Below are 144,179 nucleotides of genomic sequence, written 5' to 3' on the forward strand. Positions count from 1 at the left end.
TCGGCCTCAAAAACACCCGCGAAATTCAAATTCTCTTAAATTACAATAGTCGATCTCAGCACAAATTTTTTTCGTAGTGCAAAATCTTGCTGTCGTGGATTATATTAAATGACATTTCATATTTTAGCATGGAAACAGTGTATTTTTGGCGCAAAAAGTTTTCTTAATCTACAAAAATATATTATTTAACTTGACGACGTTAGGGCCGTTCCCGTGGTTCGGAGTCGCTGCCCAGCTGCTCCGGTAGAGAGGGTACGTGCCACGTGGCAAGGGAACTACCCTAACTTAGGTGGAATAAAAGAGTTTTTGACGTTAAGGTGTGTTTAATGCCCACGTCACACACTGTACATGGGCTGTCACGGCTCCCCTCTGTGACAGTCCATCAGGGCGAGGCCCGGCTCCACGCACCTTGAGCGCGACACGACACTACCAGTGACCTGACTGGCGGTGACACGACAGTGACGCGACTGACGATGACACGAAAGACTGACGTAACTGCCGACGCGAACGACAGTGACATGACTGACGGTGACGTGATTGACGGTGACGTAACTGACGACGCGAACGACTGTGACGTGACTGACGGTGCGAACGACTGTGACGTGGCTGACGGTGATGTGACTGACAGTGACGCGAATGACGATGACACGAAAGACTATGACGTAACTGCCGACGCGAACGACGGTGACGTGACTGACGGTGCGAACGACTGTGACGTAACTTTCGCGTCCGCGCTCTCTCATGCCACTTGGCGACTGACTCGACCCACGCTCCCCGACGTCTCAGCGGCCTCCCCCCTTACCGCGTGCACATGAATCTCCCCTCTTTCCTTCGTGTGCGAGTGCGTGGAGCCACATGGTCACAGGCGGGGAGACGCGACTCAGTCGCCCGGGAAACACATTTTATCCGTTTTGAACTCAACACAATATCAACACAACAAGACAAATAGATATTCACACCCTTACATAATTACATAAACAAAACCTGTTACACTTTTGCGCACGGGCGCCGGCGCACACGCAAGCCTGAAGCAGCAACGGGCAATAATGGCCTCAGCGAGCCGGAGGAGCACTTGGGACGACGTCAAACTATTATGAAAAATGACCTAACTTTGAACATGTGGCAGATCATACAACTTTTAACAATGAAACATACTTAGCTTTAAACATTTATTTTTGTAAATCGATCATTATGTTACTTATAATTATGTGAAACATGATAAAATTTATAAAATTTTAATTTCTTAATATTGGTGCTCAACTGATTTGTGTGTGTATGTGTGTACTCTATAAATAGTATTTTTGTCCCGGAAAATATTATTAAGTGATTTTAAAATCGCTACCTTACATCTACCACACATTTACAACATATTGACGCCACTCCCGCTGCCTGTTTATGTTTTTTGAGTAATTATTAATCTGAAAATGAACTCCGGGGGCAAAAACGGGGATTCGGCCTCGTGGCTGCAGGCAGGAGCACGTCGCGGTTTGAAAACTACCTGGGCTGTTAAGGCCACCCAGGATGCCTTGGAAATAAACAATAAACTGATTGAAAAGACACTGCACTTTATTAAGACCGTTACATTGACGCCGTCCCCGCTGCCTGATTTGAATTTTACGTGAATTAGAAATGTTTTGATTAATTTTGATCTCAAGGGCGGGGTTCCTGGCCTCGTGGCTGCAGGCAGGGACGCGTCGGCAAAGGGCTCCCCGGGCTGTTATGGCCTCCCAGGACACCGTATTAGTAAAAACACACACACTTACTTTTAACTGGTTTATTCCGTCGCACACGTTACACTTGACACGCTCATGCGACTGGCCGCTTCATCGTCGACCTATGCTCCACCTACACCACCCTCTCTTGGCGGTACTCGTTATGGCCGCTCAGTGGCCCGGCGGCTAATACATTAAGAGAGGTAGTTACCCGGCGAGAGGCGAGATGAAAGCTCAGGTGAGCGGCAAGCCTGGTTCTGCACCCGAGAGAGTCTGGGCGGGGCGTGATATTAAGTACGCTTACGGCGGGTTACACAAAGTTACTAACACTGAAACAATACACTAAAGTCACTAGGGCTAGTCCCGGGTTCGGACCAAGTCCAGGTGTCCCACACAGGTGGTTACACAATGGCGGCTACTCCACGTGGTGGCGAGGGCCACGTTATGCTGGGCATGGGCACAGCGGAATCCGGCGGGATATCACGTCCGTGACCATCGCACGTCCCAGTTGATGAATCATCCGTAACTTATTCTAGCGTTTGGCGCAGTGCCGCCCTGCGTGGGCGATGAACTAATTCCCCGTGGGGGTTTAGATAGCGTGAGGCCACCCATCCTACACAATCTATGGGGAGGAAAGTTAGTTCGCCACCCGCCCCTAGATGGCAGACAAAGGGGAATGTAAATTAAGGAAACTTTGTCTACCTGCCCAGCCTAATTCAGGACAAATATGTAAAAACTCAGTGTTGTATCAAGAAGCCTTTAAATTGTACAAGTGAATGTAAATAGTATTGTAATTCGAATATGTATGCACAGGAAGGGTACAGATGTGCCCTCCCTGATGAATATGTACATACATTGTATATTTACTCTGGCTGAGCTAAGCCAGGCAGGGAAGCTCTTCCCAGTAATTTCTGGGTTAATAAAAGTGACAGAATACTTGAGCAGTATTATTTAGGCAGCGACCTCTCAGGAGGACCACTCCTCCTTCCTACCTCTCCCTGCTCTTGGGCAGCGACCCCTGTTCGGGGACCGCTCCCACTCTCCCCCCCCCCCCCGACCGATCTCACCCTGCTCTTGGGAAGCAACCCCTGCTTGGGGACCGCTCCCGCTCCTACCCTCTGCCCGATCTTCCCCTGCTCTTGGGCAGCGACCCCTGTTCGGGGACCGCTCCCGCTCCTCCCCTCTGCCTGGGACAAGTCAGTGTCACACCCGGCCGGGCGTTTTGCACACGTAGGAGGCCGTGACTGACGTCACGCCATTCGGGGCACTGCACTACGTTGCACGCACGGGCGTGTTCGAGGCACGGCACTGATCAGGTGTTGAGGAGACATAACGGCCTGTGCTCTCAGAGGGAGCACCGACGATGGCGTCAACATCTGCTTGTCCAACGCCTGGCCGCGTCTGTTGTCTGACCGTCGCTGCAGGAAAGATTCTATACGTTGACGATGCGCGCGAACAGGATAGTTGGCAAAATTGTATGTAACGATTTATCCTGTGGCCGTTACCGACGTGAAGGATGCAGCAAGCTATTGTGGAGCTGATAGGCTGCAACGATCTATGCAGTGAATGACGTTCACATGTAACATAGCACTATAATTAAATGTTCGTTAAGGTATTTGCAATCTAACCTGCTACAAGATGCGAATGCTTCGAAATGTACGTAAGCCCGGCTAGATAAGAACATGTATGCTACACAGTCACTTATTACAGTTTAACGAAGTTATTACTCGCTTAGACTGCAAGACGTAAATTACATAGTTAAATTAGCTAAATTGTAAACACATAGATTAGAGAGTTAATACATGACACACGAGGCTTGCTAGGAGCTCTTGACGAATAATGATTCGCTGGCTTCGAAGCCTGGAAACTGTGTATGACTCAAGTTTTCTGCCCGAATGTTCAGGATGTGAAAACTACGTAGTACCGGTTCAGTCATTAAATATCCCTTTTTGGATTAAATGAATTAAGTAAAGAGCCGCACGAAAAGACGTACGACTGAGTGGGGTCGGGCGCAGAGCTAATGAAAATGATTTGAAGAAACTTACAACTATTGGATGACCTGGACTTGGCGCGAAATCTTTAGGCTCTGCGTTCGCAGGGAGAGCGACCCCTGTGAGCTCCCGACGGCAACTCTCGCGAGGGCACCGCGCGACCTCGTGCCAAGACACATGAAGCGCGGGAAAACAGCTCCGACCAGTTTCGGACTTAAATGATATATTTGGCATTACATTATTATTTAACAATTGTACATAATTTCACATTATTACAGTATCTTTTAATTGTTATAAATTTGGTTGTTTTAAAAATAAGTATTACTGATTTAATTTAGCGCATTGCCACACCCGGCCGGGCGCTGTAATCGACTTGGTGTTCGTTGCAGTGCACTTTCACTCACTCGGCGGACATCACGCTCGGGCGTGTTCTATGTACTTAAGAGTAAGTGTTATTGGGACGTAAAAGCTTGTGCGAACCAGAGGGAGCACCGGCGGTTGGCGTCAATATATAGCATTTGAAATGTAGCTAACTTAACCGCATCAACTATTCAAAACAGTGAACTGTTGTTATGCTACTTAAACTATCTCTGTTATCAAATAGAATGAGAATAATATTAAAATACAATTTTTAATTTTTTTAATAAGATTATTATTTAATATTTACAAAAAGGATTAACAACAGTATTAAAAAAATTGCTTGTGTATGACGACTCGACGAGTACAGGACGAAAGAGGCAGCCCTAACCCCGACGACCGCTGCTGGAGAGGGCGTCCCGATCCTGCTGCCTCGGGTGGAAGCACGGATGGCCTTGACCTGGGCTTATCCAGGGGAGGTGGGGGGTCTGATGTCGTACCTCCGTGCCTCTGGGTTAAAGCCCGGATCACAGCCCTGTCTGCAGGGCGCTGCGGGTTTGGGAATGACGTCACTTCCGCTCCGTGCGCGCGAGAGCAGTGCCCCGGTGTCTTAATCTCCAGCCCCATGCGAGCCACCTTCGAGCTAGGCACGGTCGCGAGACACTCCATAAACTCGCTGCTTTTATCGCTTTTGGTTCTGTTCTATAGTGTGTTATAATCTCTTTTATCATTTTTTTACTGTGTGTGTGAGTGTTGTTTTGTATCTGGTGTGTCCTTGGGCCAAAATACGTGGACTAACACTACTAGCCTGCACTGCACTTTTCTCCAGAGGGGGAGACGTCTCTGGGCAGCTACACAGGCCGGATGGTCCACCTGCCTCCCTGCAGGAGGCTGCTCTATGCAAGAGAGCTGGCGCGGGGCAATACAAGAAAACGGCTGAGAGACGTCCGCCACGTCTCCACGCGTCCTACGGAGACGGGTACGCGACAAGATGTAGACAATAATATTCCACATATTTTAAACATCAGTTGTACAACATTTCACCAAGAAATACCACAATTCCACTTTAAGGATTGTGAATGGGTAGTTTTTAAGAATCTTTGTAGACATTGTCATTCCTCTTGTTTTGAAGTTCGAGAATGTAAAATCTCATCAAGCTTGGAATAAAACTTTAAATTTGTACAAATAAACATAAACTATTTTTTAAAGGTATGTATATATACATATTAATGTATATCCAATCAATCATTTCGAATATATTTATAAGATTTGTTTTATTGTCAGTAAAAATTAATATGTCTAACTAGTGTAAAATAACCAATCCAAAGTACTGAGCTGTACATTTAAAGTTAATATTATAACACTTGACGTCGACCCAAGTGTCTTCCCGTCTCCTTCAGGCCGTTATGCCTCGTCTTCGCCCTTTCTTGCTTAATGGTGCAATGAGAGCGTGGTGCAGTGCGGCGTGTGTTTTCTTTCAGGGATTTTACTTTTATTGTATATATTTTGTTTTTAATTAATTGTAAACAATTTTCGTTTAAATTTTTACTTAATTTTTATAGTTGTATTGTTCACCGGAGCCTAGGCCGTGGTTTCCGCCTATGGCCAATCCGTGTGTTCCGTTGGCTCGCGGAGGAGGGGGAAGACCCGGGCGCTCGCGCACGCCGGGCAGAGTGGGAGAGTCAGTCGTCATCCTGGCATATTTCTGTAATTATAAATATACCAATCTAGAGTTAAGAGTAAAATATTTGCTTATCAAGGTAAAAGTCCTATTAGTCCCAAATTTATAAAGTACTTATTAAAGTGATACTATTTCTTTCTGTAACTATTAAGGTCTGTAAATTTATTCCAGAATATTTTTGTTATCACAGAGATTTATTTAGCACACCGATACACTTGATATGTCCCCTGGCAAGCGCAGACGACTTTGGCACCAACGCGCCAGAAGAAATTTAACTTGAAAATACAACTTTGAGCAGTTAGTAACATCTGACGCCGTCCCCGTTGCCTGATCTGAATTTTACGTGAATTTAAACTGTTTAATTAATTTTGGGTCTCAAGGGCGGGGTTCCTGGCCTCGTGGCTGCAGGCAGGGACGCCTCGACAAAGGACTCCCCGGGCTGTTATGGCCTCCCAGGACGCCTTATTAATGAAACACACACGTACTTTTAGCTGTTTTATTCCGTCGCACAATCTACACGTCACACGCTCACGTAACTGGCCGCTTCATCGTCGACCTAAGCTCCGCGCACGATGAACCTGTTCTGGCTTATGCGAAAGTACGTGGACGCAACGTGAAGTGTGTGGGCGATAGGTCCCGCAAAATTACTTAAGATAACACATTACACTATAATCACTGTGGATAGTCCCGCACAGGTGGGTAAATAAAGGCGGCTACTCCGCGTGGTGGCGAGGGCCACGTTACGCTGGGTACGGGCACGGTGGAATATTGCAGGATATCACACGCGTGGCCGTGGCATGTCCCAGTTACTGACTCGTCTGAAAGTTTGGTATCGCGTTTGGCGCAGTGCCGCCCTGCGTGGGCGAAGAACTATGTCCCGGTGTGGGACTTTACAGCGTGAGGCGCAGGTGCCACGAGGGCCCACCTAGTTAATTACGTATTATATTAAAAGTCCTGAGTTGGACTGCACATATTATTAATTGACCGCGCGGGGTCGCGAACGGTCGATTCGGGCCGACCGGGGAGCTGAATTAAAATGATATGGCTATGATTACCTATTGTAGTTACCAGATGTTGGCGCGAAAGTTGAAAGCTCCCCGTGCGTGAGCTGCCGGCCCGGGCGAGTGCTGGATGGCGACTGACTAACCTCCCTGGCCGCCGGGGCCAGGGAGGGGGGAAATTCCGCGGGAAAACTGCGGGGCGCGGGAAGATGACTTCGGCCAGTTTTGTGAATGATAACCCTTTATAAAATGATTATTAACTTAACATTAATTATTGATGGTTTTAGATTTATTAGTTTCTGTTTATATTATCAAATGCATGAATAAACAATACCCTTGCGCAGTGCCACACCCGGCCGGGCGCTTTGCACTCGTAGGGGGCCGTGACTGACGTCACGCCGTTCGGGGCACTGCACTATGTTGCGCGCGCGGGCGCGTTCGAGGCGCGGCACTGATCAGGTGTTGAGGACACATAACGGCCTGTGCTCTCAGAGGGAGCACTGACGACGGCGTCACATCGTAATTGTTGTTTCCATCATTGCACGAACTTTTCCAGCCATAATAAATAATTGCAACTGCATAAAAATGGGAAAAAACTTACATTCAAAATTACCAAAATACTGTTGCGTTAACGCATTAAGATCAGGCGCTGCCCCTAGAATGCACTGCATAATGTGTTTCTAATTTTTGTGAATTTGATATATATTGTGCTACTACAATATTTTACATAGCATTGAAAGTAAAACCCAAGTATGGTAATGGAAAATGTTTCAATAAATTTGTAGCATATTAACTGAAATAAAAATTAACGTTTCAAATCATATTAAAAAACGTTTAATATATATATATATATATATATATATTTATTATAATCTTTTTCTTTAAACTTTTTTTCTTTAAACTCTTTTAATTAATTTAAATAATAGCTTTAAAATATATTTATTATGGTCGACGAACTTCACTATGTAAAACAGTTTTGAATGCCGTTATTTCTTTAATCTCATAAAGAATTTGGTTTTACAACATTTCAATTGTTGGCTTAGACACTTTTGATACCTTGAGCATGAGCAGAAAAAGACATCAACCTATATCTATATTCTATGATACAGACATAAAAAGAGACAAATCAGCTGATGAGTGGGTTGGTGCTGTGGGCTTCGGATTTTCTTTTTTTTTTTCCATTCCAAATGTGAAGATATTTAGCGAAAATTTCCAGAATGTCAAATACATATAAGACAATCATATAGTGTTTGCTTGTGTTGTGTTTTTCCCCAATAACTGTATGTGGACGTACACAAAACGTTAACCTAAATGCATTGCCATTCGTACCTTACACCAGTTTGTATACTTATTGGTGATAAAATTCGCATAGTTTCCGGACGATAGGTTATTCAACTGGACAGAAACTGTGCCACCACTACTCCAGAACCGATGAAGGATGGAATATGAATACTCGGCATTCAGGAGAGATGCGGATGCCCATAACAGGTGCTGCGGAGGCTGGTTGTGGTGCATCAAGGTACGCCATCTCGTATTAGGTAATCGTAGCTTTTGTTACAGTAGCGTTAGGCGTAGTATGATAGGAAGTGCACTGTATTGTAAGTGACCTTTTGAATACACAGCTCAAGCGAGAATGTAGGGGTGTGTGCAGGTTGGGCTGAGGAGGAGACTTGCAAGCTATCAGTGATGGTTAGGACCCTAAATGGTCACGTTTTAGGAGAAGAACTGGTCGGAGACGCTAGTAAGGGTGTTTAACCTTATGAAGGAGAAAGGAGGAGTGGGATTGAAACTTAGTGTGCATCACGATTCCTTAACAATATAGAAGTTCTCGACAAAGAGGTTTTTGATGTCATCACTACCTGTTCATTATTATGGCTTCAGCAAGGAATATGGGGGATTTGGGAGAGAACATTTGCATGCCCTTTTTTTCACTAAACACTAAATTTGTGTCTTAATGAAATTACATTCAGGTATCAAAATGAATACTAGAATCCTACTTATTGTAGTGTAAAAATTTATTTAAAAAATATATTATTGTATCATATTGTAAAATAAAATCCCATCAATTATAGGATATTTTGCAATAGGTATATGTTAGTTTTTTTGTTCACCACTAAACTGTAAACCTAAGCTCTATTTGATTACTTCACTGCATTTATGTGTAGTGTCATTTCCCTATAATGGTTGTATTAATAGTTTACTGTTGTAAAAAAATTGATTTTGTATAACAAAATATACCTACTAGTGAAATTAGTTGAAATTCTAGTTTATTTTTTGTTACTAAATGAAATATTTTTCTGTATTGTATACCAGAATTCCTACCATTCTAGTATTTAATGTGATGCTCATGTGCATAGAGGGCCTATAAATGTTCCATTTAAAACAAGTTTTATTTTCACTTGTATCTACCAGAAACTTCTATATCTGCTGTTGCCCCAACTAGAAAACAAAGGTACTTAAAGATGTAGACGTAAAAAAATTAAAAACTAATTAACTTGCATCATAGTTTTCTCTATTTCTGATACGGGTAAAAGTTCTATGTCACGTTTCGAAGTTTATCCCATGATCCTGATGGCATGATTCTGTATACTTTGATCCTGGAGTACATGATGCTTTCTATTTTAATTTTTTACACCAAAAGATCTTAAGAAATAATGAGAGCTTGTGATGGTAAGTTGAATACAAAAGAAAAAATTTCGTCAATACCTTATACATAATATGTTTGTATTGTGAAATTCGAGTTTTGTTTGGTCAAGATTTACTGATGTGTTAAATTAAAACACCAATCATTCACCACAGGATCAATACACACATACACACAATTTCTCTCTCACACACACACAATCATGACATCAGGATCAAGGGATAATCTTGAATTCGTGATACAGAACAGTTACCCTGATACAAATTTACCTATTCTGCTTGCCCCAAACACTTCTGTACTGCTCAAAGAATTTCCAAACTATTTTATCCTCGCTTACCTCTATCATGTTCGGATGATATTTACCACTGACCAGTATACAAATTAATTTCTTTAAATTCAGAGCTCTTAGTACATTACTTTAACATCATGTTATTGCTCTATAGTACACCAATTGCATTAACTTTCTATTCTTTAATATTCTTTCACCAATATCACATGCAAACTTTTTGTTCCACTTTTTTTTTTAAAGTTATATCTGAATTCACTACTACTTGTCAAACAACCACATCTTAATTTTAATTATGAATAGTAACTTCTATAACAAATAGGTACATTCTCTCTTACATTGGTAGGTTCCAATGTTCCAAATAATACACTATTCTAACAATTTTTATTGGCCACCTTCCATGAAGTCATATATTTCCTCTACGTTTTTTTCTTCCACCAAACAAAATATTGGTGATGCATGGTATTGAGATGTGAACTTGCACCACTTGCGGGTTAATTGCAGAGTAAGCTACTGAAAGGGATCTAGGGGGTAGGAGGACTATGAATGCTACAGATAGGAGAAAGCACTTATTTCTGGTGAGATCATTGAAATGAGTTGAAATGCTGGAAGTGAAGGAGACGAGAGCATTCCTGAGAGAGGGTGTAGGAGGTTTTGGAGAGGCTTGGATGGGAGGGGCCTTGCCAGGACAAGGAACAAGACAAGACTGATATGAGCACTGCACACGGCATCGGACGTCCTTCAGGGGACAGTGCAACGAGCCCAAGTGTCTGCTGTGGGATGGTGCTCGATCACTAGGTTTAAACCTGCTGGTTGTTTTGTGAATGTGCTTGTCATGAGATTTGTGTTTGCTGACCCTGATTTCTTAGGTGAGAATTCTGTACCTAACGTGAGAATGTTGCAGTAATGCCTTTCCGATACAGGCCAGAACCGTAAGGAGAGTTATGAAGTCTTGATGGGAGCTGTACATGCTTGCTTTCACACCTGTGCTTCAAACATCTTCTATGACTGGTTAATCATTCACAGTACCAAATTTATATTCACTGGAATCCCGCTGATCCAAACCCCACTAATGCAATATCCAGCTGATCGTAACAAATTTAGGGTGAAAAGTATTTTAAAAACTTGAATTTTTTTTTGTTTTTTATAAATTATTTTTGATACCGTGACCGAACTACCTACATGTTTTTTTGTTTTTTTTAAGTGTTATAGTATTGTTAGGTGATAAAATAATGCCTATAGTGATGGATTTAACTAAATACTATTGCATTACCACATTATTCTGCTAATCAGAAAACACAGTAATCAAACAGCTCTTGGCCTCAAATAGATTGAATTAGCGGGACTTTACTGTATTTTTATGTAATTTTATGGAATATATTCAATTTTTCTGTGGATTGAATGTGATTTTCTAAACTATTTTGATAAAAAAAATTTGTGCAATGACTGGATAACTTGATAAGTATATGTATTTTTATTTTTAACATTTATACCATTATATTTTAATGAAAAATATAAGGTGTGGAGTATCAGACATTTCTATCTGATCCTTTACACGTTTTTTTACCACCTGTATCTTGTACCACCGTATGTTTGTAGAAAAAATATTTGAAATAAAAAATATAAAAATAATGGTTTGGAAGTTATGTTCTGCTTCAAGTTGCTTGCGAGATTAGTGGAAGGACTGAAGCCAAGAAGCGAACGATGTGGAAGGGAATGAAGCGCAGCGATGTAATACTCTTGAGAAACCGCACCATTGCACACTGGAAACTCAAGCAGAACAAGTCTGAACTCGAATACAGCTGGCTCCTGCGAGAGGCAAGTGGTCGCCATGCAGTGAAGTAAACCTGAGCCAGTGGAAGGAGCGAATAACGGGAGTTGTTTGCGTGATATGGCACACCTCTTGGGGGGGGGGGGGGGGGCATGCCCCCATCGCCCTCCTAGGACCGCCACTGACCTGAGCACACGTGGGTTGTGTGCAGGATATCTGTGGCGTCATCTGCGCCGTCCTGACATGGCTGCTGATCCTGTATGCGGAGTTCGTGGTGACGGTGGTGATGCTGCTGCCGTGCCCGTACCCCGTGTACCGTTACGCCAACATGGCCATCTTCCAGACCTTTGCCCTGCTGGCCTTTGCCTCGCACCTGCGCGCCATGTTCACCGACCCTGTGAGTGCCTCTCCTTGCTGGCCAGTGAGCCGTGTGCCTAGATGCTGGGCATTGTCACTTGTATAACTAACTTCTGCCCAGATGCCAACGTATAAATATATAGAGATTTTATTGTTACAAAATTTTTTGTACACAAGTGACTGGGTGCAAGAAACCGGGATGGTATTTAAACTAGTGTATGTATATTTTATCTTCGGTGCACAGTGGCACTACATGAGCTTGTAGATAAATAAAGTACTTGGTATAGATCGGTCACTATCCGTCACGGCAGACTCACTCACCATGAATGCAGCTCCCGTGTGTTCCAAACACTTGGGAACATTGCATATATACAATCTGACTACCTGAAAACAGGTGAATTTGATGGGTGCGTCATTACACTGGCACATTGCACCATTTAATACTTTAATGTTAAAATAAAAATAGTATATAGTTATGTTTTTACCATTGCCTCCTAGATTTTGTGTCTGGCTCCGTAGTTTTCGGCTTTAGTCCCATCTTAGTGACAAAAAAATACGGTTTTTTCCCTTTAATTTTTTTAACACTATGTAGATAAGGTCTTGGGTTTTTTTTCACACCACTGATAACTAGAAATTATTTAAGTTTCTTTAGAATTTTATATTCCAATCATGCTTAGCCTACAGCGTGAGGACTGCATGTGCCTGTTGCAGGGGGCAGTGCCCAAGGGAAACGCGACCAAGGAGATGATCCAGCAGATGGGGTTCCGAGAGGGACAGGTGATATTCAAGTGCCCCAAGTGCTGCAGCATCAAGCCGGAGCGCGCTCACCATTGCTCCGTGTGCCAGAGGTAAGCACCTTCCCTGCCACCTCTCGACTGGTGTGACGTCCGGTGAACGTCTTCTCACTGCCACCTTCAGGTTTATTTCACAAGCATTCTGCAGTTCCGTGGTGCTTGAATAAAACCAGTGGAGAAATAATTTTTTACTATTGCAGTAAAACCTGAAATAACCAGAAGAAAGGTGAAGGGAAATTGCCTTTATTTTTGGCAGCCAGTTTTGCACAAATACATAGTTAATTATCTATTCGTAGAAATAATTTGTAAATAATTTGTGATATAAATATTGTTGGTGAAAAAAAAAACTTAATTGCAAAATCATACAAAAATTTTATTTTATGAAAAAATGTGTACAAAAATTAGTGTTGTCAAGTACATAATATTACCTTTTTTCTTTGAGAAATAATTGTTTCAAAATTTATTTTCCCAGTCTTTGTTGTTAACTTAAAAAAAATAATAAGCTAGTTATTTCAGTTAACATTTTAAGTAGTGCAAAAGGGTCGTGTAAACAACAGTAATTTAAGCTGCCAAGTTGGTAATGGTGTGGCCACCTACTGACGCCGTCCCCGCTACCTCCTATGATTTTTACGTGATTTTTGCTTGGGTTCGAGATCTCAGGGAGGGTTCGGCCTTGTGGCTATAGGTAGGGGTTAACGCAGTAGGGCCCCCCGAGCTGTTATGGCCACTCGGGACGCCTGAAGAATAACACAAAGTTTCTGGAAGATATTTGACGAATTTATTACGGCACAGCCCTATACAGGGTGCAGCCCGTTCTGGCCGTAACTGTTTTCCCGACGCGACTAGTCACACGCGCAGCTCACTTCCTCAGTGGCGGCTCACGATTTTAATGCGCGTGAGGGGCGGACTTGTACACGTGATTTGACAGTTACAAAAATACACTCTAACATGACGAACAATATCTTGACGAACAATACACTTCACTATGACCTAACACTTAATAAACTGGGCTAGTGGCACGTAGGCCCGTGTCTCCGGTGACTCTACGTGATACCTAGATGTGTCCCATGGACTGAATCGTTACTACATTTGGTGGCACGAGGCCGTGCAGCGGTGATACCTAAACTCTAACATGACCGATTACACTTTGACGAACAAACATTTCACTACTACATAACACTTAATAAACTGGGCTGGTGGCACGTAGGCCCGTGTCTCCGGCGACTCTACGTGATACCTAGATGTGTCTCAGGGACTGAATCGTTACTACATTTGGTGGCACGAGGCCGTGCAGCGGTGATACCTAAACTCTAACATGACCGATTACACTTTGACGAACAAACATTTCACTACTACATAACACTTAATAAACTGGGCTGGTGGCACGTAGGCCCGTGTCTCCGACGACTCTACGTGATACCTAGACGTGTCCCAGGGACTGATTCGTTATTACATTCGGTGGCACGTGTCGCCTGCTGGCTGCCCCGTGCAGGCCAAAACTAAGTAGCCGGTAAGCTAAGTTGGGGCGTGAAGCGCCGACGTAAAGTCTCTTAGACTCCCCACAGTACTTACGTATTACGTAGAACACTCATCTTGGAGCACTGATTTAATTAAGTTAAATACCTCATGGTAGATTGAGGCTGGCCGCGGAACTGTACGTAAAAGTTTAAAAGATATTACACTATTGAAAACTACATGTTGGTGAAAGCAAAGGTTGATGGTTCCGCGTTGCGCGCAGGCTGCCGGCCTGTCGGAGCTCCTGAAGGACACTGCCGGTGTTGCCGCGCGCGACCCGCAGTCCCGCCAGCCCTCCCGCGGAAACGTGTGAATTTCGCGGGAAACTGAACCGGCCAGGTTCGGGACAAATCGCACAGTGAAACATGATTTTGCAAGGACTGAAATATTAATTGATTAATATATTAATAATGTTTAATAAAAACCTGTGGGAAAATATACATAAATTAATTTGTTGTAGTGCCGCCGGAGGGATATGCCACACCCGGCCGGATCCTTCCGCCGGCGCAGCACTCGTTGCATGGCGTTCGCCTCGTCGCACGAACTACACTTTGCTGCGCGCACGAGCGCGTTCAGTGTACACTCTTTTGCGAGACGTCGATGAGGCATAGCGGTCTATGCGACATAGAGGAGCATTGGCGGTCGGCGTCACTACGCTCATCCTTACAGCCATCTGGTGACTCATTGTAGCATCATTCCATGCATTTATTCATTCGTATCTGCATAAATTCCACTGCAGAAACAGTCTTCAACTAAAGCATGTTACTCAGTCATCCAATATTATTTATGTAAAATTCCCAGGCATTTATAAGTTGGGGCAAATGCTGAAGTAAAATGCCCAGACAAATGCCGAAAATCCATAAATGCCTGGGAATTTATGCATTTCTGAAAAAAAAAATTGAATTTATTGTCAAACAAATGCTTATTGATAATACTTATTTATAAAATCTTGTATATAATTGATCAAATATGATATATAATCTTTATTTATCCATTATTCCAGTCTAATGGACTAAGTTGTATTACAATTTTTATTTTGAAATAAAACTCATTAAACAGTTCAACTTTTTTCCAGGAAAGTATTATTTAACAATTAGCACTAATACATTTAACATACATACTATTATTATTTTGGTATTAAATAGGCTAAGGCTAACATATATTAAGCCAGGCACCTAATAGAAAAATGGAATGAAATTGGTTAATTTTTTCCACAGCTTCATTCATTTTCATTGCTGTCCTCAGAAAAGTAAAGTGGCTCAGATTCAGATTTATCTGACTGATTCATCAAACTCTGAGATTTCCTCTTCCTCTTCATTTGCATAAGGGTTTTCTCCACATTTCTCTTTGACATTCTGTTGGTGGGACTTGGGAGTTCTGTTGTTCAACCATTTCCAATTATAAGCCAGATAAGTTAGTTTTGCGCACTTTGTCACATCACAGCCGATTTCTTTTTTTATTGTGGATCCAGGCAAAAGTGCTAAACGTTCGCTCAGTGGCAGCAGATGCCACTGGCACCCCAATAATTGTTATTGCAACTTCTGTTAGTTCACAGGTGCCTCTTAATCCTCGCCACAACAGTAAAGTATTTACGTGATTGTTACTTTTTAGTCCCATTCCTTCCCACACAAATTGTCTTGACCAAATCCCTTGTTTGTCCCTGTAATCAGCTAGGTTTTCTCTCACTTGAAGTACCTACATCTAACCCTGTGTACTTTGCTGGTTTGCATACAAAGCTTTTTGCATCAAGCATCTCAATAGGCTTTAGTTTACAACCTTGTGCTGCTGGATCAAGATCAGCTGCTAGGTGAATCTGTGCCAAACCAAATTCCTTTGTACCTTTGAATTTTGCCAAAGTTCACTTTTCTTCTGTAGAATTCAGTGGAGAGGATGGAAGCTTCTCAATAAGAACTGCTTCTAAGTTATTGAACTTTGTGGTTATTGTATGATTTTTGGTTCATTGGTTTCAAAAGCTGTAATCATATGGACAGTTGGCTTGATCAGCTCTATCATTTTGTCAATTCTCACCCAGAAAACATAATTGAGAACCCTCTTCTTTATTTTTGGCTTAAGATATGATTGCGCCTTTTCACTGACAACTAGGTACGGCTTGTAGGACAACTGTTTTAGATTGCATACTCTTTTAAGGCAGAAATTTCCTGGGACCTTCAGTGAAATCTTCGTTTTGAACATCTTGTCAGCTGCTGATATTTCATCAATCAATGCTTTTAAGATGTGGCTGTGTGTTATTGTTTTGACAACCTCAACTGCATTTGCAATAAAAGTTTTTGCTGTTTGACAACTTAAAATGTCTGAGCAAAATAAGTATAATAGATGAGCTAAACACCCCAGTGGAACTATATGTGGAAATTATTCTTTTACTATATTTAATGCAGCTATCTTGTTTGCAGCATTGTCACCAGTTACTACCAGAAACTTCTCTGGTCCATGCTTCTCCATTACATTTGTGATTAGCTGAGCAAGGTACTCAGCGTTGTGGTTCAGGCTTTGAAATTATGTAGTTGATAATAGATTCATTTTTGAGGTAACTCCAACCATCACACTGCAGATGGAAATTTTTGGCCCCTTCTAATTGTTTATTTATTTTACCCTGCATTTCCTTGTACTGGCATTTAAATAAGTAGAGGCTAGCCAATATCTTGGAGGAAACTGTAATGAAGGCCTGATATTTTGAAAAACTCTTTCTATAGTGAACGTTCTACCATGGTTGAGGGATATATACTGACGAATATGGCTTTGGCAAGACTTTGGTTCAGCGTTTCCTAAATAAAAATATCATTAGCATCTAAGAATAAAACTGAAGAAATGAAGAGATGCATTTTGCTTTTGGAGTTGTTGACACAGATTGTAAAGAAGTTTCCACATTAACAGAACTTTTTTCACTTGAAATTAATCCTGAGCTTGGTTCTGGTTTTTTAACATCTGTTACCACTAATGGTTCCCATGTGCTTTTCTTTGATACAGGCTTTCCACTGTTTGTTTTTAAAACTAGAACTTTTTTTTAAGTCCTGATGGCACTTAAAACATTATTTTTATGTGATTTGCCATTTTATGTGCATGTGATTGCTTAAAAGCTCTAAAAAATTATTTTCAACTTACTCCAAATTGTTTTTTTCAAAGTCAAAAAATTCCAAGCAGGTCTTTTTTCTTAACCATTTTGCAAGAATGCTAATTGCTAATAGAATTAAATTAACATAAACACTTGGCACAAAAAAAATACTTTCTCAACAAACAGTCAATCAAGCCAAAACAAAATTAGTCACAAAACTAAATGGCTGCCATATCAGCAATGCTGTGTATGGTAGAAGCTAGAAGTGATGCCAGTTGCCATTTTGAATTACAAAATAAATTACTGAAAAATGACTTACTTTACATATATTGTTTATTAGTTATCATTTTTATTTTAGAAAACAATAATTTCATACAATAATAGTAATGGTATTTATATTATGACATCGTCCAGGCCTGCCGCCCCTTTGAGTCCGATATGCCACCGCCCAAACACCACCACCCTCCATTCAAACCTCCCCCTAACGAGTGCATGCGTGTGTGAGTGCGTTGGTCGCCCGGCAAGAGGGCGCTGTAGAGCCATTGCGCCGCACCCCTTAATATAATTAAATGCATCATTGTAAATTGTTTTTATTGTTTCACGAGTGTGACGTGACGGCAGATCGGCCGGGAGGGTTTTTATGTATTTTATTTAGAGTTGTGTATTTAATTATAAGGACGTTTCCGGACATTCACGAAGCACACCGAAGGAAACCGAAGCCAGACACTATTTAAATATATCCCTTAATAATTGTAATTTTTATTATCCTTTTTTAATACATATTCAGTAAATGTCACGTAATTTTTTAAGAATCTTTTTCATGTTACTTTAGTTCCCCGTGGCACGGAATCGCAAATACCATTAACGACAATTGTTTCGGCGGGAGGACGCCATTGTGGATCTTTGTAGCTGAGAGCTCGCCGCAGTCTTCCGACCGAGAGCAGACGCTTCAGCACTCCGGAGACCTCACCGCCTGTTCATCTCTGCATAGTAATTCTGTTCGTCTTTAATTCTCTTTAAATCCTTTTCGTTTAGTCCTCAGAACTTCTCTCGGTCGGGGTACTGCTTTAATAATTACATTATGACCATTACCAGTCTTTTTTCTTAAGCATTATACGTAAGTCGATGTGTGACCACGTGGTTGGTCGTTTCACTTAAACCGATTCGTGCCACGAGCGTTTGTTACAGTTTAAATTGTGTGCGTGTGTAATCGAAGTTGGCCAAATAAATAAGGGCGTATAAATTTAAATGTCTATTCTTTTTTTTTAAATATGTGTGACCATCTCGAGTGTGACGGCGTGTGGGACGCCTTAGAGCCCACGGCGTAGGGAATAGCGTGCCCGACGCTGAGAGCGGGCAGATATTAGTACTAGGCTGGCTTCAGGGGAAATTAAAATCACGTCTCACATGGGTGACGTCACGACCCTGGTAAAGAGTCTCTCATAGGTCCGTGCCCGTTGCACGGTGGCGCCCTTAAATTCCGAGCATTCAACGAAAACCCCCGCTTTATTAAAGATGGGAGGCCACGGCCCTGTATCAATTATAATGTTTATCATTGCTTCTAGCAAGTAGTTTCAGATATGTATCTTCTTGTCAGACATGTTATACAAAACAATAACATGGAACTTGACCTACTGCCCTACAAAAAATATTACAGTATTTTTGGGAGTATTGCTACCTGTAAATGTAAAACTCCTCTAATTTTGTGGACCTCAAATTACCCTCAGAAAAAAAATTATTAAATTTAATTTTTATTTTCCAATGTACATGTGTTACAAAAAAAAAACAGATGATGCTGTCATCTCTTGTCGGCCTTAGCGTAACCCAGCCCCTTAGTGATGCATGGGCTAATCACAGCTGTCTCTATTTTCCTGTCTAGATTTTTCAATCAAAAATAATTTTAGACATTGTAACTCAATTTCATTCAAGTAAACACAAACATTAATATGAATATCAAATTTCAACATAATTTATATACTTCGAGTCAAAGAGTTTTTTTAAATTTTATAAATGCTTAAAAGTGCTTTGAAAATATTCTCAGGCAATTGCCCATTTCCTAAATGTCCAGCCCACTGAGCATTTGCTTGGCCCACATCACTATCCAATATGTCTGTTAATTTTCACTAACGTGATTTTCTCTGATGGTTAGGCTGATGATTGGACTTGATTTTTTTTCAGGTGCATAAGGAAAATGGACCACCATTGTCCTTGGGTGAACAACTGTGTGGGTGAAAACAACCAAAAATATTTTGTGCTGTTCACGGTGAGTTTTAATTTAGAACTATTCCCACGTATGTTGTTACCTGGGTGGCTGTTATACTGCAGCATTTCAGGCTTGTAACAAAGCAGACGTCGATGGTTTGATCTGCACTCCTAGGTTCTAAGTTAATGTTAATTGTTCTGAAAAGGTATTTAAGGGAAAATTTGCTAACAAGTTATACTTTTATGGAAACACAAATAAATGTTATCATCTGTTATATACAAACATAACAAAATAATTCTATATGTGGTAAAGAAAATCAAGATCTACTAGTATATACATATGATCATACTTCACAGTTCTATCTACCTACTTTTTAATTTTAAAGTTTTTTAATTGTAATTAATATTTTTCAAGTGGTTTAAAAAGTTCATAATAGAGGATAAATACTATATACTATGCTCACATACAGACAATAGCATAGAAAGATGTTACTATTAACTTAGTACATTATCCTATCTTAAAAAATAATCTATAGCCAAAATAAAATTCATTTTGTAGTGCAAATTATTCAAAACTATCCCAGGCTTTATGTAGTAAACGGAACTGGGGTCTTCTGACAGTCGTGTGTTGTTGGGGTTGCACCCTTAAGGTAGTGGTGCATGATTGGACTAATGCAGCCGTTGCAAACCTTTCAACAGTGAGAGCTGGTTACAAAGAAATTTTTAATTGTTGTGGGTCTGCTTTTATCTAATTTGTTTTTTCAGGTATCAATAAACACTGGTTCCACTTCTTTTTTAAATTTATTTTTAATTTTTTTATTTCCAAGCCACTTGCAACTGAATGTTAAATAAGTCAGTTGAAGTATATGTTATTTTTACAGGTGGGAAAACAGGTTGGTAAAGGATAGCCCAGTTAATAAACAAGAGTTTTATTTATCAGCTAATATTTACACTATTAATTAAATTATAAAAAATTAATTTCTCTCTATTGTTTGTCTCTTACCACATACATCAGTCCCAATACACTGCTTCACACTACTCACTCATCCGTGATGTGACACAGTCCCCAATGCACTAACCTTCGCACATAAAGCCCACTTGTCGCCTGGTTATCGCTCACCCGGGTCACTCACCCACTTAACTTCACTCATCAATCTTGCACTCGCTCTCCGGTGTCGCCACCAGTCTCTTGTCACTCACTCTGCGAAGGTTTGCATCTAGTACTTATATACCTGTGACATTCTGTCCTGGGTAGATCTTGTAGCCCTCCGCAGTGTTGCGTCATAAGAATGAGAAAAATGGCGTTCTAGTCACGCCACTTCAGGCGACGGTGCTCTCAGGATGTGTAGAATGTACCAGACGAGGCAGTAAGGTGCAGGACTATTTTTAAAGGTACTGGGAGAGGGGAAGCGGAGAGCTGGGTCACAGCGTGTTTCCCCATTGATGAGGGTGGCCAGCGTGCCACTCAGCCATTCTGGCCGTCTCTTAACATCATTCATATTGAAATTCTGCAAGAAAGTGCAATGTTGTTTGATTGCGGCCTGAGAGACGCTGGAGTGGTGGTTCCCTGCTGGTCGCAGTTCTACATCGCGGTGATCTCGGTGCACTCGCTCATCCTGTCGGTGAACCAGCTCATCATGTGCACCAACAGCGAGTGGAAGGACTGCTCTGCCTACTCCCCACCGGCCACCGTGGTGTTGCTGCTGTTCCTGGTGTTCGAGGGGCTGCTGTTCGCCACGTTCACCGTCGTCATGCTGGGCACCCAGCTGCAGGCCATCTGGAACGACGAGACGGTCAGTGGGCGGACTTGGAAAACCATGAAGAATGTCATTAAGCCTGATGTTCTGATATTTTGAAACTGGTCTGGGATATCATTCATCTTTTACAGATCAGATTTATAATTTCTTTGGGAATACCTGGGAAGTAAGTGATTTAGAAATTGCTTAAAGAAACCCTTGAGCTTAGGTGGGATTTTGAAATTGTTAGGGATAACCTGGAAACTTAAAAAACGGGAATTTATAAACAAGTAAACCTGAAAATTTAATGGATAAATGTACTTGAGAGTAAAAAAATGGAAAATATCTAGAACTTATAATCTTGGATATGGTAAAGTGTGGGGCGGGCCGTGTTGCAGGGCATTGAACAGCTCAAGAAGGAGGAGGCACGCTGGGCCAAGAAGTCGCGTTGGAAGAGCATCCAGGCAGTGTTCGGGCGTTTCTCGCTGGCATGGTTCTCCCCCTTCACGCGCCCCCCGCCCAAGACCAAGCTGGAGAGCTACCTGTACTCCGTGTGAGCGTGCAGCTGCCATGTGCGATCTGTTGTGGATGCCCTGCGTGGGGCTGGCCAGGTTCTGCAGCAACGACGTTTCCTATTCTTAGAGACGCCTGTATTTTGCAACACTTTGACATAATGTTTCTCACAAATTGTTTTATTATTGGCTATGCATAGTGAGAGGTTCTCTTCCACATGTGACGGGGCATTGAGGCTTACTACACTGCTGCCATAACAGTAGTAAAACTTAAAATGTTTTAAAAAACATTTTGGCCCAAAATGTTTTTGTAAAATACAGGCGTGTCTACCTATATGCTGCATGAAAAATTCAGGAATTGACATATTGTCTGTATATAAGGATACAGCTTGTCATTACCAGTTTGTTTATTTATTCTTAGTGATGTTAATAACTTCATATCATTATATTTTCTGGCTATGTCTTTTGGCATCTGCTTGTCATGATGTGGGTATGCCTTGCTGCCGAATCATTGATTCCCTCCGACATACTTTTAACGGGGGTTATGGAAACCTACAGATGCATCTTATATTCAACAGTTTTTAAGCCGTGACAATGAACTGCAGTTAATTATTGAAAATTTGTCAATGTTAAATGAGAGTATTTACTTTTATGGAATGTTGATGTTGACAATTACTACACGTGTAAAAATATTATCACTTGTCATGCTTTTACAGGCTCAAAAATAAACCAATGACAAAATACTTTTCACCTTTTAAGGTAAACTTTTAATAACAAATGATTAAAAAAAGAAATTATGACTTAAGCAACCAAGTTCTCTATTAACGAAATAAAAAAATTTTTGTTCAATTATGTATTACCCATTGCACAAATCATTCAGATTGCTGTAAGCACCAATGAAACCATCACCTTATTTAGGAAAAATTACTTTCTTGAAGTGTTTTGCTTTTGCCTCTGAATGACAGTGAATTTAGATGGTATTGTCCAGGCAAGTGTGGACTTGAGACCTCTTCACTCTAGAAGTGAGGCAGTGATGTACGTACTGTTTGACAGACTGCAGGCCCAGAGTAGTAGTACAGCTTTAAACCTGACTGCTAAATTCTTTTTCATATGGATATGTATACATATCGAAATGTAAATTTTGAATTTTGAGGATTGTTTAGTGTTCATGAAAATGCAACACACTGGCCAGATGTAGACCACATCTTCGCATGTTTTAAAGTAGAACAATATGGTTCTCAAGACAGTTACTTGGAGCATTGTAGGCATCACTTTCTGCTTGCTGTACTGCACTTTCTGCGGGACTTTTACTTTGTCTACCCTTTTCATGAAAGTGAATTTCTTGGAGAGGGGGAAGACGAAAATGCTGGTGATATTTGTTCGAAGTGTGTGTTTGTTAGTTTATCCCCATTTTACATTAAACCAAGAGGAACAAAGGAATTTGTTTGACAGTATCTTAAATTCTTCTTATATGTGAAATCTTGCATTTTTGATGGTAAAATTAATAAGAATGATAAAACTTATCATCTTAATAAGAATCAAGTTAATACAAATATCATTTCAGGTTGAAGTCAATTAACAACTAATAATGATTTCACTAAATAATTCCACCATATTAAGTTTGGTCAGATCAGTATTTCCTATAATAGAGATATTCTTACATTCCATTTTAAACATGCATTGTCAGTGTAACTAAGTATTGTAGTATGTTAAATTGATTCAGCTCTCGAATGTGAGATATGTTTGGTTGAATCTAGCTTCTTGGAATGGTGTTGAGATTGTGGGGTATTTTTTTAATGTTGTATAACACTACAAATATGCTATTTTAGGATTGAGTTCTGTTGTGGATGCCCTGCGTGGGGCTGGCCAGGTTCTGCAGCAACGACGTTTCCTATTCTTAGAGACGCCTGTATTTTGCAACACTTTGACATAATGTTTCTCACAAATTGTTTTATTATTGGCTATGCATAGTGAGAGGTTCTCTTCCACATGTGACGGGGCATTGAGGCTTACTACACTGCTGCCATAACAGTAGTAAAACTTAAAATGTTTTAAAAAACATTTTGGCCCAAAATGTTTTTGTAAAATACAGGCGTGTCTACCTATATGCTGCATGAAAAATTCAGGAATTGACATATTGTCTGTATATAAGGATACAGCTTGTCATTACCAGTTTGTTTATTTATTCTTAGTGATGTTAATAACTTCATATCATTATATTTTCTGGCTATGTCTTTTGGCATCTGCTTGTCATGATGTGGGTATGCCTTGCTGCCGAATCATTGATTCCCTCCGACATACTTTTAACGGGGGTTATGGAAACCTACAGATGCATCTTATATTCAACAGTTTTTAAGCCGTGACAATGAACTGCAGTTAATTATTGAAAATTTGTCAATGTTAAATGAGAGTATTTACTTTTATGGAATGTTGATGTTGACAATTACTACACGTGTAAAAATATTATCACTTGTCATGCTTTTACAGGCTCAAAAATAAACCAATGACAAAATACTTTTCACCTTTTAAGGTAAACTTTTAATAACAAATGATTAAAAAAAGAAATTATGACTTAAGCAACCAAGTTCTCTATTAACGAAATAAAAAAATTTTTGTTCAATTATGTATTACTAGAGCCAAGATTATATGGTTTTATGCGAAATCGTGAATTTTCACGAGAAATTCATCCCAAACCACGAAAAATGCGAAATGTTTTCTAACCACAAATAAACACCTCAATATTGATTTAAATCGTTAACTACCGACTATTGGTTGATTGACAAAAATTCTGTATCTGTTTGTAGAAGAAATGGTCGTCATCCAACTGCAGTGTGGTGGTTATTTAATGCGTTAATTATTCATCTTAAAAAATTACAAGATATCACAAAAATTGACAATTTCACGAACAAAAAAAAGATCGTTATCGGAGTTAGGTTAGGGTTTTTAAACGCATCTAGCCACTAGAGATCACGCAATATTTACAACTGACGATCGTAAACTAAAATTAACAAGTTAACAAACACAACAACGTGAAAAATCTCAGCGCCTTGTTTGCTGTATCCTTTGAAAAATACACGTGAACAAAAACTGCATTTATTAAATAAATGCGTATGAAAATAAAATAAAAGCGAATATTGATATTTAATGATCACTTGATATTTTATGAAATTTCACTGTAACGCAATTTTGTGTGCTTGTTGAATAAGCAGTTTACCGTGAAGCCTTCATTTTCATTTCACACTTCACAGGCGAGAGAGCCAAAATCGTAACATAATCGAAGTTTTCCGATCGCTAATGAAAAAGTACCATATTGCAAGGATTTATTTATTTTACGGTCATTAAATATTTTAAATAACGCTTACCTACCCAACCCTCCCGGAAAATAAATAAAAACATTTATTTCACTGACCTGACATAACCTAACCTTTTACTTCGGGTTGAGTATATGGCTCTCTCGCCTGTAAAAAGTAGGCTTCCCGCGGTTTATTTTTTCGCTACAACTTCAGTAAATACTAGTTTTTGGTACCTCCGGGCTTTGTTTACAAATTACGTGCATAAATGAAAGCTAAATTTCTTAATCATGCCGAAAAATAAAGCTACTGCGGCATCACGTGCTGACGAGTTTAAGAATGAGGGATTATATGTCAGTGACGGAAAAATACTTTTCTGTAAATATTGTAATTGCCGTTTGGAGCATGAACGTAAGGACACGGTAAACAAGCACATAATTAGCGACAAACATGTAAAAGGTAAACGATCCCCATGCACTTTGAAACGACAGCTGTCTATCCCAGAAGCAGGAGTGGCGCAAATATGCGCAAAAAAACAAAAGGAAGATTTTGTTCTCGAAACTGTTGAAGCCTTTGTAGCTGCAGGTATTCCTCTTGAGAAACTTGACAACAGCAAGCTGACTGCATGGATGCAGAAGCATGTAAGTGGTGCTGGTGATCTTCCAACAGCAGATTGGATGAGGAAAAAGTACATTCCCCTACTTAGAGAGAAAAAAGAAGTGGAAATCAAGCAGCAGCTCTTGGGGCAAGATGTGGTCATACTCGCAGATGAAACCACTGACAAGAGTAATAATTGTGTTTTCAACATCTTGTTTAAAATTCTGAAACCAGGTGCTGAACAAGATGTTATCTTAGGGGCTTCTTGTGTCCTTGATGCAGCAAATGCTGTTTGTTGTTCTCGGGCAGTGATTGATGTATACTCCAAATATGAAGTCAAGGAAGAAAACATAATTGCGTATGTTACAGATAGTGCCAGGTACATGACAAAATCTGCTGGCACCCTTGAAGGTGTATTTGGTGACCACATGTACCACATACAATGTTGGGCCCATAAAGTAAACATTGTTGGGCAGATCTGGCAAAACAACTTGGAAGAACTGAACCTCTTCGTTTGTAAGGTAAAGATGGCCTTTCTTAACACCAGAAAGAGGAGGCATGCATACCTTCAATTTCTTCTCCAGAAACATGGAGAAAACAAGGCTCTGGTCAAGTTATTCCCCATGCCAGTTGTTACACGTTGGAACACATGGTTTGAATCTGTATCATACCTCGCACTCCATCTGCACGACATTGTGGAATTCTTTGAGCAGCTTAGCGAAGATAACTCTGGTGTTAAATATATCAAGGGACTCCAGAAGGAAGAGTTACAATGTCTTGAGGCCACGCTTACATTTGTGGCTCAAAACTGTAACACATTTGTAGAGCTAATTAATTTTCTTGAAGGAACAAAGTATCCTACTGCTCATCAGTTGTGCACAAAATTGAGTAAACTGCAAACTACTCTTGATGTCTTGGCTAAGGGAATATTTCCTGAAAATGTTGAAGACATTTTGGCTGAAGTGAAAACTGTCAACTCCTAGGTGTGTACATGTTATTACTCTACCAACCTTTCCCAGCCTGGTTAGGTTTGACCATTTTGAGAAAGGCTAGCAGTGGAAGTTGCCCTGAACCTTAGGCTCAATGGTGTCTCACCTCAAGGTTGAAAAAGTAGTTAAGCACAAAGGTAGGCCGACTGAACAACCAGCTCACAAAATAATAAGAAATGTTTTCTTTTAGGTTAACTTGGGGGTAATATTTTAAAATAGAAACTAACTCATTTTCAGACCATCAGTTATATTTGATATTAAAAAAAAACTTTATGAGTATTACAGTATTACTTAGTTATTTATAAATCTTCATAAACAATAAATAGAATATCATTTGTTACTTGTTACATTTGTTACTTGTTACATTTGTTACTTAAATTAAAAAAACTATGGGGCCCCAGAATATTAAATAAATATTAACGTTACTTTAATTCATAAATTATGTTAGCAAAACAAAATAAAAAAAAACGATGAAAAATTTATAAAATGAATTTAGGTAGGTTGTCCACATTTACTGCCGAACACATGCTTCATGCGAAGTATGAAAACGAAGAATCACTTTCCTGAATTCATGAGTGAGTGAATCCCGTAGCCGTCAGAAAAGAGAGGAGAACATCCTCTACTCCAAACAAAGGGTTACAAGTAGTTCATAGCATGGCCGGCATAGGGAAGCACTCCAGATCCATGACTCGTGGGCCGCCAATAGGCGGCTACCCAAACTTGAAACTACCGCATGGATGCGGTGGATAAATAAAAAGCAGAAATTAATACAGTTTTTCACATGATGGTCACCAAGAAGAAGGAAGTGACCATAGATGGCATAACACAGTTAGCCAAACATAGTTACAAATGCACAATTTAAAGAATAGTTCCGAAAACTGAATAGCACACTGCCTTGACGAAAATATAATTAATTAAACTTTAAAATAATTAAATTTGTTCAGAGTTCTTTTCTTTGATTCTTGATGCACTTAAATTGGATAATAATTATGTGATAATAAAATACAATACAAATAGTTAGAACAAAACATACCTTCACTTAAAGACAAAATTACAAATAAATTACCCCCATAACAGAAATTCTTAAAAAAAAATAAACCAGCGTTCAGTTTGCCAAAACAAAAAAAAAAACACACAAATAGTTAAGCAAAAACGAGTGTACGCCCAGCTGAATGCTGCAATGGCACATTACATGTGTTTTAATTTTTTATGACGATAAAGACGAAATCCACAATTCTTAATGACGAAAAGTCCTTTTTCATAACACCATAAAATCTTGGCTCTATGTATTACCCATTGCACAAATCATTCAGATTGCTGTAAGCACCAATGAAACAATCACCTTATTTAGGAAAAATTACTTTCTTGAAGTGGTGTTGAGATTGTGGGGGATTTTTGTAATGTTGTATAACACTACAAATATGCTCTTTTAGGATTGAGTTGCATTAGTAAATTTATTAATTCTGCTTGACATTCAAGAGCTGCATGGGAACTTTTTTCCATCCGATGATTTGATAAAATATTTTATTTTTTACTCTTTCTTGTATTTTGCTAAGAATTTTCTAGTCTCATAAGGATGTAAAAAAATATTAAGGGATTCATGGTTGTACGAAATCACAGTAGAGCTACTTACACTTTATACAAAAATATATTAAGCAAACTGTAGAGACACTTGTATGCAGTGTTGGCTTTTCTCATACAGTTAGCAGTTCTTACTGGCATTGCTGTATTATTGGACATGGGAAAGTCGGTTAGAATTTAAACCACTTTTATACTCATCGGTAGAGGTTTCCAAGATCAGTGAATATGAGTAATGAGTTACTTACATGTCTAATGCTCAAATTGAGTGAATCATTTTTTGTCCTACACTTATCAAGCAAAATATTTGCAATATGCTGAGCAAAAATTATCCTCTGTGTGCATGCAAAACAGCTTGAGAAAATATTATGTAAAATATAAGAAAGGGTTATAAAATTTTTTTAACTGTATTATTTAAACACATTTTAATTGAATGGGTTGAAGTGTGTTTGTAATGGTACTGAAACTATTAATACTTGTGATTGTAAGCACTCAATTTTCTGTAAAACTACAACATTTGAAGTTATCGGAGGCAAATTTGCTTTTACACTAGTCTTTCTTGTTTGGTTACTTGCTGTTACCATTTTTTTTAGTTTTCTGTAGACTTTTTCATTAGTGTAGTTGGTGATCTGTCTGTTAAAAAGCATGAAATACACATTTGATGACTATTGGTAAAACAGATGCATTGTTGAATAGTTGTTTATTTTAATTAATGATTTCAGAGAATAACTAACCTGTTCTATAAGGTTTCGTTTGTTTTAGTATTGTGGTTTTACTAATTGTGTACGTTATACTATACTATACTATACTTAAGCACTTGGCTGTACTTAATTACGTGTGTATTAAATATTGGAGGACTGATTTAAGGATTAGTTTGATATGAGAGATGTTTATCATGTGCAATGGATCACAGTTCTTGTTGGCATATAAAACCAGCAAAAGTCACTTTGGTTGGAACACTCATCTCCCACCAAGGCGAACTGGGTTAGATTTTGGCGGGTCCAATCATAATTTTCGCAAGTAGGAAACGTGGTTGTAGTTGCATTGGGTTTTCTTGGGTTTTTCCCGTTACCCCACCACTTTATTCCGTCGCTGCTCCATACCCCATCTTATCTCAACTCAACGCATTCCCCACACTGGCCGGAATTACAGATACTCCTGAGTATCAGTCCTAGTCCATCCATGTAGACACCTGCCTCAGGTGGGAAACTACATGATTTTCATTCCCGCCCCCCCTCCTCCTTTTCAAATGGTTGTAGAGTTCTGGGTGGGTGGATTTGAGCATGCTAGACAGATCACTCATGTCTGTGATATTATACTGGATGTTTCAAGTTTTGGTCTTGCATATGCCAGCACCTAGCATGTTTAAAAGCTTCACAGTTTTTCGTGTTTAAGATCGTGCTTTGCTGGCACCATTCGCACGTTGCTTCGATGTGGATTTTAGGCCCCGTGTGTGAGGACGGTGCACTCAAATGTGTGCTCAAGAGTAGTATACATTGGTCTTGAGTTCTGAGATACACAAAAGCAGTTCATAATGTATCTGGGGTGGCAGTAACTGGTTCGAGTCTCTTCTCAGGTATTGGTGTTTTAGTGTTTTAGGATTTTGTTTTACCTTTATTAATTATTTTCTTGAGGTGGATACTTACTGTCCTCTAAAATAGTTCAAATGATGTGAAGTTTTTCTTAAGGTGTGTGTGGTTCACCCACTGTACTTGTGCTACTCTATGGTTTTGGAACATCTACATAACATTTGAGGCTGTTGATAACATATTTGCTATAGCCTGTCTCACTTTTAGATTGCAGCACATAGTAAATGGGTCTACTATTGCCAAATTGATATCACCCGACTTTTTAACATTAAAATTATTATTTTGTTCACCATCTTTAATTATTGTAAGCTTAAATATATATTTTTAATTTTACTATTTATTTTTGTAAGACCATAAAATAGTGTCTATTGACAGTATATTACAATTGTAGTCATTCTGAAAGAAAGAAAAATTCAATACTAAGTAGCAAATTTATTTCACTAGAGAAACTATTTGTAGCGTTGGTCACCATTAAAATCAAGGAATTCCATAAAATTATGTATGCTCAAAAGAGCAAAAAGTTTTAATATTCAGATTGTTGACAAACACAGTTAAAACCAAGATGGCATATTTCAATGATGACTCCTTAGAAAAAATATTGAAATATTATCAGATGAGCTGTTGATGAAATACAACAGGAAAATGTATTGCAAACATCTCATTGCAAATTTTACTTTACAAAATAGAATGTTACAGATTCATTTGAAATTTTTTTTATTACATTACAAAGGTGTGTCTAAAACTGAAGTGCCCTTTGGGTGTATCTAGCAGCAGAACACACTGAAACAAGGACAGCAATAACATCAGAAATCATGCATTGTAAAGCGAGAGTAAATAACCATTTAAATACACACTGCAATCTAAGGATGATATGTGCTCTAGCAGCCATCATTGGAGTGTCCTAAGTAGCCGAGGTAGACATACATCTAGGGTTGTGTAAATGTCATTGTTTTAGTTTCACACAGGTCCAGTATATACCAAAGCTTTTAAAGGTGTTATGTTTATTCAAGAATTAAAATAATTGTACGAAATTCTTTCTTTTACAGCAAAATGTTTTCAGTGTTTTCACATGGGTTTTAAATGTGATATTTATTTTAATTAGTTTTTACCTATGTTCATTATCAGGAAATATAAGATGATTATAAAAGTGCAATATGTACTGTCTTGCAGTTCACATGTTCCCTTATGTCTCTTGAGAAGTGCATGAAGTTTGAAAAGATGCAATTCCCTCCATCTAGTGTCACCTGTTGAAAACATGTTTCCCGTATCAAACCAAGGTCTCTTATTGGCCGTGATCTGTGATCCGTGAGACTCGCGTGACTAGGGTCTAGAACTTTACCCGAGCCCCCTCGTTGCTTGCGTTTGGGAGCAGGGAGCGAGCAGGGACAAAAAATAAATCAAACCATTTTCGAAGGACAGGCGTGGCTTGAGCTAGATTATTTTTTGTTATCGCTCTGGTTTTTTTTGTACTGGAATTTGGGGGGAGGGTGGTAGGAATGCCTCTGCTCAAGTGTCACGAAGCCATTATACTTTCTTGGGGTATTAAAAAACTAATTTTCCATGTAAATAACTAATAGAAATAAAATAATAAAAGGACTAGAGTGGGATTATAAATACAGTTGGTAAAGTATAAATTTAATAAAATTAAAAAATTTAAATTATAGCTTAGTATTCAATAATAATATAAACATGTGTATAAAATTAATTATTGAATTTAGTCAAATAATCTAGATAAAATTTTATTACTTAAGATCATTAAATATGCTACATTTGTAAAATGTAATAATTTATAATGCAAATAAATTGTACATATGAGAGCATAACCTAACTTATATAAATACATTTGAAAATACACTTGAAATAAACACAATTCCTATCCATCACTAATATTCGTAATAAATAAAATTATTTTTTTAATTTTATGGACCAGTTCAATATCAATCACTAAAAGTATATGATTTAAAAGCACATATACATATAATATTTATTTGTATGTAACATTTTTTCATCATGTCATTTTTTGTTGCATGTTGCGCAAACATTGTATCAATTAACTCATCATTTTTTTTTCATAACGTGCCTAAAGAAGTATGACCGAACCTTAATTATGTAAATACACTTAAAAATACACTTGAAAAAATTACAAATACAATTTATTATAACTAGTATTCACAATAAATAAATGTTATTAATGATATGGACCAGTATTCAATATCAATCACTAAAGTATAAGATTAAAAGCACATCATAATTTTAGGTATAATATGTAGTCTGTGTTTTGTATGTAGTCCTTTTTTTCCATCCTGCAAAAATTTTGTTGCATGGTAAATGCGCAAAGTAAAAATTCACTTGTAATTTTTTTTATAACATGTCTAAAGAAGTATAACTTAAAAAATATATATGTTTCACTAAGAGAAAATATTTTTTTATGCTTCAAGTTAAAAATTTTATAAGAAAATGTTAAGAAATGATCTACCCCCCCCCCCCCCCCCGCCCTCTTCTTCTTTCGAACCCCTCTTCGAGTGTTGTGTTCCATTTTGGAAATAAGCACTTTTTCATTTTCATGCTGGCATTTTCCCGTTCATACCATAAGCATTGTCTAGCATGAATACTATGTCATGGAACAATAAACCTAATGCTGTTTTTCTCATACAAGATTCAACTGACATCTTGAAAGTTAGAATATTTGTAATTTACAATGCTTTGGCTGTTGTATTTTTGCTCATTCGCTGTGTAGTCTACTTAAAATTGCGAAGAAGACCAAACTGTACTAGTGTAGGTGTACCGTTGTAAGGAAAGTTACTCATCACATAACAAAAAATGTATCATTAATGTTGTAATATGTAAGCTTGGTTAGGGGATTGAAAATCTACTTATTTTGATTCTGTTTGAATGGTTTGACAGTGTTGTTGTATTTTATATGATGATTAATTAGTTTAGTTTGCAACACTTTTTTATACCTTCTTGTACCTGAAAGTCAGCATTGACATTTTTATTACTAGTGTGAAATTTCATCATGTAATTTTTATTTGTATCATAATTAAGTATTATGCTTCTGTCAGAATGAGTGTAGAAACTCCTGAAGGTTGATATTTATTTATGTTTTGTTTGTTAGGTTTAATTTTGTAAATAGTGATCTTTTATCCTGTACAAAAATAATGAAATAATAAAGATCACAAGTTTTCACTGCCAAAGGTTTTGATTCAACTTGAGCCCTGTTAGTTTGTGGCTCTCCACAGGAAGTGTTGGATGGTGACGAGAGAGATGAACCTTGCAGGTTGAACATGCTTCTTGTGCCTTGTGTGCGCTAGTAACATTATTGTCATCATGTGGTATTCTGTTAGCATTTGTATACAGTAATTTACCTGACCATTTCTGAAAATTTACAAACTAAACGTTAGTAACTTCAATTTTATTCTCTTGATGCCAAGGTCCTGCACTGTATATGTATTTAATGAACATATTTTCAGAATATCGTAAATAATAAATATTTTCAGGGAAGTGTTTGTGGGATAAATTATTTGTGTACCTTACTGTTTTTCTTTAGAGCTACTCCAACTTGCCAACTTCAATTTTTGTACGTATGGAACTTTGCTGTAGAGGTTTGGAAGCACAAAAAAAAAATACAGGTTTGGAAGCACAAAAAAAAAAAACTAACTCATGGCTATTCATGCTAATTGGGATGAACAGGTGCTCAGGAAAAAAAAAACTAAAATATAGTCAATATTGATGTTTACACCTAACCTATCGATGAACAGTAAAAAGAAAAATACAGGTACTTCATAAAATTTCAAGACTTTTATTTAGAGGATGAATATGGCCTTTAAAACCTTCAGATTAACTACTGTGTAGTTGGGTGTAACATAGTAACATTTACTTCTAAAGCAGTATGCTGAATCACATTCCTAAGGAAGTTTCCAACAGTATATGAAGCATGTTAAGTAAAATAAAAGCAATATAAATGTTACATTTTTTTGTGAAAATAACTGATATGATCTCATGTGGATCGTTTGCTTTTCAAGCAGCCAATCACAACATACAGTATTCTGATTTGAATGACATGTCTCCTTCCCTCTCGATACACAGTTGATAGACACTTTAGATGTGATTCCTAAAATTTTCCATTATTAATTTAATTTTAATTTTGTTACATAATGTATCATACCATAATGCAAGAAAATGTTTGAAGATTTGCTGTCAAAAATCAGCAGTGGATTATCTTATCATGGTTTCACTAACAAAAGATTCTGGCAAATTCTTCACAAAATTTCTTGCTTTGTATTAATTTTTTTCAGGTTAGCTGTATTAAAAAGATTTAGATATCACGAAAGGGAGCACTGGTACTGTGTTTATTTTATACATAAAATATTGCCTTTTTATTATTATATATGACTAGAAACCATCACAGAACTAGTTAAGTATCCTTTCAAATTAAGATAAATATTAGAAAGAAATAAAGGTATTAATTTGTTCTTCCTGCAGGTTTTTTTACAGGTTTAATAACTACGAGTGACATTGAGAAAAATATATTTTTTTCTTTTACAAAATATTTTACTTGAAGGCACACTGTCCATTTAAGACATACTACCTGCCCAAATAATGTACGTACTAGCCCCATGCTAATCATTATTGTTTGTGTGTTACGGACGATGCGACAGACGGCTAAACGCACCGTTGTGTTCTTAGAAATCTATTATAGAATAGTTATAACTTGTAGCTCGGACGGTCACAGCCCTCTAGCTCGCGACCAAGGAGTGTAAATAAGACCCGGCTCGCTCTAGCGAGCGCGGAATGCGAAAATGTGGGACAGCTTGGTCCCGCCCACGCCTCCCGCGGGAAAATGCGTCACGTGATGTTTGTCACGACCTATAGCGGACACCGACAAAAGAAAGTTGCCAGTGCAGCGAGCCCAGACTACCAGTAAATACACGAAGCAGGACACTTTCTATTTCAACATGGTGACATGGGTGAGTACTGTGCCCGTTATTTTACTCTCCGACATTTTAGTGCTAAAAATATGTAGGGCTTAACGAGTACAGCTGCTGCCAACGATGGGCAAATAGATTTTTTTTTTTTTTGCCATCGTCACGTGTTAGCATTGACGTCTGGTGCTCTTTAGCTCCATGTAAATTTTGTTTTCGGAATAAAATAATGGTGACAGTCCTGCGCCTTAGTGTTTTTTTTATTTAGTGTCAGACGACGTCCTTTGTTCCTGCCTCACGGATTTGAAATTATCATTCAGTTTTGTAAATAGCGATATAGTAAGGTTAAATGTTGCAAAAAAAAAACCGCACGCGTTAAAAAAAAAAATTGTTATTAATTTAAATATGGATGTGCCTTTAAAGACTATCTAATAAATCTAGTACGTGTAGTGTACAGCATTATTTTCTCTCAGAAACGTTAACCAAGTCTTTATAGTTAGGAAACAAAATATTTGTTTTTATGTATATTGCGCTATATACCCTACTGCCTGGAAAGTTTTCAAGCAGGTATGCATGGGCGTTATTTCTTGACAACGTTGGTTGTTAACGGGATTGGTTTCACAGACCAAGATTTCAAGGCTTAGATTGTCTGCTTGACGTTTGAAAGCGACCTTAAATCCGAGGTCTTCCTTCGGTCCTGAAACGGCAAGCGTACTAGAAGCAAGTTCAACTTGATTTTCTGTAGCTTCTTAAACTGCACTGTGCTCTTTCGTTGTGCATTACGTTACATTTTTTTATAGCAATTTTTAAGATAATACAATGTATATAGTAGCTGTATGAACTTTTGCTTCAGGAATCCGTTTCAAACTTTTATTTTTAATAGTTGCTAATTGGCTTCATGAGGGTTTGTATTTGTAGTAAATTGTTTTCGAACTGCACTCAGTTGAGCGCGGGTTTAAGTCCCGACCGCAACCCACCTGTTTATTCAATTCAGCGCACAACAGTCGCCGAAACTCCTTTATTATTAGGTACCGCAGTCAACCCACAATTACTGAATCTAATAAATGTCGGTAGTGAGCGGCAATCTGTCGCTTGGAACTATACACGGGTCCGCGTTTCGATGCTGAGTGGCACGGACCACGAGGCCAGCGGTTTTGTCTAAGCGAACTTTAGTCCAAGTGACAGAAGATTCCGTCGATTAGTTTGACCACGAGGCCAACGGTATTGTCTAAGCAAACTTTAGTACAAATAACAAGATTCTGCCGATTGTTTTGGAGACAAACATGCTGAACTTCACACACTTGTTACAGTCATGCTACTTGACGCAATTGGTAAAGGCGATTATAAACCGCGGAAATAATTGCACCAAGGTAGTCTACAAAGCACTAAATCCCTTCTCATTATTTTAGTTTAAAGTGGACTTGGCGTGACGTCATAGAAGGTTTTTAAGGGGAAAAGGGGGGGGGGGGGCTTTGTGGCACGTGCCGCCCCCACCCCCTCCACAGACGCGTAAAAATTAACAAGGAGTTTAATACGGTCCCGCAAAAATTACGTTCCGTACGAACCTTGTGCCCCCACCCCAAGAAAAAATTCTGAATTTGCCCTTGTGTGGCGTAATTGTTCTTATACTTACTAATTAAGACGTTCTGTGCAGATAATTTCAGTTCGCGTTCACAATTTTACTGCTTTTTAGACATAGTACGTCTATGTTCATGTTTGCAGGTATGTAATTTCGGTGAGAGGCAGATGAGAATGCGGTCGCTATGCTATAGAATGTCCGCTATTCATCTTAAAGCACTGAACCCTGCCCTATGAAAGAAATTACAAACCAACCAAATTCCGAATTGTTTACTATACTTTTTTTGAGGAATATATTGGCAGGTAACATTTTCGCGAAATACAACTATCTCTATTAATTATAATTAGAGATGATGGGTTATCGCGGTAAATGTAGTATTTTAGTGAGTCTTAAATACATCTTGTTCTTGTATGTTCTTTATTTAGCATACTTAATTATTATTGGCGATATAAGCTTGTTCCGCACCTATCTGGGCCGACGTGAACGAAGCTGTTGTACTTAGTACACACCGTACATAATTAGTCCGAAGACCACTAAGCCATGTTAATTACAATATATATATATATATCTTTTTGGAATTATAAGAATTTTGTTTGCGATTTTAGGATTTGCAAACTACCTTGTTGCAAAAATATCTTTCACGATTAGTCATCAACCCAACGTAGGCCTACTTATAAGTATGTGGATAAAGGGCGGGTAAGTGGACCGGGAGGGGAAGTAGGGAAAGGGAAGTGTGTATCAGTCAAGAAGGTTGAAATAGCTTATTGTGTGAAATATTTTTCTTCCAGCTGTACCCTTTCAAAATATATGTTGACAATGTAGTGCTTAGCGAGCGACGCACAAGTATTGAAACGACGTGTTTTTTTTAGAACAGTCGATTTGTAGCGAGGCCGTGTCGAGTTAGTGCTATTTGGCTCGGAGCAACTTGTTTCCATGGAACTAGAGCCCAGTTCGCAAGCCGTTTGACCCGCGCTGTAGCAGAGCGTGACGCTCAATTGTTGCCAGTTCACGGGCAGTGTCGGTTTTCTTAAGGTTACCGCCTGCCCAGGCGCACACACGGTATGCAGAGCTTCAGGAAAAACCACGTGGTTTGATAACTGCTCGAGATAGCCAAATGGGGTCTTTTAAGAATACGCAGAGGTCTGATGAGTAGCTCTTTTTCCGTATTTCGTTTTAAACTGTATTTTTAGGAGAGTGAAAATGGCTCAAACACGTGTTTTTAGAATAATATTTAGGCATAAAACACCTGGTAGAGATTCTTGAAAGCACTCAAGGGCATAGGCGTGCCTACAGGGGGGGGGGGGGGTCAGGTGGGCCATGGCCCCCCCCTAATGTAATACTCAGATCGGCATGTTCTCTAATGCGTTCGTTAATATTCGTATAATCCTGGCACTTTGACACTCAAACTGTGTTGCAGCATGCTAATTAACAATATTTTTAAACATTTTATCGTTCTGGAAATACAGCTGCCTTAGTTTATTTAAAACATGAGGTCCCTTAAAATGGCCTATAGCTTATACTTGAATTCGGTCAGACAGTTTACACGCGGGAATGTTTATTGCTCTCCTGCATCTGTGACACAAATGGGGGAAGTTATCAACATGTATAAATAGCCTCCAATATCGCTGTCATAAATACGTGCAGACTGCAGCCTATGAAAAGTTAGAATGCGATTGTAGCCAGTAAACACAAGATAATCTTTCTTCTCTCTTTTTATAATTCTTTTTTCTTCCTGGATTTGAAAACTATCTGCGGGATTTCTACCCGATATCCGTGAGAAAACTCATCCAACCTGTCACGATTGTTGTTTCGTTTAAAACAGTGACTTCTCCGACTACGCCAGCTCAGGTCAAGCACAGTAAAAAAAAAGCTTGTGTGGTGTGCCTTTAAAATGTTACTATTAATGAGTGCTTCATTTGCAGTGGTCCGTTATTATAGCAATGGATAGGTATGTATGTTTGAATTTTCTAGTTTAGATTAAACAAATATGTATTTCTTAGTTTTCAACTACTTAACAAAGATATGCACCCAAGAAAATCAATTATAAAAAAGTGCAATTAGTTTCGTTCTTGTGTTGTGTGAGAATCATTTTAAAAAGTACGAAATAATGGTAGAAAAGTATGTCATTTTCTACCAACCAGGTACATATCATAAACATTTTTTGTAAGTGGTAAGAGAATAAGCCTTCCACCAAGATGCTCCGAGTTCGATTTCCGGCGGAATCACTCCCAGCTTTTCGCGCGTGATAGGAATCGCGCTAGGGTGATGCCACAAGTAGGCGTGTTTTCTCGGGGTTCTCCTATCTCTCTCAAAAATTATTTATTTTAGTAGCAAAAACTGAATAGTTGTCAAAACTTGAAACTAAGATGAATCTGACTTCATTGAAAATGGAAACAGTTTGATTTTTGTGCGTCGTTTTGTTATTACATAGTACAAAACAATAGGTACAACATGACTTAAATCCCCCCCCCCCCCCAATTATTTTGTAATCACGTAAAGGACATTCCTAATAATATGTATCTGTAAATCAGTGTTCGCCTGTAGCCTATACCTGTTTATCTGTAACCGGCCCCCATAGTGTAATCGTTTAGGCGCTGGTCTGCGGTGTGAGGGGTCCGGGCTTCAAATCCTAGCTTGGACATAGTGTCATTCACTTAATATCACACTTATCGGCTCTTAAGATGTTGCTGTTAAAGGTCCGTAAAACACTCTCAACTAAACCCTCGATACATAATACACAATTAATTTAAAGGAGAATTGTACATCCTGGAATCTGTAATTATTTATTTTGGCTTTCGTTACGTCTAATAAAACCCCACAGTCACATAATTATATGATTTTCGATTTCCAAGATATTAGGCTAAGGGAAGGCTAGCCACAACTTTTCCTTATGGCTGGGTGTAAACTTGAGGCGCGGTATGTATTATAACATCATACAAACGTTCGATATGACTGTACATAATTTTGGTATTTTAATGCAGTCTGTAGTTACGTGCTGACTGTGTGTCCAATGACTGGGTTATCAAATTGGTTGGAGGAGAGATCCTCAAAACCTGTGTGTCCAATGACTGCGTGTGTGCTAATTCAATTGTAGGTCTGCGCCAGCCTGATCTACAAAGCAGATTAAATATGATTATATGTGCACATTTTCATTGCTATGAGAGGCGAAGTCAAGCTGGCTACTAGTTGTGTCCGAATTCTATGCAATGAGCCCTTGTTCAAATAACGGAAATTAATGACTAAGCCACTTTGCATGTAAAATTAATGCATAACTTGTACGGTAGTATTTTACTTAAGGGCGCCGTCTGCCTCGCGCGCAAACGGTGTTGCAGAGTGTTTGTCGTACTAGTTTGTTACAAAATTTAATTCACGTGCGTCCACGTCGTACGAAAAGAAATCACACGCTATGTCGGACTATGGTGCTTTCAAGCTCCCGCGTTTTTTGCAAACACTCTTCCAAAGGCCTTCAAAATGGCCAAAAATGGCTTCTTTCAGACTACTATATCTTGGAAATATTATATGTAAAAACCAGTGAAACCACCAGAGCGACATGCGCACCACTTAAAGTCCCATGGCAAAAGCGTGGGACGAAAACGCTGCACACAAGTTCCCTTGCCTTATGTGTAGAGGCGCCGCCGGGGCACTTGAAGCTTGTGTGTTGACCCTTATCGCTCCCCGACTTATGTGGCTCAAACGAGCATAATCCTCCAGCCAGACGGCGCCCTTAACATTAAAATATATATTAGAACATATATTGAGAATAAAATTTAGTATTTACTTACACAATATGGTAAAATTCATTTGATCTCTTGAACGAATCTCCTTAATGAGCGTAAATAGAAAAAAATTAACTGTCAAGTGTTTGTAATCAATTGAATGCCCTACATACTCTCCAATTAATCTTAAACTCCCAACTTTCAGTAGTATTAATTTAAAGATATCAGAAATTTATTCCTGAGTTGTTTCGTGAAAGCCATTATCGTTTTCGTAGGATATCTAATAATGAAAAACCCAAATTTTTTTTCATTCTCTCGAAAAAAATTAATTTTTTTCTATAATTCTTACATATTTTTCTCTGATTCACCCTTGCTCCATACCAAAATTCTAAGGCGTCACTAATGCTAATGGAATGCCTTCATCATGCGACAGCGACAGCCACTATGGTTCATAGCAATGATTATGTACAAGACACGCTTCTGAAATGTCTGTCTGCAATGTTAATCATGTTGTAGGGGCCGTGGTGGGCGAGGGGTCAGACCTCTCGCCTCCCATCAAGGTGATCCGGGTTCGATTCCTGGCGGGGTCTGACCTAGGATTTTTGCATGTGGGAATCGTGCCGGACGATGTTACGTCGATACGGATATAACTATTAACTAGTAAACATATCTCGTTGATACTGCACAAAAATATAAACAAGTCAATGAGTGATTGTTTTTAGGCTATTTAACATTCTAAATTCAGCTTCTGATTAAAAAATTTAGCAGCCCCCCCCCCCCCCTAATGGAAATGTCTGGGCACGCCTATGCTCAAGGGACTTTCATTACACCTTCATCTTAATTTCTCCGCCATGTAATGTTATGTTTACCGTTCAAATCTCATTGTTGTCCTGTGCACTACGAGAAGACTGCGTGCTAGTTCAGGGCCTTGTGCTTTAGAGGCGATAACACGCTAGAAGCACCAGAGAGCGCCTACCGTATCATCCCGCCTCAGTAACACGAGTATAGGCACCGTGCACGGGTCTGAAAATCGTACTGGTGGAACTGTGTAGTGTTTCATTACGAACAACTTGCAGGATTGTCGCGACCCACCTCTACGGGACACGGGAGTACGTTGACAAATACTTCCTGTAATTATGTGTATTATTAAAACTACACGAGGTTTCCTATTGCTTGAATATACATTATTATTAGTGAGAATATTTTATTGAAAAAAGGGGGGGGGGAATTTTATATTATTGGTCATGTGATAATGTCAAGGAAGTAAATAGAGGAGAATTTTCTGTATTAAAAGTAGAAGTGATTTGGCAAAAGTATTTTTATCTTCCACCCTATCAAGTAACTCTTGAGTTAAATAATTTATCTCCCTGCGATACATCAATATTTTTCTAATTTATTATTATTTCTTATAAATGGCGACAGAATTTTCGTAAACTGGCGTCCCACAAGCATGGAGGTAAGCATATTCAACTAGTAATGTAAAAGAAAGGTATTCTAAGGAGTAGTATATAAAAGGGGCTACGAGCGATGGGTGTGGATGTGGATGGGGTCAATGACCGACCGACCTTTGATGTCACGGCGGCCATCTTAGATGACCTTGACTTTGGACTTTGAACTCGACCTTGACGCTTGACCATTGGCATTGAATTTCGCCATTTTTTCTGCGAGCGCCCCAATCCCTTAATGTTGCAATTTTCGTTTTGGTTGCCATCTTGAATTCTAATAACATGTATGTCATATTGGATCTGATGTCTCAGCCAATTTTTTTAGATTCTGATGTCATGTTCGCCATCTTGTTTTAGTCTGCTGGAGACCACCATCTTGGATTCCATCGTATTTGTTCTTAGGGTGGTATTCATATTTATGTCTTGAGCATTTCCTTCGTCAAGAAATTCTTATATGCATTCTTATTTAAATACTCGGGTGCTATAGACTTTGCTTGAGATTGTCTCAAGAGATCGCAAACAACTTGATGATCTTATTTCATATTTCCGAGAGGGCATTGTCCTGTATCATAGTCGTTGCTTGAGAAAACCATCGCATAAGCATGTTTCATAGTCGCTGAGGCCTTGCTTAAGAACACGAATAAGACCGTCTTTGCCAAGACCACTGCAAACACGTCTCAAGCAATTGCTTGTTCAGATCGCAGTGTATAAAATGGCTGATTCTCGTGAACCTCGTATTTTTAAATCCTATATGAAGTGCTGAAGCGATTTGATATGTGTTTTAAAGAATGCAGTGTTTGGTTGTGACTGGTGGTTACATTTTCAAGTGCTAAATAGACCCAATTATTTACATATCGATTATAGAACGAGTACAATGGATGTTGAAGACGATGAGTTTAATGATGGTTGATGAAGTTCATATCACCATCAGAAAAATTAAATCTACATTCGTGACACCCAGAATCCATTAAAAAATAATAAAAAACTATGACATTCGCATGAATAAAACCTAATCTTCCAATCAAGTTTCTTAGATTTTCGGTAGTGTAATGGTAAGAGTGATGGATTACAATTAATCATAAATACTGGAAATGATATCTGTGATTCAAATCTTGTCACATACAAAACTTTTTTTTAGTTTACAGGTTATTGAATACAAATATAACTTGAAGAAAAATTGTATTAATAATATTTTTGTTTATATAATTGTTATAATATATTTAAATATATAGCTAAGTCCGTTAGTTTGGTTATTTCATACTCGGTAGGCTTTGTGACATATGTTTTACTTCTAATAAGATTCAATTACAGGATCACAAGTAACTTGAACAAGAAAAATAACCTATTATATTAGGAAATGAATGTCTAATTTTATTAATGAAAAAACTAACACTTTATAGGAAATTAACTACGTGCCTGTTAGCCTTACATTTAAGCAAAACCCAATTCACTCGTATCATTTTAATGTTATGTAACTGGAGTTTCAAATTCAATCTTGCTAAGCCTAAATCTACTATTTTTTTTAATACTAAGACAACTTAGATATTTGTTTGCAAGTGACGCGCAGAAATTAAAATATCAAAAATTAATTATAGGTTACATACTTTTAGAATAAATGTCTGAAATTTTATAACATTACACATTTTACTCGATGGACAGTAACATGTTTACTACAAACTCCCTTAAAAAAAAAAAAAATATCTCATCTGTATGAAGTTTGTACATCTCTTTAGAGCAATACCAAATCATTTTCGTAATATATATTTTAATATGACCGATTATAACTGCAAGGGGTGGAAAAAGCAGGGGTTAAAGGAGAAATAAATTCATAATTTCCTTCACTAATAAATATGTTACAATTTATTGTAAATCTTCAAATACTAATTAAATCTTTTTCTGAAACAATTTCTGATACCACGAACCATTACTGCAAGGAATAGAAGAAAAAAAAAAGAATGAAAAAATATAACTCCTGTTCTCTGTATAGTATCAAATCCATTATTATTTATTTTTAACCTTTTTAATATTATTTTTAACTTTTGTTGAAGATAAATTTTGATACAAGCAATTATTACTGCAAGGGGTGCGAAAGTACTCAAACACTATTGAAAATTTTGTCTGAATAATTTTTGATGAGACGAAATATTATTGTTGGAGGTTGAAATAACAAAAGGGATTTAAAAAAATAAAAATTCCTTCCTACGTAGCCTACCCTATTAGATTCGTTCCAACTTATTGTTAAATTTGTAAACATAATTATTTCTTATTTAATGTTAAAATTTATTTTGCTGTGTAGTTTAACATTATATTTTTATTAAACTAATATTTACGGTACCTTATTCTAAATTTTATCCTGAAGCTGAAGCAGAGTGACATTTCCACAAAAAAATACAAAGAGCAGTTTTTCAGTTTTTCATCATCTGAAATGTTTTTTTAATCATTTTGTAAAGGCTCGTTACATTAAAAAAAAGTAGTTATTCGGTAATAACATTTATGGAGATGCTAGTTTAGGGTAGTTATACTTGAAAAACGGTAATACCAAGTTAATGGTTAATTAAGTTAGGATAACTACATTAAAACTAAAGTGAAAATGATTGATTAGTTTAGATTAGCAACATAAAATATATCGTAATATGTGTTAATTGTTTCTTATGTCGTATTAGCGAAAATAACTGTAGAAATGTAGCAGAGCTATTTTAAAAACAGTTAAACCTCATTTTCGTATTATTTTGAAAATAGTATACTTATTATTAAATCGTTAGATACATTATGTCTTAACGTTCAACTTGCACAGGAAAGACAAAAGTATAGCAAGTTCTTAATACAAGGTGTGCATCTTTGTTGCTAAACACCTGTTTTTCCAGGCGTGATTCAAAAGTATTGAAACAATAAAAAATCTTCCTCACCTCAGCGTACAAACACACCTCAAATTCTGGGGTTTCAGTGCTCTGTGTGAAAAGTAGCAGAATATTTAACGAACAAGTCAAGTCGGCAAGGTTCGTATATGCTCGTGTCTTTTCTACTGTCTGAAGCGATTGCTTCGTCAAGCCGGAAGTACGTCAAACAAGCTGTTGCTTGAGCACGGAGACTTCACGAAGCTTATCTTGTTCACGGACTATGAAACATGGATATTGAAATCGCTGCCTGGAGAAACAAGACGGTCTTCGCCAAGATGGACTCAAGAGATTTCTCAAGACACGACTATTAATACCAGCCTTAGTGTTTTTGTTCCTAGAGAACACCAGCATGGCTGTCTCATGCACATAAGGTCGATGTTCCATTACCTGCCAATGTTATTGTGGCCAATATCGTCACAAATTAATTTTTTTTTACAAAATTCATTGGAAGTGCTGTGATTGGAACCATGACAGCTCGACCTCTGGGCTGGAAAACATGCGCCTTTGACGGCACGGCCATCAGAACATTTACTAGACTGAGAATTAAAGAGGTACTATATAAAAATAACACACATATATGGACTTGTAATTTTTTTAATGTGAGGGAATAATAAATATTACCCGTTAGAGTCCGAGCCGCCATATGATTTTTAAATACACGGTACATACCAGGAGCGCTAGTATCATGTAGTACACACAACGTTTTGCTAGAGTGCGTTGTTGCCATATTAGTTTAATTTTTGTCCGCTAGATTGCAGGAATCATTTATTTGGACACCATCTTGAAATTAATTATTAATCTAGAAATTAGGAAACATTTCCCTAAATCATCAAAAATCACTCCTTAAAATAATGATTTAAATTATTCCTGTCCTCGGGTTCTAAAACTGGGGAAAATTGAATATAATCCCTCAGATGGGCAGATTTCAAATGACTTTTGATATTGAAATGGAAAAACAACCTGTTTTTTATATGCAAGATCAGGACGACAGAATAATGCCTCTAAGTAGGAGAGAATTTATGAAATTAGCATTCGATTTGTCTGAGCATCTAAAGTTGCCTCACAGTTTAATAAGGAACACAAAATTGCGGGAAGCAGTTTTATTATGACTTTATGGCTCGTCATCCCGAGCTTTCTTTGAGCACTTCAGAGTCCACAACCTTCAGAGAAAAAGTAGATCGCTTCTTTTATAAGTATTCCGAGATACTTTCTCAGCACAATTTCCCAGCCAATAGAATACTCTGTGATGAGACTGAGGTCTCAGTTGTTCATGACAATGATGTCAAGTTAATCTCATAAAAAGGGAAAATGCAAGTAAGCAAGATTACATCAGGAGAGTGAGGGGAAAAGTTACAGTTTTACTGTGCATAAATGCGGCTGGGGATATTTTTGTTCCTTCCCTCTTTATTTTCCCTAATAAAAAACGAGTAGATGCTGTTCCTAAAAAGATACTCCTCCAGAAAGTATTTTTGCAGCTGAGGAAAGTGTTCTTGAAATGTTTGGAATTGTTTGTTGAGAGGACTCATCTCACTAAGGAATAACCAGTCCTACTTATTCTTGATGGGCACAGCAGTCATATCATAAGGATCTCGATGATATCATGTTTGCTAAGAAAAATCATGTTCACATGATAAGTCTACCACCACATACTACACGTAAGTTGCAACCATTAGATCGGGCGGATATGCGGCCTTTCAAAGGAGCATTCAACCAAGCCTGCAGTGTCTGGCTGAGGAATATCGACCTTTAAAAATTTCCCAGAGGGTATGTTGATGGTCTGGTTAACACCGCCTGCACTTCAATTTGTAGAATTAATTTGGCACAGTCAGCTTTTGCGTGTACAGGACTTCGGTCTTTGAACCCCGGTGTGTTCTCAGATTTGGATTTCATTCCTTCTGAACACTTTCGAGAGCCAAAGACTACTGATTATGAAGCTACCCAAGTAACTTCAGAGGATCAATACCAGTCTGCAATATCGATACCTCTTCAAAATTTAAATGTTTTCAACTGCATAGTTTCCAAAGTGGGACCTGCATCACCTCCTCCTCCAGCTGAGCTCACTGAACCGCAGCCTGAGCTTTCTTCGCTCTCTACAAACAATCAGCCAGAACAGGGGAGTTTATCGGCTCTCACACCAACCATTCAGACTAAACAGCAACCGAAATATTCTACAGTTCTCACTCCAACAAATATCACTGAACCCCAACCAGGACCTTCATCATCAGCTCCCGATTCACTCTTACATATCAATGTTTTACTACCTTGTTCTTCGTTTTCTTCAGAATCTGTTGATCTCAATAAAATAGTTGAAAATATGTCTCCTTTCAATAAACCTTCAGAGATCAATATGAAAAAAAAAGAGTTAAACGAACACAGCGATCAAAGATCCTTACCTCACCACCGTATAAATATCTACTTGTGGAGAAAAAAAATCGACTAAAGAGAAAAGGATAAAATCAGAGAAGAGAAGGTCTGAAAGAAATGAAAAAAAAAAAAGATTTAAAAAAAATCAAGAAAATAATAAAGTTCGGGGTCACTGGAGAAATGGAAAGGAAGAAAGACGAAAAGATCACCAGAAAACACATAAATAAAAAAACTAGACTTTTGTGAAAATTTTAAAAGGAAAAGCATACAGAAGAAGAAAAAACAGAGTGGTTTGTCGAAAATCATTTGAAGAAGACTGGGTGTAATGTGTCGAATGTAAAGTTTGGGCACATGTTGAATGTACATCTCAAGGCATATTATATGTTAAATGTGACCTTTGCAGAAAGCGAACGTATCCTTAAGCTACTATAATGTAATTTTGTCATGTTATGATGTTTTTCTTATGAAAAGTAATATAATTACTGTACAAACTTTGTTAGAGAATTATGAAAGTCATATATTGGTTTTTTCTTAGTTTCTTAGATTGAAATGTAATTATAATTAAAAGATTAGTCGTTAACATCTTAAAACTTCTAAAATAATGATTGGTCTGTACTGGACTACAATGTCTAATATAACTCAAGACACATTATACATATTTTAATAAAATATTAATTAAGATAACAGATTAATCGATTAATGTAACTTATTAAAATGCGATACTTAAATACATTAGAGTAGTATACGAATGTATGTCCGGAAACAGGCGTCAGGCTGTGGTGCCTGTGGTGCCGACCGCCATCTTGGATTGTGATGTCACGGCGGCCAACTCTGTCGTCACGGCGGCCATATTGGATGAGCGTAACGGGACACATCGTAACGGGGCATAATGTAACGGGACAAGTAGATCACGGCGGCCATCTTGGATCCGCCATTTTGGATGACGTCATTTTGTTTTCTAGAAAATTCTGGCATTGTGTTGTCCGCCATATTGGATGATGACGTCACCGTTGCAATTATCGTTATGGTCGCCATCTTTAACTTTTTTATTTATTATCCGATTTAAATTAAAAAAATTTTAAAATTTATAAAAAATTCAATTAATAAAATTTAAATATATATTGTTTTAAAAAACGTACTTTTTAGACACGGAGTTCGGAGTCCTCGGTTCGAACCTGACGAGGTCAAAAAAAAATTAAAAATGACGACAGGCTCCATCCTCAATGGTGGCTGCTGGCAGACTTACCCCCACCTAAAGCTGCCAAGATCGAAGAATGTGGCGGTGTCCTGTGACCGAAAGGGTGGAAACGATGTGATATATTAAATAAATCTGATCAAGCTTGTGAAGATCACCGTCTCAAACATGAAAGTTACCCTGAGGTTGGTGGTAAAACGGAAGACACCAGAGATCATAATATTTATTATAAAGGTGCAAGGAAGATGGTGGTAGAAGAGAATGATTACACATAATGGAAAGATCCAAATATATTCGTTGATCGGCTAAGACTTCTGCATGGTTCGCTTTGTGCAGGAAACTATTCGTGCATCAAAGAAATATCCTTCATACTCAAGGAACTGAGGAATGCTGGCTACATACAATAATGGCTTGTTTTACTTGCATTTGTATAATGTAAAGCAATAAAATAAATAATTTAAATTATAAGAATTTAATGTTTTTATTTCTTGTATTCTGATTTCTAACTAAGACTTAGATCTCGTAACTTGTGCTTCCTTTTTGCCTTTTTTTTTGTTGTTGATGGAGCTTCCAAATGTGCTGCCTTTTCGATGATGGTGCTTCCAAATGTGCTGCCTTTTCGATGATGGTGCTTCCAAATGTGCTGCCTTTTCGTTGTCGGTGCTTTCAAATGTGCTGCCTTTTCGTTGTCGGTGCTTTCAAATGTGCTGCCTTTTCGTAGTCGGTGCTTTCAAATGTGCTGCCTTTTCGTTGTCGGTGCTGCCAAATGTGCTGCCTTTTCGTTGTCGGTGCTGCCAAATATGCTGCCTTTTCGTTGTCGGTGCTTCCAAATGTGCTGCCTTTTCGTAGTCGGTGCTTCCAAATGTGCTACCTTTTCGATGACGGTGATTCCAAATGTGTTGCCTTTTCGTAGTCGGTGCTTCCAAATGTGCTGCCATTTCGTTGTCGGTGCTTCCAAATGTGCTGCCATTTCGTTGTCGGTGCTTCCAAATGTGCTGCCTTTTCGTTGTCGGTGCTTCCAAATGTGCTGCCTTTTCGTAGTCGGTGCTTCCAAATGTGCTGCCTTTTCGTTGTCGGTGCTATCAAATGTGCTGCCTTTTCGTAGTCGGTGCTTCCAAATGTGCTGCCTTTTCGTTGCCGGTGCTGCCTTTTCGTAGTCGGTGATTCCAAATGTGCTGCCTTTTCGTAGTCGGTGCTTCCAAATGTGCTGCCTTTTCGATGACAGTGCTTCCAAATGTGCTGCCTTTTCGATGACAGTGCTTCCAAATGTGCTGCCTTTTCATAGTCGGTGCTTCCAAATGTGCTGCCATTTCATTGTCGGTGCTTCCAAATGTGCTGCCTTTTCGATGTCGGTGCTTCCAAATGTGCTGCCTTTTCGTAGTCGGTGCTTCCAAATGTGCTGCCTTTTCGTTGTCGGTGCTGTCAAATGTGCTGCCTTTTCGTAGTCGGTGCTTCCAAATGTGCTGCCTTTTCGTTGTCGGTGCTGCCAAATGTGCTGCCTTTTCGTTGTCGGTGCTTCCAAATGTGCTGCCTTTTCTTAGTCGGTGCTTCCTATTGTTTTTCCTTTTTTGAAGGTGCTTCCAAATGTGCTTCCTTTTTTGTTGATGGTGCTTCTATTTTTTTAATGTTGTTTTGACTCTAGTATTTTAGTAAATTGTTCTTGATTTGACTAGCGTATTATTCCATACGGTGCATGTATATAAGCGAGTCCTAGACAGCAGGACGCTCAGTTTGTTACTGCCGTCGACGGTGTACGGCTCACCTAGTTTGTTTCTTCTGGTGCATAAGTCGTGTAATTGCCTGTTCTTGAGACTTCGATAGCATCTTTACCGACTTTAACATCGTACTCGATGGAGGATGTACCATCGACTACGGGAACCATGACGTCGGCGCCGACGATGTTGGAGCAGATCCCGTTGGCAACGCCTCTGACAACACTGGAGGAGACTTCGATATGTGCTGTTCCACCATCAGCTGAAGTTTCATCAGCATTGAATACTTCAATTAATGAAGAGCGTACTTCGCATCAGTGCAAATACTGTGGTGCATCATTTACTATCACCTCAAATGCTCGCAGACATGAAAGAAGCGGTTGTTCTAATAATGTTCAAAGAATACAATTTCAGTGCTATAAGTGCAATAAACTAATTGCACGTCTCGATAGCTTACATCGTCATTATAAAAAATGCTCCGAGATGTATAATGAACATGGTTATTGATTTGACTCATGTGTTGTACCGGCTAATGAGACTATATAAGTGCTATGAACTCAGTCCGTCTCTGGCTGTGGTGATGAACGGATCGGATAGACATTTAAAGTCATGTAAAAGGCTTAGTCCGTACAATAAGAAGACTGTTTGAATCGAGGAATCCAAAAGGCTTTGGTAATTTGTCTGTGTATTGTTTTTTGTACTTAAAGTAGTGTTGTATTTATGTAATAAAATTTTTTTAAAAGAACTTGTTGTGGTTTTATTTGCTCAAACCTAACACTTTTTTAGTATTTTTTAAATTAAAGTTGTTTTGTATCGGCCAGGGATCGAACCAAGGACCTTAGTCGATCCAATCAATCATTATATGGATTACAAATTTATTTAATGAATTTTGGATTTTTTCCCGCTATTCTAGCTACATTATTACATGATTTCAAGATGGCGGCCGAATTTCAAGATGGCGGGGGGCACCTCCATAATAAATGATTACTGCACTGTAGCGGGTTAGAATACAATTATCCAGATGGAAATGTACTCTATAATACAAGTACACACACACAATATGGCGTACTCCAGCAGGTGGTAGCTCCTGGTAGCATTTACTGAACATAAAATGTCGGATCCATGATGGTCGACAAGGACAAAGTCAAATTTCAAGGACAAAGTCTAATTTCAAGGTCAAGGTCAAATTTCAAGGTCAAGGTCAAATTTCAAGGTCAATGTCAAATTTCAAGGTCAAGGTCAAATTTCAAGGTCAAGGTCAAAGATCAAGGTCAAAGGTGTGGTGACCAGATAATTATACTAACATGGTATCAGCACACTCTAGCGGACGAAAACAAGATGGTGATCTCCAGCGGACGAAGACAAGATGGCGGACATGTCGTCATACCAGCTGACGATATATATGCTTTGAAAAAAAGTGGTAGGAGTCAGTCTGCCTGCATCCACCATTGAGGAAGGAGCCTGTCGCCATTTTTAGTTTTTTTTTGCACTCACCGGGTTCGAACCGAGGACGGTGATCGATATAATCAATCAAAATTCGAATAAGTTAATTTTTTGATGAATTTTGGAATTTATTCCGATTTTCTAACATAAAAATTGCGGATTTCCAAGATGGTGTCTAAATTTCAAGATGGCGACCATAACGATAATTGCAACGGTGACGTCATCATTTAATATGGCGGACAACACAATGCCGGAATTTTCTAGAAAACAAAATGACATCAAAAATGGCGGATCCAAGATGGCCGCCGTGATCTACTTGTCCCGTTACGTTATGTCCCGTTACGCTGTGTCCCGTTACGCTCATCCAAGATGGCCGCCGTGACGACAGAGATGGCCGCCGTGACGTCACAATCCAAGATGGCGGTCGGCACCACAGCCTGACGCCTGTTTCCGGACATACATTCGTATACTACTCATTAGGTACTTTAATTATCGTTGAAAGACCTTAAGGTGGTCGGTATTGTAAAACTCTCCCTTAACGGGATGTGAAATCCGTAAAAATAAATACGTAGTTCTATTGATTCATATATTTTTGTTTAAATTTTTAAACAGATACTAGCTGCAGTACCCGGCTTTGCCCGGGCTGAACACCGGGTGATATATTGTCCGCGAGTTACAGCAAAATGGATAGCGATATGTCCAGTGTGGTAAACATTAAGAAATGACACATAATTACTGTTTGTGTATCTGTGACCTATGATTTTCTGTTTACCCATGGCGATCGGTTGAAAGGTTTAGAAGTTGATGCGCTACAGCGCCATCTAGCGGCGAGTTACAAAAAAAATTGTTAGCATAAAAACCTTCTCCATGATAAAAACACTTCGATGTGCCAACTTTCATGGCGATCGGTCAAACGGTGTAAGAGTTTATCGACGACATACATGCCAACATCCAATTTATATATATTCTTATATTTTAAAATTTTGGGGCTTTCACTTTTGCGGAAAGTGGATGTTCAGGACCTCGAATGGTTTGGAACACTCCATCTCGAAAGAATAGATATTTGAAATTCCTGAAATTGTCGAAATTTTGGGGCTTTGTTCCCAGAGGGGGGCGGGGGGTTCGAGGACCCTGAATGGCTCGAAAACACTTAAAATAGAAAGAGATAGATTTTTAAAATTTTTTAAACTTTCGAAATTTTGGGGCTTTAACCACCTGGGGGGGGGGGGGTTGACGTTGAGGACCCCGAATGGCTCGGAAACAGGGGCGTAGCCAGGGGGGGGTTTTAGGGGTTCGAACCCCCCCCTTAGCACCAAATCTTTAATTAATTTCTTATTCATCACTCAAACAAAATTTCATATTAAAATTAATAAAATTTTTACCATTACAATATTTAAATTTAAGTACCGAAAACTGCTAAAATAGCACTATTTTACACCTTAAAATCCAAATTTTCCCGGGGGAGGACCCCCGGACCCCCCGCTTTAATACGGGGGGAAGGGGGGGGGGCATGCTTCTTAACACCCCCCATACGCTAATCCTGGCTACGCCACTGCTCGGAAACACTCCAAATCGAAAGAGATATAAAGGAATATAAGAATGTAGGCATTTACTGTACTCCTATCTACCATAATAACAATATTGACAAATAGAAAGCTTATTACCTACCTATGAATAATTATCTAAATAAATTAATAAATAACTCTATGTTTAAGAATTTACGTACATACATAATATTAAACTTCAAACTATACACACCCAAAAAAAAAAAAAAAACTAAGGATGTTTGTGAATCTATATTTATTTGTCATAATGTTTAAAACATTTGTAGGATTTCTTTATATGTAAAACTGTGGTGGCAATATTCCGCTTATCCAAAGGAGTATAGAAATTATTAGAGACATCACTCCCTGTACACACCACAAATCTTTGAATTAAGTATAAAAAAAAACATAGTCCAAAATGAAACAAAAAGTATAAATAACAACTAATTTGACAAAAAATTATACAACTGGAATGACAATGTTAACATCCGCCTGAAATTTAATAGAAGTAGGTAGGTAAGAATATATATATAAGAAATTAAATGAAATTAAAACATACATAAATAAAATTATCTCACACTCAACCAAACATAATGTTTAATATGAAATAAAGGAAGATGCCAATTACACGTAACTATTCTAATTAATAAAAAAAATCAACTTTCCTGAAATAGTTAAATTCAAATTTTTCAACAATATATTACATAATTGATAAATATTTCTGTCTTCGGTCTCAGCAGCCCTAAGACTCTTGACGCTCAGCAGATAAATTATAAACACTAAACCAAACTCCTTGCAAATAAGTAGGTAATGTAAAAAAAATAACAATATTGTGCGTATATGTTCCTTGCGTATATACATCACACTGTTATGTATCCAGATCCGTAGACAAATTTTATAATAAAATGATAAATACAAATTTAAGAATTATTAGTATGTTTACACTAGGTATGAAAGCTAATATTTGAATTACCATTATTGTATAACTACAATATATAATTTATATGATCTATCCTGTACCAGACTGAGTTTTGATCAAGTACACGGATTAGGTCGGACACAACACTCAAGTGTTCTTAAATATAATGAATGTTTAGTTAAGATGTCTATGTTTAATTATGACACCAAACAATTTTTAATTATTATTTCCTTTAAGGTTAAAATTTATTTTAATTCCTCGGCTATAGTTTAATCTCAGGGTAGCATTTCTTGAGTTCTGTCTAACGAGACTGCTGGGGGCCGAAAATGACTTGATTTCTTTCAACAGAAAAACATATTATCCGGAAAATATTTGATTCATTTTAAATTATATTTAATTGTCAGCTTTTCTTGTTAAAAATATCACCGATTTCACTTTAGACTGTTACTTATATGTATATAATTATTGAATCTTGTAGAACCCGAAAAGACATGTAATAAAGTACACATACCACATCAGCAGGATGAACTTACAATACGAACATTGTTTCTTGAATGAACAGATAGGATTAGTAATATTATTTTCAATCTTCTCGGCATTAATTACATACATTTTCCTTTTTAGCGTCCTTAGCAACCACCTTATTTTTCATAAACAAGCCTTTCCAAAGAATAATGTACACATAGACATGGTTGTCTTTGACCGCAACCATGGAGTAACAAAAAATAATTAAATGAATTACATGCACAATTTGTAAGATAACTATGCACCGTAACGGTACATAATTGCCGCTTCTGATAATGACACAAAACAGACTATGTCAGCACACAGTAATTCGACTATGGAGTTTTTGTGTTCATTAACAATCTCTAGAATCACATTAACCGTGTACACTCAACTGTATTACTAAATAAAAAACATACTATCGCTTGGGCGATCAACACACACTGTAACATAAACATTCACAACAATGGGTGATGTCTGTCCGAAGCAATGTTGTATCTCGTTGCACGAAGACGTACTGCATTATACAGCAGCATCTGACTCCACCCTCTGCATATCCTGCGTTGATGTTCAATGACGACGACACAAACAAGCAGATATCACGGTGCACTCTTACCTCCATGTTGAAAACAACAGTGTACCTGGGTAGAGGCAATGGTACAGGTCGATTGGCAGTGTCCTGACAGTGGACACCACTCAAGCAGCTTCCTGGGTTGACAGGCAGTCACTAGTCGTCAGCCTCGGGGTGATGATAGTGATTCTGGTCCATGCGTCGCTGCTGCCGATGACAGGCGCCTCTCCCAGGCGACAGCGCCATCACCGCGACGAAGCACGTGGCAGCGATCCGTGCCGCTTCCGCCACTTGGACTCACAACCATCCGCTGATCGTCGTTCAGATACCCATTATACAAGTCTCTTAAATGGTTTTTGGGTTTAATGGTAGGTGTCCCAGCACTTACATATAACTATCACAAACTTTGAAACATAGCGTGTCCCAATTTCGAAATTAAATGTGTCTACTTGCACTATTCCTTGAGCAAGTCTTACACCTACACAAAGCTTCTTTTCTTGAAGTTGTCTGGTACAGAATATATTTTTTTTTTTAACTAAATTAAATACACTTAATAATATTTAACACTAACGTTGTGTTAGATTAACATAATAACCTAGGGTCAATTTTTTTTTAATTAGCTTGTCAGCTGAGGAAAAAAAAATGTAAACAGTGTATAGCGATGCGTTGCGTTGACAAGGCGAATAAACGCTTTTCGGAGGCGTTGTAAATACCGTACACCTTTCGTGTGCTTCTTAAGATAATTAAAATTTTAAAATTTTTCAATCCAATCGACATAGTGTCAACTACGAGTGAGGATACATATATTTTCTTATTTCACTGGATACCAACTGAATTATCATCAAACAAGGTAATTACTCATTCTCTTCCTTTATTTTGCAGGTAATACTGATTTAGAGCCTGATAGTTACGATGTTGTTCTAAAATACGCTTTTCGTCAGATCACAAAATGTAACAGGCGTTATTGAAATATACATGTGAGTAAAATCAGCTATCATATGATAAAATCTCGTCAAATTAAATAATACTGGCTCTCGTGCTTGAGTAGTGTACTAGTTGATACCGAATAGTTTCTGTATATCTTGACCTGACGTGTTAATGCCAAACTCATGGTTTGAACACAAATCACAGTAAATAGAATCTATGCTTTAAGTCCTCGGACTTCGCCGAACTGTGACATAATATTCCGTACGCAGGCGGTATCACACCTCACCTATACGTCGGACATCGACTGGAAAATACTTCAGCCGACACAAAAAAAAAACACAGTCAGTCAATTCCAGCGACTCGTCGGCACTTATAACTACTGTACCATACTGTTATACACGATGCAGCTGAATTTTCTCTCTACTCTGGAGAACTATGTAGATAATTAAATTTCATTTAACTGACCATACTCAATTGTTTACTTTCATAACAGATTACATTAGCATTGTGTTGACATCAATTTATCTAACTATCGGAGGCTTATATTCGCGTAATTGAGCAATATTGTATCTACCAATTACACGCTTAGTATCTACCTCAGCTAGCGTATAGCAATTTTCATTGATGACTTCAGTAATCACATATGGTCCAGTGAATAGTAAGAATAACTTGCTGGTTACATTATACCATTTCTTGCTAATATTGGACGTCTTACGAAGAACTAGCGATCCAATTTCGAAGCTACTTCTCTTAGATGCTGGCTTTCTTCGGCATCTTGTTGCTGCGGCAGACAGTAGTTTAGCCTGTACTAGCTGATGGACATCTTCGCTCGTAGGTAGGTCTTCTCTTGATGATTTCTCGTCTAGTCCAGGAAGGTAACGCGGGTCTATCGCATCGGAACAGTTCAGACAAAGGATTTCAAATGGAGTTAACCTCTTTCCAGGTACTAGGGTATCGGTCCGGGCGATATTACCTTGACCTGTTCTAGTTTAACGTCTGGTCACCTTCCTCTCTTCCGTCGGTTACTGTAGATGTAGCAGCTCCTGACGGCATCCATATGCCTGCTTTGTTGGCATTATTTACAGCTGTTTGGAAGTTTGGAGCTGTAGGGTTCAATGGCTCGTTCCTAGAAAAATAGCCATGTTGTGGTTGTGGTGATAATGTTGAAGTGAACGGTGGAGGAAATGTAGAAATGATTTGTTTACTGTTAGAGGCGTACCCTGCTGTTCTGGTGCTGAGACGATCTCCTCGTACAGTAATAGACTGGGATAATGGCTGTTGATCTTCCGTGCAGTGTCTCGATGCTTGCTGGTATTCTTTTGTCTCGTGCGCCTTGCGTGAATCTTCATATTCGTCATCGGAATAAGCTCGCCGTTTCTCGTACATGGATTCCCTGGAAGGCTGTTGTTCTGGTGTTAGTGATCTTTGTCGGTTGTCGCTCCTGCTGTACCTATTCTGATGGTAATCCTCTTCATGATCATTACTGTACCACTTGTTGCGAGACCACCATGTTTTCCCTTTGTATGCAGCCTTTCGCTGGTGCTGGTTTGATTGTTGATAATTTCCCTTGAAATTGTTTCGGTGCCTTGGTCGTTCTTCCTGGTACTGCCAGCGTACGTAGTTTACCGCGGCTTTTCGTTCATCCTTAGGTCGATTATCTCTATTATGCCAATAGTTATGAACGGGGGTATTTTTCGAATGTTGAACAATGTCGTGGACAGGATTATCGCGAGGTGTTTGTGTGCGATTCATTTTCTCGAGTTTATAAAAATTTAGTAGTTGTTCTCGGAAATCATTTATTTCTCTGTATGTCCTACCAGTCAATTGCAATTGATATTTTATCGGTAATTGCGTCAGTATGGTGGCGAAAAATTCGTCATCCGTCATCTGCAAATCCAAATAACGAGTGCGTTCAAACATGCTGGATACATGAGCTTCTAGCGACATTCCTCGCTTATGATCATACCGCTCAGTATGTAGTTGCGCACGCAAATTTCCCTGGATCCTTAAGCTCCAGTATTGCTGTTTAAACGATTCTCTGAAATGTTCGTATGACGTGATCGTAGTGTTGACCATCTCCCACCAATAAAATGCGTGACTCTTTAAAGCAGTGTTTAGGCATTTTAATTTTTCTGTGTCCTGTAGTCCAAACGTTTGGGCGTATTCCTCAAACTTATTACGGAATCTGATAGGATTTTCGGATGTTTTTCCGGAAAATGTCGGCATTGCCTCAGACCAATGGCGTGCCGGGTGATGCATAAGCGTGGCAGGGTCTATGTTTGGGGTACTGACGGTATTACTCAACAATGCCTGTCCTGAAATATGATCATTTACCGCTGTTTCAGGAATGTAATCGACTCTAGGTGCTTGAATAAGTGTAGTATTATTTAGTGTTCGTAGGGGAGGTGACATATCACAGCTTATTTTGCTTAACCGCCGCTCCAGCTCCTTAACCTGGTTTCGTAACAGTTCAGTGTGACTACTTACTGTTTCGGTAGCTACCTGGATGCAGTTAGTTCCTAGAGCATCTACTTTGCTGTGAAAAGTAGCAGTAGACTCTTCCACCTGCTCTAACCTCAAATTCAGCTGTTCTGCCTGCTTGTGTATTTCAGACCTCAGTAACATATGGTTGTGCGTGCACTGGTTCTGAATTTCTTGTTGTTTCTCCTGAGCAGCAGTTAATAAAGACGTGGTCTTCGTTTCTAAAATATCAAGTCGCGACTGTCCTTGTGATACTCGTTCATTGAGATGTTCAATAGCAGAATTCTGTTCTGCTATTTGTGCCCCTAACCTGTCCTGTAATTCTCCAATATCCCTCTGTACGTTACTTAGACCATACTGAAAATCAGCACGTAGGCTAGACTGACCACTGCTCACCTTAACCTCTAAACCATTTATATCAGATCGTACGCTGTTCAAACCAGACTCTAGGCTAGATTGAAAATCTGACTTAAAACTAGCCAACACTTGTAATATTTCCACAGTAATTACCGGTGTACGTGTGTACTCACTATTTGCAGTAATAGATCTGCCAACATCTTTATTAATTTCGGTATCTTCACCTTGAAATTGGTCATATAATGTAGGGTGTTGAGTGTTAACTATATCATTGTTTTCTAACAATGCATCTGGCTGTACAAAAGCGTGAGATAAGTTTGGTTCGTCTAACAACGGCCGCTCCACCTCCTCGTTTTCCCCTTGTCGTGTCATCAATGCACTGTCAATGTCATCATTAACATTATCTACTATACTTAGGTTATCCGAATTTGCAGTCAGATTTTCGCTACTTGATGATTGCTTTTCTACATTTAATTCGTTATCAGGATGCATTTCAGAGCGATTTCGCAGACAATATCCGGCGGTAGTTTGTCTAGACATGGTAAATTTAGTGGGTTATACCACACAAAAGAATAATACCTATCAACCAAATCAAATCAATTTCTGGCTTAATATCGAGCCCCACGTTGAGTTGACAAATTTTTATGTGCGTATATGTTCCTTGCGTATATACATCACACTGTTATGTATCCAGATCCGTAGACAAATTTTATAATAAAATGATAAATACAAATTTAAGAATTATTAGTATGTTTACACTAGGTATGAAAGCTTATATTTGAATTACCATTATTGTATAACTACAATATATAATTTATAGGATCTACCCTGTACCAGACTGAGTTTTGATCAAGTACACGGATTAGGTCGGACATATAACACTCAAGTGTTCTTAAATATAATGAATGTTTAGTTAAGATGTCTATGTTTAATTATGACACCAAACAATTTTTAATTATTATTTCCTTTAAGGTTAAAATTTATTTTAATTCCTCGGCTATAGTTTAATCTCAGGGTAGCATTTCTTGAGTTCTGTCTAACGAGACTGCTGGGGGCCGAAAATGACTTGATTTCTTTCAACAGAAAAACATATTATCCGGAAAATATTTGATTCATTTTAAATTATATTTAATTGTCAGCTTTTCTTGTTAAAAATATCACCGATTTCACTTTAGACTGTTACTTATATGTATATAATTATTGAATCTTGTAGAACCCGAAAAGACATGTAATAAAGTACACATACCACATCAGCAGGATGAACTTACAATACGAACATTGTTTCTTGAATGAACAGATAGGATTAGTAATATTATTTTCAATCTTCTCGGCATTAATTACATACATTTTCCTTTTTAGCGTCCTTAGCAACCACCTTATTTTTCATAAACAAGCCTTTCCAAAGAATAATGTACACATAGACATGGTTGTCTTTGACCGCAACCATGGAGTAACAAAAAATAATTAAATGAATTACATGCACAATTTGTAAGATAACTATGCACCGTAACGGTACAATATTGACAAATAGAAAATATTAGTAGGCCCTACCTACCTATGAATAAATTTCGAAGAAATTTATAAGTTTAAGAATTTATGTACCTACATAATATTAAACTTGAAACTATCCACACAATAAAAACCTAAGAATGTTAGTGAAACTAATTTTTTTTATTTGTCATAATACCTAAAATACGTATGTTTCCAAAATGAAACAAAGTATAAATAATGACCAATTTGACAAAAAAAATTTGTACAACTCGAATGACATTGAAAACATACACGTGAAATTTAAAAGAATTATGAGTGCCCAAGGTAGGGAGGAAAAATATATATAGAAGAAATTAAATTTAAAAAATGGGTGCGTGTACTTAGGTACGCGCATGTGAAGTTATACTTCTTTGGCATCATTAAAAAATAGTTTTTAATTGCATGCAAATATATTGCGTGGAGTCCCTCCGCGTGGAAGAAGTGAAACTTCGTAATGTGGAAATGAAAATAGGAATGGGTAGAAATTGACTTTTAGTGAAATCATATTGTATCAAATCAAACTAAAAAAATAAAGGAAATAAATTTGTAACGATTCATAGATTGATCTTCAGAGAGAGCGAGACACCTATTGAATGTCTATAAAACTAACTTTTTTATGAGAGCAGATTTTCATGAAATAAATCATGAAATCGTTCAACGATAAAAGCTGTTTATTTAATTAAGCGGACGGGTTCGCCCCAAGGAGAAAATAACGCGGCGAGACCTCGTGGACATAGAGAAATGACACACTCACTATTTATGTGTCTATGAAACATGATTTTTTTCTGCAATTTAAATTGTAATATACAAAAACGGTATTGAAAATTGAAAAAAATATGGCGACACTACAAACTGTCAAGAGCTTTTTTTTCTTACTCTCTACTTAGTTCCTTACAATAGCAAAACGTAACGTAATGGCTTGAAAGCTATTGCTCGGCAGACATAGAGGAATGACACTAACAGTTTGTATATCTATGACACACATTACATTTTTTAGTTTTTTCTTAACTCAGAATCGAGATAAAATATCCAATTGTGAATATAAACCATCCTCGAATCCCCGTGAACTCACACAAAAAATTTCATCAAAATCGGTCTAGCCGTCTAGGAGTTCAGTGACATACACACGCACACAAGATATATATATATATATATATATATATATATATATAAAGATGGTTGTTACAGCATGAAAATAAATGAATTCTCTTACTAATTTACAGTTTGTATTCCCCCTTTTACTATCTCAGCTAAAGACTATGCACGAATTTAGGTCAAGTATGTGATTTCCGTGTCAGTAACATAATCTCCACATAGTTTGTGCGTAAATCAACGGTTTCTGAATAGTGTATACATACATATATATATATATTTTAAAAACTTTATTATAGTTTATAAGCAGTGTAGACATACAGCTTTAATGCACAAATTTCCTTTCGTTCCTCTTAAGTCTTCCGCTTTGGGAGTGAATAAAACACAATATCTAATTACTTATTTCTTTAAGAATTAATGTACCAAACCGCACAGCAATTTGCGTTACTTTTTTCTCTTTTTACAACAATCCATGTTGCTAATCGTTTAAGAGTTTAGACCATTTCCCCTGAAGGCTGGCGACGCGCAGTCTCAATTCCCGCAGTCCAGCAGTTAGTTACCACGATCGCCGCCAGAGTGGCGCCCATGGTGTCTATACCCCTGACTAGGCGGGGCACGCGGCCGCCTGCATGGTCGCCAAACGGCATGCAGATCCTTGGGTGTATGGGAAGGGCGTACAAAATGACATACTAGTTGTAAAATCAGTCATCAAATGTTTATTTACTATTAATTTTGAACACTTTATGCAGCTTTATGTTCTTTGGTTCATGCTTAATTACAATTATAGAGATCAATCAACTTTAATCAATAGCAAAATAATTATGAATAGGCCTACATTTTAAAAACTTGGATAAAAACCATTTTGTTTTCCCTAGGCGGGTAAAATTACGTACGTGGTGTGGACAAAATGGCATACCATATTTGTACTGGAAATCAATCTGGAATTATGCAGAGTTCACAAATAAATCTCTTCGTTTGTTTTGGCACATCTGCACATGCGACTGAAAGAGCATCAACCATTTATGAAATATTGTTGTTGTATCCAACCTGATTCCTGTGCAATGCCCAAACTCCGGTTGGAGCTTCATCTACAGGTATCAACTCCTGTTTCATGATTTTTCTTGGATCAATTAAGCACGGCGGGATAAAATGGCCATTTCAACTCATGCAACAAACAACTGTCACATGAGATCCCTTTTCAGCATTAGTTAAAACCCCAACCTGCTTACTCCCAGTAGTAGAAAACACTTTTTGGGGTCTCTGAACTGTTGATAAAGCAAACTCGTCGACGTTGTAGAGCCTATGCGGAGAAATGTTACTGCTCTGAATTATGTCTTGGCAGGTGATAAAAAAAACAGTGACAGCTGAAGTTACTTCTGATTTCACTAAAGATATGTCCGGGTATATGCGTTGAAATCCAGCCAACCATTCTTTGCCTGCCAATTTCTTTTCTTCATTAAAATTATTAAGAATATTATTCACGCTTGCAAATTGGTAGGCTAAATCCAGAACTTCCTTCCGTGTGGATCCAAACAACCTCGTTTCCAGTAGCTTAATATGTTCAACCAGCTCTCGTTTCATCTCATATGTGAAAACACTCTTGTACCTACCCATGTCTAAAACAATAAGGTACACGATTAAATGCGCTTTTATGATGCTAACAAGCCACGAAATTCTAGAAAATATTAAGTAGGTAGATACCCATACCTTTTGTTGTTTGAGCTAAGACTTTGTTTTGTTCCAGTGCATGTCTTCTAAGAGTCGATTGTGGGACTTTAAACACTTTGGAAGTCATCAAACAGCCCATCTCATTTTTTTTCACAGCTTCAATAGCCTTTTCCATGGAGTATTTTCCCAACCCTGTCGGTCTGTCTTTCTAGAACTTTTGCGAGGCATTTTGTTCTATTATATGGAGAGAAAAAAATGGTGGGTCAAACGACATACTAGACCATTTTACCCGCACAAGAGGCATGACATTTTGTCCGCCATATAACCTCAAACATTAGAAAATAATAACTAAAAATATTATATTAACTTTGAGTTTTCAACACATTTTTGGAGTTATTTATTATGTTTACAATGAACTCAAGTCAATAAAAAAAAATGAAAGTGGAAAAATACTTACTTTTAAGGAGAAACAAAATCCGTCTGAGTAAAACTCGTGACTGCAAAAATCAAACAAACAAGTGTCCACCTCACGCGGCCGAACGGACGCCACTGGCTACGCGACAGGTTGCGACAAATAACTAAACGGCCATTTGCACGTCATTTTCGGAACTAATTTGTCTTTGATTTCTGAGAGAAGCGAGTGTGCCATTTTACCCGCCTATGTAATTTTGTACACCTTTCCCCTACGCGTGATTTACAAACTGCTCCAGATTTATTAAGAATAACATTCAAGAGCCATTGCATGTTTCTACGTAAGTTTAGTTCTATGGTTTTCTCCATAACGTGTGTTTTTCGGACAGTAATGAAAGGCTAAAACGGGTGATTTCACGGTCATTTTTACGTGCGTGCAGGGAGCCTTCATCTTTAATATCCCACCATGAAATAATAAGGTTACCGCTACAAGCCCCATAGAGGCGCGATACCGATGAGAAGACTGCACGCCAGTTCAGTGCTTGGCGCTTAAAGGCGAAGAGACGTGTAATGCGCGACACAGTGTCGCCCTTAGCGCTCCCGCGCTTTTAGAACTCGTGCGTCCAACCAGAATGTTGAGAAGGCCTGCGCGGACCTCAACTGCAGCAGCTCGTCGAGAGAAGGGCGCGTGTGTCGTGAGCCCTCCTTAGCTCCGCCGGCGTGACTCAGAAGGAGCGGGCCGCAGCTTCTCCGCAATTTACATCTCATTACGGGCCGGTGACGAGGTGTTATTTACCTGATCACCGGCTGCGTCGGCCGTACGTGCGCGCATCCCGCCCCACGAGGCAGTCAGGCAGTCAGGCAGTCAGGCACTCCACTCCTGGCAGGTGCTCCGGCGAACATGCACACTTACACAGCTGGACTTCCTTGCCAAACTGACAAATTCAGGCCGATCGAGAGATACAAAGGACCTGGGGGCAAATAATTGTGTCGGGGTCCCAACCCTCAACGTAATGAATTTCAAACCCCACAGTTAAAAACAAATCTAAAGACCGTACACGTTACCAAGCACATAACTGTAAACGTGATCTGCACGCATCATACAACTTTTGTGTCCAAAATTTATGTTAGCAATAAACTTGCGATTTTCGTCCCCTCAGTGTAAATCCAAACATTAACAAAAATCTCGATGACGGCCCTTAACAAAATGACCGATACATGATACGCCAGTCTGGTGCTACGTGAATCTTTGTTTGGTCTGTTTATTTTGTCATATTATTGAGTTAAAGTCTGAATATATGTCAAAAAAGTCGCAACTTATCTTAAACAAAGAGTACTTGGTTAAGACTCGTACACATTCACTATTTTGGATTTTAAGTTTTTATTCGCTAGTTAAATAGCTAGCTAGAAACAAATCATATGTACATTATTTTACAGGCATGATATCTATATAATTCAAATTGTATATTTTGGTTTTAGTGGTAACACAAACCATTAAGACGCCAGTTTCAAGTCCAACGGTTGAGTTGTGACGCCTTCTCTGTGCATATGACGAGGGTTCGGACACTGTCCTCTGGGCAGCTCGCTGCTTGAACGTGTTTGTATTTAGTGTGCGTCCACCAGACTTCAGCACTTGTGACCCTGAGTGTTCACAAATGACTACACTAGTCGCAGCATCGCATCAGAGTCAGAGACCCACACTTTCATCGTAGTTCTCTGATCACGAGGTAGAAATGAGACACGTATATTGAAGGTGATGGGTCATCCTTTATATATTTAAGTTTCCCAATAATTATCCAGTAAAATAACAATTATTTTCAAATTTATAATGTTAATACTATGTTACAGTGGTCATATTCGTAACTAAAATTAAAGGACTTGATTGTTCATTTATACCCTATTATCTCACGTGAGAAGTTATAAATGCCAGTCAAAGAACACCTCCGTAGATGCAGTATGTCTCAATAACTGATTTAAATGAGCTAAATTTCTTTCGCTAAACTTCCACCTCAGAAATCTCTACTCATGTTCCAAATGACAACCCATTAGAACATCTATCAAGTGAAGGCACCTTTGGCTTGATATTTTCTAGGAATTGTCGAGATAACTACGGTCCAATCACACAAGAATAACGAATGCAAATATATTTGAAAGACACCAATTTCTATCACTAATATGTACAGTAAATAAATATTTTAAATGATATGGGCCAGAATTCAATATATCACTAAAGTTGATGATTTAAGTACATATATCATTTTTATTTGTATGTAGCCTTTTTTTTATCCTATGAAAATATTGTTTAATTGTGCTCGCGCATCGTAAAAATTCACTCTCATCATTTTTTACATAATGCGTCTTAAGAAATATAAAACTATATAATTATATAAAGACTAAAGGTTACCATGGTTATCACTACATAGTATAAAACAAAGTCGCTTCCCGCTGTCTGTCCCTATGTATGCTTATATATTTAAAACTACGCAACATATTATGATGCGTTTTTTTTTACTAGACAGAGTGATTCAAGAGGAAGGTTTATATGTATAATACATGCATAATATAGTAGAGAAACACTGATAATTTTAGAGGTTTCTAATGTGATGAATAGAATAGGTATCTATTGTTGTTGATAATTGTTGATTATCTTTTGTTTTGAGTCGAACGAATAGTAAGTAAAAAAATATTATTTACTGCAGCACATACTAATTATATGGCAATTTGTTCATAATCATACGCATAGTTTTAAGGCGTGAGTTCAAAAAAAAGCTGTGAACGTTGTATATAAAGACATTCTGTAGTATATTTGAATCGCTTATTTATGAAAGGGTATAAGTCAACTTTTTTGAAGAAATGAGTTACATACAGGATGCAAATCTGTGGGTGTTTACGCATCGTTTAGTTACTAAAAGACACTAGTCTGATGCAAGGAAGTTAGTTTACCGACTGCCAGGAAATCTCATTTAGTTATGAAAAGGAATTAGTCAGTTCACTTATGTCCTTTTATAATCATATGGTTGCAGCTGGTTACAAAGATAAAACACAACATTGTGTAACAGGCACTGTTACATTAGAACATACAAGGTGAGAAGTTATTAATACCTTTTGTACATAATTTCAAAGCAATGTGTAGGCTTACATCACTGTTGTTTAAAGTGGGATGATGGTTATGCCTGTGATGTTATGCATTATTAGGTCAGCGAAAATGCTTTAAAGTGTTCAATACCATGGTGTACATGTTTTCCAAACTCTATGTAGGTTGAATTAAATCATTGTTTTTCGATTGAAATGTTTTATTACATAACTTTTGTTGACTTGCAAGGTTAAGTTATAAAAAGGCTTAAGTCTGTGATATTTAACCATTTTTTTTCTCGCAGTAAATGAAATACTTGCAAGGCATGTACTTGTCAATGTATTAACATTTAGATACAGAGTAATGGAAAAATATTAATTTTGATGTATGAAACGTATAACATATATGATATAGTTTTTTTGCATATTCCCACATCTTTTAGTAATTTGACTTATGCCCTTTCATAATTAAGCGATTCATTTAGTATCAGCATTGCACCCGTGCGAAGCCGGGGCGGGTCGCTAGTGATCTGGGAAGAAATTGCATACTAACTTGTAAGGTCGCAGTAGCAATGGGATTGGCATTGGCCGGCAGGCGGCGTGGGCCGCGACGCTGCTGCTCCTGGCGGCGGCCTACGACCCCGAGGACCCGCAGCTGCCGGCGCTGCTGCCCGCGGCGGGCACCTTCGAGGCCTTCTACCCGCGCGAGGCGGAGGACGGGCCCGTGGGAGCGGCGCGCGCCCCGCACTCGCACGGCAGCTTCTACTCGCCGCGTCGCCCCGGCCTCGTGGACGTGCGCAACGCCCCCGCCTTCGGCTACCTGTTCGGCGGCGGCCGGCGCTTCAACTACGACTAGCGCTTCCCACACCGGGGCGCAGTGTTGACAACCAGACAGATGTGAAATTCCCATGTTATGACAAAAAAAAATCCCATCTTTCTACAAAAATTCCCACGTGCTATTTTAAAAAAAATTTAGTAACACTCTTAGAGCTAACATTAACGTAAAGGTATTTATTTCAATTTATATTTACACAAACACATTCACTGTTAAATAAAAAAATAATTTTAACTTTCGTCATTTGTAGTGCAGTACAAATTCTTCTTGTTATGAAGTTTTAGGTGGCTTTCATGCACTTTGAAAGTTGTGCAGTCAATGTCATTTGTTTGAAATGCCGACCTGACAAAACAAACTGCATTTAAGGTCTCTTCGCCCATCCTGTTCCTTTTTTTGGTTTTTATATCGGTCACCATTGAAAAAATCCTCTCTGCTTCTGCGTTGGAATGAGGAAGAGAGAGAACACATTTAGCCAGTCTACTTAAGTTTGGAAAACACAATTTGTCACTGAAATCTCTTATTTGAGAGATATTATCCCACATTGTGTCAATATCCATTTCTAAAAACTTCTTTTTCTGATCCGCAGTTATACTATGTGGCAGACTTCTCCATTCGACAGCTAAATTATTCAAATCAAATCCGCCTATTTGCGAAGCTAAAGTGCTTAAATCCTTAACTTCATTTCTCTCTGACTTTTCAAGTGCAACAGCTGGATCTACAAATTTCATTTCTCGAAAGAGTTCACTGTCCAAATGCAGACGTTTTTTCATTTCATCTGTAGCACAAATGTAGAACTCAAGGCACTTCAGTCTGAACTGCTGGACACTCGAGGCACAGTCTTCCGGCAATGACTGCAAAAACTTCTCACACTCAGGTCCGAGATAGATAGACTCTAAGTTGAGAAAATTTGAAGGATGGTTCACATTTGTCTGTTTCAGCTGATTGAGACACTCAGCTTTCAAAAAGTTTTGTGCAAAATTGTTTATCAGGGTGCTAGATGCTTCCAACAACTTGTGTATGTATAAGTATTTTTCTTGACTGAAAAAGTGCATTGAAAGAATTAAAATAAGTCAAAACATACTTGAGAAAAAGCAAATATGCCTTGGTGTAGTGGTTCTGTAGTTCATTAAAAATGAACTCTGCACTCTTAAGTTTATCTTCAACAATGGCAAGTTGGAAGTATTGTTGCAAAGGTTCCCAGTTCTCTAGAAGACGAACAACACATTGATGCAATACCAACCATCTTGTACCAGATAATTTGAGCAACTTACGCTGTTCAGTGTTAAAAAACTCTTGAAACTCTCGCAAAATGGCACACCGCTTAGCACTTCCAGAAATATAACTGCACACACATCGCAATAATTCTTCGCATGACCAGGGAAGTTTCTCGCATGCTTTGCTGGCTATTATAGCCGATGTATGACAGATACAGTTAAGAACTATCAGACCTGGTGTTACAGTCTTTAATCTTGTAACAAAAGAGTTATGTGAACCGACCATGACAGGCGCATTGTCACATGCCAATCCAATTATATTCTTTAAAGGAACATCCTTTGCCTCAAGAGTGTTACAGAAAGCAATAAACAAATTATCAGCAGAGCAATCTGTAGCATCTAGCGAAACCAACTCAAGCAATTCAGTTTTCACTCGTCCATTAAGGGGTGAAAAGTACTTTACCAGGATACACATACATTTCTTGTCTGCGATGTCAGTAGTTTCATCAATCAAAACAGAAAAAGGTACAGTTTTAAGTGTCTCGACTGTCTTTTCTGTTTCTACTTGTGCAACAATGTTTTTTACTACTTGTGTGCATTTTGTGCGACCTAGTGTAATATCGGCAGCTATTTTCGAATCACTAAAGACTTCCTTAATCATTGGAATTAAATGCTCAACTACCTGGAATGCAACATTATGTTCAGCGAAAAAAGTTGCTAGTTTTATTTCTGCAGTCTTCACTTTGTCAACATGCACCTTGTTTTCATCTTTTTTTGCAAAACAGCTCAAAATGCTTTGGTTACTTCCTATTTGTTTAACATTTTTGACATGCTTACCTGTAACTGCATGTTTTTCCAATTCACTTTTTCCACAAGAAACAGCCACATTACAAGCTCGGCAAAATGCTTTATTCTTGTCGCTATCAACAGGCTGCAACCAACCTCGAAATTTTTCTTCTTGCAGCCACGAGTTCTGAAATGTTTTGGCAGATGTGACACGTTTTTTAACATGTATTTCACTATCGTCTTCATTGTTACCTGATGAAAGTTTTTGTTTCTTTGTGTGAAAAACACTCTCGTCATTTACATCACACATGCTGTACAAACTACCAATTATTTACGTTTTACGACATGTAGCACGATTTTAAAACCTACGCAACTTAATAATACGAAAAATGCCACCAACCTTTATCTATGAAAAATGCTCTACCAGTTGGCAGTCTTACAAATGTCACAGATAAAAAAAAAAACTTTTGCCCATAGAGCATATAATGGGAAGAACGAAAACTTCATAGCACTAAAGCAGAAATCGCCTACAAATGAAACAAGTCAATAGAATTGTTTGCTTTGATTTATTTGATATTTAACTCGCCTTTAAAATATTATTTATAAGATCAAATTTGTCAAGATGTTGTCTTTACAGTTTTCGACCACATTTGAGGCATTTTAGTGCTAATATTCCCTTTTTCCCTTTTTCAAATTTTTGAGCCCAAAATTCCCACGAAATGGGAAAAATCCCACGAGTTGGCAACACTGCCGGGGCGACTGAATTGTTGCCCATTGGAAGGGCAGCCCTTCAGGATTTTTCTGACAGTGGTTAGTTTGTAAAGTGACCTAACCTAACCTAACCTAACCTAACCTCACCTAACCTAACCTAACCTAAACTAACCTAACCTAACCTAACCTAACCTAAACTAACCACTGTCAGAAAAATCCTGAAGGGCGGCCCATCCAAGGGGCAACAATTCAGACAACCTTTAAAAAACACCACTGTCAGAAAAATCCTGATGGGCTGCCCATCCAAGGGGCAACAATTCAGACAATCTTTCAAAAACACTACTGTAAGAAAAATCCTGATGGGCTGCCCTTCCAAGGGGCAAGTTTTCAGGATTATTTAAACACTTAAAGAAACATGTTTTCAGAAATTGTATGGGCTGCCCTTCCAGTCGCTGTACAAACAAATCATTGCCAGAAAAATTCTGAAGGGCTGCACATCCAACGGGCAACAATTCAGCTCCCCCCTCACACCCACCCCACTCCGCTTTTTTCCTGCACAACATTCTGATCATCTGCTTCTGTATTGTACCTCCACATTCTCCAACAGGGGTTCTGGAAGGGGGGTGAGACTACCTCTCCCTTGGCAATATTACCGCACAACGATCATTTTGGAGTTCTAACGATACCTTCGAAACGTGTTACGTCTGCAGCAAAAACCTTGTTTATGAGCAAGGGGTGGAGTTGGGGGGAATATATATCCTCACCCATTCCCGAAATCCTAAAAAAAAAATCTGTCTTTCCCACCAAAAACAGGAAATAATTTAAGCAAACAGCAGGCAAACAGGTTCCACCCCACCCCCACGAAATGAAGTTCCGCGTACGCTCCTCGTCACAAGAGAGTACATAACTGTGTTGTCGGGAGCCAGAGCAGTTGCCACGAACATCAGGAGCTGCTAAGAACTCTGCTTTTATTTCAGGTGTATTCTTCAGGAAGACTCCTCAAATTATTGCAATTTCTAACAATGTGTAGCACACGTGGAACAGATATAAACTGTGTTTTAGAGTGTTATGTATAGAGATTATACTGTTTTTGACACTGGTGTTTAAATAAGTTGTACTTATGTTGTCTATCATGCCCATATTTATGCCTGCTTTTTCTAAGATGTACATTTTTTTGCTCTATGTATGTATTGTGTAGAGCATTCTTACCATTATGTCCAAAATTCAGTATTTATATACAAAGACCTACAACACTGTTGCCTTAAATAAATCGGAAAATGAAACTATTGTCTTGAAAATATTATTTTTGTCAAAAATAGATGTTCAAAAATAATGTGTTAAGCATGGCGCAATTCGTACTACGAAGATGAAACTTAAAAATAAAGTTTAAACAAATCGAATACTTGCTCTGGTGACGTGGTTCGCTCTGCCTCCAGGGATTTTTAGTTTAGTCTTGTTCGCACATCCCCATCACTGGCTCACGTCTCGCCAACAGCCCCGACAATATCCGGCGCTGGTTCGCAGATGGCGCGCAAGAGGCGCCACTAGACTCGCAGGGACTCGGGGACCTCGGTGGATGAGACTCCACGCCTACCGTCGAGGAGACCGGGATACTGTCCCAGGTCAAACGTGGCGGACGTTGCCATGAGTCTATACATTTTCTCGGGCTACTCCAGTTTTCCCCCACCAGTGCATTCCGCCTGTTCTCGGCTTTCGTCTGATCACCTTTCAACGTTTCCAACGACACCGTGTACGACGAGGCTTTAAGCACTGATTCATTCATTCACCAACAGAAACACAGTTTTGATTTGGAGATACGCAATAGCAGTTTTGCACTGTTTTGTCAATGAAAAAAAAAATCATAAATGCAAAATAAGAAATAAGATGAAAACATATATCCACAGAAAACAAGACTAAATCAGCTGGTGTCAAACAGATAAACTCAACGGTGAACCTAAACCAGTATTTTGGACAACACGACGACCACAGCACAGACGAAAATATTCAAGCTTAAATATCAGACAGCACAAGAATTCTGTGGAATGAATTTAGTCAGCACAGACGAACACAATGCACTAACAATGACGAGATACTTTTGAAACATACCACGATGTACGTTTACTAAAGCGAGTATCCCAGACCCCTCCCATATAGTCGTGATATTTTCCAACCTGCAGGGGAGGAGCATACGGCTATCAATCAGCATAAATAGAGTATATCTTGGTGTAAGGGTAACTTTGCAATAAGGGATGACCACTAGTCTACTCATATACAAGAGAGATTTCAAGTATCTTTTTAATAGATCCCAACTCATCAAAAGGGAGGTATATAAACTTAAGATATACATAAGTATTCCATGAATACAAAAGTTTACAACACGTTAAGCTAAACAGTACAATATTGAGTACAGCGTGACCGTAGTCGTCAAACCGTGTCTCTTACAATATGTGTTCGCTACACGGGCGAAAAGTCTTATATGTCAAACAGTACTACCTTAAGGTTAACATTGAATACTTAATTCTACTCCTAATTCGTACACGCGCGTGTGGGGCGTATAATTTAGTTCGGTTATACAACAGTGGTTACAGACTTTAAACTTACGTACGTAAATATTACTAGTGTCACAGAAACATGTCTTTAATTACTTCTAACAACGTATATATTGGAACAGTGTTTCTGGACATAAGCAGGGGTTGGGCGCATCGCGCACATTTTCATAGTGAGCCTAAGCGGACAATATAAGGAAGCGAGGTGCGTTCTACGTTAAGTATACGAGAGACGCAACAGAAGGAAACCCGATAGTGCAAAATGTACATATCCTCCTAAGACGGAAGCGGGCCGGATTCCCGGCCATGGGCGGCGCCGAGGACAAGAACTAGTATAAATGAGAAAAGAAAAAATTTAGAATTTTGAACGTGGCGGCCAAACGTAAGCGAAGGGGAATTCAAGCCACTACACACCAACACTCACCCACCCATGACCGGTGACCGGACGCACCACCCGCGACAAACTATTCGCACTAGAACTATGTACTATCTAAGAACGAGGCGAGCGCGCCCAGCCCCTTTATACTCTAAGGAAATTAGTCCGGTGTAAGAACACACACATGCATAGTTACAAGCGACAAGCAAAATCCTTCCGCGCACCACAAGTGCCTAGAGAGGGGACACGTTGACGTCAACACTGGAGGGAGAAAAGGAGGGGTAATACTCCGCTCAAGGGACGGCGCACTCACAGGTGAAAGAAAAAAAAAACATCACGTAATTAATAAGTTGTGACGGAAGCAGTGCGCCTCAGCACACTGCAACCACCCTCGCTTAAGGGAGAACACACCCCTGACGAAACAAGTGCTGGAAGGTGTAGACTTCGGCAATCGCAGACATGCAGGCGGCCAAACGGGGGGGGGGGGGGGGTACGATGATCTTGAAGAAGACTTCCCGTGCCCGCATCTTGTTTAAGGGCGCATGCGGCAAACTAGCGCACTGTGCTCCTTCCTTCGAGACGATTGCGTTCCGAACAATGCCGTGGCTCCCAGTGTTAGCGCAGTCAACGCCTCAGAGCATGTAGTTGTTGAGTCGGGTATCAGAGTTATCAATATACTCGCCACGCCGCACACCGTTGACGAGAGATTCAATGTGAGGAGCACGTGCGGTGCGTCGATGGGGGAGTAGCAACTGACTCACCCCAAAGGCGCGTCTTCAAGCGTCCGAAGTCCCAGCATCCGGGACCACCAGTAGTAAGCGGCGGCGATGGCGGGCACGGTACTGCGAAGACTGCGGCAAGGTGAAGGGGGGGGGGGAAAGCGGCGAAGCGTGGATCTCAGGCGGTGACGTACGAGGGGGGGGGGGGCGGGCCCGGCCCTCCCGTAGCACGTCGGCTAAGGTGATCGGCGATGACAAGTCGAAGCGTTGGCTGGGGGGGGGGGGGAAACGAAGCGAAGCACACGCGAATTGAGTCGGAGTATCGGAAGGGGGGAAAGAGAACTTCATTGTTCTGGCGCATAAGCGGAACACTAATACACAATCTTTAAGAGAAATCAACAATATTTTACTGCCATATCCATAAATATAAATAATAAACTCTAAAAAGATACAGAAGATACACCAAAGTTGTTTCACAGCTCTAACGCACATAAGCCATCTACAAGTATACATTGAAAAAGGATTATAACCCCACACGCCAATCACAAAACCAAGCGTACGTAAATGATTACAAATTACAAGATTACAAAAAAAAACATCTTGGAATACGCGCGTGTACTATCCTATAAACGATTTATTGTTAAGCATGATACGCTTTTAAATGGCTAACGTGGCTTTTCCTCAGACGCCCTCGTGTGCCGGGTTTTGCCAGGAGCACCGTGTTGGCCCCCAGAAACCTAGAGATCCTATACGGGCCGACGAAGGGGGGGATAAACTTAGAGCCCAGCTTCCCAATCTTTGAGGGGAGCGCAAAATTGCGTACCAAAACAAGGTCGCCTACTTGAAAATCGCTCGGATGTCTGCCAGTATTGTACGCATCGGAAACCCGTTCTCTGGCCCTTTGCAAATTAATTGCCACGGAATCTACGATAGCTTCGAGCGCTGAAGGGTCCCAAGCCTCATCTACGGGAGGGAGTCCCCAGATATTAAGGAGAGGGTGTGCGAAACTGCGGCCCAAAAACGGGACAGAGGGGGGGAACCCAGTGGCAGAATGAACAGCACTATTGAGGCCTATCGAAATAAATTCGATGTCTCGGTCCCATAGAGTCTGATCTTCTCTGTAATAAGCTGTGAACACGCTTTTTAGGACTTTATTCACCCTTTCGGACATATTCCCCTGGGGGAAGTAAGCGCTGGAGTGAACAGGCTTCATGGCCCACTCCATGCACATGGTTTGCCATTCCGCTGAGCGGAAATAAGAAGTGTTGTCCGACACGATGATAGCGGGGGCTCCCAGTATCTGCCAGACTCGCGTCCGAAGAGCGCGAGTTATCGTAGCTGCTTTGAAATTCCGTAGAGGTAGTAGGATAATGAATTTTGAAAAAATATCAACTAGAACTAATAGGCAATTGTTCCCCAGCGTAGACCGGGTTAACGGCCCGAATATATCGACGTGCACTGTGTGCCAGGGGGCCACGGGAGGGTCAGCGGCATACATCCCTATTTTCCCACAAGAGGGGGGCTTGGAAACCTGACAATCATGGCACGCGCGCACGTATTGACGTACGTCGCCGCGTATATTGGGCCAGGCAAAATGAGCGGAAATTTTTTGAAACGTTTTCGAGATGCCGAAGTGACTGCCCAGGAAAGAGCCGTGAAAGTATTTAAGGATCAGGGGGCGTAGTGAAACAGGTACTAACATTTTACGCGCTCGTCCCGACTTCCCTGTGTAAAAGACAACACCGTTTTCAAAAACATAGGGTACGTCGGCGCCGGCACTAATTTGGCGACGAATGTCACTACAAAAAGGATCTGTAGACTGTTGCTCTTTAACATTAACGTAGGATTCCGGAAAGATTCTACTTGTATTCACGTGAGCCTCGACAAGTGGGCTAGTGAGCTTATCGTCCTCCGAAAGGTGGGTATCAACAGAAAATTCTTCCGGATTGAACATCCGTGATAACGAGTCAGCGACTACGTTTTCAGTTCCTTTTACGTGTCGGATAACGAAATCGAATCGGGACAGGCGGAGAATCCACCGGCCCAACTTACCCAGTTGGTTGGGTTGGTTAAACAACCAACTAAGGGCCTGGTTGTCCGTATACAGGTCGAATTCGGACCCTTCGAGGTAGGAGTGAAACTTCTCTACGCCGAAGAGGCACCCAAGGGCCTCCTTCTCGTACGTACCGAGCCGTTTCTCCCCATCTGACAAAGTTCGGCTGGCGTAGGCAATGGGTCTGAAGGAACCGGCGATTTCGTGACTAAGCACCGCGCCCAAAGCTAGAGAAGAAGCGTCCACATGTAGAGAAAATATTTTATCAAAATCGGGTAGAATGAGGACTGGGGGACTCGCTATGACTGCCTTTAATTTATTGAAAGCAGTATCACAATCCTCTGACCATGTGAAGGGGACGTGTTTCTTCCGAAGCGAATTCAGGGGCGCGCACAGTCGCGCAAAATTGGGTATAAAGCGCGAATAGTACCCCAATAATCCCAAAAAACGCTGCAGGCCCTTCAAATTCCGGGGGCGCGGGAAGTTTACTACCGGGGATACCTTGTCCGGATCCATCAACAACGTACCCTCGGCAACCACATACCCCAAGAACTTGACGGACTTTTGCGCCAGCGAAATTTTTTCGGGATTGACGGTGAGGCCTGCACCGCGCAATCGCAAAAAAACCTCGCGCAAATGATGCATATGTTCACCAAAGGAATTGCTATAGATTATGATGTCATCGATATAGTTGAAGGCAAAAACCATTTTAACGTCTCGCAGAATGTGGTCGAGAACCCGGCTAAGAGCCTGACTACCAAACTTTACTCCCATGGGTATTCTTTTATATTCGTACTGGCCTCAAGGGGTGGAAAAGGCCGTGTAGGGTCTGCAAGAAGGGTCTAAGAGGCACTGGTGGAAGCTATTGTTGAGGTCGATAACGGAAAAAATTTTGCTCTTTCCCAATTGTTGTAGGGCCATTTCTACGGTGGGCAAACCAAAATTATCGTTAATTATTTTCCTATTTAAGGGAATAAAATTATGAACAATGCGGTAGTCTACGCCGTTTTTCTTAACCTTTAAAAAGGTAGGGGTGCTGTAGTTGGAAGTTGAAGGAGCTATGACGTCGGCTTTCAAAAGTTTGTCAAGAATTTCTCTCATTTTAGTCATCAATATGGGGTTAGGCTTAAAAAATTTAGACTTAACGGGTTCCAGGTCTTTCAAATAGAACTTGTACGGCTGCAAGTCACATTTTCCAATTCTTTTCGTAAGGACATCCGGGAACTCCATACGGAGATCCTGCAGAATCTTATCCTCCGCGGTATCAGGCGTAACTTGATCGCTTTGAAGCACATAATTACGCGAAAGGGTTTGCGAGCACAAGGGCACGTCGAAAAGGGGTTCAAAACCAAAATTGATTTTACGGTTGGCAACATCCACCCTGGCTCGCGTTCTCCCTAAAAAATCCAATCCCAAAATCATTGGAAGGGAAACGTTAGGCACAATCAAAAAAGAATGCTGCCATGAAAACCTGTCTATTTTAAGATGCAGATTTAGAAGAGACGTAGCATGAAGCAGTTTGTTATCAGCCAAACAAATACTTGTGCGAGCGTGTTCGCTAATAGAAAAATGCCTCGAATGGACGCGTTGTCGGAGTTGTTCAACGAACTTATCACTGACTAAAGAGTGAGTAGCCCCCGAGTCTACGAGCGCCAAAATAGAAAATCCAAAAAGGAACACATTAGCAAAGAGCAGGGAATTTTGCACCGAGAAGTTACCGTCAGCACTGGGGCCGCAACGCATCCCTACACGCGCGGTCCTCCGGCGTTTCCCGGACATTGGTCACGAAAGTGGCCAGGGCTGCGGCAGCGGAAACAAAGACGCTGGCTAACGTCACGAACGGGTTCAGTGCAATCAGACATGAGGTGTCCGTATCTCGTGCAATTACTGCACCGATAACGACCGCTGCGGGGCGCCGGCCCATTAGATTCCATAGGTGGAGCAGAAGCGGCCATGCGCTGCGTGACGGGTGCACTTACACTCGCCGCGTGAGTTGCGCGAGTTACACTGGGGCTTCGCGGATTCAGGTCTCTCGCGCGAAATACTTGTCCTGCGGATGGTGGTCCCCAGACGGAACCACGGTGCGCCTACTAAACCCGGGCGCACTGGGAAATTCTTTCGCATAACATTCATGCGCTACAAGTCTGTTTTGAATTTCTACGCTCCAAGCGCGCAGCTCCAACATGGTGGTGGGGACTGAGAGCATCGAACCATGTTGCAGAGTAGACGGAGATACATTCCCCAAAATGATTTCCACTAATCTTTCCTCCGGGAGTCCGAGATCTAGCGCTTCTGCGAAAAGACTAACAGAGTTTATGAAGTCTGAAAGTGACTCGTGGGGCCGCTGAAAACGGTAAACGAATTTGCGTTTACACGTTTCCAGTACTCTGGGCGGGCAAACCAATTTTAAAACATTTGCCTTAAAGACGTCAAAGGAAGAGCCGGCGGTGATAGCTTCGCTCAGAAGCTAAACGTACGCGTCGCTACACTTACTCAAATAGGCTTTGAGAAAATCGGCCTCGCTCACCAGCTTCAGGTTATATATCCTGCTAGCTTCCGCTAATTGCATTAGAACCGCGTCCGGGACATTTCCCTCTAAGCGCGGCAGGGTCTTAAGCGCAGACAGGAATATCTTTTGACTAAATACGGGCGCGGCTCTGGGTTCAGGTGCTACGCTGACAGGAGGGTGTAGCGCGGCGGCTGCGGTTTCCCGCACGTGAGCAATTACACGTACGCGCAACTCGCGTACGGTCTCGGATTCCCCAACTTCCAGCCCGTGATCACCCAAGTAATCCAACAAATCTTCTCTACGCAAAGTGTAAACCCACCCGACGGCGGGGGCGGCTGAGGAACTGGCCATTACACTACCTATCTAGTGGTCACCTGTTAAGCTAATATTACGTTGCTGCTCACCAAGTCAGCAGAGTGGCGCAGGTTGAAACATACCACGATGTACGTTTACTAAAGCGAGTATCCCAGACCCCTCCCATATAGTCGTGATATTTTCCAACCTGCAGGGGAGGAGCATACGGCTATCAATCAGCATAAATAGAGTATATCTTGGTGTAAGGGTAACTTTGCAATAAGGGATGACCACTAGTCTACTCATATACAAGAGAGATTTCAAGTATCTTTTTAATAGATCCCAACTCATCAAAAGGGAGGTATATAAACTTAAGATATACATAAGTATTCCATGAATACAAAAGTTTACAACACGTTAAGCTAAACAGTACAATATTGAGTACAGCGTGACCGTAGTCGTCAAACCGTGTCTCTTACAATATGTGTTCGCTACACGGGCGAAAAGTCTTATATGTCAAACAGTACTACCTTAAGGTTAACATTGAATACTTAATTCTACTCCTAATTCGTACACGCGCGTGTGGGGCGTATAATTTAGTTCGGTTATACAACAGTGGTTACAGACTTTAAACTTACGTACGTAAATATTACTAGTGTCACAGAAACATGTCTTTAATTACTTATAACAACGTATATATTGGAACAGTGTTTCTGGACATAAGCAGGGGTTGGGCGCATCGCGCACATTTTCATAGTGAGCCTAAGCGGACAATATAAGGAAGCGAGGTGCGTTCTACGTTAAGTATACGAGAGACGCAACAGAAGGAAACCCGATAGTGCAAAATGTACATATCCTCCTAAGATGGGAGCGGGCCGGATTCCCGGCCATGGGCGGCGCCGAGGACAAGAACTAGTATAAATGAGAAAAGAAAAAATTTAGAATTTTGAACGTGGCGGCCAAACGTAAGCGAAGGGGAATTCAAGCCACTACACACCAACACTCACCCACCCATGACCGGTGACCGGACGCACCACCCGCGACAAACTATTCGCACTAGAACTATGTACTATCTAAGAACGAGGCGAGCGCGCCCAGCCCCTTTATACTCTAAGGAAATTAGTCCGGCGTAAGAACACACACATGCATAGTTACAAGCGACAAGCAAAATCCTTCCGCGCACCACAAGTGCCTAGAGAGGGGACACGTTGACGTCAACACTGGAGGGAGAAAAGGAGGGGTAATACTCCGCTCAAGGGACGGCGCACTCACAGGTGAAAGAAAAAAAAACATCACGTAATTAATAAGTTGTGACGGAAGCAGTGCGCCTCAGCACACTGCACTTTCAACAATAACAGTAAATGCAGACATATAACAAAACCTGGACAACGCAGAAAATATACGAGCACAACCATGAAGATAAATAGATATTATTAACAACACAACGACAACACCGACGAACACAGTAGATTTACTATGACAAAACAGTTGTGACGTTTCGGGAACCGGCATCTGTTCCCGTCATCAGGCACAAACAGCGCAAAACTGCAATGGCCAAGAAATTATATTAAATCAAAATTTCCCATTGCATGAATCATTTAAAGAACAGAATCACGGTTTTGTTATAATTATTTAATGTAAAGTTATATTTTGGCGCAGTGCATAATTTAATGTAATATTTGTTACGTAGTATCAAATATTGCATTAAAATTTGGCCATATAAAATTTTGTGTTATCTAATTAATCTCAATAATTAGCTAACTGCGTCCGCCATGATGCATCTTTTCGGTTACAGTTTTAATGGCAAAAAAATCACAAACATGTGTTTCACTGCTCAGCTTTATTGGCTTGCGGTGTCTTCGAGCAAAAACTCAATTCCAGCAATACAACAGGTTATCTGTACTCTACTACAGCTTTGTGTGTTGTGCAAACAATGAACTCAGCTAATTGTTGTTTCTATATTAACAGTCTTAGAGAGTATCAGGTACACAAGTTCGGTTCCTAGACCAAATTGTTTCCTCATTTTTCTTGTTCCACTTAGAACGTTGTTTTACCACGAGCTCCAGCGAAGTACCTTCTACAGGGCGAAGCTACTCACTCACATGTCCCCATAAATCCAAAATTAAATTTCTGAACTGTTTGAGCTGTGTTCAAAGACTACCATTGAAGGGACTAAGAAGGCATCCACATTTAGCATACTGGCTGAAGAAACAGATAATGAATCCCGAAAAGAACAGTTGTAAATTGTATTAACAATCTTTGACAGTAATAGGATGTAATTTCGGGAATATTTTGTTGGTGTTATGTTTTATTCATCTCAATGCCCTTGATACCACCACTATAGTTACAGTTACAGAACATTTTCTGTAAAAAAACACAAGTCTTTATTCCAGCGAATGCGCTGTTCAAGGTTATGATGGATACTCAGCTATGGCTGGAGAGTATCAAGGAGTTAAAGCTATTGTTATAAGAAATAAGAATATACATTCACTGTTTTTTCATTGAGTTTCAGATAAATTGAACCTAGTGATTAATGAGTAATGACTTAACTGTGTACAAGTTCTTAACTCTGTATCTGTTATAAAAGATTGGTAATTACAATTACTACATGCTGCAGCTACAAAACCTCAATTGCTGCCATTTCGCTAGTAAGCAAGTACTCAGCATAACCAGAACCTGTAGTCGATATTAAGTTGACAATCTTGATCTGGTCCAGTGTTCGAACCACATCAAGAGAACTATAGAAATTATAAGTAGTTACCGAAAAATTGTAGACTTCCACCATGCTACCCAGGGGCTACGCCAGCATATCCACAGCAGTTCTTGCTAAACCTCCCGCACCTGTGCATTTTAGAATCCGCCAATAATTTATTTTAGTGTCACAGTTCTGAAAATAAAACTAACTTGGAAATCTGACACCCAAATAAAGTTAGATAGATAAATTTATCTGAATAATCATAACCATGACGTTAAGTAGCTAGTACTTTTTTTTTTAGTTTGCTTGTGGGAATGTCCACAATAAAGAATATACCTACATTTGATGACATAAATTTCTGCAAAACCTATTTAAAGGATTTTTTTGATTTGATAAAAATGAAGTCGCTTCAAGGTGACAAGCCCTGCAGTTCCTGCGAAGAAGCGATAGTTGTTCAACCATCATGCCGGTAAGTTGTGCTATGGTGCACGCTTGCTGCCAATCACATTGTTTTCAAGTGAATAGTTTTTAATTGTTGAGTTTTATAGGTATTTTACGTGTCTTTTACGTGTCCAGACTAAACATTACCAATAGGCTAGTCTTCTGGTCCCTTGTAACCCCAGCAATTGCGAATCCCACGATGGTTTCCCACTACCACTCCAAGCAAATGAGGAAATGGTTCCTTGCCGTGGGGCGAGGGTTGTGACTCAGGGGTATCCGCGCTTCGCAGGCCACCATGAAGTGGGCAAGCCATCCAGGCCTGGCCGTGTGACGTGGACAACCCTGCGGCATGCGTCCCGAGTCCTGGCTTCCACTCCAGGCGCGCGCTGGGGCATGCCTTGCTGCAGGCCGTGGCTGATCGCTTCCCGCAATGTTACCTCGCGTCCCTGGTTATCACATTCCAGTTCCCCCCCCCCCCCCCCAACCACCCGGCATGGTTGACTCTTTTCTACTAGGACATTCTCTTCATCCTGACTATCCTCGGTATCCTGTATTTGCTCCCCGCATGATTGTGCCCCGGCTTTTTCCTGTGTCTATGCATGTTTCACCTGGGCCCAACTTAACTAGTTATGTTATAGAGTTATGAGTGAGGGGAGTTACTCATGGCGCCAATCGCTGCCATGGCTGGCCAATCCCCGCACAAAGCACACGATGCATGCGACCCTTCCCTTCATTGCTAATACCAGCACGACTAGGCGTATAGGCTTCGGCCTGGGACGCACCTAGGCCTCTACTTCACCCGCATACCTCTCAAATACACTTGTTTTTAGTTCTCAGGTTAGCAAAATAATAGCAAAGTTCCCTGACTGGGAATGTGCGAGTCGGTCTCGAACTACCTCGTGTTGTGACGTACAGCCTGAATAAAACAAACACAAAGAGTGTCCCAGAACTCAACGTTAAGCCATGAACAGTTCAACGGCTAATTAATTACGGTTCTGAATTTAAAAAAAAAGAAAATTTAAAAAGTGTAATAGTTAGAGTTAAATATATTTTTCAAATGTTTTAAAATCCCCAACATGCAACGAATTATCAGAAACTGTGACTAAAAATGTTCGTTGCGAAATCATGAATAAACCTTTATTTCATAACGATTCAAACTAAAATCAAACATACTATTATACTTTTTGGGTAAAAAAATTATTTGCATGACTTATGCGGCAAAAATTTTTAATCTGGTAACTTTGACTATTCATACCTGTAAAATAAAATAATTTACTATACTAACTTAGCAAGTTATTTCAAAATACTTATGACACATCTAAGAAAATTGGACGTTAACTTCTGAGACATTATATATATGCCTATCATATTAAAATTCATTAAACAGCTAATACTATAAAGTTTCCCTTAGACTTCGTAAGCTTTGTTTCGCGCCATCCGCCACAGATGGCAACACCGTTGATAACACACTCCCGCCAAATGCCGTACACCGGGAGCTAAGATGTTTCACCTGAACAAGAACACTGACACCTGGTCGCTGAGAGGTGCGGGACGACCACCCAGGGGGCCGCTGACCACTGGCCGACCCGGGGGTCGGTGCTGGGTGGTCTCGCCCCTAGCTGCCTCCCCGGCGCTCGGGCAGGCCCGTGTAATTTGGTGCAGCCGCCCTCGCGGCGCGGGAATGTTCTAACTACGTTCCTCCGGCGGCGGTAATTAGGCCCTTGTTTATCTTCCTGCCTGCTCCGAGATCCCGGCCGGACGTCCTGCACCGCGGCACGGACACCGCGCGAGTCGCTCCGTCCGGCTGATGGTCCGCGCCACCGCACTTTTTATATTTAGTTATCGTCTTTATTGGTGGCGATACGCATTTCCCTTCACTTAACCACAGTACAAGATTCTCTACATCTCTATATTCTCTATATCTCCCTATATAATTAATTATTGTGCTTCCAGGCCGCTTCTACTCCGTCTTAATATGACGGATGCCTAAACTAGGTACATATATCTGCTTTATAATCCCGTAGCGTCACTTAAGCACAGTATGGACACCAGCCTGGAAAGAACCTTTTGTAATTACTGTGCCATTAAATTTTTTTGTTAACGATACCGACGCCGGTGACGTCATAACTTAGTTAAATTTCAACAATACAAAAAAAAACATAAACTATTAACACATTGATGTCTGTACAATTGCAAACTGAAATTGGGATTTACTAACATTTAAGTTTTATTTAAATATGTAGTTCATATTAATATTACGTAGAATGTAATTAGACTCCCTTATAAGAAAGTGGCCATACTTTAAGTTGCATATAAACATAACAACTGTAGTTCAATTAAATGTTTTTTGGTACCATCTAGGACTAAAAAAACACTTGGTACCATCTAGGACTAAAAAACACTTAAAAACAATGTTACCTCTTATTAAAATATAAATTAAACAGATATTCCTTATTTTCTAACGTCTATGTGCGTGCTATACCGCACACAATTGTCACCAAAGCATAGGCCTGTGGAGTTTGCATTTGTTCGTTCAGATGTTTTGCATAATAACATTGCGGTACTCACGTCCAAACAATTCATTCGTGACTCTGAATTTTTCAGCGAATACGCTAATACAATACGTACAGGAAAACAACATAAATAGCAAACATCATCGATATAAATCTCTGAGAGCAAAAATGGATTGTTGGCAGCAACGATTAGGGAAAATATCTTGACGGACGGATGAAATAATATTGTAAATACCTAGGCTATATGCGCGGTGTTGTCGGACGGAGGAGACGGGCTATTGTAATTCAGGCTTAACTGGATCGTAAACCCACCTTTAAGCGCGCGGTGTTGGCAACACTGGCAACAGTGGCAACACTGCCGAGCGGTGCAGTATCAAGTCGTCGCTTGTCAGGCGCTCCAGGTGCCGTTGAAGGGGGCAGGGAGGGATAGTATACGGCAGTGCTGGCGGCGCGGCGCTGCGGCAAGTGTGGGAACTAACTAGTCGTGGGACCGGTATGCTGACTCATCGTTCCTCTTCTCTGTCTTCCCGCGTCCAGCTTGTTAATTCATGAGAGACCCCTCTCCATGGGCGCGGGGGCATGTACACAGCGGGGAACATGAAAGGAGCGACCGCACTTTACGATCAGTGCTCTCACTGCGACAAGGGAAAAGAAGGCGTGTACCTTTCCCGGAAACTTCGTTTTAAGGTGGCTAGTAGCCGCCATTTTGGAGATTTTTAACGGTGTTTTAATAATGAGTTATTTATTCACATTTGGCATGGCAGGTAAAAATAGTTTTTTTTTTCCCCAAGCAATTATGGCTTGTTATGTACAAGAGCATATGCAGAATATAACTTGTTAAGAAGAAATATCTCCCACACACAAACACACAACACACGACACAACATACAAAACACAACACAGCACAACACACAACACACAACACACAACACAACACACACACACACACACTAATTGTTGAAGTCAGGTGCACGACATAAAGTTTCGGGAACTGGCCTCTGCTCTCGCTTTGTCACATAAAGCTACTGTGTTCGTCCGTGCTGTCATTCTATATTATCTGTTTGGTTTCATCGCTGGTTCGTCTGTCGTTGTGTTTTCCGAAGTGTTTTTTTAATTTACTATTCTGCTTGCAACTGAAGAACGGGAAACTTTAATCTTTAACGCCCCCGCAACCCTCCTTGGGAGCTGATTCTCGTAAAATTCTTTCTTAGCGGATGTCTACGTAGCAAATGGATCACGTGCCAAATTTCAAGTCTGTATGTTCTGTATGTAGTTCTTGACAATTCATGATGATAGAGTCATTGAGTGGTATTTCTCTTTATACAAACTTTACTACCTCTTAGAGATGGCATTTCAAAAATGCACCTCTAGGGTACTCAAAGGAATATTTACTCCAAATTTATAATCTCTAGGTCCATTGGTTTAGGCTGTGCGTCGGTTGTCAGTCAGTCACGGTACAGTTTTATAGGTATAAATTCCTAATGATATTTTTCTATGACAACCAGCATAAACCAGCAATGGCGTTTTCCCCACATTTTATGTTAAAATTAAATGTTTTGTAATGTGTAGAGGTAAAATTGATACAGTTGTAAAACAGATATGCACCCACCACAAGAATATTTATATCAATACATACCCTAGCCAAATTAAAATTTATTAGTAAAAATTTGCAGTCACTAAAAGGACACTTCATGGACATTATTATAAATTATTTTGTCGACACCATAATTTATTTTGCAGAGTCCATACATATCGACAAAATTTTTGTGGTCTTCGCATTATTATTTTTGGTAACTGAGGGTACCTAATAACTGTTGGTTTTCTTTCGTGTTATCCCGGACTTTATGACTTCCTAAACACGGCTGTTGTGAAATTAATTGTAACATGCAGCAAAATGATATTTAAAGCGTATCATAGAACGGCTCTCCTAATATGTTTGTTTAGACCCGGACTAACTATAGGTACGTGCATAGTACGTCTTCGACTTCACATTAATCAGGTCGTAATCAGATGCTAGTAGCTTAATGCCCGCGTGTGCCTCAGGGTAATAGATACGTTGAGCCTGGAATGTGAAACCCTTCACGAGCATGTTCACCTGGGCTCTGGCGACGTTACACACGCGCGGTGGATATAACCGTTAACTAGCTAAGCCAACGGTCGTTATCGATGAGCGTTAACGGCCGCCGCTGAGAGCGGGCGCCCTTCCGTGTTGATTGTTAGCTGCGGTGGCGAGGGCGTAACGAAAAAAAAGTGTGGGAGGGGGGATAGGTTCTGCAGCCCGTGGGAAAGAAACTAGAGAATTAAAGCTTACTTCAGGTCCGTCTCGTGCCGTAAACCAACCCACCCGGCCCCCCTCACATTCATCCTGGCTTCTCCTGCCCCCCAGGGAATTACCATAAGAAGAATCGTGGTGCACGAGGAGAGGATAAATGAATATAGAAGGAGCCCGGAACTCAGCGACTGAGCTGCCCTCCTTACCTATGCCCTCCACTCCGGAGAGAGAGATTCAAATAGGGATGGCAACACTTTTAAAAACACCGACATATCGGCCATATCGCTTCTTTTATATCGATACCGAAAATATATCGATATTTTCGATGTACCGGTCCATTTTAATATACAAACATTCACCCATGATATTACTTATTATAAAATTACTATTTAAGTATAGGTACTTATGTTATATCGAGTTTTTGATATATCTAAGCTAATACAAAGAAAATCTCTACTACATTATAAAATGACAACACGTAAAAGACTGAATATGAATATTAAATCAGTTACAAGATATACGTCCACGTATCTACTACCACGTCACCGGCCACTGCCTTTTCCCACCAGTCGATCTGTCATCAAATATCGTAATACGACATAATGGGAAACTCTGACCAATTATCAGTGGCGAAGCGCGAGACAGTTTACTACATCGCTTTCAACATATTTCCACTCCATGCCACTAGATGTCATTACTCTCGCGCACTTAAAACGCACTGTAAAAAAACGTAGTTACACTCCATGCCGCCAGGTTGGCTGACATCACTTGTCTCACGTATTTCTTGCGAGTTTCCTATATTGTCCCTAATACAATATTTGCTGTCACTGCATTGCAATGCTTCAACTTACCAACATATGAAATTCCCTATTGTGAAATCCAATATTTCCCTTTTCTCTCTCCATTTAAGTAATAACTTTTTTCTTTCCGAAGCCTTCGGTTTACCATTTTATAAGTTTTTCTACCAAAATTATCTACAGATAATTTTAATAATAATTTTTTTAATTGGAAAATATTATTTTATTCAATTACGATATTATCAGTACAAAATATTGCTATAAAATATCGGCACTAAAATATCGATATCAAGTTACCATTATTTTGCACCTGAAATATCTATATTTCCGATATATCGCTATATCGTTGCCATCCCTAATTTCAGATAGGTAGACACCAAGAGAGTGGGAATTAAATGTCTGGTTACTTATATAAATTGATGAAGGGGGTGGACTCTTTGGACTTCGCCTACTTGAGCGAAACACTATCGACACCACCCCGTCCATAGTCGCAGCAGGACAAAGAAGCTTACACGCCAGCCTCTGGGTATAGTCTGTGTATGTAGTGTATGTAACTTGTCTCCACCACTGCTGTTGTGTAAACAGTGTTTGTGAAAAACTTCCTGTGTTTATTTGCGAGTAACGGTGATACTGCTCTCGAGAACCTTAGAATTCCAAACGATTTGCATGACAGATGCTAGAGATGATCTAATAGGTAGAGAGATCTCAAAAATTCCCGCCATCGTTTGTCGACAAACTAGATTGCAATGATCTCTGCTGCTGTACCGCGGGACTTCACGATGCGCCCTGAGGCCTGAAGCCAATTTTCTACTTATATTAATAAATTAATGAGTTCTTTTTCTTTCTGTATGTTTGTAGTTCGTGTAGCGTGGAGATGGAAAGGCATACAGCCGTGACATTTTAAACGTGGATTCTCAAGACAGAGTCTATTTGCACCTTGAAACGGTATTTTTTTTTAAATTTAGTTTTATATTTTCTTTAAATTTTTTTAGCAATTTTTCACCATGTTTATCCGGTAATCTCCATGGTAAAGACTATTGCATTGCTGATGACTTATTTAATTACGAATCTTAATTAAATATTTCTGAATCATCTTTGCCATTATATTGATACGGTATTATTTAAATAAGCGAGAAATGGAAGATTTTTTTAAAAATATTTTGAATCCAAGTTGGGTTCTTGGATTTATAAATTTGTTGTTTTAATAATTTGTATTACCTACGAACTCATTTCCTACTTCTGTATTTACGTTTTTTATATTTAGGACTAGGCATTGCGTAACAGGCACCAACCGCAGGGAGAACAAAACTATATCATGTTTCACTCTTATAGTGCAGTACAGAGTAAATGGCGACAGAATGATACTACCAGGCTTGTTAAAATTAAAATTAATATTTTGTATACCATCTTTAATTTTATACGGTTATTGTTTATTATTTATTTTTGTGTCTATTGACAGAATTATTACAGTTGTAATCATTATGTCGAAACAAATTCAATTCTAAAAGCCAATTATTATTTCACAAGAGAAACTATTTGTAGAGTCTGTCACTATTAGTAACAAAGCATTCCATAAAATTGTGTCTTTAAGGTACTCGAAAGAGAAAAAAAAAATTATACAAAAATAATTTTTGACACACACAGTTGAAACCAGGATGGTGTCTTTCAATTACGAGTTATTCGTAAATATAATTTGAACATTATCTGATGATTCTCTTGATGAAATACAGCAGGAAAATGTATTTCTAAAATTATCATTCAAAATATTACTTTACAAATTAAAATATTTCAGATATATTATATAAAGAATCATTACAATACAAAGGTGTATCTCAAACTTTTGAGCTCTATGGTGTATATCATGCAACAACACACCGGAACAAGGACAGCGCTAATGGCAGAAATCGTGTATTAGGAAAGAGAGAGAGTAAATGTCCATTTAAGTGCACACTGCGAACTAAGGATGAGACTCGCTATAGACTATTCCACACGGGCTAAATCAGATTACATCATACTTACACTAGGATAAAAATGCTGGTCTCCGAAAGTGTCCAGGGCCTGTGGTAAAGAAACAATAAATCTGCATTGCAGATGATGATGTAAAATTTAAAAAAAAAATTAAAAAAAACTTAAAGCCAATTATAAACGTCTTTTTAGAAAGGTTTTAATAGTTTCTCGTTAAGTCAGAAGCCTATCATTAAATGTCATTGACATCGGCTCATAGAGACAACACAATGTGTTGTTGTTGAGGGGGGGGGGGGGCATATAATTGATTAAAAGCCACTGAATCCATGACACTGTTCAGTCCATATTTGCAATCGCATAAAGTTTAAAAACAAAATATAAATATGTTTTCAATTTAAGTAGCTATTATTTATAAGATGATAATAAGTTTACCACCGTAATCAACGTATGCCTCGAAATTGCACACATATCTGTTCAACTCTCGTCTCGGGTATTCCTATCAAGGCTACTGTGTGGTGGAAGCCCGCGGTCAGGCCGATACGGATCCGTTAAAACCCCGACACACTGGTAATATTTGTCTCCAAATATGTTTGACAATAGAGTTGGAGGGTTAGTAGGTACTGGCTGGAAAATGTCTTCCAATTTTTTCCATAAATGAAATTTGTACTGATAATCTCAAATACGTTTTCAATCATATCACACTATTAAAGTTTGTTTTTGGTCTCAGCTAACACAAACTTTTCAATTTTAATATAATTTTGAAATCAAATAACGCATCACGGAGCTAGATAGAATTTTTGAACTTATTATGCTATTTGTGCATTTATAAATTTTAAACATAGGTATATAAATTTAATTCACAATAATATTCTTTACATAATACAAATAAATGTTCGGTGATTTTTAAAAGTCAAGAAACATAATTTCTTTTTATCACACAAAATTATTTCGCATAAGATTATTTCACTTTTATAACCTGTTTAATCGCCCATCTGTTCTTTGCCATTTTAAAGATTCGTTGTGATTGAAATGGATGTTGTTACCGTTTTCGATAAGCACGATTTTGATTGGCTGATTGAATCCAATTTCCGCCATATTTTAGAACATGTCCTTCATGCAAAATATTTTATGTAAACTCAAGTTGGCTCAAGATGGCTGTGCTAGTGACATTTTAGGTGACGTCATAACCCTGCATCTTTATTCGACACGTGATAACGGAAGGCGTTGGAATCGAACATTTGGCAGTGTGACGGGAGCTTCAAGAGAAGCAGGCGCAGCATCCCGCGCGCTGGACCACGGATCAAGTCATGCTCCCCCTCACTCCCAAGACCTCCTCCACCGTCACAGGATTTATGTCCTAATTACCGGCCGGTCGCGGCGACCGGGCCAACTACAGCGTCTCACTCTGTCTCCCCCCCTCCCCTCACCGTCAAGCACCCGGGATGCGCAGCGAGCATGAATGGAATCCAATGAATTACAATAAATAAAACGCAACACCAGAGAGGCCGGCTGGGGTGCCGAAACGCCGAGTTACGTCCCAAGAGCCGATAGAAGTGATACGGTTTGAGGTGCCCATGTAATCTTTCTTTAGAGCACTTAATATATATAGTTATATTCATAAACATACGTATTTTTTAAAATGATTTTTGCAATGGGGGATTTTGATTTAAAATAATTACATGGACATACGCTCTTGCTTAAATCCGTTGCTTATGAACAAAATAACTTAATATATGAACTCTGAGCAATTGGCTACCCACTTTGGTATTATAAAAGGAATATGAAAACCAGCAAGGTGTATGTCCATGAAATTATTTTAAATTAGTTCCTAAATATGTAAAGTAAATTATTAATTAAATTATAGTAGATTATTTTCAGTTTCTAAATATGTAAAGAAAATTATTTTAAAAAACACGTGGCAAGGCATAAGATAATAACCTTGGTAAATTTCTAAAGAATACAACATTTATTCTGAACAAATATAGGATTGATAGCATGTATTCATGTTAAATATCTGTAAAATTCGTCATTTCCTATGCACTCTCACACATTGGTAACACTTTATTACACTTTGGTTTGGAAATTCCGATTTTACAGGCAATGGCGCAAAACAAATCAAACCAAATGCTAGTCGACGAAAAAACTTCGCTCGTCGCTGTAGACCAAACTGAAATGCCTTATTTAGTTTTATCTTTAATTTAATTCTGTTTTAAATTTGTATTACATATAGCATAATAGTTGTTATGCATTATACATAACAATAAACAGTTGGCTGCAATGGCGTATGTCCAAAAATCTGCATTAAATCAGGAAGTGGGCTGTTCCAGTTCACTGTGCTACCATTGAGTTATGTAATGCTCCTGCAACATTTGAGAGATTGATGGAACTTATCCTGCAGGGCTTCAATTGTAAAACATGCCTAGTATATCTGGATTACATTATTGTGGTGGAAAATACAGTAAAGGAGCATTTACGAAATCTCCAGGATGTGTTCGACAGGCTTCACCTTGTATAACTTAATTTAAGTCCTAAGAAGTGCTTCTTGTTCCAGCATAATGTAACATTTCTGGGACATATTGTATTGCAGGAAAGATAAGAGTACAGATCCTGAGAAGATTTGGTCTGTTAAGGAGTGGTCTCAACCTAAGAATAAGCACGATGTAAGAAGTTTCTTGGGATTCTGTGCCTACTATAGGCGGTTTATTCCTGGGTTCTCAGTAGTCACAAAACCATTACATCAACTGACCGAGGACAAGAGACGATTTATATTGACTTCAGCATGGGTAACTGTATTTCAAGACTTCAAGGAATCCCTGTGTACTAGCCCCATCAACACGGAGAGTATAAATTCGACACAGATGCAATCGGAGATGGGTTGGGTGCTTTGCTTTCCCAGGTTCAAGATGGAAATGAATGAGTAATAACATACTATAATAAAGTTTTTTCTAAGACTGACCACAACTATAGTGTCACAAGAAAAGAACTCCTGGCTGTAGTGAGGTCTAGGCAAAATTTCCACAAATGCTTGTATGGGTTAAAATTCCTTTTGTGCACTGACCCTGCTGCACTTAAGTGGCTGTTACAGTTCAAGAATCCAGAGAGAAAATTTACTATATGGATTGAACATACAGCAGTATGATTGTCGGATAGAACACAGGAAAGGCTGAATTCATAGCAATGTCGATGCTCTCTTCTGAAGACCTTGCAAACTATACTGCAACCATTGCAAAAGGGCAGGGAAAAATGAGGGACTCGAAGATGTTTGGTGAACAACTATAACTAATGGGGAAGATAAGTGGGATAATGCCTGCTTAAAAGCAGCGCATTAACAAGATCCTGAACTAATTATAAGCTGGCTAGAGAATAGTACTGGACATCCATCATGGTATTAGATACCTAGTGACATAAGTGCTGTGAAAGCTTATTGGACACATTGGGATCCCTTAAGAATGGTGAATGGTCTGCTAATGAGGACATGGGAGAGTCCAAATGGAAAAGTAGTTACCATATAACTACTCCTTCTGAAAAGTGTAGTGGCAGATATGTTGAAGGAAATCCATGATGGTACCTCTAGCAGTTACCTAGGGGTGACCAAAACCTTAGTCATGATCCATCAATGCTATTATTGGCTGAAGTATCGCCAGGATGTGGAGGCTTGGTGTAGACAATACGAAACATGCTTGGCTAGGAAAGGTCCACAACACCGGAGTCGTGGGAAAATGAGTGTCTAGATGTGGGCACCCCATTTGAGAGAATAGCCATCGACATCTCGCTGGACCATTTACCAAGACTAAAGATGGTAACTGGTATATCCTGGTAGTAATGGATTGCTTCAATAAGTGGACAGAGGCTTATGCTCTTCCTAACCAAGAAACCACTACCATTGCGCATGAACTAGTTAACAACTTAATTTTCAGATTTGGGGTACCAATTGAGCTCTACTCAGAGCAAGGCAGAAATTTCGAGTCGACAAAATTTCAGGAGCGGTTGCTGGGAATAAATAAAACCAGGACTGCAGCCATACATCCTCAGTCCGATGGCATAGTGGAGATGTTCAACAGAACTCTCGAGGAATGCCTTGCCAAGGTTGTGGCTGACCATCAATATGATTGGGATCAACATATCCACTTATTCCTGATGACATATAGGGCTGCCATCCATGACTGACAGACCCCTGCGAGTATTGTGTTTGGATAGGAGTTGAGGTTCCCCTGTGACATCAAGTTCAGCCATCCTCGCCAAGAGCCGACCAGCACCACTAAGTCAATCTTCTGAAGGAGCGTATTACACTCATACACGAATAAGCTCGTAAGAACCTCCGATTAGCGACAAACCGAATGAAGACGAGGTATGACATGAAGGCTAACTCGACTGGTTATCAGGAAGGCGATTTGGTGTGGTTGTACAACCCGCAGAGAAGGAAGGACATATGTCATAAGCATCAAGCAGCATGCATGGGAAGACCCATATGAAGTCCTGAAATTAATAAAAAGGTGGTTTATTGCAACCAGAGGGGAAAGAGAGGACGATTGAAAGGGGTATATTTGGATTGCTGGAGAGAATATGCAAGAAGAGATGTGTTTAATGAGGGGGGAGTGTTACGGACATGGGAGGCAAGGGCGCGGTGCGCACCAGGTGTCTGGCGGTCCCGCACGGCTGACGTCACGCGTGCACGCCTTCGGGGATTATAGCGGCCCGGCCTCGCCACCCTCCTGCCTCCATGCCCTCCTTTTCGTCGCTGTTATCTATTCCCTGGCGGCCTGGGAATTCCGCACTGTTATTCTGGATGCTTCGAGCGTCGGGTCCGCCCGGGGTGACGCGACACGTCACAACCACTCCAGACAGTTCCAGAAAGACTGCCAAGAAAGCGGCGACGCCGGCCTCTGCTGTAATTCAGAGAGTTCCGAAAGTGCGAGTTCGGCGACGACGACGAGTGGCGCGACGCGGAGAGCGAGGGACCGTGTGAGTACGACTGAGTGGCGCGAGACTGCTTGTGTAAACAGGTGCGAGGTAAGGGGCGAACCATTGTAGAGCCTAGCTCTAGTGACGTGTGTGAACTGTGGACTGGACAGATATTTAGTGATTAATGAACAGACATTAAATGTGGTGGTTTTAATTAGTAATGTAAATATTAGTAGTAAATAAAACTGTTTAAAATTAAATGGGCTATCCTTACAAACTCTTTTTCCTCATTTGTAACATTTTTTATATTTTGGTTGAACACATTTTTTTTTATAGATTTGTCTTATATCTTTGAAGTGAATAAAAGTAATACCCCAGACTTTCAACTGTTTTTGTGATCTATGGAAACATAATGCTTATACATTATGTGCATCCTTTTTGTTGAATATGCATCCAAATATGCGTCCTTTTCGTTTAAAGTGTGTAATTTTTGTTGAATGTGTTTCCATATATCTGTCCTAGATGACGAATGTGTGTCCAAATGTGTGTCCCGTTTGTTGAATATGGATCCGATATCTGTGCTAGATGACGAATGTGTGACCAAATGCGTGTCCTGTTTGTTGAATATGGATCCAATATGTTTCCAATATGCACCATATTGGTTGAATGTGTGTCCAAATGTGGTTCCTAGATGATGAATGTGCTTCCTTTTTTTTCCTGTAGGTTTATATGTGTGTCCAAATGTGTGTCCTGTTTGTTGAATATGGATCCAATATGTTCCCAATATGCACCATATTGGTTGAATGTGTGTCCAAATGTGGTTCCTAGATGATTAATGTGCTTCCTTTTTGTTTTCTGTAGGTTTATATGTGTGTCCAAATGTGTGTCCTGGATTATGAATGTGCGTCATTTTTGTTGAATGTGCATCTATATATGCATCCTATATTAAGAATTTATGTCTCTAAGTGCTTCCTTTTGTTAAAATGCGTATCCAAATATATGTCTTTAGGCGGGTATCCATATGTTGCCTGTCAGCCGTTGCGTGTCATCGTAACGTATAAACCCCTGACACGACACGGTGCAACGATGTTAGAATTCCTACCGTGTCATTCATCCGTTGCAACGTATCCGTATCAAAAACAAATGTTACATCCTGTTACACCAGAAGAGCAGTGTATAGCCATGAGCGCAACTCAGCTTGCAGCAGCAGCCTACATTTGCATACACTATATGCTTAAAAGAAGAAAGAAAAGAAAGACACCTCGTTGGTGGATGTCAATAGTATTTACGAAAGAAAAGAAAGTCACCTCGTTGGTGGATGTCAAAAGTATTTACAAGTAGAGAGCTGTGCGGTGGTTCAGGTTTGTTGGCTGATTTGAAGTTTCAGGCAGTAAGTGGACTATACAAGAACTTTACGAGAATGCATCCGACGGAATTCGAATTTTTGTTGTGTTCGATTGGGCCGAAAATTCAGAAGAAAGATAGCCATTTCAGAAAAGCCATCTCCGTGCAGGAAAGGCTGGCAGTAACACTGCGCTTTTTGGCCACCGGTGATTCATATTCTAGCCTTCAATACCTTTTCAAAATCTCGAAACAGTGTATAAGCAAAATTGTTCCAGAAGTATGTGATGTTATTGTGAAAACCCTGGAAGAATACATTGAGGTAAGTTACATGTTTTTTTTGTTATAAAACTGTTTAACTCTGTACAAAGATGGGTTCGGGGGGGGGGGGAGGAAATGTAGACATTCATTAGTTTTGTTTCATTCTCCAACAATATTCTTTAGTGATATCAGTTAAGTTTATTGATTTGTTTTAACAAAGGTTGGTTTAACAAAAAAAACACTATCATAAATGTCTTTAAAATGATTTATTGCTTATAAAGTATTGATAAGGACCAACATACATAAAACAAAGCACAGAATAATTTATATCAGATCCTCAATGATGTAATCGTCAGAAAGCGTAGGTGATGACAACTGAGAACTGTTGACACTCACAGCATTAGGTGACTTGGAAAACTGTGGTATGTCAGAGCTTTGAATATATATACTGTGTAGAAGTCGCGAGTGGATAGGATTTACTCTACGTTTTTCAGAAGCATATGATGAGCAGCTTGGGAACTTCACCGCTGCAGTGCGCTGCCGTAACGCCCTGTATCGTCTTAGTTGTTATTTACACGTTAGAGGGCAGCACTGTCGCCCGCTGTCATTCCCCGCACCCCTCACCTATCATTCACTGCAGCTCAAGGTCGTTCAACGGGAGGGGTAAGGGGTGTTTGAAGAGTTCGACACTTGTCCGCTAGGGACCACCACAAGTCGATGCCCTAGAGATGGTGGCGATTGCGGCGGTGAATTAACCAACTACCTCAAAACAGTATTAGAAATTTTAACCTGGGCTGGCGACTTCTATACAGTATATATATTCAAAGGTCAGAGTGACTGGGTTGAAGGTAGGGAATGACACCTTGCTGAGTAGGAGAGTTAATAAGTGGATTTGTGTAATATCCCCTATTGGCCCTTACAAATATGTTCATTATTTCATTTTGAACTATACAGCGTACTTCATCGTTGTATAAGCGTAATTTTGAAGCAACAACATTGCCGAAGTGACTACATTCGTCATCCTTATTAGACGATTCGAGCAGAATCCCAAAAGCCTTTTCCAGACGCTCATCCTCAGATATTGCTGATGGTGCTTTCTTCCACTTGCGCTTTGACTGCTGGGGCGATTCCAAGGTGGCTGTGGCTGACGCCACACTTCCTTCTGAAGTTACAGCAGGGGACAGTGTTCCTACTGTTTCTCCATCCACCAAAGTCTCTCCCAAGGATTCATTTTCATCGCCATTAGTTTGGATCTGAAATTCAAAACAAGAATAAAATATTCTATGGTATGAAGCGTTTACGAGAAGTCGATTGTTCTCAAAGTCATTCAAAATATGCATTAAGAAATATCTCTTAATGTGTTTTATTTAATTTCGATCTACAAATGTTAAAATTAGTATTTAAGTCAATATATTCATGATTCATTATGTTATGAACATTATAATATATATTAACATACACATATATATGTACGAATGTTAAGCACATGGTTATGTTTTGTTCCAGATACCGAAAACACCAAAACAGTGGTTAAAAGTAGCTGAAGAGTTTGAAACAACATGGAACTTTCCACATTGTGTGGGGGCTATTGATGGTAAGCACGTGATTCTGCAAAGTCCAAGAAAAAGTGGTAGCGAGTTTATAAACTATAAAGGCTATTTTAGTGTTGTGCTTTTTTCTTTAGTTGATGCTAACTACAACTTCATGTTTGTGGACGTGGGCTGCCAGGGTAGAGTTTCAGATGGAGGAGTGTTCGCTAACACTGAGTTGTACAAACAAATGGAGGAAAACCATTTAAATCTGCCTTGGCCTACACCTTTAAATGGAAGAGACCAAGAACTGCCATTCTTTTTCCTTGGAGATGAAGCATTTGCAATGTCTGAAAATCTTATGAAAGTTTATCGAGGTTACAACCCCAAAGGGTCTAAAGAAAGAATTTATAACTACAGGGTTTGTAGGGCACGCAGAGTAGTTGAAAATGTCTTCGGAATAGTGTCATCAGTGTTCCGAGTCCTAAGGAAACCAATGCTTTTGGAACCAGAAAAGGCTTCACTTATTGTATTGACAATTTGTCTGTTACATAACTTCCTACGACGAAGAACCGATTCATTTGGATTGTATACCCCACCAGGAACATTTGATTATGAAGAAGCTGGTGTAGTTGCAGATGGAAATTGGAGAGTAGGCCTATCTACACCTGATACGATGGGTTCACTCCTGCCTATCAGAAGAATACCCAGGAGAACAAAATCTATGCTTGTAAGAGTAAGAGAGGAACTCGCAGACTATTTTATGGATGAAGGGAAACTAGCATGGCAAAATAATTATTAATGAGAAGAAGTGATAGCATATCAATAAGTTTTACTCACTGTACTTAATGTTGGTCTAGGCTTATTCTTGTCCCATATAAATTTCAGAGCTTCAAATGCGAACCAGTGGCTTTTGTAAACTTGATCCGCACCTGCAAAACAAAACACTTTGTTGTAATGTTTTTACATCAAGTAACTTATGTTATTGTACACATTAATGTAGCTCAGTGTTATATTTCATAACACATGATATATCTTTTAAATACATTGTGTGTCAATATTCGCGCTATCTCGCTGATTATGTTTGTATATATACCTGACCCTGTGAGATAACTCCGTGCGCTAAAATATATACATTTGTGGCACACATTATTAACAAAAAAAAAAACTAACAGTATCCAATATTTACTTCAACAATTAGTCATCTTATATCCGTTGCAGTATTTATAATTTTTGTTTATTATTTGGGATTTGCACTAAAATCTCACTTTATTGTCATTATTATGTATAACCACTAATTCTGCAATTTTTTAGGAAGAAATTTTAACTGTTTTCTTATCAGATGATTTAGTTGACTTACAAACTTAAAGTTCAATTTGAAATAATTTCTACTCTTAAACATGGGCAAAAACGTTGACAATTTTCTCTTTGAAGAACGCACAGTTACCTACATTAGCTCATAAAACTGATAACACGCGTTACTCTTGTGTGATAAAGTTATGTGACGCGTATAACTACTTGCGGCATTGGTTTTTCTGTTATTGTTTTACCTTTTTAATTTGTACTCATCTCTAACAAAAATGTTTGTTCCAAATTTATACATAAGGGGTTTTAAATTAACTAGATAATGTTTATGGAAATTTCCAATCGCACTGATAATTGTAATTCACTCACCTTTACCGGTACCCATGCTCTTTTTCATTTTCATTCTTTCTCGCCGTAGGGCTGTTAGAAGATTCTCCATTTTCTTCTTTAACTGCTCAACTGGTTTCCCCATTTGTGTACCAATTTCTTCCCAGGCATCTTCTTTCCACCATTTATTATAATGGTCTGGGTGCTGTGGATCCCAAATCACACTCCTTTCTTTATAAATTTCAATCAAAAGAACTGTCTCCTCTTTAGTCATTTCCATTTCGCCAAATAAAAAAAAACGTACACTTGGAACGACAAACAGGAAATAAACACGAACAGGCACGATGTTCTCTCGTAGCTTCACGCTGAGTGTGTGAGCGAGCAACGGAAGAATGACACGCCACCCGTCCACACTGGTTCTCTCGTCAAGCCGTAACTTACTTTGAAGTGACGGCAAAATACCGACAACTGGCGGATCGAGCCCGTTGCGTATCTTCGTGTCAAGTTTTGACACGCAACGCTGCAACGAGTCCCGTCCACATATGAACATTTTGGTTACGCCACGGGGCCACGATACGGTCGTTTGTAACATATGGATACCCGCCTTTAGATGGCGAATGTCCGTCCAAATGCGCGACCTAGATGACGAATGTGTGTCTCAATCTGCGTCCTTTCTATTTAATCTGTTTCCACTTGTGTGTCCTAGATGACGAACGTACTCTTTTTTTGTTTAATGTGCTTCAAATTGCGTGTCTTAGATGAATGTGCATAGTCAGGTCTGAATATTTAATAGTTTGTCATCTCTTTGTCTTGTAGTAAGCGTAAAACATATTTCAGGGGCGCTTAGTACTATAGTCAGCATAAAACATGCTTAGTTATTTCATCAATATGCTTGTAAAATGTTATATCCATATGTTGGTCTTTAAGTTTAGAGACTCTTGTCTTGTTTGTGAGACATACCAAGTATTGACGAAGAAGGCCTTATGGTTTGGAGATGCTTGGCCTATATGCTTGTATTTGGAAGACTAGTAATCATAAGGTGCACCGAATACGGCCTCAATGGTATGCGTAATGATATTGAGTAACATATATATTATAATAAGCCAGGCAGTTATCTTGAATAGTCATTGTTTCAGTGATAACTCCAGATTTTAAAAATGGGTAACATGATGTCATCCAAGATAGTGGAATCCAAAGTGGCGAATACTACGACACTTACGTTCTGGTGATTGTTACTAATGCACTCTAGTGCTAATATGGCGGCAGCGAACACTAGCAGACCTGTGTGCAATAAGCGCCACTAACACTCTTAGTTGCAAGCATTGAAACCAAATATGGTTGCTTGGTCTTCAACAGGTACTGCTATTATTCCGTCATATTAAAAAAAATAAAAAATCCGAATATGTGTGATATATATTATTTTCAATTCTTTGTTATACATCTCGATAGCCAAATGGTCCAAGGCATAAGTTTTTCATACCAGAGGTCCATCCTTTCATTGTTAGAATCACCTCACTTCCAGTGTATTGTGTACAAAATTAAATTTAATATAACTATGAGCATCATAACACTGGTAAGTAATGGAGCATCGATCTTCCATGCATGAGACAGTGACGCTGGTACACACTCGAGGAACAAAAATCAGAAACAAAGATGGCGAACATTACATAATTTTAGATGACAACCTCCAGCAGACGAAAACAAATGGTGGGATTCAAGATGGTGAAAACCAAGATATCGTCAAAGGCCAAGGCCATCGAAGGTCAAAGGTCAGGGTCGTTTAAAAATGCGGCTGTGACGTAACAATCAAAGATGGCGGACTCATGGCTTCGGCTCTACACTCCGGTTCCACCCGTAGGAGCCCCCAATATATACTAACTTACTATGGTAAGATGTATATGTTTGGCCTTAATTGAAAAGTTACTGTGTAAGTTACTGTATGAAGCTAATGGTTTAATATTGTGGGAATTAATATTTTTAGCGAGTTGGTGGATAGGTCGAGCTATATCATATACTAGCTGATGTACCCGGTATTGCCTGGGATAAAAACATCAAAACAAAGTTGTTTTTAAATATTTATTAGGAATTAGGCAAATAATTATTTACTCGCAACATCACTGCCGAGTTTCAAGTTTGGAGGAAATACACTTGAATAACGGGAAATTTTGACTTTAGAAGTCCCGTTGTTTGCACAATCTTGGTGCATCAAGGCTACGCATCAGCAAAACCGGAACGCCAATCTTCAGCGTCATGTTGTGGGAAGGAAGGTAACCCCTAGTCAAGACATGACGGACACATCAAACGATAGGGCGTTACAAATTCAAGGAAACGCCATTCATTGACGAAGTTCTAAACCTAACTGTTATTAACGTTTTTTTGTTGTTGCTAGAAGCCGCAAGCTTCACTAATCGGATGGGTTTCGCCAAGGATAAGGATAGGAAGTTGCCAGACCTTGCTATATGACCGTGCGGAGGATATAGAGAAATGACACAAGCTCACTGTTTGTGTGTCGATGACCCTACCTCCTATGATTTTCTATAATAAAACTAAAATTTACCTCTTTTTCACTCCTTTAGGGATGGAATTTTATAATTATATGTAGTCTATGCCACTCTCATAAACTATCTACATGCAAACAAAAATCATGTCAATCCGTTGCTTCGTTGCTGCGTGAATGAAGGACAAACCAGACAAACACACTTTCGCATTTATAATACATATAAGGTATAGGTATAGGTATAGTAGGGATGTAATGTATAATAGGGGTGATATATTGAGTCACGCACCCAGTCGGCAGCGCAGTTGTTCGGCTGGAGAGAAGCGACGAGGACTTACAAGCGGGCTCCTCCCGTGGTCGCGCCCTGACTGGGCGGGGCCTCGTGGACGCGGGAGTTCGTTGACTCACGAGGAATTCCCGACTGCCCGCCGCGGGAGTCTTCACGTCTGGGCCGGCGATAAGGCGGACCCCTCCCTACCTCCACGACATGCTCCGCCTATCGGCGGCGGTCGAGTCTATAAACCCCTCGAGTTTAGAGCAGCTGTGAGCCGTGTCCGGGCTTGTTGGCTCGCAGGGCACGGAAGGCTCTCTCCCGGAGCGGCCGGAGAGGTCTGTGTGGCCAGGCATACTCTAATTACAGTGCTGCTGCTGTGATTACAGCCCTTGAAGTATGCAGTGCAACGCACTCATTATACTATCTACAAACAAAAAAAAAAGTTTTATATTAAACTAGCTAAACCCGGCCACGCTTCGCTGTGGCTCAGTCTGAAATGACATGAATAGGAAAGTAAATAAAAGTATTCTAGCGAACATAGATTCACCGAGGAAACACACAATTCATTTTAATACCTTGCTTTGCGGTGCTGTAGCTATGCTGTGGAATAAAAATAAAGGAAAAAAATATATTTTCTCTTAAAATCATTTTTAATTTTAAAGCTAGTGGATGGACTACATTTATTGTTTGTCTGTTTTCTGCATTACAAAAAAAAATGAAATGGTTTACCGACTTTAGAGCATGCGACGTTTAATTGCCCTGAGAGAAACATTCGTTTTCTAAATTCATACCGCACATTTGCAAAGGTTGCCTTTGCGCTTTATTGATAGTCATAGCGAACGCAAGGCGTATTGGAAATTGAAGCCGTTTGCACTCGAACGCTATGTCGGTCGGAATGAGTGGTATTTGTGGAAGTAGTACGCCTTCGCCTTTATGAGGTTCAATCGTAATTGTTACTTCAATTAGATTGTTCATAAATATTTTTAGCTACTAATCGTGTGCCATTGCATAACTTTGGCTGATTGATGTTTCTAAGTAATATAATTGGCACTCCAGTTTTCAAATTCAGAATGTGTGACAGCAAGTTAATTAAGAAATTCCGTTGGAAAATTCACTACTTCACTTTGGTTTATCACGGAGTTAATGGATTTGTATGTTCTGTTTCACCTGCGATTCTGTTTAGAATTAAGTTGTTGTTCATGTCATACACGTTGACATTTTTAGCTGCTATAATGGCTCTTCCGCTTAACCATGCGTGATTTCGATAATTTGTTTCGATGCTTTTGAAAACCTTGTCTACTAATTCTTCTTTTGAATTGACGATAGCAAAAATTAGATGGGAAGGGAATTTCTTTCTGTTTCTGGATTTGTAGGTACAGTGCCGTTACCGACTTGGAGTAATTGTCCTGAAAATATTTCAGCTGTTGGATCGGTTTGAAGCAGAACTCTCATATTTTTTGTTAAATGCATTTTTTGACTGTGCTACAGAAATTGAATATTTAAAACCGGCATTCAATTAATCAACTGGTTTTGAGCGAGGTATAACTGGAAGCGTATGCCTGAAATCACAGGATAGTACCACTAATGCACCTGATAATCTCTCAAGTCGTTCAATGTATCGTCTAATGCTTCCAATGACTTCTTGTGAGCCATCTCGTAAAACGCGTACTATGGCAAGTGAAAACAAAAGACAGTAGTAAAAGTATTTTTTTTTTGCGCGCGCATTGCAAGCAGAATATATTAATTCCGTAAAGAATCTAAATTCTATTAATACGTTTTTTTTATTTAATTTTCCAAAAATGCTCATACCAGTAAATGTTTATTTCTAACCGAACACCATAATATCAAAAATCATGATTCTTACTTTGAAAATGATGAACTTCACAGAGAATTTCCGTATGTTGTTTTTAAATTTTACTATAAAAAGACTCACGTAATGCAATGCAGCGTTGTGTCAAAATTTCAAGTCAATCGATTGACTACTTTTCGAGTTTTGCAAGCACAAACATATGGAGGCAAAATTTATGTATATTAACGACCGGAAAACTTTGAGCCACATCAACGAGCTAAAAAATAGCGAAACAACTAAATAATTGTGGCGAATAAAAGTCTAGATAGTGGGTAAGAAGAAAAAGGGATGGCTTTGCAAAAGGCGAAGAAGAAACTGAAGGAAAAAAACACAAGTTATATAATATGACCGACCCCAGGAAAAATTTGGCGGCCGAAAAATCACAAAATTTAAGGTTTTTTTTCCCCTTAAGTTTATGCAAAAGTTTGACTTCAGCTATTCGTCTATTTTGTAATGTTTCAAAAAAGAGAATTAATTTTCCTGGTATTTTCGTTTTACAATTTATTCTATGATAGGAATATTAAGCGTTACAGTTTCTTGAACGTTAAGTTTTTTTCTCAACTTGATGAAATCACTAGCTCTCACAAACTTATTTATTTATATTTTTACAGCATACTTTATGTGTTTATGGATATGTGCCATTCTACAATGCTGGTTTGAATGTTTGAATGTATGTAGGCCTACTAATTTAAAGTGCTGCATATAACAATTAATAAAATGTTTGATACGTTCATTAAAAATATTTTCGGACATTTCTGAATATATATAAGAATCATATCTATTGACAGTAATTTGTAAATTTTACAAGGTCATTTATATAACATACACTTAAAATAAAATATTTAATGATTATTCATTCAGAAAAAAGTACAACATAAAAGTAATGAAACTTAGATTATTGATAAAATGTTATTAATGGTACACAATATTTATTTTTATGTGATATCACATAAAGTTTGAAAGTTTGGAATAAAAACCATGTTAACAATTCTATAAATAATGCAATGACTATTTTTTATTATTTTTTTAAAAATATGTGTTTTATTACTTAAATCAGTTAAAAAGTATTTCCTTGAATAAACTTTATAACCATTACAGGTTCACAATTTTTGAAGTTTTACTTCTTTAAGGGCGATATGAAAAAATGACGAGAGTGAAATTTTACGATGCGCGCGCACCAGAAACGAAATTTTTACAAGATGAATAAAAGGCATCATAAAAATATAAATTATACATGTGTTTTTAAATATTGTGCTTTAATGGTTGATAATGAATCTTGGTCCAAATAATTAAAAACGTTTATTTATTGCGAATATCAGTGATAGAAATTGCGTTTTTAAACTTTTGAAAATGCATTTTCAATTGTATTTATATTATAGAGAGCATGATCCCATATGTATAATTTATATGCATAATAAATTATTAAATTATTATTTCATAAATAATAAAAATTAATAAATTAAAATAAACATTCAGAACATTTAAGGATTTTCATTATCAATTAAAATTTAGTTCTTTTCATAATAAAAATTAAATAATTAATTTAATCAAGTGTTTATATTAATATCTAATACTAATTATTCATGTAAATTTTTAATTTGATTTAATTTATACTTTACCAACCGTATTTATATTATCATTTCATTTTAAAGTTAGTTTTTTATTGCGCCAAGTAAGTATAATTTCCAACGCGCGTACATAAGTCAACGCACCCTTTTTTTAAAATTTTCTCAGAGGATTAGAGCACCCTTTAGGGGCCCTTTAGGGGGTGGGGGGCTCTCTCCACAGACATAGAGGCGGCCATTGCGAGGGCGGCGACCTCCTCTGCCTCTTTGAGCCCGCCCAGATGCAGCCTGTGATCTCTCTGGGAACCGCTTTGCTGCCCCACCGCAGTCGTCAACTCCGGGGCCGCACATTACAATGTTACAGCGTTTACTGAAGCCCTCTGAGCAGCATCTCAGAGCTACAGCAGTTTTTATTGTGTAAACATCTTAGCTCTCGGTACATATGCAGCGTTTGGTAGGAATAATTTGGGTAATGGAACTGAAGTCGCATGGAACGGTAATGTGTAACCACGGTGCTGCTACCTGTGGCGGATAGCGCGATCCAAAGTTCAAAAAGCCAAAGTGAAACTTTATAGTAGTAACTGTTTAATAAATTCTATCAAGATGGACTGTACTTTAACAATTTCCCTAGTTGAAAATCATGTCCAACACCGGGATTTAGTATTTTTTCGAGTCTATTACGCTTTTAACGGAGCCATTTTTAACTGTTTAAAATTTCCGTCTGCTAATCTAATGTGTGGATCGTCGCCGTACAAAGATGATCCAGCAACGAAATCTAGCGGCGGGTAGGAAACTAAGCGTGATTCGCGTCAATAAATGTAGTTGAAAACACAATTTTCATATATATTTATCAGGCTCGGCATTAATTGAAAGAATTCTACGTGAAAAATTCATGTCCGAGTTTCGTAAAATAAGTTTATTTCCAACATGAAAAACATGAAAACACGTGAATTTGTTCATTACCAAGATTAGATGTTATACATTTCTGACGAATACAAAAAGACTCGCTCTTTTTTTTTGTACCAAAGACGTCTTGTCGCAAATGCGATAGTGGCGCTCGGCTCGCATAGGGATTGGGCACCTCGTTATGTACTTCCTGCTCTTTCTGTCGCTGCATTAGCGTGGCAGCCTGTTTTCCGTCTTGAAATGCCAATTGGGAGCTTTTTGTGACCTCAAAAAGTCAACACTGAAAGAATTGCTGAGGTCACCGGGGCGCAAACCAAAGACCTCTGAATCAAACAAACGAGTGCAGAGGAAGGATAATACATGTGAACCTCTCTATCTCTCTTTCACTTGCCAAGAACCCGCTAGCAGCGAGACTGTCAACTCGGCATGTTCTCTTTTATTCACGTGTTTGCATGCGCAAACACTATTATCAGCTGTGGCGTTAGTATTTCCCATGTAACCGTACCCACCACTACTACTCAAAGTCCCTATTTGTGTTGTCTTCAGAGGCCGTATTCCAAAAGCGTGGTCTCTAGTTTACTTCCTAAATAAAACATTCAATTAAAAAATTTCCTTAGCTTACCCCGACTTAACACGTGTACTTCTCAGTACAAGTCCACGCCAAAAAAAAGCGAGTGAAACTGCGTGGTACCATGCGATCATAAGACATTTGACTGACACGAGAGAATGTGTGTTGTTGGTGACGCCACGCCGAGTGTAACCTGTGGCAGTGCGCACGTGTTGAATGGACTGTCCCGGTCCTAGCAAGGCTGCGGGGAGGGGGGATGACGTGGCAAGGTGACCCCCTGGGCATGCACGTACGCCAGACGGGGCGGCTACTAGGGCCTCCGCGCCAGCCTGATAGGTCTGCAACCAGCGACACAACACTCGTACGTACCTGTTCGCGGTCCCACATGCTCTGCTTGGCCTTGCGGTGTGCTGAATACGTCGAAGACTCGAAGATGCATCATTTGTAATTAGTCCGCAAAGTGATTGTTAACATTCATATATTCTTAAAAAAAAGTATTAGCTCAGAAAAAAATGGTGTGTGTATTTATGTACGCTCTTTAACAGTTATACTTTTTTTTATTAAAGATTTCGAAATTTAATGTAACAAAAATTAAATAATTACGTAGTATTTAATTTTAATATAAACATGTGTATACAATAATAAAGGAATACGATAAACAAATCAAATGTATTCATATATACAGTGGCGTAGCCAGGATTTGTGTATGGGGGGTGTTATGAAGCATGCACCCCCCCCCCCCCGTATTAAAGTGGGGGGTCCAAGGGTCCTCCCCCGGGAAAAATTGGATTTTAAGGTGTAAAATAGTGCTATTTTAGCAGTTTTCGGTACTTAAATTTAAATATTGTAATGGTAAAAATTTTATTAATTTTTAATATGAAATTTGTTTGAGTGATGAATAAGAAATTTAATTAAAAATTTGGTGCTAAGGGGGAGGGGGTTTGAGCCCCTAACCCCCCCCCCTGGCTACGCCCCTGCATATATATCTGCTTAAAGTACAATTAGTATAATGCAGTAATCTGTCATTTAAATATAATTGAAAAAGTTTACCACTGCCGAGTTTTTAACCACGGGCCTTTAAAGTAGTAATCGCGCACTATAACTACTGCGCTAAGACGCCTGACTGAATATTTTGAGGAGAATATGTCTTATAATCATAGAAATACCAGAATCCTTAAATTTAAAAACTTGAAATTACTCTATACTTTGAAGGCTTCCATGAGCTTCATAGGAAAGTGTCAACAGGTGAAGTACTTTCACGAGAACCTTCAACCGCGTGTAACACAATCCTTAAAAATTAATAAAATAATATGAGCTGAGTAAACAGTGTTCAAAAGGGTATTCCAATTAATTATAGCCAAGGATAGATGCAAAGGTTAAATTAGCAAGAATTTAAATTAACTCATTTCGTTTAATCCTGGGCAAAAGCCTCATGTAAATCCTCATACAATTACACCATTCTTTTACATATAAATTAATACTGATTAATTTGCAAGAAAAGCATTAATACAAATGTCACGGCAAAATACGTGAACGTATTTTTATATTACAAATACTTTAGTATTTACTTTAGACAGATAGTATTACATAATATTGGATAATAAAGAATACTTTATAGTTAAATTAACGTTAACACACAGCGACCAAGAATGTCGTTAGCACAGACTAATGCCTCATTAGACAATACAAAACCCGTAAATGGACATGCAGGCGACCGCGGCCTAACCTACACTAGGCAGTAAGAAACTTACTTTAAAGCATGACATCAAAAGAAAACCCAACAAATGTAACAAATTAACACATTACATACATTACGTAAAAGCGAAAGACAAGTGCTAATGAAGAGTGAAGACATGACGGGGAGAAACGTCAGACAAACTACACGTAGCAAAGAGAGCAATTAATAAAAAAAACGAATAGGGTAAAAAATGCCAAATGTAAGTTAGAAGGTGACGGCCGAATAAACAATTTAGAGTTTAGCTATTACGAGTTACATGACTGTAAGGGTCACCACCTTACAAACACTTACGTGCAGTCTCCCCGCTGTCACACTCTCACTACAATCAACTATCTGACCTACATGCTTAATTCAGTGCGAAACCAGCACCGACTGGTTATCACGATCTATCTACATGAGAGCTAACGAACAAGAAGAGCCTTCAAGGCAATACACGCAGTTTTAAGTAAAACAGAGGGCGCCACGCGCATGCGCGGACACCTCAAGAGGGGAAGTCAAGCACAGCACTGGACGCAGGGAGGGGGGGAAAAGGAGGAAGGGAAGGAGTGCCAAAGCCCGCCGCGCGGCGCGAAGTTCAATCACAGCGCACCGACCACTTCAACTCCCCCACCCTTGACGGAGCGCAACCGCGAGCCTCGCCAACCAAGTCTCAAGGACACGAGCTGGCACTGCAGGTCCGGTCACAACACTCTTGAAGTAAAGAATCTCAAATGTCAAGTCAACACATTTCTATGTGTGTAGAATAACAAAAAGTGTTTCTAAATGACGATTTCTTGAAGCGAGTTCATGACTGGCATAAATGTCCACAGTAAAGACACATAGTATGGATTCTTCAGCGTTTCCACTGAAATAAAGACTCTTCAGCATTTCCACTGAAATAAAGACTCTTCAGCGCTGAAAAGAAAGTTTAGAGTACGGGACGTCCCTAATAGTTCCAATTCGAGCAGCATCCCCTTCATCCCAGAGTAGCAGGAACAGCATGCCTTCAGCCAGCGCGACACCAGGGCGAGAACGGCGGGCGTCCCCACCGTCTGCCCACGCTCGGCGCCTGGCAGGCAGGGCCGTCCGAAGCGGCCGCTGCAGAAGAGTCAGTCTCCGCACGCGTCACGGCCCTTCACGGGCAGGAGACGGCGGCGACAGCATGCCACCGCTCCTCATCGGTGACGTGACGGCGACCAACGTCCCAGCAAGCAAGTGACCTTGCAGACACGACGAACCCGGCGGGCGGCTGCGGTCACGGTATCTCGGGCAGGGCGAGGAGCGTCGGGTGCGCTGCGGCGCGAAGTCCTCTTCTGGGCGTGGCGGGAGCATCGGTGGGAGAAAAGAAAAAAAAAGAGGGGAGAGAAACACGAACACCCAAACAACAACAAACAACTATTGTCAAAGAAAGAAAAAAAAAATTATTGGTGAATTTCTTTAATTGACCCACATGGGCCTTTTTATATTTTCTAGTACCAGAAGGGTTACGCAATAGGACCGTGTTGTCTCCCAAAAATTTATCAATGACAAACGGCCCAACAAAAGCAGAAATTAATTTTGAATTAACATTATCAGCCAGTTTTGGCAATTTAAAATTCTTTAAGAGAACCAAGTCATTAACAGCAAAACCATGTGGTCTCCGCGTAGCGTTATAAGAGGCGGCTACAGCCTTGCGGGCCCTCTTAAGATTGCAACTCACGTCGTCAAGCATGGCCTCCAGGGAATCACTGTCAGAGGCGAGTGCCAGAGGCGGCAGTCCCCAGGAGTCAAGCAAGGGATGGGTCAACTCACGGCCCAGAAAGGGGATGGAAGGGGGAAACCCTGTCGCCATATGGACAGCAGAATTAAACGCCACGTTGATGAATTCAAGGTCACTGTCCCACAATGACTGATCATCCCTGTAATAAGCAGTAAGAGTGGCTTTAAGCACCTTGTTTACACGTTCAGACTGATTGCCCTGGGGGCAATAGGGACTACTGTAAATGGGTTTAATCGCCCATTCAAAACACATATCCTTAAATAATACAGACCGGAAGTAACGGGCATTATCACAGGTTATCATAGCAGGAGCACCAAAAAATGTCCACACTTGCTCTCTTTAGGCTTTAACAATACTAGTAGCCTTCATATTTTTTAAGGGGAGTAGCAACACAAATTTGGAAAAGATGTCCAGAACAACTAGAATGCAAATATTTCCCTTTTTGGAGCGTGTAAGGGGGCCAAAAATATCCATATGCAGAACGTGCCATGGAGCAACCGGGGGATCCGCACAATACAGGCCAACCTTGGCACACTGCGGGGGTTTAGAAACCTGACAGTCAACACACGACCTCACGTGGTGACGTACGTCTGCTCGTAGTTCAGGCCATGCCAGATGCGCGCTGATGCGGCGGAACGTTTTTTCTATACCCAAGTGAGCACCCAACAAGGAGTCGTGAAAATACTCAAGAACCATCGGACGAAGGGAGGCAGGGACCACAGCCTTCCTCTGCTTGCCAGACTTCCCTGTGTAATAAATTACACCTTGTTCCTCTACGTAGGGCGTAACAGTGCCATGATGCAAATCCCTGTGTATGTGAACGCACTGCGGGTCATCCTTCTGACAATCACGGATACTAAGGAAAGACTCTGGGAAAACCTTGCACACCGCGGCACTAATTGGCTCAGAACAGGATACTGGCAAAGTACTGGTGTCAAACTCCTCAGGGGTAAACATCCGTGACAACGTGTCCGCGACCACATTGTCACTACCCTTAAGATGGTGTAGCTTAAAATTAAAACGGGACAGCCGTAACACCCAGCGCCCTAATTTTCCTAGCTGGTTAGGGTGGTTGAATAACCAGCTAAGCGCCTGATTGTCTGTGTACAGGTCAAATTCCTGACAGTCCAGGTACGAGGCGAACTTCTCAACGCCGAACAAGCATGCAAGCGCTTCCTTCTCATACACGCCGAGACGCCTTTCTCCGTCTGTCAACGATCGGCTAGCATAAGCTATGGGACGTAATCTTTCATTTTCGAGATGACCCAGGACGGCCCCTAGAGCAATGCTAGACGCATCGACCTGAAGTGCGAACCTACGCTGAAAATCCGGAAGGATCAAAACGGGGGGAGAAGAGACAAGGGCCTTAAGATTATCAAAGGCTTTCTGTTGTGCGTCACCCCATTCAAAGGTTATGTTTTTCTTACGCAGCTTATTCAACGGACCACAGACCGCAGCATAGTCCGGTATAAAGCGTGCATAGTAACCTGTCATGCCTAGGAATCTCTGAATTCCCTTGACGTTTTTAGGGGGCGGAAAATTAACTATGGGTAAAACCTTGTCAGGATCCATAATGAGCTTTCCCTTAGAAATAATGTAACCAAGGAACTTAACATGGTCCTGGGCCAAACGAAGTTTGTCAGGATTAACGGTTAACCTAGCCACTCGAAGACGGTCAAACACCTGGGTTAGATGTTGTTTGTGCTCTTCTAAGCTAGCGCTATAAACAATAATATCATCAATATAGTTAAAGACAAATGTATACTTTAAATCAGAAAGAATATGGTCCAGCACGCGGCTCATGGCCTGACTACCAAATGAAACTCCCATGGGCACCCTATTGAACTGAAATTGTCCCCAAGGGGTAGAAAATGCGGTGTATTTACGACAATCAGGATGCAAGAGAATTTGATGAAAACTGGCGTTTAAATCGATGACGGAAAAAATGGCTGCCTCTCCTAGGTGTTGTGGCGCGATCTCTACCGTCGGTAATTCATAAGAGTCCTGAATGACCTTATCATTTAAAGATTTGAAATTGTGAACCAAGCGAAATTCTCCAGCCTCCTTTTTAGGAACTAGAAAGGTGGGCGAGCTAAAATCAGAAATCGAAGGGGCAATGACCCCAGCTTCCATGAGGCGATCAACAATAATCTTCATTTTTTGTAGTTTAGGGGGTGATACTCTGTGGCCTTTGGCCTTAACAGGCGTGCGATCCTTTAAATAAAACTTGTAGGGCAATACATCACACCTACCTATACGACTGTTTATTACGTCAGGATAACGACTGAAGACATCCGAAATCAGAGAGTCTCTGAAGGCCACGTCATTCATGTCGGGACAAGACATGACTTCAGGGGCGGCATCCTGCGGGATTAATTTAATTTTTAATGAAGGGCGAAAACCAAAAACAAGATGCTGATTAGCCACGTCAATCAAGCAACGAGTTTTCCCCAGAAAATCCAGACCAAGGATAAGTGGATGACACAAACCAGGAATAACGTAAAAATGCCAGTTCCAGGAAAATCCGGCAATTTTAATGTGAAGCTCAACTGTCATGTTAGCACGTACTACTTCTCCGTTAGCTACACAAATAATTACGTCAGGGCACGTAGTCACACGGCTCTGCAATGCAGGATGTTTATCACGTAAGGAATCAAAAAAATCAGCACTCAACAAGGAACGAGTGGCTCCGGAATCCACTAAAGCCGGAACAATGTCATTAAATAAATTAACATGAACGAAGTTGTAAAATTTATGAAAAGCGGCTTTTCTCTGACAACGATCGCGGCGACCGCTCATACGCCCCGATCGGGGCCCGTTTCCCGGACACTGATCCCTATAGTGCCCTGCGCGGTTGCACCTAAAGCATTTGCGTAAATCGCGGCTCACGGCGGGCTGCGTGCACTCAGACACCGCGTGACCGAACTTTCCGCAGTTGGCACACCTGGACCGGCTGGCCTTATGGCCGGGCGCATTAGTGGGAGGAGGGCGCCTGTCGGTGGCGCGGCCGGCGCCGACAAGGGGCTCGGTTACACTAACCGCACAATCGACGAGCTGCGGCGCGCGAGTAGCACGAGCGGACTGAGAATAAACATTCACAGCAGGCTGAAATTCAAAGTTTTTGGGCTTAAAAAACCGCGATGTAGATGAAATGGGGAATTCCTCCTTATATTTTCTAACTGCGAGCAAGCGATTCTCCACTTCAGAGCTCCACTTGCGTAAGGCATTCAAGGTTGTTGGAGGACTAAGCATGGCGCTATGTTGAAGCACAAGCGGAGAGACATTCCCTAATATAGTTTGTACTAACTCAGTTTCCGTGAGGTTTAAATTAAGAACGGCCGCATAATTGGCCACGGAATTAATAAACTGAAGAGTGGGCTCGTTAGGCAATTGAAACCTAAATACTAAGTCACGTTTACAGCTCTCAAGCACACGTGGAGGACAGGCAAATAGCAAAACTGAGCTCTTGAACTGAGCAAAAGAAAGATTCTGAGTAATTACGTCAGTAAGTAATTGCAAAAATGCGGCTCCACAGAGACTTAGTAGAGCCTTTAACAATTCTGCCTCACTGACTAATTTCAGCCCTTCAAGACGCGAAGCCGCACTTAAAAAATCCAAAACAGCTCGTGGCTCGCAGCTATCAAGCCGAGGAAGGAGCTTGAGGTTGGAAAAAAATATTTTTAAATTAAATTTTGAGTTCAAGGCGGGGCTAGAAGGGGGTGGGAACTGCCGAGACGGTACCTCCTCCGCCGATTCCCAGGAGTTACGAACATGCTGGACGAGTAGGCTCCTCAGAACAGCAACGGTAGCGCCCTCCTCGAAGGGAACGCCCTCCTCGGAGAGGATTTGAACCAGCTCGTCACGGCGCAGACGATACACCCATCCCGTGACCGGTGCCCCATGGTGCATGCAAGACAAAAGAGAAACAAACAATTTAGCACTCAGCGCAAAAATAGCAGAGTTGCGCAGTTGAAGGCTTCCATGAGCCTCATAGGAAAGTGTCAACAGGTGAAGTACTTTCACGAGAACCTTCAACCGCGTGTAACACAATCCTTAAAAATTAATAAAATAATATGAGCTGAGTAAACAGTGTTCAAAAGGGTATTCCAATTAATTATAGCCAAGGATAGATGCAAAGGTTAAATTAGCAAGAATTTAAATTAACTCATTTCGTTTAATCCTGGGCAAAAGCCTCATGTAAATCCTCATACAATTACACCATTCTTTCACATATAAATTAATACTGATTAATTAGCAAGAAAAGCATTAATACAAATGTCACGGCAAAATACGTGAACGTATTTTTATATTACAAATACTTTAGTATTTACTTTAGACAGATAGTATTACATAATATTGGATAATAAAGAATACTTTATAGTTAAATTAACGTTAACACACAGCGACCAAGAATGTCGTTAGCACAGACTAATGCCTCATTAGACAATACAAAACCCGTAAATGCACATGCAGGCGACCGCGGCCTAACCTACACTAGGCAGTAAGAAACTTACTTTAAAGCATGACATCAAAAGAAAACCCAACAAATGTAACAAATTAACACATTACATACATTACGTAAAAGCGAAAGACAAGTGCTAATAAAGAGTGAAAACATGACGGGGAGAAACGTCAGACAAACTACACGTAGCAAAGAGAGCAATTAATAAAAAAAACGAATAGGGTAAAAATTGCCAAATGTAATTTAGAAGGTGACGGCCGAATAAACAATTTAGAGTTTAGCTATTACGAGTTACATGACTGTAAGGGTCACCACCTTACAAACACTTACGTGCAGTCTCCCCGCTGTCACACTCTCACTACAATCAACTATCTGACCTACATGCTTAATTCAGTGCGAAACCAGCACCGACTGGTTATCACGATCTATCTACATGAGAGCTAACGAACAAGAAGAGCCTTCAAGGCAATACACGCAGTTTTAAGTAAAACAGAGGGCGCCACGCGCATGCGCGGACACCTCAAGAGGGGAAGTCAAGCACAGCACTGGACGCAGGGAGGGGGGGAAAAGGAGGAAGGGAAGGAGTGCCAAAGCCCGCCGCGCGGCGCGAAGTTCAATCACAGCGCACCGACCACTTCAACTTGACTATTTTAGTTTACCAAATATATTCCAGGGTAGTTTCACTATCATTAAGTTTCATTTGACAAACCAATACGTTTGGTATGTCCCATAATTTTTATGAACGTGACCATATATATGTTTATGTTCATATACGTGGGTCCGCCAACTTACTGTAAACATTTAGTTGCATGGCGCGCGTGCATCGTTAAAATTCACCCACATAATTTTTCCATAACGCGCTTAAGGAAGTATAACTTCAAAATTGTTGATAAAAATATTTACATTAAACTTCAAACCACGAATTTATGGCTATCTACATAATTTTCTGTCTCTTTTATAGACGCTACGATGTGTAATTGAGCATGTATTTGTTGAAAACTTCTTAGAAGCCCACTAAAATTTAAATTTGTTAGTTTAAGTTTTTCAGCCCGGTAAGATATAAAGTGAAAATCATTTTACAAGTCTTTTAATTACTTAATGTTCAATTAACCACACATTTTCGCTTTTTAAAATAGCGACACGTCTTTAGTTGAAAGTTCGCTAGATATACACAGATTCGTTTAATTGCACACTTGCTTACTTCACTTACAATTCGAACAGCCCTCGTGATGTCATCTCTGGGTGCAAGTACACGTAAGTATATACTAAAGGTGAATCCGGACTTGGCATCAGTAAAAATTAGAGTAGCAACTGCTCCTTTATTCAAGAAACTAAGATTTGGATTATATACGGGAGAAGAATTAATATTGTTTCGCAGCGCTACAAAATATTTGAAGTTCGAAACAATCAATCACTTTAAAATACTTATGAAGAGTGGGTTTTGCCATTTTGTTTGTTTCACGGAGTGTCTTCCTCGAACTTTGGTGATCGGTATATTTACTAATGAAGGAAAAATATAATAATTTGTTTACGTATAGTTACTGACTTGATGGTTCTATGTAGGCCTAAATATTTTGCACCATGGTAGCGACTGCAATAGGTAGTACTCCTTTGAAATCTACCAGAAAGTCACACTTATACATGCCTTAGCCAGTAATCGAACCCAGGACGCGGTGCCACCAATGTAGGGGCTCCGACCAGTGCTCGAGGGTGCACTTGCTCGAAGAGCTAATGTGTGAATGGGAGGCGCAGAGGAGCAGAGAACTGTAAACACCCTACCAAACCCACTTGCCACATGTATGGATGTTAGTTTTCCGGGAAAGTATTATTGGAAAAATATTCAGGTAATTGACCGGAAAATATTTTGCAAAACAGGAAAATTTTTCCAACGAGTTAGACTTTCACAGAAAAAAACAAATTAAATTTATGAACTTTTTTGAACAAACGGTACCAAATAAAAACATAAATTTTGTCTTTCTTTACCACCTAATGGCTACCTTAATATTTGAAAGTTAGCTAGCTACCCTTTACAAACTGATGAGAAAAAACATGTTTTAACAGTACCTACCAATCTGCAGAAAATATGTTATGGTAAAACGTATATTAACTCATGTTATGTAAATCTATGCTAGAACTGGAAGAAAGAAAAATATTTCCTGAAGAAAATGTGTAAAATTGCCTTTTCACATTTCTAGGCACACGCAACATCCGCCGGACGGGTCTTACTCGCGAGAAAACCGCGCAGAAAAAACTAAGGATTGAATCTGGATTACCCTAGCCATCTGATGCATTTACGCATTGTAATCCCATTTAGTGCACAATAAAGGAATGTAAAATGTATTGTGGAGAAACCCTAAAGGAAAGCCATCTTCGAAAAATATTAAGAGTTGTAAAATATAATTCAATAATGACAATGAATTTCTACTTACTAATTTCCGACATCATAGAATCTAATTCAGCAGTGCAGTAAAGAAAATACTTTATTTGAAAGCAGTGTGTCCGATCAGAAATTATTCTAACGCACATGTGTGTGTGACAGCGATGTTTAAAGTCGCCTGTTACTAGATTTCCCCAGATTTATTCCGGTTGGCAACAACGTACACGAACATTCTGGCTTTTCGTTCAGACGCGTTCAGCTACAGCAGTATGTAATCCTATTACTTTCCGTGTCCTAAAGTTACGTTGCAGATGGTTTACCAACACATAAATGTATAACAACAAACATCAAAACAAATTTATAAGTCATATGTCCTTCAAAAGTAATATACATCTGAAATAACAAAACAAAAAAGTTTGATAAAGCATATCAAAAGTTTTGGATATATTTTTATAATACTGAACCACTAAGAATTATAATGAAAATTTTCATACACATATATATATATATATTCAGACTCTATATATATATATATAGTCTGAAATCTACCAACAAAGTTTGGCTGCAGGATCATCGTGACAAAAAAAGTTGAAAACAGTTTATCGACTTATGATCTAAAGTGCTTCATGAGGCAGGTATGTGCCTTTGAGTTGGGGCTGAAAAACATTTTAATCATAAATAATAGAGGAAGTATTTAAGATGAAACACTAAAGGTCTGTATTATACTTAAAATTTTGTCGCTGTCGCAAAAGTATTTCATTGAAATAAGTTGTAGTAAAAGTGCTACTTTTTCACATATTTTTGGGACGTGTTACTAACACCAATTATTTCAATAGATTAATTTTTCTATAGTCACAAAATTTACGGTGGTTGTAGAATTTCAATCAATTAAACATATTCCAGTCGCTAAGTATTCCTAAAACTATCTCTATTATTTACAATAAAAATGTTGTTCAGCCCCAACATCAAAGGCGCTTTAGACCATAAGTCGTTAATATTTTTAACACATTAACTTCACACGTATGTATGATAGTAGCCCTATGTAACGGCAACTTTGAACATGATTTTGACCCCCTTAAAAACGTCGGATTAACTCGAAATTTGGCATACTTATCAAGGACCGATGACAATTCAATATTTTAAACAGTTAGACCCGTTATCCTTACTATGATAATCATGATCAGGATTAGGATTCCCCATAATAGTTCATTTGTTCTCTGTGAGTTGTTTGGTTATTTGATGTTGAATTTCTGTAATGTTTTGCGAAAGGCTATATAAGTGTGTTTTTGAAAAATATTTGGAAAACTAACAAAAAAGTTAAGTGATTGTAATTTGGTGAAATTATAGCAAATATCTTAAGCTATTTTTTAGCACCTTAAACGTATTTGTTTTTTTAACCTAAAACCTATATAGCCTTAGCAACCCAAAGAATAATTTAAGGTTATAGGATGAGATAATTTTGAATGGTTAAGTAGTGTATTGTTTCATAATTTGTGACGATTATTTATTAATACATTAATAATTTCACGCTGACGATGACGGCAGGCTATGTGTAGCATGCAATAGTTAAAATCGTTACCTAAAACAGTGTTGGGCCTAGCTCCCAATTTTACCGGCTCTTCCACAATATTAACAAATTCAACCGCTGTACAAATGAATAGCTTATTACTGACATGTTGATGTTTAATTGTAACACCATATCTAATAAATAATAGTTTAAAAAATTAAAAAAAACACGCTTTTATAGAAAGTCCAACTAAAAAATACAAATAAATAATAGTTTAAAAAACTAAAAAACATGCTTTTATAGAAAATCCAACTAAAGCATAGAAAATAAATTTCAATAAATTTCAACTAAGAAAAGCGTAAGAATTTTAATAAATATAAATTAAGAATACTGTAAATAAGAAAAAAAATGTATTTATTGTAAAAAAAGCGTGGGGTGCATGGTGTCAATAGTTATAAATATTTTATGGACATATATGAGTAAAAGGATTATCATTTTGATAATATCTTAAAAAGCGCCCCACGCTTTTTTTAAAAAAAAAATAATTTTTTTTCTTATTTACACTTCTTAATTTATTTTTATTAAAATGTTTACGCTTTTCTTAATTGAAATTTATTAAAATTTATTTTCTATTTTTTAGTTGGATTTTCTATAAAAGCGTGTTTTTTTAGTTTTTTAAAACTATTATTTATTTAAACTTATTTTGTTGTTATGTACCCGCAGTCAAAGTTTTTGGATCGAGTTCACACACGCACACCCTGCACTCCGAATGTAGTTTAAAAGACCGTCTAGACATCGCTGGAACAGTGAGGAGCAACATTTGACTAGCTTTTATTATGAGTGATCTTAGCGTCAACAAATCCCTTTCTAGAAGTTTACTTTAATAAAAATTAACAAAATGAAGCAAAGAAAACTCTGTGGTATTCAAACAAAGGTTTTCACTTCTTGCTTTGTGGAACTTATCTTCGCTCGGTGTATTAATATATCTTCTTTAGGTTTTATTTATACAGCCTACCTCTGCTACATAAATAGGCTATTACCTTAATTCACGTACCGAAAAATAATTGTATAAAATTGTATAAAAAAGCGTGTGCTACAAAAATTTCATTTCCTTCCGTACTGAGAGTCCTATATAGTAGCGGTCTAGATTATAAAATAATACAAACTGAGTTCCTCTTATTTTTAACCAAAAAACCTATAAAATACAATTTGTTTATATATTTTTGACGTGACAACGTCTAATAAATCGATGAACGCCGCGCCGGCTGCACGCACGAAAAAGTGTCCCGTTACGCACACAGTCCCGTTACGCTGTGTCCCGTTACGCTCATTGTACGCTTGCGCCGCATCTATCTCTCTTCCACTCGATTGGAACAACCATCGATTTGACTTTTCGAGGCACATTAAACTTGAAACACTCCCATTCGTTTCCTACTTTTCCTATCATCGTCCTATCCTTAACAGAATAACACAGATTGGAAGAACTTACATAGCAAACATGTTTAAATGTTACAGTTAAAATAATCTGTTCGTTAAAGTAATAAACATATTTGAATTAATGAGTGCAAATAAAAGTAAATTTATCAATTAAATTGTAGATTTCATTTCACTCCTTCTTTGTATCCATACAAAATAGTGATAATTCAATAAAAATGATTCAATTTTATTCATAAAAGTATGAAATCATTTCATCAATGTTTTGTCATGACGTTGTCACGTTAAACTATCGTCCGTAAACCGACATTTATGACAACCGATTTTTATTTTTAACCAAATCATAAATCGGTAGGTGTACCAAATGCAGTTATTCGCACTGGTCATTTTTTTTTGCATCAAGTGATTCTGTCCAATTCTGTTGGAAATCGTGAGGCAATGTTTGGAACATGTGCAGAGAACGGAAATCGGTCCATTTCATCTTTAGTCTATGCATGTATAAACCCCACCCTACCCTCCCTCTGTCCACAAATAAATTAAATTGAAATTTGAAACAATTTTCCTTTCTGTCCGGTGTTTCAAGTGCGCTGACGCAGCGGAACAGTTTTTTCTCTCTCTTTTTTATCTTTCCCTCTCTCTTTCTCTCTTGGCGGGAGAGTTGGTTAGAGTAGTTTGGTGATGAAAATCTATACAGTTTAAAGTCATTAAGCATTTCTGCTGCCTCTTCCCCTTAACGAAAAAATTCCCCTTCGCTGGGAATAATTTTCAATAAAATCCCCCTGCTATCAACTTTTCTACCCTAATTACGGTGGGCGCGACCGGTCACTTTGCCTCGTGGTCAGGAGATGATTACCGCTGGCTTTCAACCCCCTGTGTTTATGAAGCGGGCATGCACGTGCAAAGGGGAGGGGAGGAGGGTGCCTTGTATGCCCACCTCGCTCTCCTGGTTGCACGGCTTCGGCGCGTATACACGTAAATTATGAGGGACATAATCGTCTTTTACACACTCGCCTTCAACTTCACTGGCATCGGATCTCTAAACACTTACAGCCACTTCGTATGGAGGTTTCTTAGTTCAATTTTTAAGGTGTTTAAGCATAGCAGCGCATAGGGCGGCACCGATTCGAGTATCAGGTGTAAGTAACAAAATTTATTGACTTAGCTGTCACAATAAATTTTGTTTAATATTTTGGGGATCCATCCGCAAGAAACACTAAATGATTCCATATATGAAACTCTATAGATTAAAAACCTATGATACTGGCTACTTGATGACATAAATATGTGAATCCAGTTTGACGCCAAAATAATGCATCTGTATCAATGTAGAAATAGTAATGAGTACTGACGTGCAATATATGTAATGCATTAGTACTATCTTTTAACCTGAAAAGCTTTAGTCCTGTAGTAATTCATTGATTCTCCTTTGTGGGTCGGTTTCTCAAAGTTTACTTAGACTATTAATCATACAAAGACAATTAACATGTATACGTTATTTAATCATACGAATGTGACGCCTTGCACAAATACTTTGAAAAACGTGCTTAAAATGTGAAGAGCAGTATGAAACTCCAAAGACAGTTAACTGAAGCAGTGGACCGTTTTTTACACGCACCGTAAAAAAAAAAAAATACGTGTATATATTTTACAACTTAAACCATCATCAAAACACTCGTTTCAAAAAAATTTAGTTTAAAAATATACATAAAAGTCTAAACTAAAAATCAAATATTTTAGGATCTTGCACGTTGAAATAAATGCAATAAGAGACCTAAAACAAGTTAGACCGACTGTCAGCCTGTAGATATTTATAGCGTGCTGACTGTATTGCTGGCAACCCACCCTCCAGGCGCTTGCTGCGGCATGTTCATCGAGTCACGTGACGGATGCATAGAACAGTATATTTCACGGTTAAATTTATCAACAGTCTGCCTTACGAAGATCTGTGCATTTATATGGCTCGTGTGTTTGGACCATTGTTACTCTGAATTGTTCGTGAAGACTTAGAGTCAATAAAGTCATTGGTCGTGCGTCGGAGATAGCGTCTAACACAAGTTGTAGCCAATGAACAGATTTCCATCCGAGTATCAGACGTACTGTGAGTCCAGTCTGCGGGCCAAAGATGTCGTGTGACGAGCGAAACTCCCTCATCCGACGGGGCTAGATGCATGACGAACTCTACCTAGTAACTACAAGATCAACTTGGAGGTACGTAATTGTCCCTGAACCTTCTGGGTGGCTATAGAGTACAACACACATAATACAGCACTGAATAAAGTCAACAGACAGCACAGTATGTCGCGCGATAGGAATCAACGTCTGTCTTCACCTAAGAGACGAAGCCACAAGTCACCCAGAGACAGAGGACTCCCGATCCGGTGACTTCAATATAACACAGAAAGGAAGCCCTCCCTGGTAGCTTTCCCTGGGGTAACTACCAAGCCTTCAGGTTGGAAAACAGTGGTGAGAGATTTCAATTTTATAATCAAAAATATACTTTTATGCATTTTTATTGTATTTAGAATTTAACTGTAGGTATTTATTATAATTTAACTGTATTTTTGCTTCCAGTGATGATTCTTTTCATTAGTATGGAATACTATTTTTTTTTTCAATTTATTTCTTGGTTTTTTCCTTCCAATATTGACTGTTCTGCTTATTTCCAAGGTGCAGCTGGATGAATCACCAGTCATCTTCGGTGCGAGGGGTTCTTGGTTCGATTCCCGGCCATGATATAGACTCTTATAACGTTATATATCGTAAATTAAGTTAATTCCAGTTTTTTCTGTAAGATGTCCACTCTATTAGTCAATTAAAATAATAATGTATATGACAAATTAAAAAGAAAAATTGCTCAGTGAACTTAAACATTATTTTTTAGAAAATTCAGTTCCTGGTTCCTGAATAAGTTATTTTATGTACAAAGTAGTATTGATTGTACTAAAATCATTACAAACATTTCATTTAAGCCATTGTTATAAGAGCCACGGAGTGCATGCAGAGTAACATCCCCCCTTCCCCCAGGGACGTAACTAGACTAGTTTCCATCCGGGGCAAGAACCTATCTTAGCGCCCATTTCCCTTTTTTTTGTTTCAAACATCTAAACACAAAACCTTACCTCACAACACCTCATATCACCACCACATACTAATTCCACTGTTCCAAATATTTTTTATTCAACTTAAATGGTAAATAAGTATATTTATTTGAAGTCGTATCATTTTTAACACATCGCAAGTTGGACAGTACGCGAATATACATGTCTGTATCTTTCAATATAAATAGTTCAGTTCATTTGCCCTTCGCCATTTGTTTTGTGTTCAAACGCTACGATATTCAGGTAAATAACTATAGTAAAAATCACTCTGCTAGTGGAGAGCCCCCCCTAAATGCGGCGCCCGGAGTTCAAGCTTCGTCTGCCCCCCTCTAGTTACATCCCTGCCTTCCCCCATCGTTCGCTGGGCCACGCGTTAAGCAATGACGGGTTGCCCCCCCCCCCCAACCCCCCCCCAACCCCCCCAAGAAAAACCCACCCTGTGCATGTCTGCGCTGGTATGGCTGCTTCATGAAGAAATTAAGCATCACCATGCTGCTCCTTATACAGGGAAGATCGACCTAAAAGTAATTATGTTTTGACATAAGGGACTTATGAAGATACGAGACGGGCTGCTGAGACTCCTATAAGTCCGACTGGTGAGCGGTTTGACAGTTAATTTGAGTTTCTGGAGTGTAAGTGAATAAGTTTTAGTAACTGTTGCTAGTTAGTTGGACACTGCGGTCGTTAGTGACTTCATGAGTAGTTGTGTCAGTCAGTATGTTAGTGAGTTAACGAACTGGCTAGTATGTTAGTTAATTAAAGTGTTAGTAAAAACGTTAGTTGTCAGTGAGTCAGTAAGTTAGTTAGCTGCAGTTGGTTTCTTTGAGATAATAATCTCGTATTACAACATAGTTTTGTGTGTGTGACATACAGTGAACTAACGAGGCTACGATAGATGCTAACTCTCGACGATATGGCTGTAGTTAATGTTGGACTTTCAACGCACGCTGTGTCGAACTACCGAAAGACATTTAATTGACACTTATTAGGTCATGTAGTATTAAGTAGAAGGCATCATTGATTAATTATTTGGAGTATTTAAAGTTGAAGATATGCTCATAAGTATAGTTTAATATAGTAGGTAATAAAGTAAGAGTAATATCAATTCAATAAATTTTCTTAAGTCTTACATACCAAAGAACCCATTTATTTTCCCCTTACCAAATAACTTTTGAAGAATAAGTTTGTATTATCTGATTCGACAAAAAACAAAGTGAGCCCTAACGTGTTTCTTGATGACATTCGTATCTGAAACGTGTATGTTTCAATTAATTTTTTCCTAACCTAACTAAAACTAATTGTATCTATTTGTTTGGGAGGGGTCTGTGTTAGGAAAGACTCTTAAGTGCGTCCCAGGCCGAAGCCTGTAAGCCTAACCATGCTGGGTTTCAGCCATGCAGAAAGGGTAGCATGCATCGTGTGCTTGGTTCAGGGATTGGATAGGGATGGCAGGGAAACTCTATAAACTACAGCTAGTCAAGTTGGGCCCAGGTGGAACCTGCATGGACACGGGGAGAGCCCTGGCCTCATCCACGCGGGTCGGAGTGGCCGTCTCCGCAGCAGTGCACCGCGCACCGGGCATGTTCGTCCCGCCCACGCTCTCCGCCACTGCCCCGGCAACCCTGCTCGCCTCGCCTCACACGCCATTCTAAATTAGCCCTTTAGGCGCGGGCAATTCAGGTATAGATAACTTCTTAGGTAGCGATTAGATTTTTTTCCTCCAGACATCGTCCGCCGCTGTCGCTCGTGTCGACCGCCTGTGTTCGAGAGTCTCTGGAGTGTTTCCGAAGGCGGGGTCAGGAGCGTCGACGCGGGGAGGGGGGAGGTGGGTGAAGACAGGTCAATGCGGAGGGACTGAAAAAGGAAGGAGGTGGGGGAGAAAGAACGATGATGGGGGAGAAAAAAGGTCAGACAAGTTTTTTGAAAGAAGGATGGAAAAAAAAAATGTGTTCCAGGTAGTGCATGCTGTGTTCATCTTTTCGGGCGACTTCTCCGCTCATAATGGAGCCGCCCTATCTCTGATCTGGAGGGGAGAGTGTTTCCTTGTAATGTACTGCTCCGGCGCTCCCTCGCGGGGTGAGCTACTAGCCTCCACTGGGCTCCTGCGGCCGACACGGGAATACTCTCGGAACGTATTTACTGCTCAGGGAGTTCCGTTACTCGCTCTGAGCGCGCCGTGCGGCGTGGAGCGCTGTTCCGTTCCCCGCTGACCGCGTGCTTGTTACTTTAGCTGACGCTTCTTGCGCCTCGTCCCACTGGCGCGCATTGGGAAGCTGTAGTGGTTTGTTTATCTGTGTCACAAGGAAGTCTCAGTTTCTTATTAGTCAGTAGAAAAGGAGGGGGAGGGGTAAGACACTGGACTCGCGCATTACGGAGTTCGATTCCCGTGGCGTGCCGAGATCACTGACAGCCAATCGGTTGGCTCCTTACCTAGAGGCCGTGGAAACGACCCCCTCCCCTTCCCAACCTCCTCCTTGCTTGTGATTTTGCGAGTCTCCGTCTCCATAAGACATATCGCCGTCAACGAACATATAAAAAACCACAACAAAAAAGAAAGAAAAAAATCTTCGTTATTGCAGTTGTAGGTCGCCTCCGCAGCATGGCACCGCGCACCGGGCATGTTATACCCTGTAGGATCAATCGATGCGATGACTTAGCGTAACGAATGTGTAACACTCAAGAGTGTGCAACGATAGCGGAGAAAGGGAGTTCGGTGCTCAATGGCACGTTTGCATTATAGTACTCTTGGATACTAACTTATACTTTTGTATACTTGCGCACTCGCATACTACCGCACTCGCATACTCACACATATTTTTATACATTCTCATATCTATTTCTGTGAAGTTTCACCTTTTACGCCTATGTTTGTCATGCATCCGTTTGTTTCTTATTGTATTTATTTTGCCATTACGTTGTTTTGTTCAGTTTTGTTTGTGTTTAATTTTGCTGTTGTGATTCTTGTTCTGTTTGTGCCTACCACCAAGGTTTATAAAACCGTTCGTACTCTTATATCAAATGTTAAATGTTAAAAAAAAATATTCATTTTTATAAAGTGGTTTTATGGAAGTCAATGTGTCTCAATTTAATTTACATAGAAGTAAGACAAAATTAAAAAAAAACCGTATGTAGTTCTTGTAGAATATGTAATCTCGAGTGTCAACTGCAGGAGACATGAAGTATAAATATTATGCGGGGATGATGGCGGTTAAGTATCTTTCACATTCAGATTAGCGAGTCGACAGATCTACAAATATTGTGATTATAAATTTAAGTGTAGATCTAGAAGCTACGGGAAAATGATTTTGTGTCCAACTGACAGTTTCGTGTGATTGACGCATGAGTAAACAGGTCACTAGGCTAGTGTCGATGTTCATGTCGGCATGCAGCGGAAGGATATTCGATGAGCCGTCAGCAGAAATACTATTAATGTTCATATGAGCGCGTATCAGCGACATCTGGTTCAGCGTGAGAAACTGATAAATAAATCGCCTCTGGACCTCGCAATGACATAAATATGTGATCGTTAAACATTCTTGTTTGTTTCAGCTGTCAGAATAGTTTGCCGCGCATAGTTACACACCAAACTGTTAACAAATTTCACCCTTCAATTTGCGAAGAACGCTGATTACAAATAATCCTTCAATTTATCTTCGTAAATTCACGAACACTGAGTTCACTTGAACACAAATCTAAAAGAATATTCTTAGTATAAAAACAAAACATTAAAAAAAACTGGTTAAAGTATAAAGTAAGAACACACTTATGTTGTCGATGTGTGCCTTTGTTTAGAATCTAAACTTTAGATAGAAGCATACAACTTGAAATTATACGAAGATTCAGTTATTTGAAATTACGAAGATCTGTTTATTTGAGCTGGTTTCTTTGTTGAAAAATCAGTAAATTTACTGCAATTTATAGCATTGCAGGCATGCTAATTCCCTTGAAACAACGCGACAAAAACTTTGATACAGTCACATTTCATACAAGCTCAATCGCTCGTGGGATATACCATAACCTATTTTCTAGCGTAAAAAAACTGTGACAAGGTTTAGGCCTTGTTTGTAAACTAAGCAAGAACGCAATATCCAAAATGATCAGCAAATACATTTTAGAGTACCGGTAAACAACGCAAGGGGCAATAAATCAACGCAAGTATTGTTAAAATTCCAACTTTCTTGCGTTTTGACTTACGTTACCATAGATAATATTTGAAGAGAAGTGTTCCGTATACTTTTAAAGACGCAGACGTTATGTGTATTAAAAGGCACGTTGTTCTATATATTATAGTACTATCTGCAGTACCTGGCGTTGCCCGGGCTGAACACAGGGTGAAGGGGACCTTTTTCGAAATCAGATGTAGTTAGTAATTGTATTCTTAATTTGAATGTCAAGTGTGCAAAATAATTTATATCACTTTCAGATCACGACATAACGTTGTTCGCCAGTGTATAGTTATTTACCTGTATATATCTAAAAATTGATGGTCTGTATGTAATCTAGACTCTATAAAGCACTATAGAAATAAACTGAAAAATAATAGATTACTAATATTGAAAAGATTCCATTATCTAGCTAATTCTCGGCATGCATTGCAATGCCTCATTCAGTTTTGTTTTGTAATATGTTTGAAGTAGTTACACATATACAAATCATCCATCCATCTCTCTAAATATATATTTATCTCTATCTACATATATATATATATATCTATTTATCTCTTTATATCTACATATTTGCATATATACCTCCCACTATCTCTTCTATATATAAATTTCTATATAGCTCTATACATATACATCTATTTATCTAACCCATTTCATTCTATATACCTCGCTCTATCTCAACTTATCTCTCTGTCTCTCTCTAACTCTCTCTCTATATATATCAGTATATCTGTCTCTCTTTTATATTTAAATAAATTGTGTCATGCGTGCGCACTTATACAACAAAAACAGACGAAGTGCCGCTATATAATATGAAATAAACACATTTTTTAAAACGAGTCGTGCCAAACTTTTGCAAAATAATTATACCGTCTCAGAAACCTTCACGGGCATGCGCATAACTACTCAGAAAAATTTCATCGCAATCGGATGAATGGTATAGGAAGGCATACGGCACAAACAAACGAAAATTAAAGACATGACAAACGCATCAAACGATGGTGCGTTTAAAATTCAAGGCAACTCTATCTATTGATGAAGTTAAGAACAAAACTGTTATTAGCGCCTTTATTTTGCTAGTCGCTGCGAGCTCCACTAAGCGGGCTGGTCTCAGCAAGGAGAAAAATATGAATTTGCCAGACCTTACTATGTGTATGATCGTATGGCAGACATTGAGAAATGACACTCACTATTATTTTGCATGTCTGATTTTTTCTGTTATAAAATGAAATTATCACTTTTTCACTCCCTTAGGGATGGAATTTCATATTAATATGTGGTATATGTGTTAATCCAGGTTATGAGCTCGCTGTAGGCTAAATTTCATCCAGATCCGTTCAGCCGTTATGGCGTGATTGAGTAACATCCATCCATCCATCCTAACTTTCACATTTATAATATAAGTGGGATGTCTGGCATTGTCAAGAGTTGAATCATACTCAAACGCTGCTTTATCAAATACGGACCACGTGTTTCTTGCATACGTTTGCCGTCGCTGTGCCATCCGGTCAGCAATGACTCGTCAACGATTTTCTGCCTCTTCAATAGATTCATTAGCACGTAGCGATGCCAAATATTGTGCGTGCTGTAGCCGTCTCAGTGAACTACGTTCAGTGCTTACAAAACAATGGTGCAACAGGAAATGAGGTCGAACAATGGTCAGACCAGCTTAGGCCCGTTCTACAATGGCGCGGATACGGAGGCGGGTCACGTAAAAGGAACATTTCATTATCGCGTGTCTGCTGCTTCCCCAATAGTAGATGTATTTGGTTCGTATGGGGGCACCGGTGGGTGGTGGGGGATCGGGGATCCGCGGCAGTCATCTTAAGGTTTCGCTTCATCAGCCATGTTGGATTACGTCACTTCCGCCGGCCATACACGCACGAAAAAGTGTCCCGTTACGTTCATCAGGCATGTACGCACGAAAAAATGTCCCGTTACAGTAGTTGGAAATGGGGGGTTCAAGCACAGGCGCAGGAGCCAGGAGCCCGCCATCTTGGATGACGTCATCGGCGGCCATCTTGGATGACGTCATCGGCGGCCATCTTGGATGACGTCATCATGACCTTTGACCTTGACCTTGACCTTGTCAATCTATGCTAATCTATGCTAATCTATGCCAATCTATGCCAATCTGTATGCTAATCTATGCTAATCCATATGCTAATCTATGCTAATCTGTATGCTAATCCATACTAATCCATATGTTAATCCATGCTAATCCATATGCTAATCCATGCTAATCCATCCGCCATTTTGTATTTCTAGAAATTTCCACCAACTTCGAATCGTGACGTCACCGTTGCACATTTCGTCACGGCCGCCATCTTGGTTTCGAATTTTTTTTTCGAACTTCAACTTTTCAAAATTCGATGTAATCATCAGCCGCCATCTTGTTTTCGTCTGCTGGAGGCAGCCATCTTGCGACGTCATATAGTTCTGTTGGTCGCCACCAGATAGCAGCAGGGATTATTTTATTTTTTTTCTTTAACTAAAATAATTTCAGTGCCGAGGCTGGGATTCGATCCATGGGACGTGAAAACGTCCAGGATGTCGTGGTTACGAGGCGGACACCTTGACCACTAGACCACGAGACCAATTGGGATATGGTGGAATAAATAATCTATATATGCCACGTACGATGGCGCTAAATTCAAAAAATTAGTTGCCAGAGGTGCCGCCATCTTGGTTCTCAAGTTGGTTGGTAGATGGCGCCACCGTCGCCATATTTTAGTTAATATAATCGATACCAGATGACGCCACCGTAGCCATCTTTAGTTCCTAGTGTTGCTACCAGAGTGTGCCAAATAAAGGTTCTATATTTAAAATAATAAGCAGTATGTAGGTATTATCATATTTATTTAAATAACCTCGAACGCTACAAAACAAATTCTGGAATAAAGAAAAATACATACGCATCAAACGAATCTATACAACAAAAAATGAAACCATATAGCAAAAATGGAAACTATACAACGAAAATAGAAACTATAAAACAAAAAACGGAAACTATACGACAACAATGGAAACTATTAAACAAAACAAAACAGAAACTATACACCAAAAATGGAAACTATACACCAAAAATGGAAACTATACAACAAAATGAAAACCATAAAACAAAAAATGGAAACTATACGACGAATGGAAACAGAAACCAAACTACCAAACTATTTACAACAAAAACTATTTACAGAAAAAAAAATTACTCGTCACCTCCGATATAGCCGTGGGGGACCGTGCGGATGCCGTCTTCACAGATTAAATGTTTGTCATCCTCCCACGTTATGGCTAGCTTATTGCTGTATTCGCTATACAGCACATGCTTTCTCGACCGTATGGCTCTAACACCTGCCCTCCTTGTGCGGTGGTCTTGCAGGGCATCCAGGTAATCACCGAATGTGATGTGGTTTTTGACCACACAACGCTGGATGCCCTTAGCCTTCTTCTCAACCTTGCCACCGCACATGTATGCATAGAGTTTGGCCCGCAGACTGACAAACTCGCTCATTACTTCTCCCCCACATTCATCTTTGAATTTGCCAACAACTTTCTTGTTGATGGGGGAGAAGCATGGGTGGTCAGGAGGGTAGCAGCTGGTGTCGAATTCAGACATGAACTTAGGGTCGGCTCTTAGATCATGGTAGAAGTCCTGTGTTTGAATCTCATACACAAAGCTGTCTGTATCCATATATAACAGATGAATATTTTCCTGATATTTTGGTTTCATAGTATTATAGTGGAAGTCGTACATGAGTGTTTTTGATAGATCAAGTACTGCGAGTCCGGCATAAATCGGCTTGTCGAAAATTATGGTCTCATGGTTCAGGTGGACAAGAGACAAGTTTGGCTCATACATCGTGCGGTCCTTGAAGGACGGACGACACACCAACTTCTTAAATCTCTTCTCAGAGCACACCAACTCCATTTTGAGCCTACGCCTCTTGTTTTCCATCAGTTTACCAAATGTAGAGTTCACAGCGAGCTTGAAGAACTCCTTCTCGAACTCGTTGGATGCTGCTTTGCGCTTGTTGGTGTTCAGCCGAATATAAGGCTCCAACCATGCCGACTGCTCAAACTGAAGAACTTTATGTAATCTTATGATTTTTAGACCATGCGATACTGCTTGCTGTAGGTTTTTGTAGTGAACGATGTAGTGCTCTTTATTTTCCAGCGTTGTCATCAGCTTTGAGTGCTTTGAGCCGGGCGGACACTGATTCACGGGGAGAAACGGAAGGTCTTTGTGACTTTCGTGGAGTTCGAGAGGGTACTCCACATCACACTCGATAATGTAGCCTGTGGGTGAATTTTCCGGAATAGACATGATATCAATTGATGTGTCTGTCCATTGGAAATGACGAATGGGGAGCGGCAGAGACATCGCCCACCCGTACAAGTTGTTTGCATCAATGTACTCCAGGAATGTGGATGGCTTGGAAGCATCGTGTGTTTCTGGTACGTATGCGTTATTGGCTACGCAATGACGTTTAATGCTTTGAGCTACACCACCACGAATACCAGCCTCCACAAACATATACATGTCGTAATCTGTGAGTAGCTCTAGCTGTACACCTGTGGTTCGAAGCATCGCGTCGAAAGCGAACCCAGGACAAGAAATGTAGTGAGATGGATCTAAACTATATGTTTCCAAGCAAAGACTGCGAAAATTCTCAAATACATCCGCCAAAATCAGAACATCCGTCTTCAGGTACAAGTCAGCGTACTCCCCCAAAGTAGCACACTGAAACTTGTCCCAGACATTTTGTGCGTGAGCGTAATCCGCCTCGGAAATACCAGTATCAGTCAGAATATTAAAGAACTCATCGATGGATGGAAGACTAGTATCGTCTAGTCGAGAAAAAGAATCAACGAAGTCGTATGGGAATACTCCTTTGCGGGTAACCAACTCCAACTCATCAGGAGCGAAAAACTCAGCAGTACTTATAAACTTGTCTGCAGGCAAGAACTCGGCGAGCGAAGCAAGACCCCGACTCATAAAACGGAAAGTATCAACAAACTGGATACTGAACTTATCGCATAACTTTTTGGAAAAAGTTATCAGCTTCTCTTCTGAATTCGGAATTATGAAAATATCTTTAGTATCATACCCCAACTTCCTGATAATGAAGTTCTGGTCGTATGCCAGGTTGTGGAAGAACACAATCAACTTTTTTGGTCTGCGCCTGAGAAGGTTGCAGTCATTACATGCAGACCCAATAAATTCACCGGTGAAGTGATTATGGTCACGAACTTTCTTTACAGTTCCTCCGAACTTTCCCCCACAGTAGCAACAACACCTTGCTTGCAGAAAAGCAGTGTTCTGTGCATGTGTGAGCGGAGTCATAGGAACAGATGTAGAAAAGATTTTCTGTACGTCATGTCCAATCTCCACAATGCGGGATATGAATTTATCTTCTGCATCACACCCCCTGTATACTTCAGGCTGTGAAGGAAGTGCAGAAGTGAGGTGTGCTGGAATGACTGTATTATCTGCTTTTACATAAATACAGTAGCTGTATGCTTTATGCTTTTGGTATTGCAGCGTGTATGACTCATCAGGATTCGGGTGACAGGTATGGATTTTCTCTAGAATAGCTTCAAAGTCACAATATACCACGATGGGCATCTTATCAGCATGATGGAAGTTTTTGAACTGCAGAACAGGAGGCTGGCCATTTTCATCAAGCTGTGGCATTTCCATCCTAACAGCAGCATGCTGTTTGCAGAGCTCACTGTGTTTTGCCAAACACTGAAGACCAGAGAGCCCACTAACCCTTTCCCGATCATCATAATGCTTGAAGCATCTTTTACATACATGAATAGCGTCGTGATGTGTAGTGATTTGGGACCGAACCAGGGCAGAAAAATTAGTGATGTAGGTGAAATGGGACGAATTGTCATTAACCAAGAGCAGAAGATCGAAATGATGCTCTTTTTCTTCCGGAGAGACTCGTGCAGGTACAATGTTCTGGTTCTCATCGATACTGTAGATGTTGATGGAGACTCCAGGGTTCTGTTTTTCGAACAGTGGTATTTGCTTGATTGGAGTAGGAAACTCGATGTTGTTGAAGTTGAACTTCCCCTCCAAGTCATGGTAGTGCTGGTTGACACGTTCAGGATTCCATCCTTCCACATACTTGACAAGAATTGACCACTTAAAGCACATGTGGTCTTCGAGGTTTTGCGGATTGATCACTGCGAATTTGTCTTTGATGGAAGTAGGTAATTCGATGTAGGAGCTGGCACGGAGTGGATCGAGCTTGTTTATTCGTAGTTGAAGTCGCTTAACGGCCGACAAAGTCCATCCAGACCCCTTCCCCATGTAGTCTTCCTCCTCCTTGCAGATCTTAGAGATGGATTCAGTAACTGCTTCCTCCACCTCATGAACTGCGTAGAGGGGAACATTCATGGTTTTGAAGGCCCTCTTGTCTTCACAGGCATCTACTGGTTTTTCGTAGTCGCACTCAAGAACGACATTAAACTTCAGCGGTCCATTCTCTTCAATCTCCTCCTCAAGTTGGCTTATTATTTTTGCCTTGATGGAGTCCAGGTACGTACAAATGTCCTTGGCAGAACTTGACGTATTTACAGCAACATAAGTCTTCAAGTTGCCCTTGAATCCCACTTCGGCGGTGATGAAGCCATGGGTATTGGCCAAACCCGCGCCGGTCACCACCTTTGTTCGGCTGGTCGATGGTTTAGGCAGTACTGCTGGCTTAACTGCTGCCATCCTCTGCTTCTTTGTTGGAGGCGGAGCAGACCCCTTGCACACCTTAATGTGGTTGCGAAGAGTGTCAGCCCTGACGAACTCTTTAGCACAGTTCGTGCAGGAATGTGCTATGCGGTTAGGGTTAAGACCGCAAGCCGACTTCTCATGTAGTCTGGCGACATCAGCACGGGCGAAGGCCTTATGGCAGAAGCTACACCGGGTGCCTGATGTCGTGGTGACAGCACCAGTACATGTTGAAAGGTGCTGCTGCATCTTGTCGCTGCGTGCGACCATCTTCCCACACAGGCGGCACTGCTGGAAGTTACGAAGCTGATTCTCAGCACACTGACGCTCGTGCCGGTAGCGGTTGTTGCCTGCCGTGAAGGTAGCAGGACAGAAACGGCATTTCTGCATGGTTGATGCCATCACAGCTATCTGTAGTCCGGTCTCGACGTACGGAACACGCGAAGGAAGCTCGACGTACGGAGAACTGTAACAAACGAATAAAGAAAACAATGTAGCTAGATGTTACACGAAAAAGTTGCAAACATAACCTCAAAACTCTAACCCTCAATCTTATTAACCCAAACTGTTGGCAATGTTACTAAATAAAAAATTTGCAAACATAACCTCAAAACTCTAGTCCTCAAGCTTACTAACCTAAACTGTTAGCAATGTAACTAAATAAAAAAGTTGCAAACATAACCTCATAGCTGCTCCTTCATGTACAATCCAAAAAATGGTATAATATTTAAAGTACTGGTAAAAGTTAAAGCTGAAAAAGTATTCAATGTTAACTAAAAATGATTGATTACATAACCTCAAAACTACTCTAATGCACATCCCAAAAATGCTAGAATATTTAAAGTACTGTTAAAAGTTTAAGCTAAACAATTCCTGTTTACCCACACATAAGTGTACAGAGAAAAAACTAGCTATCTTATAACCTACAAAAAAGCTGAGAAACATAAAAATATTAACGAAACATGTAGCATACCTCAGAAAACGTTGAAGTGGAGCTGCAGAAGATGATGTAGCGTTGGCGGTAGGAATCGTGGTAGCAGCGAAACTCACTCACGAACTAACTCACTCAAACTCTAAGAACACACTGAAGCTCCGACAGCTAATCCCGGCCTTTTATAAGCAGTTCTGCTTTTCAACAACAGATGACACCAGGTGTTGTGTTGAGTCATAATTTATTTAGTTCTTTTATGTGGTATGCGGGATGCTCACTAACGTTCGCAAAACAAGGATGGCTTCGCTAGACATCAAGGAGAAGGAAGTTTGTCTTTCATGTTAATGCTTCTCAGCTGTCTCAAAGCATATTATTTGTCTGAGTAAAGTTATTATTTTTTAAATCCACCTTATAAAAATATTGTATGTTCTGATTTATTGACAGAATTTCACTGATTAAATGTAACTCTGAATAAAAATGACATGACTCAGTAAGTAAAATATTCTTCATGCAGAGATAGATCTCTAACAAATAATCAGGAGCACTCGGTGAAAACCATCAGATGTCTAGCCAGGAATAATCAGAAACACTTGGAGAAAGCCATCAATGTAATATCAAGATTAATCAGAAGCACTCGGAGAAATCCATCAGATGTCTAGTTAGGTATAATCAGAAGCACACGGAGTAAACCGCCATAATATTGTCAAGAATAATCGCAAGCTCACGGAGTAAACCACCATAATATTGTCAAGAATAATCAGGAGCACACGGAGAAAACCACCATAATATTAACAATAATAATCGGAAGCACACGGAGAAAACCACCATAATATCGTCAAGAATAATCGGAAGCACACGGAGAAAACCACCACAAGTTTTCTTTGATATCATAAAAATACAGAAAAAAATATTTAATAAATAACTAAAAAAATTAATAAAAAATTTTAATTGACAAAATAAAATACAAAAATACATAAACAGATTCTGCTAGCTTGTGAACTTCTCATTGTTGAGAAAAGATATAGTTCTAGTACAAGCCAGAATTTTATGTATTTTTGTATTTTATTTTGTCAATTAAAATTTTTTATTAATTTTTTTAGTTATTTATTAAATATTTTTTTCTGTATTTTTATGATATCAAAGAAAACTTGTGGTGGTTTTCTCCGTGTGCTTCCGATTATTCTTGACGATATTATGGTGGTTTTCTCCGTGTGCTTCCGATTATTATTGTTAATATTATGGTGGTTTTCTCCGTGTGCTCCTGATTATTCTTGACAATATTATGGTGGTTTACTCCGTGAGCTTGCGATTATTCTTGACAATATTATGGCGGTTTACTCCGTGTGCTTCTGATTATACCTAACTAGACATCTGATGGATTTCTCCGAGTGCTTCTGATTAATCTTGATATTACATTGATGGCTTTCTCCAAGTGTTTCTGATTATTCCTGGCTAGACATCTGATGGTTTTCACCGAGTGCTCCTGATTATTTGTTAGAGATCTATCTCTGCATGAAGAATATTTTACTTACTGAGTCATGTCATTTTTATTCAGAGTTACATTTAATCAGTGAAATTCTGTCAATAAATCAGAACATACAATATTTTTATAAGGTGGATTTAAAAAATAATAACTTTACTCAGACAAATAATATGCTTTGAGACAGCTGAGAAGCATTAACATGAAAGACAAACTTCCTTCTCCTTGATGTCTAGCGAAGCCATCCTTGTTTTGCGAACGTTAGTGAGCATCCCGCATACCACATAAAAGAACTAAATAAATTATGACTCAACACAACACCTGGTGTCATCTGTTGTTGAAAAGCAGAACTGCTTATAAAAGGCCGGGATTAGCTGTCGGAGCTTCAGTGTGTTCTTAGAGTTTGAGTGAGTTAGTTCGTGAGTGAGTTTCGCTGCTACCACGATTCCTACCGCCAACGCTACATCATCTTCTGCAGCTCCACTTCAACGTTTTCTGAGGTATGCTACATGTTTCGTTAATATTTTTATGTTTCTCAGCTTTTTTGTAGGTTATAAGATAGCTAGTTTTTTCTCTGTACACTTATGTGTGGGTAAACAGGAATTGTTTAGCTTAAACTTTTAACAGTACTTTAAATATTCTAGCATTTTTGGGATGTGCATTAGAGTAGTTTTGAGGTTATGTAATCAATCATTTTTAGTTAACATTGAATACTTTTTCAGCTTTAACTTTTACCAGTACTTTAAATATTATACCATTTTTTGGATTGTACATGAAGGAGCAGCTATGAGGTTATGTTTGCAACTTTTTTATTTAGTTACATTGCTAACAGTTTAGGTTAGTAAGCTTGAGGACTAGAGTTTTGAGGTTATGTTTGCAAATTTTTTATTTAGTAACATTGCCAACAGTTTGGGTTAATAAGATTGAGGGTTAGAGTTTTGAGGTTATGTTTGCAACTTTTTCGTGTAACATCTAGCTACATTGTTTTCTTTATTCGTTTGTTACAGTTCTCCGTACGTCGAGCTTCCTTCGCGTGTTCCGTACGTCGAGACCGGACTACAGATAGCTGTGATGGCATCAACCATGCAGAAATGCCGTTTCTGTCCTGCTACCTTCACGGCAGGCAACAACCGCTACCGGCACGAGCGTCAGTGTGCTGAGAATCAGCTTCGTAACTTCCAGCAGTGCCGCCTGTGTGGGAAGATGGTCGCACGCAGCGACAAGATGCAGCAGCACCTTTCAACATGTACTGGTGCTGTCGCCACGACATCAGGCACCCGGTGTAGCTTCTGCCATAAGGCCTTCGCCCGTGCTGATGTCGCCAGACTACATGAGAAGTCGGCTTGCGGTCTTAACCCTAACCGCATAGCACATTCCTGCACGAACTGTGCTAAAGAGTTCGTCAGGGCTGACACTCTTCGCAACCACATTAAGGTGTGCAAGGGGTCTGCTCCGCCTCCAACAAAGAAGCAGAGGATGGCAGCAGTTAAGCCAGCAGTACTGCCTAAACCATCGACCAGCCGAACAAAGGTGGTGACCGGCGCGGGTTTGGCCAATACCCATGGCTTCATCACCGCCGAAGTGGGATTCAAGGGCAACTTGAAGACTTATGTTGCTGTAAATACGTCAAGTTCTGCCAAGGACATTTGTACGTACCTGGACTCCATCAAGGCAAAAATAATAAGCCAACTTGAGGAGGAGATTGAAGAGAATGGACCGCTGAAGTTTAATGTCGTTCTTGAGTGCGACTACGAAAAACCAGTAGATGCCTGTGAAGACAAGAGGGCCTTCAAAACCATGAATGTTCCCCTCTACGCAGTTCATGAGGTGGAGGAAGCAGTTACTGAATCCATCTCTAAGATCTGCAAGGAGGAGGAAGACTACATGGGGAAGGGGTCTGGATGGACTTTGTCGGCCGTTAAGCGACTTCAACTACGAATAAACAAGCTCGATCCACTCCGTGCCAGCTCCTACATCGAATTACCTACTTCCATCAAAGACAAATTCGCAGTGATCAATCCGCAAAACCTCGAAGACCACATGTGCTTTAAGTGGTCAATTCTTGTCAAGTATGTGGAAGGATGGAATCCTGAACGTGTCAACCAGCACTACCATGACTTGGAGGGGAAGTTCAACTTCAACAACATCGAGTTTCCTACTCCAATCAAGCAAATACCACTGTTCGAAAAACAGAACCCTGGAGTCTCCATCAACATCTACAGTATCGATGAGAACCAGAACATTGTACCTGCACGAGTCTCTCCGGAAGAAAAAGAGCATCATTTCGATCTTCTGCTCTTGGTTAATGACAATTCGTCCCATTTCACCTACATCACTAATTTTTCTGCCCTGGTTCGGTCCCAAATCACTACACATCACGACGCTATTCATGTATGTAAAAGATGCTTCAAGCATTATGATGATCGGGAAAGGGTTAGTGGGCTCTCTGGTCTTCAGTGTTTGGCAAAACACAGTGAGCTCTGCAAACAGCATGCTGCTGTTAGGATGGAAATGCCACAGCTTGATGAAAATGGCCAGCCTCCTGTTCTGCAGTTCAAAAACTTCCATCATGCTGATAAGATGCCCATCGTGGTATATTGTGACTTTGAAGCTATTCTAGAGAAAATCCATACCTGTCACCCGAATCCTGATGAGTCATACACGCTGCAATACCAAAAGCATAAAGCATACAGCTACTGTATTTATGTAAAAGCAGATAATACAGTCATTCCAGCACACCTCACTTCTGCACTTCCTTCACAGCCTGAAGTATACAGGGGGTGTGATGCAGAAGATAAATTCATATCCCGCATTGTGGAGATTGGACATGACGTACAGAAAATCTTTTCTACATCTGTTCCTATGACTCCGCTCACACATGCACAGAACACTGCTTTTCTGCAAGCAAGGTGTTGTTGCTACTGTGGGGGAAAGTTCGGAGGAACTGTAAAGAAAGTTCGTGACCATAATCACTTCACCGGTGAATTTATTGGGTCTGCATGTAATGACTGCAACCTTCTCAGGCGCAGACCAAAAAAGTTGATTGTGTTCTTCCACAACCTGGCATACGACCAGAACTTCATTATCAGGAAGTTGGGGTATGATACTAAAGATATTTTCATAATTCCGAATTCAGAAGAGAAGCTGATAACTTTTTCCAAAAAGTTATGCGATAAGTTCAGTATCCAGTTTGTTGATACTTTCCGTTTTATGAGTCGGGGTCTTGCTTCGCTCGCCGAGTTCTTGCCTGCAGACAAGTTTATAAGTACTGCTGAGTTTTTCGCTCCTGATGAGTTGGAGTTGGTTACCCGCAAAGGAGTATTCCCATACGACTTCGTTGATTCTTTTTCTCGACTAGACGATACTAGTCTTCCATCCATCGATGAGTTCTTTAATATTCTGACTGATACTGGTATTTCCGAGGCGGATTACGCTCACGCACAAAATGTCTGGGACAAGTTTCAGTGTGCTACTTTGGGGGAGTACGCTGACTTGTACCTGAAGACGGATGTTCTGATTTTGGCGGATGTATTTGAGAATTTTCGCAGTCTTTGCTTGGAAACATATAGTTTAGATCCATCTCACTACATTTCTTGTCCTGGGTTCGCTTTCGACGCGATGCTTCGAACCACAGGTGTACAGCTAGAGCTACTCACAGATTACGACATGTATATGTTTGTGGAGGCTGGTATTCGTGGTGGTGTAGCTCAAAGCATTAAACGTCATTGCGTAGCCAATAACGCATACGTACCAGAAACACACGATGCTTCCAAGCCATCCACATTCCTGGAGTACATTGATGCAAACAACTTGTACGGGTGGGCGATGTCTCTGCCGCTCCCCATTCGTCATTTCCAATGGACAGACACATCAATTGATATCATGTCTATTCCGGAAAATTCACCCACAGGCTACATTATCGAGTGTGATGTGGAGTACCCTCTCGAACTCCACGAAAGTCACAAAGACCTTCCGTTTCTCCCCGTGAATCAGTGTCCGCCCGGCTCAAAGCACTCAAAGCTGATGACAACGCTGGAAAATAAAGAGCACTACATCGTTCACTACAAAAACCTACAGCAAGCAGTATCGCATGGTCTAAAAATCATAAGATTACATAAAGTTCTTCAGTTTGAGCAGTCGGCATGGTTGGAGCCTTATATTCGGCTGAACACCAACAAGCGCAAAGCAGCATCCAACGAGTTCGAGAAGGAGTTCTTCAAGCTCGCTGTGAACTCTACATTTGGTAAACTGATGGAAAACAAGAGGCGTAGGCTCAAAATGGAGTTGGTGTGCTCTGAGAAGAGATTTAAGAAGTTGGTGTGTCGTCCGTCCTTCAAGGACCGCACGATGTATGAGCCAAACTTGTCTCTTGTCCACCTGAACCATGAGACCATAATTTTCGACAAGCCGATTTATGCCGGACTCGCAGTACTTGATCTATCAAAAACACTCATGTACGACTTCCACTATAATACTATGAAACCAAAATATCAGGAAAATATTCATCTGTTATATATGGATACAGACAGCTTTGTGTATGAGATTCAAACACAGGACTTCTACCATGATCTAAGAGCCGACCCTAAGTTCATGTCTGAATTCGACACCAGCTGCTACCCTCCTGACCACCCATGCTTCTCCCCCATCAACAAGAAAGTTGTTGGCAAATTCAAAGATGAATGTGGGGGAGAAGTAATGAGCGAGTTTGTCAGTCTGCGGGCCAAACTCTATGCATACATGTGCGGTGGCAAGGTTGAGAAGAAGGCTAAGGGCATCCAGCGTTGTGTGGTCAAAAACCACATCACATTCGGTGATTACCTGGATGCCCTGCAAGACCACCGCACAAGGAGGGCAGGTGTTAGAGCCATACGGTCGAGAAAGCATGTGCTGTATAGCGAATACAGCAATAAGCTAGCCATAACGTGGGAGGATGACAAACGTTTAATCTGTGAAGACGGCATCCGCACGGTCCCCCACGGCTATATCGGAGGTGACGAGTAATTTTTTTTTCTGTAAATAGTTTTTGTTGTAAATAGTTTGGTAGTTTGGTTTCTGTTTCCATTCGTCGTATAGTTTCCATTTTTTGTTTTATGGTTTTCATTTTGTTGTATAGTTTCCATTTTTGGTGTATAGTTTCCATTTTTGGTGTATAGTTTCTGTTTTGTTTTGTTTAATAGTTTCCATTGTTGTCGTATAGTTTCCGTTTTTTGTTTTATAGTTTCCATTTTCGTTGTATAGTTTCCATTTTTGCTATATGGTTTCATTTTTTGTTGTATAGATTCGTTTGATGCGTATGTATTTTTCTTTATTCCAGAATTTGTTTTGTAGCGTTCGAGGTTATTTAAATAAATATGATAATACCTACATACTGCTTATTATTTTAAATATAGAACCTTTATTTGGCACACTCTGGTAGCAACACTAGGAACTAAAGATGGCTACGGTGGCGTCATCTGGTATCGATTATATTAACTAAAATATGGCGACGGTGGCGCCATCTACCAACCAACTTGAGAACCAAGATGGCGGCACCTCTGGCAACTAATTTTTTGAATTTAGTGCCATCGTACGTGGCATATATAGATTATTTATTCCACCATATCCCAATTGGTCTCGTGGTCTAGTGGTCAAGGTGTCCGCCTCGTAACCACGACATCCTGGACGTTTTCACGTCCCATGGATCGAATCCCAGCCTCGGCACTGAAATTATTTTAGTTAAAGAAAAAAAATAAAATAATCCCTGCTGCTATCTGGTGGCGACCAACAGAACTATATGACGTCGCAAGATGGCTGCCTCCAGCAGACGAAAACAAGATGGCGGCCACCAGCAGACGAAACAAGATGGCGGCTGATGATTACATCGAATTTTGAAAAGTTGAAGTTCGAAAAAAAAATTCGAATCCAAGATGGCGGCCGTGACGAAATGTGCAACGGTGACGTCACGATTCGAAGTTGGTGGAAATTTCTAGAAATACAAAATGGCGGATGGATTAGCATGGATTAGCATATGGATTAGCATGGATTAACATATGGATTAGTATGGATTAGCATACAGATTAGCATAGATTAGCATATGGATTAGCATAGATTGGCATAGATTGGCATAGATTAGCATAGATTAGCATACGGATTGGCATAGATTGGCATAGATTAGCATAGATTAGCATAGATTGACAAGGTCAAGGTCAAGGTCAAAGGTCATGATGACGTCATCCAAGATGGCCGCCGATGACGTCATCCAAGATGGCCGCCGATGACGTCATCCAAGATGGCGGGCTCCTGGCTCCTGCGCCTGTGCTTGAACCCCCCATTTCCAACTACTGTAACGGGACATTTTTTCGTGCGTACATGCCTGATGAACGTAACGGGACACTTTTTCGTGCGTGTATGGCCGGCGGAAGTGACGTAATCCAACATGGCTGATGAAGCGAAGCCTTAAGATGACTGCCGCGGATCCCCGATCCCCCACCACCCACCGGTGCCCCCATACGAACCAAATACATCTACTCCCAATGCACGAAAACGTAAAAATATTAACCAATGAGATTACCTACGTTCCGAGGTTACGAAATATTAATTGATTTATAAATATATTATGCTTCAAGACAATAGTATGGACAGAATTTACATACATAACAAAAAATAACCCACAAAGTCAAAATAGAACACTAGATATGTGCTTGAGTTTGAAACAATTGATTGTTAACGTATTTAGAACATAAACAAAGACGGCTACCACCACACCCAAGTTCTCGGCTTCTGTTGGTCGCACGGAGCGACATAAACGGAAGATCTCAGCATTGCCGAGAGTTAGAGCCCTCGCTGCGGACGTGGACGGAGGAGTTTCCCGTCGCTCCAGCACCACGCGAATAAATGCCAGAGGAAGGCAACACTCGAGAACCGTTTCAACGAGTTTCAAGTCTCTCCAGAAGCCAGCCTCGAGCTCGACCCCGTGCTCAGCTTCGCCGACGCGTCCCGGCCGCGCGAAGTCGACTCGCGTGACTCGCAAGACCCGCGGGGTTCGCGGGAGGGGAAGCTGCACGACGAGCACTTCGTGGCACGATACGAGCCACGCGCCCCACATGACGCAGAGGCTCCGCTGTTCGCCGCGGAGGTCCAAGCACCTGCGAGCATCGGAACCGAGTTGAGCCAGCTGCTGCTAAATAGAAGCTGCCACCTGCACTCGGTTTTGAGACCCCACGTGGACCATGGTCTTCATGTGGAACTCGGAAGCCACGGAAGACCTGATAGAGCTGACCGAAATCCTCATCCCACCCGGCTGCACGAGCGATCGTCTCTTCCACCCTCTACATCCCGTGGGCCACCTACGAGACTGTCCTCGTGAATGAACGAGCTGGCCCAAGAGCTGCGTGACAGCAACACTCAGACTGACCAACCAGAAACAACAGCTCCGACAAGCCCAATCACAGGCGACTATGCCCGCGGCGGGGCGCGGCAACGGCACACAGACTGCTGTTTTCACAGCTGAAAGGAATGTCACTGCTGCTCTCCTCGTCGCCCCAAACTGCTCGCCTCTGCTGCCACCTGCTGTGACCTGTGCGGCGACACAGCCCGTCCCTGTCAAGAGGAGAGAGGCGGGAGCCAGCACACCAGCCTGCTGCGGACTAGCGTGGGCCGCGCCCTGGCACTTTGTCGTCCTCCGGAGCGCCAGAGGGGCCGGGCCGGCCACACCCCGACCCGGTGCTGGCGGGTCCACAGCCGGGCCACAGGGTGCTCCACCGGCCTCTACAGGGTGGCCTTCAGCACCACCTCCTGGAGGCCACTCGACTCCTGGAGGCCGGGACGCCAGCTCACCCCAGGAAGCACCCCCCAGCGACTGGAGTCGTCCCGCGCGGGGCGGTGCTGGCGCTGGCAGAGATGCTGGCCCCAGGGACACTGCGAGCCAGCCGCGGGTACACTCCGCAGGCCTAGCCCCTACTCCCGTCTGCGGCCCACGGTCTGAGGAACCTTCAACTTAAACAACACCTAGATAACAGAACCCAGTAAATTCCATTACACCCCTAAATAAACAAGAAATTATACAATGACCTAACCAGCTTTTAAATAAAATAAAATAAATCAAGACCCGAGCAGAACAGGCCCACTGCTTGGAAACCAATTTAACTGATGAAATTCACCCCCGCCTCCCTAGAAAGCTGGAAAACCCACGCAGTAGAGTAACTTACCACCGCCTAGGAAACTCGGGTTTAAAATATAACCTAATGCAGTCACTTCGCCTCAGGGCCATTTAATCTACACACCTCTAAGGAGCTACTAGTCATGTTCTCTTAACCCCCTAAAAAACGTATAATAATCTAGAACTGGAGGTTGTGAGCTGCAGTCCACAGCCCGGTGTTCCTAGCTGTCCCAGGGATCGATGCCAAGTATGCCAAGTGCGAGCATGCGGCCCCCGGGGTTATGACATCCCTGCTAGCCGGTCAGAA

General features: G+C 39.8%; 2 protein-coding genes across 4 annotated transcripts; both read left to right on the forward strand.

Moving 5' to 3' along the window:
- The first annotated feature begins 7,847 nt into the window (after nucleotides 1–7,847).
- On the forward strand, nucleotides 7,848–22,478 carry LOC134538311 (palmitoyltransferase ZDHHC3). Of its 3 annotated transcripts, none has more exons than XM_063379510.1 (6): nucleotides 7,848–8,261; nucleotides 11,655–11,840; nucleotides 12,512–12,648; nucleotides 19,358–19,442; nucleotides 20,962–21,174; nucleotides 21,516–22,478. In XM_063379510.1, exons 1-6 carry the CDS (start codon nucleotides 8,181–8,183, stop codon nucleotides 21,672–21,674), a joined length of 861 nt encoding a protein of 286 aa, XP_063235580.1. In that variant the 5' UTR covers nucleotides 7,848–8,180; the 3' UTR covers nucleotides 21,675–22,478. The 3 variants fall into 3 exon arrangements, with proteins under 3 accessions (XP_063235580.1, XP_063235590.1, XP_063235600.1); XM_063379520.1 differs by having other exon boundaries at nucleotides 8,222–8,280; XM_063379530.1 differs by lacking the exon at nucleotides 7,848–8,261 and adding an exon at nucleotides 10,357–10,470.
- An 11,449-nt stretch (nucleotides 22,479–33,927) lies between these two features.
- On the forward strand, nucleotides 33,928–70,854 carry LOC134538323 (uncharacterized). Its single transcript, XM_063379541.1, has 2 exons — nucleotides 33,928–34,639; nucleotides 66,617–70,854. The coding sequence occupies exons 1-2, from the start codon at nucleotides 34,628–34,630 to the stop codon at nucleotides 66,875–66,877; spliced, it is 273 nt and encodes a 90-aa protein (XP_063235611.1). The 5' UTR covers nucleotides 33,928–34,627; the 3' UTR covers nucleotides 66,878–70,854.
- The last annotated feature ends 73,325 nt before the right edge of the window (nucleotides 70,855–144,179 follow it).

This window comes from Bacillus rossius, chromosome 1 (assembly GCF_032445375.1).
Source record: "Bacillus rossius redtenbacheri isolate Brsri chromosome 1, Brsri_v3, whole genome shotgun sequence".
NCBI lineage: Eukaryota > Metazoa > Arthropoda > Insecta > Phasmatodea > Bacillidae > Bacillus > Bacillus rossius.

Coding starts and splice junctions, on each gene's coding strand:
- LOC134538311 (XM_063379510.1), top strand. CDS start 8,181: ATGGAATATGAATACTCGGCATTCAGGAGAGATGCGGATGCCCATAAC. Junction 8,262..11,654: donor GCTGGTTGTGGTGCATCAAG/GTACGCCATCTC, acceptor GGTTGTGTGCAG/GATATCTGTGGCGTCATCTG. Junction 19,443..20,961: donor AATATTTTGTGCTGTTCACG/GTGAGTTTTAAT, acceptor TGCTGGTCGCAG/TTCTACATCGCGGTGATCTC.